Here is a 144,179-nt window from a genome sequence, read left to right on the forward strand (position 1 = left end):
TTATACCTAAGTTCAGAAGAATTTGTTTTATTCTGTTGTTTTAATATCCCAGTGAATCAACTTGTTATCAAATTTAAATATGATAGTATTATCCGAAGTTTTCCACATGGGCTCTTTGATCATTTAATTTCCACGCAAGTTATGATAATTAAAAATTTTGAACTTAAAAATTGGCACTTCAAGATGTGTAAGTTAAACGGAGACAACACGTGCTGCAAGTAAAACGTTTCCCTAAGTGGATAAACGCAAATATTTCAATCACATATTATTAAGACAACAAAATATAATATGAATGAATTCAAATGTAATCATTTAATAGTTATGGCTAGCAAAAAAATAGTAAAAATAACCATTTAACTTATTATTAGTATGTTATTACTAATAACTAATATTTATATATTATACGCGCATTATTAATCAGAAACCGTTCAATTACAGGAAAACGGACTCTAAAAAAACTACGAGAAAACGTTGAAAACCGCTACTGCACATTTCGCCCTAATCCCCTCGACGACGCCTTTTAAACTGTTTCTTGTACATGAGTAAAATTATTATTAATATACTATTTTCGAAACGCGAAAAAATAAAATATTAAATTTCGTTTAAATGCGCTTGTAAGCAATATAATATGGTATTCTTTTCCTCGGACCTCAGTCACAGAGAGCAATACAGAATAATGGCGTACACCTGCAGCGTTAAATTCGTTACGAAAAACAAATAATTTCTGTCCCGAATCGGAACTAATATAAAATGCATACCTACGGACCGCGTCCCCCGGATGTCCATAAATATTTTAAATAATAATATATATGGATGTGTAACGCGCGTGTAAAATAATTGACGTCGAGACAACCCCGGCTAGACTCGCCGTAAAAAACGGAGTGTTGTTACCACGGTATTAGTATTGTATACCTTGGTGGTTATTACCTACTATTTACTACCCAGCTCCAGCAATCATTCTCGAGTTGTAGTTTCCGCGCTCGTTTATACTGTGCACCGTTAGATATTCGGTGTTTAAAATGATATTATTAAAAAAAAAAAGCGTCTCGGCGAGGAATAAGAACTATATACTTTACGAGTGGTAGAAAATTTAAAAAAACGCCGGAAAAGAAAAGAACGACCTTATACACGCGCCACAACATTATATATTATTATCGTTATTAATTGGAACCGGATAGCATGAAAATATTCCGAGAGCAATTTCTCGGATGCCCCCGGAAAGATCAAAGGTGCAGATAATGATATCCCTATACAGTGGGTATAATAATATTATAACTATGTAAGTGCCTTTTTTTAAAAATTTTTTTTTTTCCGAATCAATTAAGAGATCGTAACGCTCCGTTCCACTTTTGTGTGTCCACACATGTATATAATATGGTATGTACTCGGCAAGTATATGTATATATTGTGTGTATATACATATAACTGCTATCGGTCAAAAATCACCTGCTGCTCGCCAGCACGATAATAATATAATATATAAACGCACACGCGGGACACTCGTATAATACGTGCCTACATAGGTACCACGTCATATGTACCGTAGGTACCTGTGTACAGGTATATACAGGTATATAGTTATTGAAACCCATCGAAGTGACTGGTCGTCGAATGTGTCGGACAGACGTCCAGCTGCCGTCTCCGGGGCCGGAGCTTATAGGTGGGTATAATAATAATATCATACATAGGTAGTTCATTATTACACATTTTTTTCGCCCCTTTAACGTTCGTAATAATAATAATAATAATAATAATAATAATAATATACTTATATACGAGGAATATATTTTATATACCTAATATATAATAATATGACGTGTATGCGACCGGCATTAATTTTAACAGATAAGAATCGTATATACGTCCGCGCCAACGTGCAGTGTGATGTGTGTCTATGTAGCGTATTGCGGAAACGTAACGTCCTAATAACTGGTTTATATATTATTATTATTATTATTATTATTACTATATTGTAAGTACATAAGATGTATATATACCGCGTTTATGGCTGACCAGCTGTAGGTCGGACTGGTCAGAACACAAAAACGCTCGAGACGATATTAGGTACGCGATATATATGAAATTGTATATGACCATATTTACTGTATACAGAGTGATTCGGCAAGTATGCTCACCCCCATTGTGCCCTTTAACGATACATTTATTAAAATACTGATTTTTGGAATTTTTAAATTTACTCTAAGACAATTTTTTTTTGAATTCTTGAGGTGTACTGTATTACTTAAGGAGTGCAATGTGGAGATACAAACTTATGTTTTTCAAATGACTAATTGGAAATTCGAATGAGTGCCTGATTCCTTAACTATTAAATTTGTTTGTACAAAGGATAATATAGTTCTTAAAATGGTCTTTCAAAAATACAAAAAGACGTATTATTGGAATGAGTATTTATTAAGCTTTGGGCATTTTTACAAACTATTAATGTTGATATGTTAACTACAAGAATTTTCAAACCACCATAGCCCCCATTTCTCATGAGCCCATTATCATTGACCTTTTATTCTTAGAACATGCAAATAAATGTAAAATAACTCAAAAACTACTCATACGACTCAAGAATTTGAATTTGAATTTTTTTTTCTACTTAAAAATTCCAAAAATCAGATTTGAAATAACTGCATTATTGAAGAAGAAGAAAATCAGGTAAGCTTGCTTGGTGAATCACTGTGTATAATATACCACACATAATATATATCATGATAATAGTTACAGGTACCTATCTAGTTTATGGACGATTTGAAATTATTTTCATAATGAACTAAAGTAACAAATTTTACGACGCGTCAGTTGAAAAACCCATACACTAATAATGTCGTAATGATATTATATAGATGTGTCGTGACTGGGACGTATTTTATTATACTTAAAAAAAATAATAATAGTATAATAAACTTAACAGTTACACTTACCTAAAATGTGCACAATAATTATATTATAAATCGCATTCTAAATAAGTTGATATATCATATATTATAGGTACTAAATTATAATAACATTAGTACTTTTATACTTTCGAACACAAAACACAGCTGATAATTATAATATTATGTTTATTGACGTACCTGTTATGTATTGAAAAATATACAATTGTATAATATTATGCACACTAAAACTTACTTCTGGAAACAAAATAAATGTTTAATAAATAATCTATTAAAGTACTATACATAGTTATATATTTGGCATTGTAAACAATTAAAAATTAAAAGTGTAAGAGTGAACATCGCATTTTGGTTTTCTGAAAATAATGATATTTTTAATTTGGTCTCCGATTATAAACATCACTTTATGTGTGCGCTTTTATAAAAACTATGTTCTCTCAAATTAATCTGTGTAATAAAAGGACTTAACGGACGAGGCTAGGTTTGCATATAACCTGGCTTATGTTAAAACAAACCCATTGGTTTGTCTCAGCTAATCTAACCGGCCAACTCTTAAGCATATAATTATATTATTATTAACACTAGCGTTTTATTTAATAAAAATTTTAATTTATTCCGTGAATGTTTATTTAATAAAAAGCAACAAATATAATGGATTTATATAGGAATATTATGTATAAATATAATAAAAAACGATATAATACACATACATAATATTACCACGTGGTATGATGACCGGCGAGTACAATTATTTGCTCTAACACAAATTAATTTACATAAAAATCTGTCGTATATTGGATAAAGCACTTAGTACCTATCATACATGTGCAGCGGTTCACACTACTCTTCGATATCTCTAAGAAGAAATTTTCACAGAATGGCTCAAGTAGTTTTTGAGTTTATGAGCGACAAACATACATTCAACTCTAGTATTAGTTTTAAAATATAATTTCTTTACTCGAGGCCACAAACTCAGCGATTTGATGCATGCTCTTACTTCATCTGCTCGAGTAATACATGGCAACCGTTTACCGTTTATAAAATCTATTTATACATTTCATAATATTTATATAGATATTATAATAGCTATATCAAATTAACTTCCCTGCAGGAACAAACGCACAGTTTCGCAGAATTTACGAACCCACAATAACATAGGAAATAAAAGTCTGGACCCCCTTGAATGCTATATATGACTATGTAGATATCTTGTTTTCTGCTGCAACTTGATTGGGGTCGCTATCCTCGACATCTATATCAATCTAAAAAAATACAAACAACACGTTTAATTTTCAGTTATAAATCACTCACAAGTGAATTTCCTAAATATACTCAATACTCTCTTCCCTCGATGTATATTATTGTACTTATTGTACTTAATTATATTCACCATCACCATTACAGTGAATGATTTTTCTATTTGTTTGGATTCACCGTAAAAATTGACCACTGAGATGCAGTGATTACCTGGTCTACCTGGATACTGAGGGAAGTTCCGTTGACCTGACCCATTGTTCTGATTGCATTACATTCTTTTTTTGAAATGGTTGGTATTTATTTTTATGATTTTATATAATATCATACATATATTTATAAATTATGTTTTATACTAAAAAAATATACCTATATCAATATAAATTTATAATAATCGTACAAGAGAAATACCCGTGCCGGTTAAACAACCATTATTATTTTTAACTTTGCCACCATCATATGCAATATATTTTCGGAGATTTCAAATCAATGAAATTCTTGTCTCTAAGAAATCTGAATGATGAATGAGAACATCAAAATAACGTCCAGTTATTATTATAATAATATGAATATTCAGTAAATTTATGATTATGTGTTATTGAAGGTTACCATCATAAAATCAGTGAATAAAATATTTAAATATTTTTTAAAATAAAATATATCTGTATATATAAAAAGACTTGTATACTATATAGGTATGCATTCTTTTAATAGCCACGGTGTCCACAGGGAGGAGTATCAATTTGGAATATTGAGGAGTATCAATATTGATATTGGCCAAATAATTGGGAATTCAATTTTTTATCCGAGTACCAACGAAATCAAGCATCTTAAGTACGACATCAAGACGTTTCTTAGGCCATTTTGATGAGAAACTAATAGTAGTGATTAGCTGCACATCTAGAATCTTGACCTCATGTTTTATAGAGGATAATGGATTATGTTTTCTAAGTATATAGTGCAAGTTTTTATATACAGATTATTTATATTAAGCAAATTAAATTATTCAAACATTTTTTGTTGGGTATCTTAAATTTTGATTACGCCAAACAACTCTCACAATAGTATTTTGGTATTTTTGAAGCCGCATAATTAATATAGTACAACAGTCGCATAAAGCAGCAACAATTCGCAGAGTCTGACACGAATGACCAGTTAACGGTATAATCCGTAAATCGTTACAATTACCCCTCTATATCATTAATATTATTCGCGATGAAGCGATTTCGCGAACACGAAGGGCTACAGAATAATTGAAGACAAACAGTGCCAGACGTCTTCTAATACGCGGATAATACAGTAATATATTATCCTAACCATTTTGAACTATTCGTAAACGAACAACTGCCAACGAGTACCTACGTGGCTACGTTGTATACAATTATTATTATACTTAAGTGACGAACATAATGTGTATCATTATTTAATATTAATATTTATTTTCGTAACGCCCCGAAGTCAAAATTATTAAGAGTTGTAAATTACACAATCCATTACATAGCATTTAGCAATAAATAAATAAATAAATAGCTGCCGTACGAGAACACGCTAAACATATACACTCTATAATGACATAATTTGATAGCCATTCTTCACTGAGACGACGTATATAATAACATAGATCTATTAAGTTTAATAAAATGTTATGTTGAAGAAGAAAAAAAGCGATTAGCTCATTAGAGTTCGTTAGCACGCACGGTCGAGGGGTAAATATAATAATAACAATACGAGAAAAATAAAATGGCGGTTGGTCTGTAAAAATCGGTGGATATTATAAGGAATGTGATATTAATCTGCGCAAGGAGTTCCGAACGATCGATAAGATTGTTTACAACAATTATTTTAGCTCAGAATTATTGTGAATTGATGTGTGCTTAAAATTATTTATTCAAATTTAGAGACAAAGTATGTATTAATATTCTCTAATGACGGATAAAAAACAACTATAGATAACTCAATGTTTTATTCTGAGAAAACTGATGTACCTATCCTTGTCGATGCTGCGGCTATCCACAATGTTTATATAAGATAATATAATAAAATATCTAAAAAAAGCTACACTCAAATCAAACTCGAGGATTTCGTATAGTATATACGGATACAACCGACGAGCTTAAAATCGACAATAATATAACTAAAAAAAAATTTAGAAATATATTTTTACATTTTTTAAAACTATGATGATCAGTAGAAATGCTAAGTCCAACTATATATTAATACTACTTGTGTTTTAATTTTACTAATATTTACGACAGTGGTGCGCGATCTGAAGGATAATTTAGCACCAAATGGAAAAGTTTCATATTAAAATATGTACAATATTATTTTGCTCTGTCAATAATCGTTTGAACGAAATACCACACGGTAGTGTCATATCTTAATTTTTGAGATAACAATAATTTATTTAATATATATATCGATATGGATGGATTTTTAATTAAACGACGTAATGATAGTTATTGAAAAAAAAAATTGAATACAATTCTCCCAAAATTAACGATTTTGTTTGTACGAACATAAATATTATACTCGTATAATATGTAATTATGTAATGTTGGTATGGATCCACAGAATAAATAAATTGGGAGATAAATCTAATTGGTAGATCTAAAAACGTTGGGCACCACTAGTTTACAAGTTTGAGAACCTAATCGTATAAAGATAACACGTAAAACGATTCCTTTGGTTATTACTATCATTATTAAATACAAAATTGAAAACAAATTTAAAAATATCACGACGAGTTAGTGGTATCGTTATGTAGAATCATTATATAATATACAGTTTGTAAAATATGAGTACTGCCATACTATATGTATAGACCAGAAACATTGATTCCGAAAAATCTCCGGTAACAAACCCGTATAACCTATAGTAAAAAAAAAACTCGTTAAATTCTCTTTGGTGAATATCGAAATTGGCAGAGGAAAAGCAATATTATGGAAATTAATTATTTATGGAACTGAGAAATTGACGAGGAACATAAATTAATTTTGTTTAGCACTCGTTCCGTGAAAATTATTTGTTTTAAAATGTTTAAATTCCTCTTAATTTCTCAATCGGAATGCAAACTAGGTATAATATCGTATTGGAAGCTTACCAAAATATTTTTACACAAAATACATAAATATTCAAGTATTTCATTTTATGTAGGTGTACTATCATGTCATCGTGGTACAATATTTAGTATTTACCAATAATATATTATGACAAGGTTTTTTTTAAAAAAAATATCGGTATAATATACTGGGTTATTCACCAAGCATGCTCACGCCCATTTTTTCCTTTAATAAAAATATTATTCGAATTCTGAATTTTGGAGTAATTAAATATAAACTGTGTGTACCATTTTTTCAAAATCTTAATTATTTTGTGCTTTATACCATCAAGAAGTGTTCCGTGGACATGTGTCCCAAACAAACTAATAAATGTAACAAATTAATAATTGGATAATGTTTTTGAAAATTGGACTTATCCAATTCAAAATCGAACTAGTAGTTTATCATTTATTAAAATGTTCGTTCTAAGCATAATAAACTAATATACTTGTACCATTTTTACAAATTATAGATATTGATCATAAAACTTGTAAATGAGCATAGTCCCCATGTCTTCCAGGCCCATTACCATCATGGACAGGCCTTTTATTCTTAGAACATACAATTAAATAACTTTAAAAGTACTCATACGTATTTTGATTCTCAAAGGTACGTCATCAAATTATTAGAACAATTGTCTGGAAAATTTACAGTCAAAAAGGGAGGAGGAGGGCTTCTCATTTGATAAACCGAAGTCTGTAGTCCCTCAGGATATTCCTCAAGTAATACGAAAAATTTCAAGAATTTTAAAATATATATATGGTCTTTAAGTATTCAAAAATTTCAAAAATTAGAATTCGAACAATTTCATTACATTAAAGGAAAACATAGGAGTGAATGTGGTTGGTGATTCACCCTATATAAACACCGACCACTATAGATAAGTTTTACATATTTTATTATATTATTATATTTATGTCCGCGCTACATAAGAATACCTACATACAAATTGCTACAGGTACCCATAAAATAATATGCGTGATGAAGGCACTTGAAAAATCGGATTGTGATTTTTCTCACTCGAGTCTCGACAAAAGTATGAAAACGACCTAACAATTTATATCGGTCTTGTGCAGTACACAGAAAGTCTGGAAGCCGAAAGATCAAATCGTTCGTTGTATAGGAATAATATAAGTATGATAATGTATAATATATATTGGACTTTGGCGAAAAAATCAAGTGTAACCGCCACATCTGGTCCCTAGGCTAAATACAGTGAAATTGAACTTGAAGAAGATTTTCAGACACAATATTGGAATACACGATACAATAGTATTATTTCTGCGTGAATAATTTTTCGAACTCACATTATTGTGGTTTTGATGGAAAAAAAATGTGGCAATGAGATATAAATTAAATTCATGCATAGGTATCCAAGTGATTATCTAATGCGGACACTTCTTCAACTATATTATAATGCAAATCAAGACTTGTCCATAACTTACAAACTTAATAATAAGTACCTATACTTAAGTACAGATTGTAAATAAGTTTTTATTTAATAAAAAAAAAACATTTAAGCTAAACTGTCTAAATAACCTAACCTGTTCATTACCTATATAAATGCTAAACCATAAACCTACATATTTATGCAACATATATATATACATAATATATATATACAACTATTAAGTGATGAAAGCAAAACATATTTTTTACGTCAGAACGCATCAATAATATATAAATATTCAAAATCGTTTGACGAGTATTTTTAAAGTCTCGATACGACAAAAATGGCTTAACATAATATAACATAAATATCGTATAAAATTATCCACACTTTACTCACAATACGAAATATACACAAAGTCAATAATATATAACACATTTATGGCTTAAAAATATATACTATGGAGTTATAATAATAATAATAATAATAATATTTTCTCGTCGGGGACAAATGGATCGAACGCGTAACGATCCGCTGGCTGCAGTCTACTATAACAATATAATATAAGTACTCGTTTTACGAACGAGCGCTGAAGGATAAAAAAAAAATTTGAAAAAAAACGAATTAATGAATTCGCACTCGATTTTATTTAAAAAATTGGCCGTTTCCAACGGACCGCGTGATCCGATCGTTTCGGACGGTTAACGCGACTACGACGCGATAATATTACAACACAACGACACGGAGATATAATTCGCGGAGATGTTTCGGGTGCAGTTATTTCGCAATAATATTATAAAATATATTTTATACACGCGTACTTCGATGTAATAATAATAATAACGACGACGACGACGACGATAACGGTATTATTCAGTCTCCGGTTCAATCGGCCGTCGAAAATGTCCTAAAATTTCCGGCACATTTCACGCTCCATAATAGTAATGTTATGATACAGCGTATAATGCACCGCCCAAAGTCTCACCCCGCACGATATCTGACTGACACATCTACAATAATATAAACTATATTTTATGTGTACGACCAGTCCATTTGACGGTACACTCGTCTTTGCGCTCTCGAAATTTGAATAATAATAAATACGATATCGTTTGCGAATCGAACATTATATCATCTTTCATCTAAAGTATTTTTTTTCGAATTAAAATATCATTCCCTACTTGCAGTATACGATTAGGTACTGTATGCACATGGCACACGCATAATATAAATGTACAGGGTGATTCGCCCCGGGCACACTCATTCGTGTTTTTTCTGCAATAAGTAATTCACGGTTATTCAAACTTTGATTTTTCGATTTTTTTTAATATACTCATGGGCCTTATGTTTTCAGACGCTTGAGATTCTTTTTTTACTCCTTAAGGAGTGTCATCAGTTCTTCGGTGGAGATATAAACTTCTATTCTTCAAATAAAAACTCCGGTTTTATACAGTACATTGTTTAATGAATAATTTTTCTGAAAATGTTGGAGTATTAAAATCAAAATTTAAACGAGTAATTTTTTGAGTTGTTTAATTTTGTTTACCTACTAATAGGATGATTATAGATCCATGTTAATTGGGTTTGAAAGGTATGAGGACTATTGTAATTTTAGAATTGAAGTAACTTATATTAATCTATCTGTATAGTATTTATAAAAATATAAAAAATGGTCCGATAAACTATCTACCTCTGATATTAATATATTTTATAGTTTCGTAAGATCATTTGTAAGTAAAATCATTTTAATACCACTGAAATATTTCAGGTTAAAATTATCCATATATAAGTAATTTGCTTTAAAAAGGGCGGGGGAGTTCTTATTTGAAAAACAGAGGTTTGTATCGGCACAAGAATTTGAAAACATGGTCATTAAGTAACCAGTATGTATAATTTAAAAATTCTAAGAGTCAAAATATGAATAAATCCATTATTAAATGGGGAAATAGGGGTGAGCGTGGACGGCGAGACACCTTATCGTATATTAGAATAATATATTGAAAGAAATAAAGACACGATCTGACGTATCATAAACATCACATCCATAATATTATAATAATATATTATACTGCACAAATGCGCATATTGTGTGTTAACCGCGTTATTTTGTCGCTGTCTGTTGGCACTTGAAATACATTTCAACCCCTTCGCCCGTCGCCGAGATTAAAGAAAAAGTATTGCTTTTCCGCTCTAACCACGCCTTTTGTTCTACGCTGCTACCGTCGAGAGTAGTGAGGTACTATTATATATATAATTTAATACAACTTTGTCGGTATATACACTACCATACACTACCTATATAAATGTATATTATCGGCCACACACTTTTATTCCGTTGAATAATTCATCTTGAAAACACACCACCGCAGCAGCAGCAGTAAGGTTTGCTCAGATGCACATCATCTCTCCGAGCACATGTATAATAATAATAATATATATAATATATTTTATAGGTACATGCTACCAGTAAGATATAATAATAATAATAATAATATACTTTTGGTGCTATATATGCTACATAAATATTATAAATATATATATATGAATTTAATTTGTGTATAAATAAATATCCACTTAAATGCAAATACACTAGACTAGCCTTAGTCAACTTTCGCTTATAATATGCCAAATTATTGTAGATGTCAGAGTGGACATTTTACATATATTGTTATATTATAGTTCTACTTACTTTTTATGAAACCACTACGTTTTTGAAAAAAATCTTATTTTTTTAATCCTTTGAGTCACACATTATTTTTTTTTTCACAAAATGAACAGAGAAATTGCATAGTACACATAATTTATTATTTGTTGTCAAATGATAACTAATTGATCTAGGACAGCGGTTCCCAACCCATAGGCCGCGGCCCACTTGTGGCCCTCGAGCAGTCTGGTACTGGACCGTGAACAGTATAAATATATAATATTTAATATTATATATATATTTAAAATAACATTATTACATATTTTTAATATATAGCTAATAATATTTCTGGTTATAATATTTACCAATATTATGTACACTCTGTAGTGTCAAATTAGTTTATAATTAACACTTAATATAAGAATAAACTGACTGTTGAAAGTGATTTAATTCTAAAAACATCCAGTTTTCATCCCGATCTTGATTCTCTCATAAAGAACACTTAATGTCAAAAATCTCATTAAATTGATTAACTTGTGATGAAGTTTAATAAAGTGTTTTTCATGACAGACAATTGATTTTTTAATTATTTTTAGTTCTAACAACTGACGTTTATATATATATATATATATATATGCATTCGTATATGGGTGAACTATTTGTGGGCTTCAAAGATTTTTTTACAAAATCGGTTGTCCCCAAAACTAAAGAGGTTGAGAACCGCTGATCTAGGATATTTTGAAACAATGAAAAAAATGTACCGTCTTGTCAACGTGTTTAGCCTACAATTAAGCCCCTCGAGTGAATCCTTTATTCTTGAAGCTAAAAATTCCGAATATTGACCGAGAAAACCGTGTGTAGTATATGGTACTAATGTGGTGTACAGACTTAGGTATATATATATATTATACATTTTTCACCATGTATATAAACCTACCTACTGCAGTGTTGTTTTAATTATAATAATTACAACCGACAATCGAGTCAGTAGGTCTCAAATTGTATAAATTAATAACATAATATTATGTTACTATATGTGCGGAATAATGGGCTATAGTGAACTTTAGTTCGAATAAAAACATAATTAAAATTATTTTTTTATCAAACATGATTTAATAGGTAGGACGAGTAGGGATATTAATAGGTTATTAAAATAATTGTAATGCATAAATATAATTATCATTATTCTTTATGGCTACGACTTGATTTTTTTTTATTAATTAGCTTTTAGTCACTAAGCATGGCATGGCACGGCAGCTCGACAATTATACAATCACACAATATCATACACTTATACTAGATAGGCTTATGACGAACATAAAAGGAAAATACGATATGCAGAGATATTAGACAGTAAAAAGTATAAAAAAAATGTACGAAAATAATATTAACAACATTCAATTACGAAATCAGGTTTCATTATAAGTCAATTATTTTTTAATGACCATTTCAGATTTAATATTGAGCATAGAAGAGATATTGAGGTGAATGTTTAGAGACTTTAGGTAGCTGAACAGATTTACGCTTAGAATATAATGATGAACAGTCACGCCTACAACTTGGAACGGTGTATCGCAGTTATTTTACCAACTATATTTATAGGTACCGGACACGTTTTCTTTTGAAATTTTTTGTTTTTTCCTTAACTATTAACAATAGTTAGGTATACCTACTGAAAACGATGGTGAAGTCAGAACATAAGTAACTTCTTTTATTATCTTTAGGGTTACTTCAGTTTTCAAGCAAAAACAGTGATTTTTAAAATTAGATGATCCGTGCAGCGGATAAGTCATATAATGTCAACAATCAGTATTGCTTAACTTATTATAGGTGTTGAAAATTATATTAAATAAAAAAAAATGTTTTTTTGTTTCTTTTAAATCGTGATGTTTTAGATTTAAAATTATTGTCAGCGATTATTTTAATATTTTGTGGGTTTTCTATATTTTCCGGGGCTCTGAAAAAAGCACGTTTTCCCCAAAATAGTCTAAAATTTAAATACAATCACATAAAAAATCATGTTCAATAAATGGAAACTTAATTGTTAATTATATTTGTAAATCTATATTATATGTAGGTACAACGATAATTTGATAAATTGTAATGAACATTGGTCGGTAGGTACTAGAATAGTCAATATAACATTATAATATTTATACCACGTCGGCATTTCAAATGAAATGAAATAACATTCCAGTCACATTTGGGTTATTCAAATAAAGTAATTTTAGTATTATTTTAAGTACATACTTTCGCAATATTTTCCGCAAAGAAATCTGGGTTTGTACTTTGTATAGTGGTAGTTTTTTTTTATAGTGACCTATATTTTTAATTTGGTATGCGCTGAAACGGAATATTTTTATTTCGACGTATAAATGATGATGTGAATAAATTAAATTAATCATATTAAATATTTGTAATCATCTTCGAAAGTTTAGACGAGCGGTGTTGGACTGCAGAGACACAGAGTACATAATATACATATAACACTGCAATATTTTGAGGGGTATTTCCCCCCTGCCTTCCCCTTTGACTGTTTTCAGTTAAACGCTTCCTATACTCTCGTCTTCCTGCCGTCCTCGCAGTCGCTATCAGCTGATAATAATTTAATTGATTGATTAATTAATATTATTTTAGGTACCTATACGTACACAATATGCTGCGGTAAGCTATGCAGTCGACCGTCGTCCGTTTGCACAACAATCAAAGATCACACGCCGCAACGGGGCAACGGGGAAAATAACAACTTGTATAATATTTTACAAACTGTTTGTAATAATAACACAATAAGCGTTACAGCCAAGTCGAACGTTATTTTACATCGTATAATTACGAGCAAAGCTCATCGATCGATCGACTGCAGCTTGGCGATCAATCAGCAGCGATAGTCGTACAAGGTGGTCGTAGTCGTAACCGGAAACGTTTTTATTTCGTGCTGCAATCTGTACATAATATACACGCGTAAGTGCCTACCTGTCGGTATAATAAAATAATATTTTATTATTATTTCATAAATCACATCGCAGCGAGTGATAGCCTGCAGTATAATAGTAATCGAATCACCGTCGCCGTCGCCGAGCTGTAAGCGTCGATTCCGTTATTATACAGTCGTATAATAGCTATACCTAGGTAGACCCAGTTGCTGGCCGCACGCGCATAATCGTCCGTAAATACTGTATACCAATACTGACCAGCTAGGTAATAACCGTACACTTACGACCGCAATACTCTAATAATATATAACAATAATAATAATTTAGTGTTGTGATATACGTCGCCATCGTATAGTCCATCGCCCCGTCATGGATAAACGCGATTTGACCGACGACGTGACGAACTCGCCGGACCGCAAACAACCTCTGAAGACGACCGTGAGCATGCCGATCCTCGGGCAGAGGAACAACGACGAAAACCGGCGCGAGAGGCGTCAGCTGATCGGAAAAACGGAAGAGATGTCCTCACTTCCGGACGGCGGAGACGACGACGATCTGCCGAGGCCTGCTCTGACCAAGTCGACGAGTTGCTACTACGTGCAGCAGACGGGCGCACAACCGTCGGCCGACTGCAAACCGCCCCGAGCCGACGACCAATGACGAGACTTTTGACGGCGACCAGTCCACATTATAACACAATACGTATTTAGGTATATATTGTATAACGGTGTAATATTGTAATGTATTGACAACGAGAGAAAATAGTTGTATAATAATATATACTTTTCTGCCCGAAAGCGAGGTTCAACGGATATGTTGTTTTTTATTTCCGGGCTCCAGTTTTCCGACACTATAAATATATCTTACAACCGTCGACGGACGACAATCGTCAGGATGTATACCTATACGTATAATAGTTACTCCGCCAATTTCGAATTCTGCAAGTTCTTCCACGCAAATTATAGTTCGCACACGATTCGCACGAATTTTCACGACCGTTCCCCTTGACATTTGTACGGAATCGGTTTATGCGCGGGAAATTCAACTTTCTATTGGTTGGGTGTCGAGAAAAGCGTGAATTGAATTTTCAGGGCCAACCGACGACGTTAAAACCAGAGCAGCGGTCTCCCAAATCGCGTGCCATTTAATTTACATGGACAAATTGGCTATATTTGAAATAGTGAGAGACGTGCGTACCATCGGGTTTGTGGAGAGTACGTTTTTTATTTTATACAACACGAGTAATACGAGTCCGGCCTATGTAAGTATCATAGACAGTCCATAATAAGTACCGATTGCGCTCTATATTGTTGTAACTATATGGGCGGGGAGGGTGTTTGAGGGCTTAGCCGTAAAATACAATATTTTTTCTCCCAAAAACAACAATTATTGCGTATATATTGCCTATAGTTGTAGCCCATGGTTCGAAATATTATTGTATCTTATTCACGATGTCCTCGCAATATTTCACGTTTAATATAACAATTTTCATCAGTGGTGCAGCTTAGCAGTACGGCTAGGTTATTGACGATGGCACGGAGTGTACCGAAAAGCATAATAAATAATATTTCATGTTTGTGTGATAGAGCAATGACAAGTGAGACGTCCCATTTTACCGGCGCCACCAGCGCGTACGATAACATATTATACGTATACCGATAACATCATTTTGGCAGCTTGCGACGTAGTCAGACTGCCAGAGAATGTACCTTTATATGCTTGTATAACGACTTTGCAAGTATTATGTTATAGTCAAATTTAAATATAATTATAATAACGATTTTAAAAAAATATATATATTTGTTTTTTTTTGCGATTTATCCCATAAAAGGTCGGTATATGCAGTGTGTCGACAAAAACAACATGGTACTCCCTATGACTATCGATTACTTGCATTACTAAAAGGGTCCTATACATATTTTTTATTTTCGGGCATGAGACTAAACTATTGGATCATAAATTCCTATAACTTACGATTGTTCAACTCTTGTAATTTGCTCATGCTTTTTTTGTGTACCCATACCCTGTTTTTGCAGACACACGGTATGGTTTTGTAATTTCCAATATTGTCAACACTACTAGGTAAGTAATTGTGTTGCTATTAAAAAAAACCAAATCGAATCATAAACAAAGTTTTTCTCATTAAATCTTATATTCACCTAAATCAATAGTTCTCAACTGGGTATGACGTTTCGTCCAAGGGTGACATGGGCTATAGGGGTAAAATAAAATACCCACAAGAAAAGGAAAAAAATTAAATAATTATTAATTTTTCGATTAAAATCGTATAGTTGCATCCAACATAATAATTTATAGGTATAATAATAGAAACATAATATTATACTTTATACACCTATTCATTTTTAATTTTTTTTTAGTACGTCAATTACATATGTTTATTGAATGTTGAATTCGAATAAAGTGTATAATTATCTGTTTTTTTATGTTGGTACTGTAATTGTTTTGAATAAAATGAAAATCGCTCGTATTTTCCTTCTAAATTGAACAATTTAAATTATTGTTTAATATATTTATGTTAGGACAATGAAGTGTTGGATACTAGTGGCTAAGGGTGATATGAAACAAAAAAGGCTGAGCACCACTGACTTACATACTATTATTATTATTATAATTATATTCTACCGATGAGCACTTGACATGTGAAATGTAGAATAAAATAAATTAAATTATATATTATAATAGGTGGCAATATAATGTATTAATAATATGATTACCATACACCGATAACGTTTATAATAATGATTATTAATGTTTAGTAGGCACCTATAATATAGGTTACTCCATTATATTATTACTTTCGTTATACTATGACGTGTGTAATGAGTATTTTACAATTATAAGTAGTTATTCCTCTCAATAATGTTGATAAAATTAGAATATTTCTGTTGTAATCATAATATTATATTGGTACACATTGATCCGCGGTTATCGGCGAGTAAGAATCAAATGTTTTTTTTTACCTAGGTACATACATTTAATCAAATCAATAAATTATATAATTAAATCATTATTTGGTTTAGTATTTACAGTGCTATTACATTTAACAATGTTTAATGAAATGTCTTATAAGTTATACGTAATATTATAATGACATGTAAACGCAATAAATGTTTCGGCATCATTATATTATTATAACAGATACCTGTGTATTGGTAATAAATCTTGAATATTAATTGTGTTAATTTTTTTTTAAAGATTTAATGACGGAATCTTTTAATCTATAAAAACTAGGATTCTACATTCCCTCACAAGTTTGGTATGCTAAGGGAGTGGGTGCGTGACATTTTATTGTTTTGCAGTAAATTTCATTCAAGTGTCTTCGCTGAACACTGACAGCATTTATTTAAATTTTCCTAAAATAGCATGCTACTCATTCAGCACTCTTTCCTGGGTACGCCACTGCTCTGTGCAGGTGTAGGTACCTACAATACAGTTGTATTGTGAAGCCCGCGGTATATAAATACAAAATTAAAATAGAATACTCACCTAAATAACATTATACTGCAAAATACCAACTATATCATATACTTTATATTTTAATTTTTTTTTTTTAAACATCACGTTGCAGCGATCAACGTAGAATAAAATGAATTATAGGGCAAGAGGAATGAGGACGTTATGCATTTATTCAAAATGAACCCCTGCATACTTTAAAAGTTTTACGTACTCGATAAGGGATACAAACAAAATATGTTTAATACATTCAAAACATCATATGAATGTATTTTGTCAGCAGATCCAAAATAAAAAAAAATTGTTTATACTTATATTTATTAATATTTGAATGTTCGTTTACAATCCTCCATCTCTCATACATAACTATAACCGCACATAGGTAGATACAGCACACGTGATGTAGTTTTCATTTTCTTCTGGTAAAAGCTCATTAGTGTGTGTGTGCGTCTGTTTTCGCATGGTCTGGTATAAAGGCAATGGAGTATAAAATAATAATATAAGAACATATAGGTTTTGACATCATATAGGTGCAGTTTTACGATATTATATTGAGCCCTACAAAAAATGTTCTCCACTTAAAAACGCAGATTTATTTAAATTTGTATCAATTTACAAGCCGAAAGCTAGCTATTACACCGATGATCAAGCGCACACACAATGCAGTGTAATTTCGTCATTATATTTTTAAGATTTTATTTTATTGAATTGTGTTCCTACGAAGTTAATAGTTAATACATTTTTTTAAATATATTCTGAAATAAGTATATATAGTGTATACAATATAATTATTTTCCTCGCGCGTTTTACTGCAAATTAACACAAATAGCAATGCTGCACAGTATACGTCTATAATACCTAATGCATACTAAGCAATGATGAAAATCGAAGTCTCTTTCGCAGAGATTATTCGTCAAGGCGAAGCGGTTGGTGCGTGCAGGGCAGCAGGTTAGTTGACAAAAAAGTTAAACAATATCATATTATAGGTACGTACGTCAGTCATATAACAATGACGACGATATCATAATAATTTAACATAATAATATGTAACACACATTTTTTATATATATATATATTTTTTTTTATCACAATAGATGCGGAAAAAAATTATATCTTACACGTACCCGCATGTACAATAATAATATAATACTAAACCCACGCGCAGACGATCCGAGGACGTGCGCAGCTCAGACGGACGTACGCGAGACGAGCATCGAACCGGTCGTTTGGAAAGTGAAATACGACCGACTTCGGAGGTTAGGCAGCAGCCAAACATATATACTATATAATAATAATAATAATAATAGTAATAATAATAATAATAATAATAATAATAATAATAATGATAATAATAATACGACATCATGTGCCTATATAATATTATTATTATCATATTATGTACAACTACGAGTGTACGCGCACGTAAGCTGCAGCAGTGAGCACCGTGTACCTACCCATCGCGTCTCTCCCCGGCTCTGCGGCGTGTAGGCAGGTGTAGGTACCTACCCATATAATAATATGAGCTTTTAGTATTCCGTCGTCGTGAGTCCCATTCGGCGGGACCGGTAGTCGCCGGCCGTTTGTGCGTCTGCTGCAGCCTACGTAAACGCGCGTACCAAGTTTATGTACCTACCTACCTACCTATAATAATATAATATTTACGTGACCGCAATGACAGAACCGGATCGGACCGGGCACGTACGCGAGAGCACATAGAAGCGTAGCACCGCGACGTGTATGCAGACACATGGCTAGGTATGGGTATGCGCCATAGTGCGAGTGTGTGTGTGAAGGCAGATAAGTAGCCAAGTATAGGTACCTATACTCACACGAGTCAAGTGTGTGCATGTGTGTGTGTGTGTGTGTGTGTGTGTGTGTGTGTGTGTGTGTGTGTGTGAAGATAGGTAGCCAGATACCTAGCTATATAATAATAATAAGTGATGTACGAGACAAACTCGAATGCCATACGCGTATGCCGTATATATATATATTTATTTTATTATTTGGCGCATATACCACGTCCTATCCGCGGTTATCAGCAGCTGCTATCACGTATACAAGTTTCGTCCTGTTGGACGTCGGCCAACAGGTGAGCATAAATAATATAATAACATTTAAATTGCTATTATAATAATATCGCTGTTGTTATAATATTATAGGTATATACCTTTTATTAGGTATTATATTGCACGAGCGCGCATCATAATAATATAATAATAAATAGTGTTGTTCCCTCCCCTCACCCCATCAACACGTCGCCGAACCATAGATCCTGAACTCGACGTGTCTTCCACACACGAGCCCTCGCCGAATATATTATAATATAATATTATGTTATTATAATAGCGGTGTCAAATATGCGCGCGTCGGGACCAGATATAAGACGATTGAAACCGTTTAACGTAACGATTTTCGTGAAATTTATAGCCACATCCGGTCGAACTATATATGAGTATAATATATAAGTATAAACAATTGTACAATATACGTGCCTCCCACCCCCAATAGGGAAAAGTGCAACAAAATATATCCGAATTTAAATTTATCTCATACCTAAATAATAATGCATGTGACTAGGTGAGTCGACCTGCTATGAGATGTCAAAAATATAATGAGTTAAATGCTTAAATGAGATTATTTATTTCGTTGATTAGAGTACGCAATTAACCTCACAACTTCACAAGGTACATAATACTAATTATATACACTAAGATGCGGACAAATATGAAATAGACCAGAAATATATTATTTAGGCGTATCCGAGAGATTATTAATATACATAAATCTTTGACTTATTTCCCTGTAATATTAAACATATTCAAAAAATTCATCATCAATAAACAACATAATATAGTATTATAGTGTCTACTCTTACCAATGCCTTACGACACTCAAATACACCTCCTGGCAATCACCTTTTTAAAATACCCAACCATATCAACCAAAACAGGAAGTTCCGGGAAGGTAAAATTACTGTTTCCTGATAAGAAGATCCGATCAAGAACAAATCATTAATGATTTGTTGTTACGGTATTACAGTTAAAATAAAATTATTGTATACTAAGCGTAGTTTGCGTATATCTGATTAGCGTGAGCAAACTATAATATGGTAGTAGGATGTGCGGCTGATAAAATGTGCCCCACGAAAATATACACGCCAATTAATAAATGATCATACCTCACATGCCCTAAAAAGTTCAAATATTTATGATAACTATTTGCATATCATCACTGCATCTTGTATTACCTACCTAAATAAAATAATAAGTTTTTGATAACATGTTTATTGAATAATATTTACAATTTTATAATTAAGTGCCGTGAACATAGATCGTACCATTCCTATAGCTGTTAATTTTATTATTTTTTCATTCTGAAAAGTATTATTTTTGGAACTTGGTTCATAAATATTACGCTTCTGTCCCAGACCCGCAGGGTATGCCAGCGCACACTATGGTCTATGAGGCATAAGTACTCTGGGCGCACGCCCATTTAACACGGATACAGGGGCGTCATTTCAATATTTGATAGGGTAGGGCACAATAATGACTGGCCCTATAACTTTAACACTTTTAAGTATATATAAAAAAAGAGCTCGCTTCGCTCGCTACCTAGCCCAATTTTTATTTCAAATATTATTTTTATACTTTATAATTTATAAAACACAAACTGTAGCCGCTTTTATTAACATATTACTTATTAAAACATAAATACCTAATCTTAACTCACATCAACATATTATTATAATCTTCAATGTAGTTTACTCTGAAAACCAAATAATTAATAATATTTGTATAATATTAATGATAGATTCCCAATGAAATATGCATTAAAGTACCAAAACTGTGGCACTGTTTCACTAAGACACTAGAGCCCTGCACGGGCCTAACTTTTGAAGTCCAAGCCCGTCCAAAATACAATTTTACTAATGATACCCGGCCCGGCCCGATTTGTTTCACTTGGATATACAGTCAGGCCTGGCCCGGCCCGATTAATTTCTTTTAAATATACAAGTGAAGGACCAGGCCCAGCACGAACCCGATTTCGGTGACACCAAGCACGGCCCGGCCCGGGCCAACCAGGGGACAAGCCGGGCCAACCAGGCCCATGCAGGGCTCCATAAGACACTAGGTACTTAAAAAATTAATTATTAGTCAAACACAGTACACAGTACACACTAACCTAACCTAACCTAAGTCAAATTAAATTCATAATGAAAAATCCAACAATCGTTAGTCATTAGAAAACCCGGCCCGCTTAGACCACCGTGGGCCACCGGCCCATTTGGCTACTTTAAAATCTAGGGTTGGACAAATGCATACTCTTGCCCTCCCCCCAAATGACGCCCCTGCACGGATACCTATTATATTATAATGGTCATTGTATTATACTACTTCTAATACTTTCGATAATACTATTGTATGTCGATTCGTCAGTGAGCCGTGCAGACGATGCGACTAATCGACATTATAAACAATTATATTATATTGAAGAAGAAATGTGTCGGATAAAATATTTTTATAATATATATAAGCGAAAACCTTGCCGTGGTAATGACAATATGACATATATATGCGTGTATAAAATACGTAATGGGCGGGTGTGGAGTCCGTTGGCGAGCGAAACTTTAAAAAAAAAAAACTTGCCAAAGGAAAAATGAGAGGCGCGTTTGCCCGACAGCGATTTCTCAGTATACTCGCCCCACGCCCACTTCTGCTTCACGCATTTCCAAAGTACTGATAATGCAATCAACGCGGTGCGCACGCACAATGAGCGACTGATTATTATTATATGTATTATAATCATTATTGTAATCATAAAAACTCTCACGGTGCGATGAAAAGTTTAAAAATAAAAAAATAAATGTTTGGAAGTAGCGATAATAGTATGTATGTACATAGTAGTCCCTCCCTCGCACCCCTAGAGCGAACCCGGTCGGGGTTTTCAATAGATCACTGATTTCCACACGGACAGCCCTCAACCGTCGACAGTCATCACGGATTATTTATTGGAGTTTTTCGGGACCGTTCTATATATATATATATATAGGTACCACGTGTCCACAAAAACATGGTACACTCTGTAACTTAGTTACCTACTTATATCATTTAGCCCGGCACTATCATATACCTACATATTTTTGAATTTTGTTTTCAACCACTGTGGACCATAAAATCTCTATAAATATTTTAACTTTTGTAATTTGCGCTAGTGTGACAAGTTAACTTTCTCTGTGTACCCTGTTTTGGTAGATACACGTTATAGTATATGTTTTTTAGTATGATAATAATACGATTAATACGTGTAGAACTGCAGCTCTAATATTAGTTATAGTGGTGGTTATGGTGGTTATGCGATGGCGGATCAAAAACTCGTAAATGGAGGGGCGGGAATTCTTAATATTTATATTATGAAAACTAATATAATATACCTGTAGGTATAATGGCGTTATGGCGACTATTGTAGTATAATATGTTTTGACCATATTTTTTGCATAACCGTAATACATAAACAATAAACATCGTATAGGCCCCCCACCCCAAACCTGTAGGACCTCAATAACTTTTCATTCCCCTCCACCCGCTCTACTGCAAAACTATCTATCTATGTAAGTAAACAATGTACAAGTGCCTTCTATTAATGCATATATCTAAGTGAGTTGCTATATACTTAATAATATTATAAGTGGCAAAACTCGTATATACATTATCATGCTTGTCGGGAGGGGGGAACTTCCAAGGATTCATTGCGCCGATTTGATATTGCAGTTTTAATATGATAAACATACCTCTCTATATATATGCCAATTATCGCGACGATGTTAGGTATATCCAGCACGCCACGTCACGTATACTCATCAACAATAGTAACAGGTATACCTAACTATATATAGGTACCGCGGACAAGTCTTCGTCGTCCGGATGAGGTTTTCGGAGCGCTTGCGCACATTTTCCGACTTTTCCCACCGCCTCCGTCATAGGTATAGTCGCATTATACCCATCTATATACATATACATCCACAGGCGACTTCCATCATATTATTGCCACGGGCAGACGCGATACACTCCTCCGTTGGACCTCATTTTCAGCATGCAAACGATGCACATCGGCCGATCCGTCGTATGTATCATTTCCGCCGCCGCCGCGAAAGTCGCACGCGTGTTGGCTCCCGCGTTCTTCGGCACAGACTGCGGCGGTTATTTACCCGCAACTCGGCTCGCGGCGGAGGTCTACTATATAATATATTTATAAATTTCTTCTTTTTTTTCGGCGTATTATTATTCCGTTTCCTCTCTTTCCCCCGTCCCATCGCCCGTCGTCGCCCGTCCAATATGTATGTATGTATTCAGAAATTATTATTCATCGAGTGGCCGCCGCCGCCCTTCCCCGCCGAGCTAATTACCAAGTTAATATACACGCGCGGTATACACTCGCACAACCCTAGCTGCAAGGAGCCGTTGCGTGAAAGGCGCAAAGCTCATGCAAGTTTCATCGTAAACGGTCCGACCCCCAACCCCCCCGCGTACAAAACGATCTCCTCATAAATTCCTCCCCTCCCGGGCGTTGTGCATTACGCAAGCAGCACATCAAAAATCGCACGGCCGAGGTCGACCTCCCTGCTTATATAATAATAAAATATATTATCCCGTAGAATAAAACATATTAGGTACCTCCTATATATATATCTAGCTATGGCATATGGGGGTGGGTGGAAATACACTCGAACACAGCAGCCACCATATCTTCTAATCCCCATAGTACCAAATTATTGGTACAGAAATATTAATTTGAATTTATATAATAGCCATGATGTTATATAGGTCTGTTAAATGACCTTAGAGGTTTAAGCCACCCCGATGCAGTAGCTGCATAGCGTAGAATCCTGCTAAGCCCGAAAATCAAAAATCTTGAATGACCGCCGTCTAAGTTCTCTCGATGTCCTTCATTACGTGGAACGTATAATATCTGTGTTTCTTTATATATAGGTAAATCGACCTATTAATTAAAAAATTAAAGTCGGTCGTGTAAGATCGTGGAAACTATGGTGGTTGCAACTGCTAACCATATTGGTTTAAAAGTTGAGCTTTTAATTTCTTGGTACACTCGGTTGTAACCTAATTATTACATGCGATACCAAAAGTAACTTCCTATCATAATGCGATTTGATCGACAAGACACACATAACGTAGCTGTGAATTTAGTTAATATTTTTGAACACTTCCTATACAATGCTATATATAGGTAGGTACCTACGTCTTACCATTATAATATTTGTTACCTAGGTATTTCATAAACATATATCATAATTTATAGAAAAACGAACGTTGTCGTCGAGAACAAATATTATATAAATTATTCATCATCCGACATGTCTGAACCCGAACAGCAGCCGTCGACGTCGAAACCGTTCCGCGACGATGACGACGAAGAAGACGACGACGACTCGCTAGAACGGCCCGAGGCGGAACCGTCGAAGGAGGACGAGGACGACGTCGCTGTCGACGGACCCACTCTGCCGGCGGAACTGTTGGCCGAGGCGCAATCCGCCTTCGCCATGTTCAGCGACGGTGGCGGCCGGATGAACGTCAGGCACCTGTACTCGGCGCTGCGGGCGGTCGGTGTAGACGCGACCGACGAGGACGTCATCACCGTGGTGGACGAATACGATCCGACCGGCCGCGGCCACATCACCGGCAACCAGTGGACGGCGAGCGTGGCGCGCCGGTGGGTCGAAGACGGCGCGCGGCGGCGGCGGTTCCGCGCCATGCTGGCAGCAGGCGACCCTACGTCCACCGGCCAGGTGACGGTCGACCATGTGCTCGACGTGCTCAAAAAGTTCGACCCAAAGTTGCTGACGCCCGCGGACGCCGAAGAGATGGTGGCCAGCATGGATTTTGCCGGCTTGGGAATGGTCGACTACGACGAGTTCATGGAAACCATGGTCCGACCGACCCCGCTTGACGTACCAACATATCAGTAGTCGCAGGCTGTCCGCGATTAATTTTGTTATTATTATTACTATAAAGTATAAAATATAAAATTATACTGTACTTACGTGTGCGTTTGTATGACTACCCGCTGATCTAGGTATCTAATAATTATATTGCGTTTCAGTGTACTTGACCACGTGAAACAGATATTGGTATCATTGTCATTCGTCATTAGACATTAAGACCTATAGATATCTAAACTATACGGCGATGGAATATGGTTAATAACTTTAAACGGTAATTGAAATCATACAAATGAGAATTTAAACATACATAATATATTTCAGGAATGAATTGAATAATGTAAAAAAATTGAAAAAAATATTGTAGCTCTAGCTAGGTATGACTGTAGGAGGTCTATCTACCTATACTTAAAAGTATTGAATGTATCATTATTCAATAAGTAAGTACCTACAGCAATTTTATTGAAAAATTAATTATTCATATTTCCTACTATACTAAATAAATAATTGTAAGACTACTTTGAAAGTAAAGTAAAATTGTTAGTAATGTTCAAAATCGATTATATAGGATCTATAAGTATCAAGTAGTTATTATATACACTTGATATCATGAATTATAGTCTATGACTTATAAATATATTATAATAGCTCAGGCTTCAATACTTGATATTTTTGCTGAACGAAATCGATGTTTTAAATTTCAATCATATCAAGTAGGTAATATTTTTATTAATATTATACTTAATTAACTTAAATTATGTTATACATTTTCTTTAACAAAATCATTTTAAACTAAAAGAATACCTAGGTTTTGCTATCATTTCATTAGAGACCTATAGGGCGTGTAACGCACTAACAAGAGTTTTAATTTGCGTCTGCTGGTACATTTTTTTGTCAATAACAAAATAAACGAACAAGATAAAAAGTAAAAAACATTATATTAAGTTAATAAAATTGTAAAACGATGATAACGGTTTTGAAACTCGAGAATATCTTTCCGAGGGCCGCGAATTGCACTGATTATGTAGTTGGTTTTTGTTAAATGATTTGGCATCTCGCAGAAAATTCTGCTAATAACCGGAACCCAAACAGGGTATAATTCAAATCTCAAAATGGTGCAAAATCTTAGTCTATATTAATACGCAACTACACTCAATTATATAGGCAGGTAACTATAGTAACTGCAAGACTGTGTCTCTGTAGTGTTATCAATGCATAACCTGCTGAAAGGGTTGCGACTTTCGGGCCTAAGTATACATAATAATATTGTAATCCGTAGGTAGGTACATCGAGATGTTGCATAATATAGGTATATAAATATAATAATATGACGAGCACACGAGACGGATGAGAGACGGCTATATGCAGGCTGCGGACCGGCGATAAAACCGAGAAAAAAACCCACCCCGTCGGACAAGTCTTTCGGACAAAAGGGTTTCATACCCCCTCCCTCAAAAACGGCATAATATTATACATTGTATGATATGGAACAAGAGACGGACCACGGGTGTCACTGCTGCGGCGTCTACCCGCGGGGCGGTTGACGCGATATAAAAACGTCCGAATTGTACACAATAATAATAATAATAATAATAATATAATACGACGAGGCAGACGAATGTATAAACAAGCGCGGGGCGCGAAGGGGCCGAAGAAGTTTTTCTCGGCGGACGCGTTCGGTGACAACGGTCGGCCGAGTACGAATCGGCGGCCACCGGCTTATGCGTGCACGAATAATACACGTAATGATACGTATTACTACGCCACATAAACTATGATGATGGATGGACGGAGCTGCGACGAAAAAAGGCCGCGGCTGAGGCGTCGTCGGACAAAACGGGTATTATTTCGGATATATATTTTATTCCCCTCTACCCGTTTTTGGTTTTGATTGATTGCCCGGACACGGGGTGCTGGTTGTTCTTCGCGTCCCCTCGACCACCCCGCGACGACGGCACGGCCGAATTCAATATTCCGCTCGCGCCGCGCCCCGAAGCGGTTCACACGACGGTCGACGGGTCGTTAACGGTGGAAAAAAAAATGACGTACAACCTATTATATAATATAGGTCGGTTTTTTTGTACTTTTGTCATTGAATTTTCGCAGGCGATTTGGTCAGATAGGTACGTACCTATAACTCGTATAAGGTATGATGAGTCTTGTCGAAAAACTACGACGCAGCCATAATAACAGGCCACCATAAATATAAAAATTATAACAGCGCCTACGAGATTGTTGTTAAACTACGTTGTTGCCTAAAAAACTAAACTCCTGTGTCCCAAGTTGCGAAGATCGTAGAGCTGATCCATACAAAACAAATAGATAAAGGTATCTTAACCCAAGGTGTTATTAGTCATGTAGTTTAATTTTTTTGAAATCTCATTAATTTTGTTTAGCAATGTTGAACCAATCGTAAAAAAACTTTTTTAAATGCAGAATACATAAACTTAAAAAAAAATATTTTATGAGAATTTTTAAATAGGTACTTATTAAAATATATATATTGATTAAAAAAAGTATTACTTTTTGAATTAATGAGTCCTATACTTCAAAAAAAAAAAATGTTATACTCAAGAAAATCATAAAAAAAAAACCACTTGACTCAGATAAATGATTTCCCAGTTAAGTTTTCTAAAAAGCAGATTCACAAATTGGCTACATTGAAAAAAAATCAGATTTAAAATATTTTATTTTTAGTATTAAAAACTATTATTTTATACGTGTAGAGCACGGATTATTAAATTATATATGACAAATAAACTTAAAAATATTGGTTGAAACAAAAGTTATTTGTGTTTATTAATTTGTGTTTCCCGTTACACCTGTACATAGGTATATTTATTAGTGAATGTTTTCAAAAAGAAGCACTTACCTCTTTTCTGTCAACTATAATATATTGTATTATCGACAATATGTCAATATATAGGTATGGAACATCATTAGACCAAGTGTGTGTGTTTAAACACCGTATTGCATTTACGGTATGATCACTGCAATAGGCAAGTCCGGAATTAGGGAGACACGGTCCCGGGGACTATTTTGCTTTCTACCCAGCTTTTTTTTTTAATTTACACGTTTACCTATGCCCTATAATATATGCCTTTTATGTGTATAAGAAAAACAAAGGTAAACAAACACCACAAGCTTTAAATAAATACATAAACTATTTGAAAACAAGCCATGGAACCTAATATTAAAATTGTAGCTTTTTTATTAATATAATATTAAGTCTCTGCTTGCGATTATTTTCTTTTTTAATTTTACTTAGAAAATAATTAAGTACTGTTTATATTTTATGTCTATGCACGATAAGCCATTTTGGTGACCAAGACTTTACATTGGCAGAATTATTAAAGATGGGAAAGCACTCAGTTCTCAGCAATACCTTCAGGCAGGGAAATTGGTTAAGACTAGAGTAAGTCCTTGGGCCATTTTTTTTTTACCATTTGTAAGGATTTTAGGGGATAGTGTGAGGGGAAAGAAGTTGAATTATTGGAATTTTGTGATTTTGAACACATTATTGAAGTGAGAGTTAGTGACTTTATGAACCTGATTTAATGATGGAATTTAGAGATATTTATCGAAATTATAATTTGTTATGTACCAACCATGCAGACACAAAGTGTAGACAATTTAACTGAAACGTTCTATGATTAGGAATTTTGGATGAACCCCTCCCCCAACTATATTTGAAAAAACAAATTGTCAACAAAAACTAATGAGCTCCTTATGTCATTTAAATTTTGATAGATTCTTTAACTAATTGGGTTTATTAGTGGACTTGAGGCCTCCCCTTGATGTATTCAAGCCGAGCCTCCCTACTAGAGGGTTTAGTCTATCTACAATACTTAAAATATTTATAGATTTATGATACTAAAATAAATATTTTGTCATTTATAATTTATTTATTTATATTTGTATAAAATATACCTATATATATTTGAGGGCTGCTAGGCAGGAAGTTTAAAGTTAAGGCTGCTTAAATTTTGATATTGGGTAAAAATGACATCCTCCTTCTACACACAATTGACCAATGTAAAGATTGATGTCTGGGAGACCCCTAATTTCTTTCTGGCATAGATGAATAAGGTGTTAAACAGACATAACATCATAATATTTATGAACCTCAATTACCACCTATATAAAATCACAAAACTATTATTTTTTTTTTTTTTAATAATAACAGTTCACATCATATAAATTCAATGAAAGTTTATCACACTTTAAAATCATATTAAATTATGGTATTATACCTATAGCATATAATATTATGAAAACATTTTAAGTATAAAAAAATGTTTCAAACAAATAACAACAATTTAGAAATAAAAATAATTCAAAGCATTTATTTTTTAAATAGTCAAGAATTAAATGGTATAATTAAGATCATTAGCAAGTCTGAAGTCAATACTCTAAAAATAAAATTCCTAATTATTTGAACTACAATAAAATGAAATGTACAAGTTATAAAATATATTGAGCTTGAAATATTTGTAAGTTTTAAGTCGTTTCAAGCATAATATTTATCTACTCGGATATACAAAATATGTTGTAATATGAACCGAACGAGTGACATTTGTTCAAAATAACAGATATAAAACTTAGTATAATAGAAGTTTTTATATAAAATATATGCATTTCATAGTTTATACAAGTTATAATAAGTATTTAATAAATAAATAATAACAATTAAGTAATAAGTTTACGTAGAGGAAAAATAAAAAAGGGTCAGTGGAATATAATGTATTTTCTACATATTTGTGGATTAAATATATGTATAACCTACAAAATTATATTATCCATGTATACATATATAAAATAGTTTATACGATTTTTAACGCTTAGAACTAGTTATGCTTATATTTTTAGTTGCATGTTTTATATTGTATAATATAATATGTACTAAATTGTGTTTGGTACTATATAATGTACAAACATTTTGATTGAAATGTAAAATGGACATTTTATATAAAAAATTAAATAATAATTACTTCTTGAAGTAAATTTAAAAGAATTAATTTACATATTATATGACCTACATTGCTTATAAATAAATTCGTACAAATTTTGAATAAAACCTTTGATTAGAAAAAAAAGATGTCAATTAAAATAATAATAAAAAGGAGTATTTGGTTACAGTCACTACCAAAAAAGTATGTATAGACACGGTGGGGTCACTTGCTCGGACAATCCCTCGACAGGCTTGACTTGATATGTAAAACCTCCAGGGTAGTTCTCGAGGTTTAGTTACCCTGAGATCTATCCAAGATAGTTCAACATCATAAAAAATCGATGGATGATTTTTATTTAAATTTTCCAACAAACACAGTGAGCGAATGAAACCACAGAGTCTATATGTGCTATGGTTGGTAGTCGCAATAACCAATATATACCAAAAAGCAATTAAAGCTACCATAGTTCTTCAGTTGATTTAAAAAATGTATCAAGTCTATAATTTTGTTTAATTGTTATTATATTGAATTCGGATAAAATTAATTACACTACATTTAAACGCAAATGTATTTTAAAACTATTAACGCATTGAAGAATTTAAACATTACAATATATACTTTTTGTTTTAAACATAACATTAATGTCTTTCAAATGCTATAATACAATTCTAAATATGTATTAATTAAGATTGAAAATATAATGCCTGCAAATGCATTTTAAATTAATATACATCGGACTAACCATGTCCTTAAAATAATGTCATATATTATATTTATTATTTTTTGAGGGAAAATAAAATATCAGATTGGTACATTACATATCAAAATATATATTGCCTGTTGGAAAAACATTACATAATAAATAACTTCAATTTTTACCTGATAAATTACTCTGATTCGTTATACCTATAACGCATCATCTTCTTCACACAATCTTTGTACGTTTCACGAGGGCCTGGAACAACACCGACAGCCCTAGTACCTAGTCCAGCATTTGCTAGTCTACCTTCAGCTTCTATTATAGTTGTTCGTCCTTGATTACTTTTACCTAATCCCATTCCTTCTTGCCAACCCATTTTCTGTAATAGTTTGTTACCTTTATTGTCTGATCCAATACCCAATTTGGTTGGTTGTTCATAATCTACGGTAGCTTCTTTAGCCTTTATGTACTTGTCTTTTAAGTTGTTTAAAGGTTTATCAGGTTCGTTATATTTCATCCTTCTTTCTTTTGCTCTATCTCTATATTGAATAACTCGTTTTGATTCATCGTCAGGATCCAACCCTCTTTCGTTGTACCAATTTCTAATATTCTGTTTATGTAAGTCGGACATTTGTTGATGTTTTATTAATATTTCTTTGCTACTAAACTGTCTTTTGCACAACAGACAAGCAAGTTTAACCCAATCAGTATGTTGTTCATCTTCATTTCGATTAGCTTCTTCCATAACTTCATCAGTGTAACTATTGTCATCAGATGTGGAAGCAACTGGAAATTGCTGTTTTTTAGGTTCTGCCTTAGTACCCATTACAGAATACCCAATATCTGCTGCAGCTTGAGTTTTTGCAGTTTGTATTGCAACTTGGGCTGCCACTAAATTTTGTTTGGCAGAAATTTTCTTTTGATTTAATGTTTTTGCCCACTTTTCCATATCCTTAGCAATACGTTTTGCTACTTTTACTTTGTCGTCATCTTTTTTATCTTCTACTGGAGCCTCTTCTTTTTTAGGTTCATTATTAATGTTATTTGTATCAGAATTTGAATTTTCATTTGAAGGTGCTGATAAATAGGTCTGTTTTGTAGCATCCCAATAAAGAAAACTATTCGTAAAACTATTAAAATAATACTGCGAGTTTGCATCGTAATAGAGCTTTGTGTGTGGGTCATAATAATAACCAGATCCTTTGTCATATTGATAAGTAGATAAATCAGGTGGAGAGTATGTGGCATCTCCTTTTCCAGATGGAGGTTGACTTAAAGGATCAACTTTATTAGCAATAGGTAATGGAAAAGATGGAACGGCTTGTGATATCACAACTGTACCAACAGGTGCGTAAACAGCTGAAATAGGTTGTACAGACGGCATGGAAGGCATATTAATAGTCTCTCCCTTTTGAATTTTTTCTGTGTAAAAGTTAGTGTAATATTGTACATAAGAAGTTCGTTCAGCAGGAGTTTTTGCATAAATATTTGCACTAAATTCTGCAAGCCTAGGAACATCAGCTATAGTGTAGTTTGGAGTTTCTGGTTTTTGATTGCTCCATTTAGCTGCTTCTACTGCAGCATTACCCATTGATGCAGTAGCTATTGGTCCAACTGGTCCAAGTTTACAATATGACACAAGAACTTCCTTTCCATCAATAAGCAATGGATCTTCCACTATTAATGCGTTATGGAGGTACATAGCATCAACCACATTGTTCATTTCTAAGTAGCAAAGACCTTTAGAGACATTTGTCAATGGATTTCGACCGATTCGAACACTTCGAATAGGCAGTGTTGATAGTGGCTGTATAGCTTTAAGAACATTTTCTTCAGTTGTAAACAATTCTAGTCCTCGAAGTAAAACTGTATGTGTAGGATAAGAACTTACTTCTTTTGTGTGATCAAATATTTCACCCACTTCCCTTGAGGCTCCACATACAAAACAGCTTTCCCTGCGCTTAAAGTTATGAGCATTGCATTTACACCACCAATCAGATAACATTTTTTCAGGGTCAATTGTAGAAATAGTATACTGCATAATTGCTCTGAAGTTATCTCTCAGCATCATTTCGCCCTGTTTACTTTCCATAAGTGTCTCAGCTTCTGCTTTTGTAAAAAATTCCACAAATGCAAACCCGCGAGATGATCCAGTGTCTTTTTTCCTAATCAGACGTATATCAACAGGTGTAAGACCACATTTCAGTATCTCTTTTCTTATATCAATTTCAGATATATGAGGAGCTAAGCCACGAACTATGATAGTTTTATTTGGAATTTGTTTTTTAAATGTGTACCTATCAAAATCTTCTTCACGATAATATTCTTGTGATCCTTCTTGATTTCTTCTTGTATCTACAGTATTATTATAGTGGCGTCGAGTACTAGTAGTAGCTGAGTCTGAATATATGTTTCGAACTCTTGGCCCATCTGAACCTTCAAGACTCCTTGAACGACGTTTTCTACGTTCATCATCACTACTATTATACTGACTTGTTTGTGAGTCACGATCACCCGGAGAATATCTACTCCTTCGTTTTGGAGATCTAGACCGGGATCTAGATCTTGATCTAGATCTAGACCTACTCCTTGACCTTGACCTATGGTGCTTTTTATGTTTGCTATGTCGCCTACTACCATGTCTACTTGAACTCTTATCATGTTTACTTTTTTGGCTATGATCACGACTTCTACCTCTTTCTTTACTTTTTTCAGTTTCCAGAAATGAATCTACAGATTTATACCAATTAGTTTTATTATTTGAAGTATCTACACTTTGTTCATTGTTGATGCTATGATTAGATCCGTTTGAACGAGGAGATGAATCATAAGCTACCAAGTCCATTTCAACACTTCGTCTAGTAGATGAGTTTACCTCATCATTTGAATCATAACCACATGTATCCTTGACCACAAACTCTGCGTCCATCTTTACAATGAAACAAACAAACAGACAATATATATTAGTTTAAGAAACTTATTAACTTTAAATTTGTATTCCTCATACGCCTTGGTCCCTTTTACGACCTTCTTCAGATATGACTTTCTTTTATTATTACTTACCCAAAAGTAATAGAGTTAATTAAATGATGCAAATTAGTTACATACTATTCATTTAAATTAACATTACTTATATGTAAACAAATTATTATTATGTCTATAAAAAAATGAAACTATTTGGATATATAATTCCTTGGCATAGTTTCTCTATTCGGTAACATATTATACATTTGTATTTATAAAAATTACAATTAATATAAGGCATCATAATATATATACATAAATGGATTATTGTTAATTATTAAATAATGATCAACATATAAGACTACAGTTAAATTTAATTTAATTTGGTCCTACCTCAAACAAAAATGAATGTTCTGTGAATGTAGCACAGGCAACGTAGCTTTAACTTATTCTTGACAGTTGTTTGGATTGTTGAATAATCTGTAATACAATTTGTATTGAAATTGAGTGCAATAATTAGAATGATCAATTTATGATCAACAGTGGACACTTCGTCAACAACGATAATCAATCTGTCAGAGGCTCAAGATGAATTTCTGACGCATAGCCGATAACGACTAACATTGTTTAAAATTTGACTAACCTTTGGATATTTATAGTACTAGCCGAGAACTAGTTTGGAACAGTCCTAAACAACCAAAGCGTAATGACTGAACAGGCTGATACACAAATCTGCAATACATTTACAATGACTTATGATATTATATCCAAATATATTTTAAAAATCCATTAATCAAAACAGTTGACTCCAGTGGTGAAACTTATTTAAGAACAAAAATGTGGTTTTTCATGTATTCTTCTAGTTCTTAACATATTTGTGCAAACTAAATTTACTATGCTTTAAAATATTAACCATATAATATTTATATACAAGCTTAGATAGTTACTAGTATGCTATAACTTATTTAATTATTAAGGTATAAAATAAATCTATTCATATTAACTGTTGAGACTTATTATATTTACAGTTTGATACAAAAGAAAAACCCTAGTTATGATATTATACAACCAACTTAAAATTACTATTAATTATATTATAACTAAATAAGCTGAATTACAAAAGTAATTATGAAACAATCCATTTTACATCATTTAGACTTTTCAAATTATCATAACATTCCTAATATTACCTATTAAAAATGTAGGTAACATTACAAAAATGAAACCAATCATTTTTTTAACTTAAAATTTGAAATAATCTGGGTCGACAAAATTTCAAAATTTTTAACTAGCTATTAAATTGTTGAAACTACATTTTTAGCCTTATAACAAAAGCGTTAATGGAAATATTTTAAGACATAAAATAAAAGATGTACATTATTACTAAATATTATACATATATGCAGCAGATATATCAGAAGTTTAGTTGGAATAAGCAATTATCAAAGTAGTTGTGTATTTATAATATGTAAACTAAGTGATCTATTTATCCTAAGACACTCTTTTTCAAAAACTATAAATATTTTTGAAAATATATTTATAATGATTTATTATTAACATTTTTAAAATTTTTAACTTTTTTATTCAAAATTTTGATAAATTAAAATGCTATAAAAAAAATTCTGCTTCATAATATAAAATTAAAAATGTACATTGTCATTCAAAAGAATAAAAGCATTAAAAATATAATTTATTTCCATACATTATGTCTAGTAACAACGTAAAATGATTGTAAAATTAAAAATATGTATAGAAGTTAATTTTCTGAAATAACGTTAAATTGATTACCAACATTCAACTTCAATATAATCAAATCAATCAGTATAATCAATCATGGAACATGTATATTTATAATAAATAATAATGTATACATATTAATATGATAAAAATTGTAGATCAAGTTCTAATTATTATCAACTGTTTTATTTATATAGAAAACATGAAAAACTATTATTGGTTAATAAATTACAGTATATACATCCCTAATGATTTTAATATTTTTATTTGATATTAAAACAAAACTTAAAATATTGTTAGATTTAATCTGGGATTTTATAATACAGTCTAAGACAATATCATTTGACATTTTAAATCGAACAATAAATCTGTTAAAAAACAATGACTAATTTAATTTAAATACATTTTTATAATTCGTTATACTTTAAAAAAAAATAATTGTAAATACAACGAAGGAATCTCTAATTTACTTTTTATATCAACATGATTTTAAAATAAAAAAATATTTGAATACCTGCACAGTGTATTATAGTACCTACCTCATTATAAAACTCAATTGAACGTTTAATCATCAATAAAATATTTGCATATTATACTTTGTAAATGTATGAAGCTAAATTGATGAAATTAAGAAACTATGAAATTGTTTTTAACATCAACTTCAGATGATTTTATCATAACATTATTAATCTCTATCTATCACATACTATGACGTATTAAAGCGAAACTAATATTTTCATTTAATATGGTACAAATGGACACATCTAACCTTCAAATGGTATTCAAATTTATAGGTTATAAGTTATAAGAAATAAATTATTGAAAAAAGGCTATGCACTTTTTCGGTAATTTTGTTTGTTAGGTAATGCTTAATAAATTTGAACAGTTTGCAGTTTGGCTATGAAATGATAAATGCAAAGAATTGTTACCTAAGCCATAATGAGTGTATGGACAATAGATACAACAAAATATGTTATGCTGACAGGCATTAACTTAGGGCAATCTAGTATGTAATAGTAGACTATAGTATATTAAAAACATGATTTTTGTAATATATTAATATAGTATAATTGTAAAATACTACTTAATAAAATTAGATAGGTAATTTAAACCAATTATGAAACATATCATTATTTTATGTACCATTGGTAAGTGGAGTAGACAGTATATAATAGGTAATATATTGTAGGTACCTAGGTTAAGTTTATAATTCAACAAATAGCCAATATGACCATACAATACATCTTTGTCTTAATGAAATGTTTGTTAAACTTAGTATTCATAAAAATTCTGATAAACTGATATCAAAATATAACTTCAACTTAAGTAAAAAATTTAGCTTACCTACTAAACATAAAACATAGAATACAACATTATGCACTTAAAAAGTCAACATAATAAATACCCAACAAAAATGCAATACAACTATAATACATATACAATTATAGAAACAAGTAACATACAAAATATTTTATAACATGATCCACACAATTTAATGATAGTTCATAAAATAGTAAAGTTATAACTTTGATATTCTATATATACCTATAGGCATACTAGGTAATTGTTAACTAATAAAAAAAATCTGTAGAAACCTAATAATTAAAATTGAAATGTGCATACATCCTTTATATTATGTATATCTTATAGTGATGGTGTTCTTCATCTTGTCAAATAATCTGTTAGATATACTTTTTACACTATATTGCAATTAATTTAGATCCTGATACATCTTTGTAAACTAATAAAATTTAATACAATATTTGAGTACTAAGCATCTGAAACCATTTATGTTATTTTTTAAATGACATTGATGGTTTAAGAAACAATAATTTAAGTGTGCAAAGTCTTCTTAATAAGACATTAATTAGAAAATATTGAGTTGGGTTCGGTAGATAAAAGTTCTCAAAATTGGACAATATTAAGATGTTACTCACATATAATAATTAGTGCTGATTGTGTGCCGTATCTCAGATTATATGGTATAGATTGTTTTAATGGTAGAATAAAAATATAACCACATTGCTGAGAAAAAAATATTTTAAATCCCTAGCTATCTATAACACTTCCGAGTTTTTAATAGGCACCATAAATCGGCATTCATATGTACAAATAAACATATTAAAAATAGGTTAATTCTTGTACTTAAGAATTGTATAATATAACAATCAAACATCAATAAAATATGTAGTTGTGTTGGAATCTTCATTGAACACATCAACGATGAAAAATTATTTTTAAACAACAAACAAAATGAATAGTTATTATTGGAATTGTAGTCGACCGCAATAGGCTGTTGTCTACTTACCTATAACCGAGCTTCAGCAAACGATGAAAATACCTTCGTCCGACAAATGACTTATTGAGCAGAACGTTTTTTGGCTGTGTGTCACCGAGAAAATATCACTCCGAACACACAATGTTTCGATGACGTTGACATCTTAATAACGATTAACGAGTACTGCTATGAAACAAAAATTACACGTAACATCGATTTTAATTTTAAATTATTAAAACATTTAAATTTTTGTTCATTGGTGTTATGATTTACGAATATTTACGACCATTGTGGCATTGTCCATTCGTTATCAGCATCTGATAACGCGGGCCCGGGCCGAAGCACGCCGTAAAATTCCAAAGAGAATAAACAGACTGACAACCCGCTCTTTTTTAATCAATACCACAGATACCTGTGTAAGGTACCTTCGACCAAGATAGTATAACATATATTTTCTATATACTCGAAGGTAGGTACAATCAAAGCTGGGCATTAACGAGTTAAAAATTAAAATTAAGTTAAAACGTTAAGTTAATATTAACTAAGTTAAATAACTAGTTACTTTTTTTTGAAACTAAATTTTAACTTAATAAGTTGATTTTTTTTTACAAATTTAACGTGTTAACATCAAGTTAATTATACACAGATTTCTTAAGATTAAGTTATATTTTAAATTTGATACAACCCATTGATTTATAACTTGATACCTTAAAGGAGCACACAACACAAATAAAAAAATTCTTTAAATTTTTTTTAAATGTTAAATTATTGTAGTTATGGTTATATGAAATGATTTTGTGAAGATACAATGTAAAAAAAAATATTACTTTAAGAGATATTAAGAGATATAGAATAACCGCGTGACGTCACTGGGCCGGAGTCATCGAATTGCCTATCTTATACGTGTAAAAATTCCTTGCTTCACACAACGATTTATCAACCTAAACATTTTCTTTTTAAAATTTAATTGACGTATAAATGTGTGGTTTTATATGTTTAAGACGATGCAAGAATCAGAATTTCAATATTTCAATATTTAGTTTTTTAAGTATTAAAAATCTTAAAACAGACATTTTGGTTAAACGGCGGACCCGTTTTTCGAACTCCGCGCACCGCTCGCCATGACATGCGGTTTAACCAAAATGTCTCTTTTAAGATTTTTAATACTTAAAAAACTAAACGTCATATTGAAATTCTGATTCTTGCATCGTCTTAAACATATAAAACCACACATTTAAACGTCAATTAAATTTTAAAAAGAAAATGTTTAGGTTGATAAATCGTTGTGTGAAGCGAGGAACTTTTACACGTAAAAGATAGGCAATTACGATGACTCCGGTCCAGTGACGTCACACGTCTTTTTTCAATTGCTCATAACTTTTTTGAATAATGTGAGTAGAAACGTAAAACCCATACCATTATCCTTAGAATTGAACATTCTTTCAAATAAAAAAAACTTATTTTCAGTGTTGTGTGCTCCTCTAAGAAATATTAGATATAAATATATAATATAAAATAAATGAAAAATGTATAATTAATAAATAATTAATCTAAATTTATATTTATATTTAGTCATATAATCGTATACGGGTCGCGACGTTCGTGTACTTAATTAGTTTTCTTGTAAACCAAGGCATAAATCAACCTAGTGACATTACTGACATTTGAACTCACACGCCACACATCCCGAGAAATACGTTATTACTTATTACCTGAAATTATTAAAATAACTCATGGGGAAAAAATTATTTCTGAAAATCTTTGTTAACGCTCCGATTCAAAATATTGAAGCTAATAGTAGAACTTGTATAATTTGTGTATTTACTATTTATACTATTTTAAATGCCCACCCTAAATCCTCAGTAATTATTGCGAAGTATCCTACATGGTTAGCCACGCATGGGTGCAGAAATCTAAACTTGACACAACTTTCAAATCTGTCATTCATTTTGTAAGTAAGTAAGTAACCTATTTTTCTTACTGATTCGAAAATAATTAAATTTATTATTAAGTTAATTTTAACTTAATTAATTTTTTTTATTAATTTTTTTTTAACTTAACAAAGTTATAAAAAATACTATAGTTAACTTTTAACTTAACTTAATTTTTTCTTATATTAACTTAACGAGTTAAAAAAAATCGTTAACTTGCCCAGCCTTGGATACAATAAACATAAAATATTTGTCGTATGTATCGGGGACTGGATGGCGGCCTTTTAAAACTTTTTTTTGCCAACCAGGAAGACATGTTATGTTCAATAATTATAATTAACCTAATCATCATAATTAAATATTATTATAAACCTGCAGTAATGTAATAACTTATGTGTCATGCATTGCATAACATTATGTTTGTTATAAAATAATAGTACAATATTTCAATCTTTTGACGGCTTTCAAATATTTATATGAATGTGTAAAATATAAGCTGGCCCACGAACTACAAAATATTGGACCACCAATAATAATATTAATAATTAACGGTCCGTTATTGCTTGCCACTGAGACCTCACCGTATAAAATACTATCATTCGGCCATGGGCTGCAGCTGCAGTCGTTAATCAAAAATCCAAAATGTCAATAGGTACTCTTGGTCGAGACTTTCAGACTTCTTTGTATCTCTATAAGATCTTATGCGCGTCTGGTACGTGATATTTTTATAGAAAACGAGTAAACACTTCTGACAATATTAAAAAATTGTATTTTATTATAATAATGTCAGTGTGTCGCTGCAGTGATTTAAAATGCATCATATAGATAATATACCTCACTAAAGTCTATAACGTTAATAAGTCAATACTTTTATGACGTTATATAAGCTCATTTCTAAAATATCGTTAGAATTAATTATTTTGACTAGTTATTTCCATAATAATGAAAAGCCCTGCCATTCACTTTAATAACAAAATCATTATAATTATATTTGATAAGGGATCTGACTAATAAACGCCGAGAGTCGCGCGACCGTGACTTAAGTGTTGACTACTCTGTTGAGTGTTCTGCCCGCGGGTTTATTCGTCGTCGTCTCTATAAATGTGAGCTCGACAGTTGTATAACACAGTTGCAGTCACGTTATCGCTTTACATTTGAGACGCGTTGTGAAAAAATGATGCTCAAAAACAACATGATGATAAATGATAATAATATTTCAATAATTATTATGGCGATGACGATGGGCGGCGGCAGCCGGCGACGACGCTTGTTTTGGCGCGGACCGTTGCCGCGGCGGTTACCTGGTTGTGACCGATCTACTGCCGCCGCGATGCTTTAATGGCTGCGGCCCTGGTAGGCCGACTCGCATTGCGCACAACAGCTGGTATGATCGACGCTGCCGTCGAACGTCACGCCGGGACGACGGACGCCGGCTCATGCGATCCCGATCCGGTGTTTCGCCTAAAGTATTTTATTGTATTTCATTTAGTACATTCCTAGTCGTTTTTGACGACAGTAGTTTTTACTTTATTTATTTATTTTAACGTTTAAATCATAACATATAATAATAATATTTATACAACGTTTATTTATTTAACTATCAATTCATTTTTGTTTAGATGATGGGTAAATCACTAATAGAATAAAAAAAAACAAATAACTTTGTAGGCTTGGAACTAGATTTTAAATTTTCACCCAGAGTATTTTTTTACGGAAGTTGCTTTTATGAAATCAGCTCCAAAGTCATTTAGGCTAGTATTATAAAAATAAGTATATATATGTATAGATAGTCGTGAGTTTTCCAACTTCCGGAATCGTTTGTAGTTTTTCGGAAGTGAGCGTTGTAGTGATGTATAGCCGTATACTAGGACATGTATAATATGATTATAAATAATAAAAATCCATCGTGAGTATATAGATAGTGCCACGGACGAGTTTACAGGCGAACTTAAGGTTTTTCTTCGAAAGTGTTACTCAAAATTTCCTTCTATTTACCTTATTATTTTAAGACTACACTTTAATTAATATGCGATACTATATTATATGAACGTTTAAAGTATTTTTCGGCCAACCACATTGTCGAGTTTGTCCTCCGTCAATCGCTATGTTGATACAACAGGTATATAATATGTAAAATAATATTCCTCTAAATACCTAACACTTATTATAGGTATTATATGTATATTTTTTTTATTAATCTTAATTATGTCGGCTGTTAGGATATTAAGCTAACATTACATTAACAATTTACATAATGTTTACATTTGCATAAGTTTGGCTTGGATAAAGTTATACAATACAACTATACAAGTTGTAGGTACCTTCATACAATTTAGATTTCAGTTTCCAAGTTAATGATATCAATGTTTTATAAGAGGTCGGGTTGAAGTTCTTCTTCTATAGTTGTGGTACCACCACGTACCTATGTGGCATGTGTTTACTGTTTATTTCTTCAGTCTTCGAAATTTTTACTGTCGATTAGAATATGTATGATTGTGTAATCCACACTCGCATGATTCACATATGGAAGAGTCGTTTGCTATGTTTTGTTTACCTTTATTAGTTTATTATTCAATTATTTATTTTATTATAAAGTGGGTAGTGTAAAATGTTTAAATGTAAACTATAATTTTATTATATTATGAATAGTAATATTGTATAAATAGTCTTATGTTTTATATGCAACGTTTTGAATTAAATTTTTTGATGTTTTAAGTACAACGAAAAAGAAAATTAATTTTATCTGCAATACCCAGTGCTGAACGGTGGCGTTTCGCTTTACCACCATATTCTTATATTATTATACCTTGTAGAGCTTCACCAATCCCCCTAAAAACACTATTTGTGCTTATGTCCGGGATACTAAATAATAAATATATCTAGAAACAAATCCATGATATTTTCAAAGGGTAAAATTTAAATATTTTTACCTAGTATAGGTACCCAGGTAAAAAGTAAAGAAAATATAGCACTATTTAGGTCTGCTGCATATATAATATAGTACCTACTACCTATAGGTTTGGACGAAACCGCACGTAATTGAGTAGAACATGTAATAGATGTGTTAAATTTAAATTGAATGATATATTATCATAATGCATACATACAATTTACAAAGAACGAGTTGAGAATGAATTGAAACAATCATATAATATTATTATGTATTTATGTCAGCCAATATTGACTATTTATGTATTATTAGTTATTACTATATTAGTTATAGGTACACGTAGGATGTAGCCACGTAGGTTGAACACATTTTTGACAAAAACATTGCATATTATTATGTTATAATTTTAATATTGTATATATGATCACAATATATTATTAAGACTGTCATTAACTTATACCTAAGTCAGAAATTATGAACCTGGATTGTAGTTAATAATATAGTTATAGGTTCAACTTATAGGTACCTATACGGTTATACGGCTATAAGGCTATACAATGTGTATCAGAAGGTTGACATGACTAATACAATAACTTTTTCATATGCCTAGTCAATATTTTAAAAATTGTTTTTTTTTTAATTATTTTATAAATACTTGATATATATTATATATATAAGTATAGTGTACATATTTTCATTTTTATTTCAATCTAATATTAAAGCTATACAACACTTACGAACGTAGATTCGCTTTACATATTATACGTTTTTTTAAGACGAAGATAAGCGACAACATAATATTTGTCATCGCAGTCTTATACTAATGTATTATAACTTGTGAAATTTCAATGTGTATAATATCAATTTTCATATCATATCGCATTATACACTATATCTGTGGTGAAGATAATTTGCCAAAGGTCAGTCCATACGTCTAAAAATATATATTTTATAGATGAGGAAACGAGGTACATCGTTTATTTTAAATTTAAATTACTTGGTAGAAATGTTTTCTTTTTAGATGACTAAAACTTATGATGGCTTAACAAATAACGTGTTTTCAATATTTAATATTTAAATGTGTGTTTCCAATAGCCTTGGAATGTTATAGACTATAGACGAAACAGTTATACATTTATAAAGTCTCAAGCAGAAATAGACTTATGTATGTCCGTGTGTGTGCGTACGTTTTTACCATTGCAATGTTTGTGGCAGTATCGTCCTTCAAAATACTACGGCAAAAATAATAAATAAAAACTTTGGCCAAAATAATGGGAAGTGTTAAATCCGAAAATTGAGTCTTCAATCATTTTTATTATCGCCCACTCGTGTTCCTCTATAGTTCGTCGATAAGATAGAAAAATATATACGATAAGATACACTCCCTTATTCTTGTTCGCCATTTTTTCCCCTCCTCTTTGTACACTCTCTTCGTCTTTCATTTCCACAACATACACACGGACGGTATAAAATGTCGTTTAATGAACAGAGAAAACCTTCTGACCGAAAGCACCTGTATATATAGTATATACGTGTGTGTGCGCGTGTCTGTGTGGCTGTGTTTACGGTTATTTTTTCTCTCATCCCTGTCTTTGTCGTTCTCTCTCTCTTTCTTTCACTGCCAAAAGTCCATCCATAAAACATTAGTTTCAACGAAAAGGCGCCCGGTGAAGGGAACTGCTAACTTATGGATACTGATGACTTCGCTCAATGAGCTCTACGGACCATATTTCAAAAAAAAAACCTATATACACACACACACATAAACAGAGTGCGGTGAAAGCTTCTACTTCACGTTTCTTTCCGCATGATAAACTGTCTGTATGACAAACACAACCGAACTTTTCCAAGTATCTGGTTGACGTTTTATGGGGTTAAAATAGCAAAAAGGGCGGTAGTTGCAGCCATGATATGTTTGTGTACTCGAAAACAAACGGAATAACTTCTTGGAGTCGCTTGTTGTTTATTTTTTAATTTCGTCCAATGGGTGGTCTGCCTGTTTGTACACGTGTTTTTATCAAAAGTAAAAAGTAATAACAGTATCTATATTGAAACTCGAAAGCATTGAACGATTTCAAATACAAATACCATGATACATTGAAGATATTATAAATATAATGTATAGTTAATTAACTACCAACCTATTACTCTTCAGTTCAATAGAAAATCTCAGAACGTTATCTCTGAAGGTTTTAGAAACTTAGTTTTGTAAACTCATTTTATATTTATTAATTATATGTTTGGGTTAGGTATATAACCTTTGTAAATTAATTTTGAATAACACTTGTATTTAATTATATTTAAAATGTTTAAAAATAAATGTCTATGGTTTCATAATATACTGCAGTCATTTAATAGATATAGTCTTATATAGCTGAATTATATAATAGTTCATCTAAATACTAATCCTTATAATAGATCTCAAATTATTATTTTCATAATAATTCAAATATTGTTCGAAATATACATGGCATGAATTATAGTTTGCTATCTTTGAAAAGTCATAAAATAAGTCCTAAAAATTTGTATTAGGTTCACTTGAATTCAGTTATTGCATAGCCTATGTACAGCATAAGAATTATAAATAATACTTATCTCTGTAGAAGATTTTTATTTTATATTTAATAATATATATATTTACAAATAATATGGTATTATTTGGTAGAGTTGGTACTCAAAAACAAAATCCTAATTAAAATCTAAAAACATGTAGTCTTATAAATTAAGCAATTATATTTTTAACTACCTATGTTAGTTTAACTTACCTACATGTTTTATGTGAGGTAAGTATATACTATCTAGTACCTACATGTCATTACGAGGAAGTCTTTTTATAGAGCCTTTATTTAATATAAAAGTTTTATTTTATGTTATTTGGGATGTATACCTGCGCTTGTAAACGTGTACACAAAGGTATTAAATACATTTATTATTAAATGCACGTGTAAAGCTAACAATGAAATCGTTTTGTTTATTATATACATTTTTCACGGTTTTAGTAACTACATTTTAACTTGATGCATATCCCCCCTCACACCACCCAAAAAATAAAACGGAAAAAATAAACTTTATTTTATGCTTCATGTCAACTGCTCCAACATAACACAATAAAAGTATAAATGTTCACGGTAGTAGTGACTATCCCCAGTAATCCACTATATACATTTTATTATCAGGCCACTTAGGGCAATAATTATACGAATTTCTCCAAAGAGGGTTTGTCGGTGTTTTTTTTTTTTTTAATTAATGCAAATGGATTCACCATATATAATCTATTATATTATTGTTCCACATTTCAGAGGTCAGTGTGTAATGACGGAAATGGAGACCCACGTCACACACCGGGCCGCCCTTGTCATCTTTTAACGGATATAAAAATAATTGTACTCGCAGTGAAGTATAAGTGTATAATAATAACTAATATATTATTATTACATATTTTAATACACGTGCATTTTTTTTAATCCAAAAACCATTCATCCACTGCAGTATCGCCGCTTAAAATTCCCATATTATATAATAATGTAGGTAAAACAATTACATATATAAGTATATAACACATATGTATATAAATATATAAACATATAGTATAATAATATAACTGCAGCTTAATATTCCATGTATATAATATTATAATAGTTGTAATTTATTATTTTAAATAATATTTAACAACAATAAAACGATAACGAATTCTGGGTTTTCAAATCTTCATCCTGGCCCGACGCTTAGCCGGTCCCGATTATACTATTATTATTATAACGCTTTTTTTTTATTGTATTTTATTTAATGCGCTTGTGAGTCCTTCGCTTGAAGTGCATATACTAGTGCGAGTGTCGGTGTGAGCTGCAAATCTGGCATCCGGGGGTGTTATCGAGACTCGTGTGTATGCAAATAGGCCCGCTTACATGAATTATATATATAGAGAAAACAGTGTTAATTTTCCCACGTATCGCCTTCATCCGATTATTAAATAAACACACGTATATATTATATACGTCAACAGAAAAGTGGGAGAGTGTGAGCTCGATTCCAGTTCGTTGGATTTTATGCATAAAATAAAAATAAACCCGGAAATCGAGTAGGTACCTATATTATACAGACTTGTTTTAGAGAACTCTATAGTATATTATAATGCTAAGGCATGAGCTATATTATATGTTAATAATATTAATAATAAAAAATAACCATTTTATAGATTTCAAAACAAAGTTCTCTGTAAAAACAGCTTTTAAATTGTCAATAAAAAAAATTATAAACCCCGCACTTGTGTATATAGGTGTGTTTTATTAAAACAAACATATTGTGACGCACATTACAATGAATAATAAATAATTACATTCGTTTTGATACACGTCGAGAAAAATATTCATTTGTGTTGTCTGCAATGATACGTTAAAAAAATTATATAATTTAAAATGCTTATAATTTATTTTATTATTATTTATTATTTTTGTTAATACATAATTCGCTATACATATAGTTTATAAACTATAAATACATTCAATGAAATAAATAATTATTTATTACCATTAATAATATTTCTATTCAATTTTTCAATTTAACCATTACTAAATTGAAGCCTCACACCACGGTATGGTAAGAATGTAAAAATGAGATATAATTTAGTTATTATTAAACCTTGTATTGGTTTTTTGTGCACATTTTTAATTCCAGATATTAAACTAGGAATAAAATATATTTCCGTTTATTCAACTATATTTACTTTATACCAACGTTAAATCAAATACGTAAAATCTGCAATATAAATGAATAAGTCGATGTTTCTAAAGTGAAATAGAAAATTTCAATTTCAAATAATTGTTTTACCTACATTTAGACTTTGTATACTTATATACTATGTATATTATCAGAATAAAATACACTCGAAAAATCTAGAGGGTATAATATACCTCTATCCATCTACAGTTCACTGCATAGAATAGTTTAGGGTCTTTTTTTATATTTAACGCCTACATTATAAAATTAAAATGCAAAAATATTATAGTATGATACCATATATTTTGTGATTAAGTAAACCAACATAATTTTTTCTGTAAAAGTCTAACGGTAAAATGTTACTTTCTATAAAAAAAATTGCACTTACTATTTACTATTTAGGTACCTACAGTTACAGTAATTGTATAGAAATGAAGTAAAAATTCGAAATTACAACCTTATACCACGAGTTATGAAGTACTTGAGAACTGAAGGTGGAAAAATACCTAACGCATGGGAAATGGTACGCGAATGGCCGGGGCGGGTGTATATACTTGGCACCTAATTAATATATTTTTTGGCCTTTCTTTCGGACCGCGTACTTAACCTAGTATATATAAATACATATATATATATATATATATATATGTAAAGTAGGTACCTAGTATATATATTATGTATAAATTATATTGCAGCCAACCACACGAACTAAATAATTACGTTTTAATCGAACCCTCATGCTGGCAATGTGTATATATATATAATAGAGTGGTGTAGTAATAGTAATTAACACGCGCGTTTTGACAGCCATAATCTGTCTTGGGCTATGGGAACAAAAAATGTGTGTTTGCATTATATTCGAAACTGGAAAAACGAATCGGCCTTGAGTAATTTTTATTCTATTTCAACAGAAACCGTGCGTATATACATTTCTACGCCACAGACGTGGTGTGAGAGTTCTTATGAAGAAAAAAAAAAAATAAAAATAAAAACACGATGATGGTTATCTGGATATAGTGAGCGACCTTTATGTCGTTAATCATTTTCGGACGCCGGTAATTATTGCGGAATTCGCATTGTATGCGTAGTAGAATGACTTGCGATGACGGGGGCAAAAGGAAATGGCCGAGCAGGAAAAGTCTTGTGCTCGTACATAATATAATATACCTATGAGCACCTACCTATGTTACAGTAGTGCTGATTATATAACAATATTCAGGAAATCAAAAATGTTCTTTTGTCGACTGTCGTACGCACAATGCAATTTTGTCCTCATGCATATCTGTCGCAATAATATTGATCGCATGCACGACTTTTAGTCGGATTGAATTTTTCATTATAAACATTGTATATACCTATTCCCTTACATACATTTAAATTATGAGAGCCAATTCGCGAGTAGGTACGGGGTAGTGCCGGTATGGCCGTATCCTACGGTTTTTATTTTATTGCGGTAAGCCTCCACATTTTACTACTCATACATATTATAATTGGTAAAATGTGATTTGTGAACTAAAAGATGGTTATATTTCAATCGCTAATCGTTTGATAGCACATTTTGAATAGATTTTTATTGGAAAACAAATATTAAAGTTGACAATTAACGTGGTGAGACATTATAACACGTATGGTTATACCTACTGTATAAGCGTCACACCTATATAATCAAATAATAACAAATTGTGCGTTGTGTTAAAAATGTACAGTCGTGTATAGTGAGACGAATAGTTTGATGTATAATATGAATAGTATTATAATAGGTATATGCACACACGATGAAATCTCAACGACAAAAGTATTGATGGCATCGACAGCGTTGCAGGTATATGTTATGACTTATGAATAAGAGAATATCACTTGGAAACCACTCTCTGTCGTCCTTTCGAATTTATTTTTCAAAGTAAAATATATAGCTTTACACTATTTCCAACAAGTATATATTAAGTATCAACCTGTTTATAAAAGTTTTCCACGAAATCGGTTTAGACGCGGATACATAGAACTTTTGGAAAGGTACCTGTGTGTGCACCGGGCAGGAGGGTATAGGAAAGGTATATCCACTCGTATTGGATTTACGCGGCAAAAACTGAAAGTATCTAAAGTACTCTCATTTTTGTCACCTATCTTCCCGCCTCAACCCACTATATTGTCATCATTTCCGTGTACCCATACGTATTTCTGTATACCGGACACATGCATAATTTATGTCCTCCGTATCCGGTGTGTGTGTGTGCGTGACTTGTGATGTGTGTCTTTTCATTCTCCCGACCTCGACTATACATGCCTTTGCGTGTTTATCCCAAACTACGTGGGACGTTTTTCCTTTTTCATGCTACATATATTCCTTACACTTTACACAGTGATACCTATATAATCTGAAATTTATCTAATGTACCTGGTATCTACTACTTAGATCATCTGATATAGCCTGCTGCAGTTCATAAATTATATCAAAACGGCATTTTTACGGACGTCGTTTTTGCTTGTGTTTATAAATACAGATTGTAAATTCTCATAAATAAAAAAAAACTTTACTCGCTTTTAATATAATATTATATGTATCACATAATAGGTACCTATATACACATGTTAAATGATTTTAGATTCAGCACCTATGTGAGTAAATCGCATACGCATTTGAAGGGTTGATTCCGATTAAGGTTGTTTGTCGTTTGATGCTGAAACAGTATCTTGCTCAGCTAAATTCTCAAATTATCCATCTATTTTGATTTAGTTGGCTTCAATAGGAGGTTAAAATAACAACAATTACTAGTCATTTCAAATAATATTATATAAGTAATTGGATTTGATTTTATATCCGGTAGTAGTAAAATCTACATCGATAGGTTTATTTTTAAAGGACACAGCTTTTCTGTGCGATCACTATCTTAGGTTCGTCCATATAAGAACTATCCTTGGACGCCGGTTACTCCTACAGCTCCCATAACCTATAACAACTATCAACTTCAAAAATTCACAATATTATACAATGTTGTAGGTATATTATTGGAATATTTTAATCAGATTTCGTGCAGAATATCGCGCATGGAAACGAGCGTTTTTTCCGTTTATTTTTTGCATATACCAATCCACTTTTTTCAGGAAGAGTATACTATAATACATGCTATATACTAACCCATATATTACATCAGACGCGAAGGGAACTCTTTCTCAGATTTCGATAATATTTTACAACATGGGACGGTAAAACAATATAATACGAGTATTATAGTTTAATAATATTGTCGTCTTAGCCTGCCCCCCCCCCTCTGAAGCTTGTCCACAGTCGTTCTGCTGCGGAACCGTTTGAGTTGCCACTGCGGCTGACGCTGCTGCCGGGTGTCGTGTGCGCCATGTGGCCCGGGCGGTGTGTGGGACCTTCACCTGTTTCCTCCGCGCCCGCATGAATATGTATGAAGAAAACGGCAGAATGTATCCGGCGCTGTGTGTTACGGAATAAATTATAAACGGTTCGACTGCTTTTCGACGGTTTTAATTCAATTCCACGGGCCCGTGACAATATTAGTTGTATATTATTTATATATATTTATGTATATATATATATATATACACACGTGTGTATATACACAAGAACATTTCGCAAGCTGTTGCTTCCGAAAGCCACGCAAACCTTCGTAATTAAAAAAAAAAACGTATTGTTTAAAACTTTTGAAAAGTTAAAGCGGATCGTGTACACGGATAGTATTCGTCACTGTGTATACGATAGCGTACCAATGCAGTCGTACTGGTCGGCAGGTTGGGTACAGTCAAACACGATGTGGAATTGAAATTCGCTTGTATATATAGTTTTATATTTTGTAATTTTCAAGTCGGTATACTAAGGTACTATATTATATTAGATGTGGCTCTTAAACAGAGATCGGAATTATAGATTTGTAGGCATATGTACTGTGAAATAGTCTAAATAAAAAGAGGAAAGGGCGAGAGAGGAATTGGCATAATATATAGTCTTAATAAGTTCGGCAAAGTCCATGTGCTTAATTATTATGATCATACACTTCATACTATTTTTTTACGCATCCAAAGTAATATGTAAATCATTTTATGGTGAATATATTATACATCTATTAATATATTATACATCTATTAATATATTATATAAGCATATAAAGTAGGTATAAGAACTACATATATATGTATACTAAGTATTATAAAGCAAAATCATTGATTGCTAACAATTTTTTTTTTATATCACCTCTATAACTTATGCTTATTTTTACTCAGTTAATTTCTATCAAAAAAGTTATATTTGTCTTGATATTATTTTAATTTTAGTCTGTGGATAAAAAAATAAGTCTCGGTGCATAGTCTTATAAACTGCTGTCTGAGCATCAGGTAAGATTGTACATATTTATAGCTAAATTAAGATAGAGACAGTTCAACCAAACAATACCAGAGTATAGTACTACGAATCCGAATGCTTCGAAACTTCGAAATTATTCACTAAATATGATACGCAACATACAAACGACATTGTTATGAAACGAATTTATACGAAAACATTGTTGCGTACACAACATAAATTACCATTAATATTTATTAGTCATTACTCATTAGAATAGGTATGCTTAATTAAAACTACAATGTTACACAGTGAAATGGCTTCGTGGTTATCTTAACTATTTTAATAACCTAACCAAAATACTTTAGAACAATAAAACTGCAGTCAGTCACTGCGAAGGAAATATTTTATATTTTTAGACTTTTATTGATTTTGGAAATATTTTTTTTTCACTTTTCAGTAGTCACGGCATTCTGTTTCCGTGTACAAAAGCAATGTGCACTTTTCAGGTTATTACCTATATAGATGTGTATACGTAGAAAACCCCTATACGAAAACTCGTACAGTTTTTTACACTGACTTAACCATAATTTGGTCGTGGTATATGTAATGATGAATATTACATAATTGTACTAATGCAGTAGGTAATACTATTTTATTGCTTTTATTTTCCTTATGTTTTTTTTCATGTTTCTTTCACTTAACCAATAGTTTTAAACAAGCTGTGCAGACATTAAATTCAACACTCCATAGCACAATACATAATATATAGTTTTATAGGAAAGATACGAATTAGTTCTGATGATTTCATCATAATGATAAAATGCTCAATAATTTTTTTAAACTTAATTTTCTCTTAAATTTATTGTAATCGTATAGAATCTATATCAATTTCCTTCTCATATTACAGAGACTTAGGATTCTAGAATAAGTAATGTTAAAGCTTAAAAGTGTGGCTAGTCAGTTTATAAACAAGCATATAGGCAATAAGCTGTTATATATTTAGCTATATATTTTATACAAATTTGTCAATGCTGTGATAATAATAAAATAGGTATATAATGTATATATATATAGGTATAGTGATATTTTCACCTTCAAGTGTCAAATAAGTCGGTTAATTGAAATAATATGTAATATTTATTTGTAATTTATATTAATCTATCAATATTTTATAATTTGTAAAAATTGTACATATCAGGTATATGTATGTGATATGAGTATATATATAATATGTATAATTTGAAAAACATTATTATTTTCTATAAACGATTGTTTTAATTATATGTGTATGTTTATCGTCACCCTCGCCGTACCCGGCTGCTGTACCCGGCGGCCGTGGTTGCACACATTAGTTAAATATCTTAATGTATGCAGAGATGTGCTCGGAATGATAATCAACAGATTTGGCAATACGGATATCCAGAATACGTGTCAGGAACCGAATGCATGAAATATAATACACTTGCACACACATCACGGTGCGAGTGTGTTGTATACAAGCGAGTTTATATTATATTATGTGTTTTTTTTTTGCTTTTCAATAACCATAAGTACAAACACTCTACATATACTTCACGCCATCGCGACAGTGGGAAAACATTGGTAATCCACGCAGAGGGGGTCATCGTTATAATATATTATGGTGGTGGGGTTTTAGGTTCATGATGTGGCTTTGCAGAGTTTATATACCACCGTCGTATATATATGTTTGAGAGAGTGAGAGTTGGTGTTGCAGAGGGTAGGGTGGTAAGACTTTTGTTGCTCGGGTTTTTTGATAGCTCGTTTAGGGATTGTATTAAAGTTTGTATCGCCGGGTTTGCGTACGCGTCTATAAACGTGCCTATATATATATAGGACTCTATAAATATTATTTAAATTTAGATAGAACCTGCAGCAGGAAAATGATTTTCGAACCTTTCATATATAAAGAACAAAGAGGAAATATTTCTAAGATTTCAGAAAATTTGTAGGTGAAAATATATATAGATCGTATAAGAGTTTGGTGATAGGCAAACAGTTGTGTAAATGAAAAGAAAATATCAGAAACCACGTCATGTTAGATCATCTATGAAATATGAGACCAAAGTCTAAAATGTAATATTATGATGCTATATTACTACGATATATTTTGTTTATTCAAGTTAGTGTACAAAAATTATTAATAAATTAAAGAAAATATGTATGTATATTGATGTTTGTGATTTTTCACTGATCCTGCCAGATTAGTACATAGGTATAATATTACGTTTATCGATAATACAAATAAAAATGTTCGTTTGGGTAGTATAATCGCGCTAGTACAAAAAAGAAAAGGAGGAAACGGTTATTGCCCGAAGGTTCGTTTCCACATGGCAGTGTTATATATTTATATACACACTATATTGTATTGATCGATTGAAGTCATGCCGTTGGTCGTATCCTTTATTTTGCGTAAAACGAATAAGAAAGAGAGCGAGAGAGAGAGAGGGAGAGTTAAAAGATGTGTATTTTCAATTTTGACTTAAATCGCGCGGAACGCGGAAAGTCTGCACCATTAGAAAAGTTTTTTTTTACTATCGCAAAATCATTGGCTTACGTACTACGACAAAAATACATATTATATAGGTTATGCGGCGACAGGTTATTCCTGTGTCATCTTTGTCGTCCACCACAAAATCCATTATACTTTGCGTGCTCTTGTTTAATGATCCGAAAACCGTTTCGTACCCCATTCCGACTGTAATATATATATATATAATGCCACATAATACGCGAGTCGCACGACAAAAGCTGTTAGACTCGCGCCAATACGTTCCGAATATTAATAGGTACGCACGAGCATATAGTTATTGTTTTCCCGGCTATTCTGCCGATAATATTTATAGAGGTACTGAACTACTGAAGTTGTAGTGTTGCAAATGTTTAGTCAAAGTATAAGTAGATAATATAACATTCGTGCCTAGGTGTTGGGTATACCTTGGCTATAAATTATAATATATTAAATATAATAGTGACTCAATGACTCCGTGAAAAGAAGAACTGCGGCACCGTTGCTGTAGTTTTGAATTGTATTTCTCCGCGTGAATTTAAATAATATACAATATCACTTGAGTAACTACGGCCGGAATTCGCTTGCGATTAGAATAAGCTTTGAGAGACCTATAAAATCAGGTCGTTATATCCGGATTATGGACATGTAAATCATTAAATTATTTGTTTGAAACATAATCAGTTAGGTATAGTGCGCTGTTCAAAGGTATAATATTTTGTATGAGAGGGTGGCGTAACTTTGATAAAAATAAATCCGCGTCTAAAAGTAAAAATGGTATTAAAATTTAATAAACAATATTATATACTCTAATCGTCGAAATAAGATAGGTAACCATCTATATAGAGCAGGTACGAATCAACTAGTTATAATTATAATATAATATTTTACTACGTTTATAATATATAATAAAGTTAAGATCGTTGCAGATCCACAGATACTTAATGCATTTTTATTAGTAAATAAAACGACTTAAACTGCCGGAAAGAAAGCGAATACTCATTCGTGGACTTAACACCATTCTAACTTCACCATAATATGATATTTGTCCGTGAAACATAGATAGGCGTGTCTACGGGCAGTGTCTATCACGCACAGGAACTCAGGCACTACCTGGCAAATGTATTCTACCAAATGTAAGTAAAACGTGATATCAACAGTATTGTGGTTTCTTTTAAATATTATAATGATTTATTTCTTGACTTCATACTTATTATTTGTAATTATTTTCACTGTAAGGTAATGATGATACTTTTTCAAAATTTGAGAGGTCATACTCCTAATTTCCTCAGCCTGTTTTTATCCAATTTCACATATGGTCGTGTATAGGTACTGTATAGCTCGCTGTGCATGACCTGCAAACGAGGTCTGAGCAGCGGACATGACGTATATCATAATATAATGCACCGTTCAATGAAATCAAATAACTAAACAAATAATATGCGTATATTAATAGATTATTATTTATTATATAACTATGTTGTATACGTATTTTAAGTCCAGTGATAGTTTTTCCACCATCATTTTTTTACAAATTTATTTACTCTATGTGCATATTTATATGGGTAACAATTTATATTCCACATGTACAATATGAATATTATAATTGAATAATTTGTAATTGCCTATCATTTGTATAACGATTTCTTTGAAACATTTAAATTGGTAGATTCATAATTATCATACTAAAATATTATACGCTATGCAAACGAACATAGATTTTTATTGAGTAGAATTATATGTTAATATTATGAATTATTATTATTGTATAAAAACAAAAAAACGCATATTCGCTTTATAAACCGAAAGCGTGCTTGTAAAAAATGGACCTACGCGTATGTATACCATTGTAAAAATGGACCTGTATAGTTTATTTATATATACATAATACATGACTATAAATACCTTGACTTTCAGACATTACACAATATTTTAACACTAAATTATACCACGGCGTTTTTATGTCTATTGTTCAAACTCAACAGTTTAACCGTTTTTAGTTGCCGACTTTAATTTTGCACATTATTATTTTCGTTATTGTTTCGTGCTCCCTATCGCACGCGTGTATAATATAATACGCGAATGGACCACGTTCAATTAATTATTGTTATTCCCCTTTTGTTGCGGCGATGATGGCGACGACCGAAAACAACGATATAAATATTATACGTTAACATTTATTTTTTTTGTCCCGTTCTGAACCCGTCGAGTACATAATATTACAATAATATAATGTATATATATATATATTTATGTGTGTGTGTAATACACACGCCGTTGTGTGGTTGTGTTGTATATATATACAGAGTAATGGCGTCCTGCTAATTATCTATAGTGGGCAAGGGTAATTAAGGAATCTCGTCACGGAACGGTGCTTCGGTGTCCATGGAAGAAGAAAATAACAATAACACAACAATACTCTCGATTCACCTTGCCGTGACAAGACGTCTGATCCGTGACTGTTTTTGTGGTCGAAAAAAAAGAATAATATACAAAATGGACGTCCTCCAGTGACCTTTTTTTTAAAACTATATTTTCTCTGTTTTCTGGAAGAGAAATATTATTGCTAATTTTTTTCGTCACGATGAGACGTGAGTGTAGTTTGTACACTATTACAATACATACTAAAATATATTATAAACCTAAACAGTACTTCATATAAATACACGTTTTTAAGGTCCCGTTGTTCACGTCGGGCCATAGGTATCTACGCATGTGATGATCGTCGTAGTAATTAAAAAAATATATAAAAAACAGACATTTACTGATATACGTAGGTATACACACGATTTTAATACAATTATTGTTGTAATTGGTGGAGAAAAACTAAATTCCGGTAAAAAATATAGTATAGTTTTTCATGGACGTAGTCACGATATCGTAATATTACATAACATATAGGTATATGTGAGACTTGCACAATTCAACGAGACAAAGAGATCTGCATACGTTGTAGGCGTATAAATGGATTTAATAAACGGTATTAAATATAAATATATAAAAAATCTGCATAAGTACATGGTAGGTATTTACTATTTTTTAAGTTCCGATTTTTAAAAAAATGTTCAAAAAATGTCTTCCATTAACAATAGAGGTAGTGTTTGGAATACATTTGAGCATATATCTAGTTATAAGGGCAAACAAAAAAAATTATTATCTAATTAACATAATATATTATGTGTTCCTACATAACAAAAAAAAAATAAGGCGTTAAGATGCACTAGATATATTATTGAAACAGATAAATCAAACTGTTGTAAATAATGCAGACTTAACTTAGAATAAAATACTTGTATTCTAATGATCTTGAATTATAGGCGCCTACATTATTATTTTAACGATTTAATAGTTCAATAAATTAGTAGTTGCTTAAGACTATCGATATATCGCACATATAGGTGCCAAAAAATTATACAACACAAATTATATAAATTATACATCTCATTTAAACAATCTATAATGTATGTTAATATTATTAACTTAATATCATTCAATTGCAAGTGATGATTTTTATTTGTTTCTCATTATTTTAAATTTGTAAATTAAAATACTACGTTGAAGTAGGTACATAAATATATTATAAAATATCATTGTTTTTTTTCATTTTTAGGAGAAAATAAAAATATAGATAACACCAGATATTGTTGTTAATAAATTATATACCGAGGTATTTAAAGCGCTATTGCTTTTTTGCAATCGAAAATATTTTTAGATTTTGCAGTTTATCTTTATCTTTGAATTAAATTACAAATGGTAATTAGGTATAACATTATTATCTTATATTCTCATTAATGTATACAAGCATGAAATGGCTAAATAATAAATTTCACTTTTTATCTTTCTTGATTACAAACCGAGTTAACACCTTTAGGTCAAGTTTTATTTTACTTACCCATGTCTAAAACTAACACGTCAGTATTAACACAAATAGAATAATGACAATAAACAATACGTATATTTATAAAATTATTATTATTATATATATATTATGTAAATTTAATTTGAATACATATTTTCTTTTTTACTACAAAATTGCTTAAATTTTAGAATAATTTCACTTTCGTTACATTACCTTGACCAAGAAAAAAGTCTGTATTTGCATACCAAACTTCTTAAATAACCATCCTCCGATTGCGAATATACTTTTAAAAAGTGAGAAATGTTAAAAAAAAAATGAGTTAATGAAATGCGAGTTGTAATATGAATCGTGTATTAAAATAATAAACATATATATGCTTTCTCGAATATTGCACAAGACGTTTTTGAATTCTGATATTTCAAGACGAGAGCAAAAAAAAAAAAACTCCTCGATTTTCAGAAGTTTTGTTCGGTATACGGTGGAAGTCCCCGTTACATGCATAAAGTCTAAGTAGACTACGGGCCAGTGGCAACATTGGCTGTGTTGTGTGTGTGTGTGTGTGTGTGTGTGCGCAGTAGGGTAGATTATGCAAATTGATAACAACCGTACAAAACAAAATAACATTAGGGTGTATGGAAAGAAGAGATCTAAAACCTAAATGGAAACAGTCGCTGCGGGGGAGAAAGGGGCGGTGAAACCTTGTTTCTTTCTAAAAGAGTCTGAGAGGAATGAGTAGAGCGCTGCTGCAGAGGGCGCAGAGAGAAGCGAAATAGATTTTTTTCCTTTCGCAAAAGCGCTTCTTCGTATTTTATTTCTTTCTCTTTTTTTTTCCTTTTTTTCATCACGTCGCCTTATATTGTGTGTAATATGAGGCTTTGTTCTTAAATTTAGTGGAATTATACACAAGACTCGTCGTACACTCCTTCAGCAATTTGAATATTACGATGTTTCCATTTCGTGTGTCCGTATATTATATACAATATACATAGCGATGGAGGGGTAGAACACATTTCGTTATGTAAGCATAATGTAATCGTTTTCCTTAATAGTTTTTCATTATTATTATTTTTTTATACTCTATTTTCAAAATAGATCCACTGTAATTGGGTATTTTCAAAACGCAAGAAACTGTAACGGAGTGTAATTACGATTTTCACCACACCGCGGGATTCCAGAAAAAAAAAATAATACCATAATATTAAGAGTTAATTGTTATTACCAGAATTGTTGGCCATTTTATTGTTTTTTCGACTGGAACCTTGTCATTCGCTGTGTTATTTCCCCATCGGGATTATTTTATTATTTTTTTTTTTACCTGATTGCAAGCTTTTGGTGCGGAACTACTGCGACCGGATATCCTGTACACGTGAGGAAAAATATAAAAATAAAAACTGATAAATTGAAATATCAAACATTTACCGACCACTTTTCCGTAAATAAATTCAATGATAATATTTAGCACTCAATAATATTTTGAAACTAATCTATGATATTGCTATAGCCCAAATAGATTATTTTTTGTGTATATTATATTATTATAGAATATTCACACGGTATGCGTGATGACTGATGAATTTGTCCATAAACATTGATTTATGTAACAGTAAAAAAACAATGCTAAGTGCACTATTTGATAGAATAATTCATATGTAAGCATTCGTGTAACTGTGTGGGACAAAATATTCTAAGGTAGAAATAATCTATTTTTATGACAACATAATAATAATTTAGCAATTTTGTCATGTTCTTATAGGTTTAGAAATATACAAGCCTGGGTATAAACGAGTTAAAAAGTCAAAGCTAAGTTAATTTTGACTTTTTAAAATTTAATTTTCGTTAACTTAATTTTTAACTTAACTGATTTTTATTGATATGAACTTAATAAATAACTAGTTACTTTTAACCAAATCCAATTCCGTTAATTTATCAATATTAAAATCATAAAATATATAGTAAAATTACTATCCATGATATGTATTGCATAATCATTTATTTTTTATTATTTTAAACCATATAACTTGCTGCTTATATATTAAAACATAAATAAATAACTTAACTTAACTTCAGTTAAAGTTAGTATAAGTATTTAAATAAATTTTAACTTAAGTGAGTTTAAAAAAAATTATTATAATTATATGAACTTTAAACTTTTTAAAATGTTTTCTATGCACTTAAATCAGTTAAAAATTATCGTTAACTAGCCCAGGCTTGGAATTATAGACAAAACTTTTATAAATACTCATTTTATGTATATTATTTTACAGATTAGGTATTAAACTTTTTCTACGCCTATATCGTAGATATATTATTAGGTCTCTGACTCTTGGTGCTGACCTGCTGTCTGGGTGATCGATACCTATATACTTGTAGCTAGTATCATGTGGCAATGCAGGTATTATAAGCTAATTTTAATATTAATATTTGAATATTTAAATAGCTGTTCATTATTTGAAAAAACCGTTTCAATCTTAAAAATATGTTACACATTATTGTTGAGATTGAATACTATTTTTAACGATCATAATAATTACTATTGAATGAGCATGATACAAAACACGTGCGTCTATGTAGAAAATAGCTTCGCGATAACTTTAGCGGTTTAGCACGTTTATATTATAAGTACCGATTTTCAGGTAAATCTGAGACATCTTATATATGCACGTTGGGGTGCGACTACACGTACCTTTATATACATATTATAAGAACGTGTCGTTCTGTAGGCCACAAGTCTTATATATATATATATATACGTGGTGTCATCGTAGATTGTAGGTACATAATATACATATATATATAGTGGCTATATTATAGTAGTCTATCATTTCTCTGAAAACGGCTGTGAAACGTCTTGAATTCCAAATCACTCGGTCGCGAGTATATAGTCTTCCTGAGGGAAGGTGAAGGAGAAGGAGGGTGAGACGGTTTATAAGACGGTGGTGTGTACGTATATATATATATATATACGTCGTACATATATCAAAATAAACGTTACGATCATGACCGGCATTTTGGACGTGTCCCTACCGCCACCGACCAACCGATCGTGGGTCCCGATAATATGGAAATTTCGTTTCCTTTACGACTTCCGCCAACGTCCGGTCGGCCGAGTCCGCCGGGGGCAATTTTGGGGCCTGCACCGACGACCTACCGACCGACAGTGGCGATGTCCAGGCCGCTATTGCAGCACCGGTTTATATTATTATATATATTATATATGTATATTTATGTGTATGTATATACGTACGTGCGTATATATTATATACCCGAAAAAAAACTCACACACACAACTTAGAGACTTCCTGTGTTTTCCGTGTCCCAAAACAACAACTGTCGTTTTTTTTTTTTAAATGTTATAGCGATCACGCACGGAATATATTAAAATATAGGTACCTTATATATGTATGTAGGTAGATAAAAATTGGTTTGTTCCCGCTGTCGTCGCCTTGAGTCGACCTCTTCTATAATCTCGCATGTGATATTAAAGGCATTTCGATATATTATTTGAACACGTTCATTGTTTTTCCTGTAAACACAGAATATTATATCACCATTCAAAAGCTATACGATTTAATATATGCGATGTTCAGAAGTATTACAGACATGTTGCGAGGAAATAATTAAGATTTTAAACTGTAGGTATTGTCATCAATTAAAAATATATAACTCTATCATTACTATATGTTATTCGTCGTGAGCAAAAAAATTATACATAGGTACATCTTATATTATACATAATGTTAAAAAAATCTCTAAACAAAAATACACAGTCCAATAGTTGAGTAAATTAAATTTGTAAAAATTTTTTTTATCTTTCAGTAATAAATGATTATATAACATGTGTGTTAATATATTATTATATACTATATAGGTATAGACTATATAGCTCTGTAGTCAATTGAGTTTCACGGTACTGTTTATTTGATCACAATTGTTATTACTAATTAATAATTATGATCGGTCGTGAACAATAGCTGGTAGGTATATACTATTCAAGATGAGATTTCTGTCGGCCTATCTTGAATCTTGGTGAATGGCTATTCGTGACAATACACTTCAATAACTTCCAATCAAAACACAAGGGCGCCTATGCTGGTATTCGTTTGAAGTGTTTGTCAAACGTGTAAATCGGTTAAATGATTATTTTTGGGTCAACAGCGTTGTTTATATTATGTATTTAACTGGACCACAATCGTGTTTTTTATTTTGAGTGCGTATACATTTGTATGGTTTAAGGACGTACTACATATACTGAATTGGATGAAGAAAACTGTGATATATTTTGTTTTACATTTGGTTTATTTGTTTAATTGCTTTGATAACATTTTCGTCTATATTACTATATCTGCAATAGCTATAATATGTCTAATAGTCAAAAAAATTGTTTATTGCTCCCTTAGTCTTTTTTATGAAATTAAACTGATACTTATACTACTAAAACGTCATTGTGTCATATACCTACCTATTTGAATAATACATTGTTAGGTATTTAAGTGAATATGTAGGTGTAAAATACTATTAATAATGTATTAATGTACATAAATAATTATATAATAATATGATAAAACGATTCTTTTTTGTTTTACCTATAAAATAAATATTGTTTGGAAATAATTTAAATTTATCAATAAATTAATTTACATTTTACAATCATTATTATACAACTATAGAGAAAGAATATTCGTGAACTTATTGAATTTTAAATGATATCATTACTGTTATCACTATTATACCTGTACAACAAATAATAGGTATATAATTTAGTAATCTAAAAAGCTTCTTCTTAATTTCATTATAAAAAAACTGGTAATAACTTAAGTTTATACAAATAAGTTTTAAAAGTATAATTATTCACATTAGTCGAGTATAATATATTATTACCTACCTATAAGAATTGTAATTTTACACATAATACTTGTAAAAATATACTTATATTTACCTGGCTACCTAACCACTATAAATTCGTAATTGATTATTAACGAAATTATTTATGCAATACATAATACGCGTAAAGTTGTTACGTCAATACAGATAGTTTGCAAACATTATGGACATAAGTACATAACTGCATTAGAGCATTAGACATATTATGTATGTATGTATGAGAACATTACCTATAGGTATTTAATGTACAAATTATGTAAATAATATGATGGTAACTATAAAATTTAATTACAAATATTATAATAGGCCAATATATATAAGAAAAGATGGGAATAAACCAGTTAAAAAGTTAAAGCTATAATAGTTTAAAAGATATATTTTTTGATTTATCTAATTAGTTATAATTTTCTAATTGACTTAATGACTTAGTTATAGTAAAAATATATAATCCTTCGTAACTTAGGTTTTTCAGTTAATTCGAAAAATACACGTTCAAATTGATTAAAACAACATCACTTAAAATAATGACAAACATAATATATTTAACTAATAACAATAGTTCAAACAATTAAACAAAATATTTTTACAAGCAAATAAATATTCCTTGGTTTAATAATATAGTTAACATAACAATCACTGTTTTATCTAAATGTTTACTTATTATTTAAAAAAAAAATGAAAGCTTAAAATAACTTTCTCGTATGTTAGACCCAAGTGGTAATTAAAAAATGAATTTACTTCTATTCTTAACTCAGCATTAATAGGTAGATAATATTTTTATCTGTATTAAACTTTTAGAGTTATTGTCTAGAACATACTACATTGTTTTTTTTCATTCGGTATTGTGTACTGAGGGGGAACTGCATTAGCATTACTTCCCCCATTTAGCATTACTTCCCCCGTTATTATTATACCATTATCCCTAGGGATGTAAACCCGTAAAAGAGTACCTCCAATGACAATAATTTGTTAGTAATTACCTAATATAGTGTTGTTTTTTTTTTTATTGTTTGTTATAGATCGATATGTTAATTTTCATAAAATGTCTCCAATTATTTTAAATCTTATAAAAATAAATATGATTTTTTTATAATATAATATTTAATCTTGATATCAATTGTTTTTTTAAACACGTACATCTATAAATATTTGTCTTCACTCGTAAGTCTCTCCATTTACGACAAATATTTTAACTTATAAAGTTTTTGTCGTAACACGACTGTCGTCCAGTTGCGTCAATATTAGTATGCAATAAAATACAGTTTAATGTAATTTTAAAAAAAAGTTTCGAGGTATTGTTGCATATCGTAATATTAGTACACAATTATTGCAATCGAAGATTAAATTAGCCTGCAGTTACCTGATTCATGAATAATTCTATTATTTTAATAATATAATATATTTTTAAAGAGCAAAATTAATATTTAAAAAAAAAACACAAAATACAACAACATACGGTGGTTCTGGCCAGTGTCGTGTACCCGTGTGTATATAATATGTGTGTATGCGTGTGTGGGCGGCGCGCGTTATTGGGGCCACTTCCTACGGCGGCCTACGGTACAAAATGGACGGTACGCAGTGCGTCCACTTGGTCAGTCCTGTCGACCGTGTTATGCTATGTATATTGTACTTGTATGCATAGTATACGATTATAAACACGATTTAATTATGATAAATTGTGTCCAATATCCATACGTAGGCTATTGCAGATTAAAAAAGTCGTAAACTTTTAATTTGTTTGACGATGATCCAAAGTAGCCGAGAATGTGCATGTAAACCGCATACAACACACTATTGCCATCGCAGTTATATTTTGCAGTATAGAACAATGCTTGTATATTGTACTAATGATGAACGCTGTTATAATGGTGGACAATTTTCACTTTATTGGTATTTATGCTAATTCCATAGTCATAGGTATGTTTTCATTATAATAACGCTTTGACAGAAATTACGTATTATACGCATAGAAATATATTGTAAGGAGATAAATAGTAGATTTGCACTTCCGCCGTGATCTAAATTAAATAGCTTAAAAATATAAGGGTATAACTATACATTTTTTCTATTTCTTAATTTTTTTTCTAATTGATCGAATTAATCGATTATTTACATTTTTTGCCTAACCAATCAAATCTTTATTTGTTTATAAATTAGTATATATAGTCACACTTTGTAGTGTAGTTATACATATTGTATGTTTATTACAAACTGCAGGTGGAATTCTGTTTAATTAAATCTTGAATAGGGTATAAAAACTATCAACAACTTTTGTTATACTAAATAACGTTTTATGAACGATGAATTTCTCACCTAATTTAAAAGTTTGCTAAAATTGTTCAATTAAATTATGCAACTTTGTATATACAACGGTGGCTAAATAAATATAATATATAATTCGCTCAAAAAATGCAGTAAAAAAATGAATTGTTTAGTGAAATATATACTTACGAAACAATTATAAGAATGAATAAAAAGCGTCTTGATTCAAATATTCAATGCATAATGCTTGCTAGTATATTTTAATCATAAATTATTTTAAAATGTTAGTTATACTTATAAATTTCAAATTAAATTGGTATAGTTATTAATCACAGATCCCATGCATGTTCTTAAATATAATATTTATGTATTTTTTATAATGATCTATACAATATTAAGTTCGCATTTTCTTTTTCGATGGTTTATTGATGTAGTATTTATAGCAGGTAAAGCCGTAAAGAAACTAAAGATTAATAAATAATCAACATTCAATCAATAACATAAAAGGCGACTAACATTTAGCTGCATATATAATATTAAAATATAATTTTTTTAAATATAAAAAATATAATATTTTACGCATATATAATAGCTTTATTTTGACATGCTGTTTCTGTTTTCATCATAAATGCATACATGTGAAATATATGGGAAACTGTTTTTCCTTGTTTTCCTTTTAAATAAAACACAACAAAATTAAATAGATTTAAGAATTTTTCGTCACAAAGTTCATGTAATATTACCAAACTTAATAGTTTTGTACAGCTACATAGGTATAATGTGTGCATGGTAGTTAAAAGAAAAACAATTTTGCAGATTATAATTCCTTGTTTGAAATAAATGTAGGTACATATATCTTGTATATCTTATATATATATACATTTAGTTTATTTTAATTTACCTAACTGTTCACTGTTGTAGTCTTGTAGTATATGATAAAATATTGTATACTTTATAGAAATTATGAATTCGCGGCTGTATAAATAAGGTTATAAGTTACTACTTATTTTTATTTATTTTACTTATATGGGACTAATGAGTAGGCATACTTCACAAATTATTTAGGAGCTCATCATTTTCCACCTAACTACTCGTGATGTTTTTATTTCATTCCCAAAAATGCAGTATTTATTACATTAATATAAATAAAAAAATCGTGTATTTTAATTTTTAGTCGGACAGATTCATTTTTGTCAGTTGCTAAAAAGTTGTATTATGAAATTATTTATTATAATACACACTTTTACTATTAGCTTGACGACATTAGACTTCCAAAAGACTATTTATTTTTTATTCTATATATTTAATGAATAATTGTTAAAATATGTTAGTCTATACCTACGTCTACATCACAAGACGTATACTATTTTATATTTCACTGAGAATAAAAATATAAATACATTGTTCCAATAATTAATATAATAGTATACGATTTAGCCATACTTAGCGAATTCGCAGTTAATAATTTCAAAGTCAACGACTATGGATATTATCCAGTTTGTCGGTGTATACGGCGTTTGTAAATTTATGCAAAATAATAATATGGACTACTTAACGCGACCACTCTTAATTGCTCCCGACCATCGACGGTCCGAGCCAGGTGTAATTTACGATTATTATTATTTTACATATTATAATATACAATGTGCACGCGATGTTCGATATAATCGAAAAACGCTGATTCTACTTTTCTTTATCAGACCCAGGAATCGATCGGTTCGGACAATAGTAATGATAATAAAAAATAAATAATAATAATAACAATAATGCATAATAAAATAATAGAAACGTAGGCATACGTAGTGTGCGTGACGACACGCGGAAATGAAAATTATAATTCACCACGGTAGAAATAATTTATGTATAAGTGCGTTTGTGTGTGTTTACGTTTGATTCGCAGTTTGTTTTGTTTGATCACATACCTGTAGTCGTGACTATCGTGAGTGAAGAAAGTAAATCGAAATATACAACCTATACCTACCTATGTATATTATTATTTAACATAGACATAGGTAGTTCCGATTATTGAGAAACAAATGTTAATATTACGACTCAATTAGCTTATGATTTTTTTCAGAGATTTTTGTGGTGCACTGTCCATCCTTCAAAAAATATTTTATGAACTAATTTGAATTTGTGTTGATTCGTTTTGGATCTTTTTTTGTAAACCAACAATTTATACATGCGGCTATATAACATATATTAACATTATTAACATTTTATCTTCATGTTTACCTCCAACCATTAAGTTGTTAATGACACGTTTATTTATAAATGTTAATTACTTAATCAACATCAGCCAACAGGTAAATAATGTTAAAATGTGCATGGTTTTTTTTCTATAATTATTGAGTTGGTATAATAAATTCAATAATATATATTATGTAACTTAAAAACCAAATTGGTGAATAGTTTAATATTGAGCATTTCATCTATATCGAATTTTGCTGTTCATCGCTAATCCCAGGTTGGTAATATCTGTCAATTAATAATTTATAAACAAATAGGTTGCAATGCACATCTAAAGTTTAGATGACTAAGTAAGGAAAACATAGTAGACATTGAGGGGGGGTAAGTATTTAGTATACGTAGAATAATTAATAACAACGTAAAAAAGTTCTCAAATTTCATACCGTACTATAAATAGTATAAATACTATATTAAATAATATTCTTCATTGTACATAATAATTATGTATTTATTCACATTCGATTTTTACAAACAAAATTAAATATAAGTATGTACTTATCTATTGTACCTATTATTACAGCAATACTGTTTACAATTTATGTCTTATACTATATTATATTTTATTCTATTGGCTACGTACCAACTAGTTTACTCTATTTTTGATATTGAACATTTCAACATATGTGGCCATAATCTGAAATCTAATAATATGGTATACAATATGCAGGACCTTATTGTAATAAATTAGATAATTCTGTGAAAGTTAGTTTATTTATCTTTAAATTCAATTATACGGTCCAATATATTTTATGGAAATTTAATTACATTAGGTCTATTGGATTTGGTGCTAGTGTTTACTTTCCGGAGTTTGGATAATTTTGTTGGTTGACCTTTCGATGGTTTATGATTCGTTTATTTGAGTATTGGAGTGCCGAGTGGCGGAAGAAGGTCTTTTTTAGGAGTAGGGTATAATAAGTAGGTATACCTAGGTGTTATACTGTTATGTCATATATGCATATACTTGAAATCATGTGAGAATTTTCTTTTAAGAATTTATAATATTGTATTAGCACATCGTCGTCTATACTGTCTGAATTTTTTCCAGAAATGAATATTTAGCATCACTGGCCGCTCCACTAAAAACTTAACGTCATGCTTTAAAAAAATTGAAATCTTTAACTTAATGTAATGATCAACTGATGTAAACACAAAGTAAATATATGCTGAGCTATAAAAATCCACGAAGTTGACTCTTTGAACAATATAAAAATAAAATAAAAACATTTTATTAGCGGTTTTTAATGCGTAGGTAATATTCGTGATTCGTTTTAATTAGTTATTATTAGGTAGATTAGAAAAATTTATTTTTTCCAATGCAAGAAAACATAATAATAAATTATCGTGTTGTTCTATAATACGTGTTATGTGCCTAATTCGTTCAGACTACTTTTGTTTCGAAAATTTAAGCTTAAACATTTGGGTGCCATAATATAGTGTATATTGTTTCAAAGAATAACTCGTCTCAGATTTGGGCGGTTGGTCGTCAGATAGCGCTTCATGTACCAGTCACGGATGCTGTGCGTGGATCGCGTGAACCACGTGATGGTCGAATCGCGTCATCGCGATGCATTTGAATGGCTTAAATCTTAAGATAAATTATTGTTATTACTATACTATTTATACTCTTATAAATATACGAGCTATATATTATTCAATAATAAAAACTATTTAAAATAGGTAATAATAATATAATATTATACCTAATAGGTAGGTATAATGGGTAGGTACTTACACACAAATGTGTTTTCCACATTCCAAAGCGTTTCCGAATCGTAGTCCTGTCGTAGTCATAGGTACCTATAATACATAAAATATAATACGAGTATTATTATATAGTTTGACGTAGGCGACCACCGTACGACAACGACGATAACTCGCTGACGACGGCTATACGGCTCATTAGTATTCCCCGTGCGTCCAATGGCCAACACACACATATATAAATACCATAGTTCCCTGCAGTGTTCAGGCATCGACCCTTCGGATTACAATAACCGTCGCGATCGTATAATGTTCGTATATTTATATATGTACGTGCACGCGTGTATATAGACACCCGGTACGTATTATATACGTGTGTATATATATAATATAATATTATGTGCTACCGCGCACTTGTACCGGAAAACAATATTTTATAATAAGTACGAAAGAAATTGAAAGAAAATTGTTCTTAAAGGTATGTCATATAATATGTTCGAGCGTTGTACATCGAGACGACGACGACGACGACGACGATATGTATAATTATTATCGTTCAAGGTTTTCATTATTTAATAATAAATAATATTTATTAAGCAGTATTGAAATTTACAGGAATGAGTTGGCATTGTACATTAATATCGCACTGCATCATCTATCAATGTATATTATTATAAATATAGGTAAACCTAATATTTTTGTACAATATGTTATCATATATTATGTACGTATTTAGACGTAGGTTCATCATAATTATTATTACCTATCGTGTTTCATACATATCAGCTCGTATTTGGAAATGTTTATTTTTCCTATTTACTGTAACTATACAAGGTAGGCCTCACAACAAACGCTCATAACAATTATACCATGTTGGATATCATTATAATATATTATTATCTAAGAACTTATTATTGATTGTCACATTTCACCAATAAATATAATAAATAAATATTATGAATTATTGTAATATAAACTCGCTTTCGAATATCGACTACTTATATTATTTACTATTTTGATGATTTAAAACATCTGGGCCAACTTTAAAGTAATTTTTATTGTCGTATTGTTTTCTACAGTTCCATTATATACAACGCATATTCGTGTATACACTCAGAATAGTCATGTTTGGTATTTTCAAGCGCACACCGCACATTACTAATGCGAAAATAATTCCAAAAATATAGTGTTCTTTTATTAATGTATTTATATTATAGTTTATTCTTTTTTGCACTGCACGAAAAACATGAAGTGTGGGGCGGCAGAATATCGATAAAAATCTCGAGATCTGAAATGTACAAAAAAATTATAGTGTAAACGACGTACGGGTTATTATGTAATAACTATTATTGCTAGTAAATAAATGGAAAACATTTATTTAAAATTTATCACGGTTTGTGTACAGATTTAAATGTAAAATACATTGTTGTTGGTATTTAGACACATTCACACACACACACACACACACACACACACACACACACGCAGAGATATATATTTATATTATATATTATATAAAGGTATATACGGAAAAGACTAGCGTATAGTTTAGCCAGTTTAGGTCTTAAATTGGCGTACTTGTGCTCGCGTACAAGTGGATATTATAAAAACGTTGGTCGTACAAAAACTACTTGATTATGTAAAAATATGCAAAAAAAAAAATGATAATAATAATAAATAAAAATGCCGGATTCGAGTTATTTAGGTGCCACAACCGCGAGTTATCTATAATAGACGAGTTTAATATAATATACGGCGGTCCGATCGAACATCGAAAAACGTCAATTGAAATTCTTGCGGTTTAATGTGACTGCCGCGTTGTCACCGTCAGTATAATATGGCGAATTTATATAATGTATTATAATACGTTACAGCTAGTAAAATAATAAAATCACTAGCGTGTGTCTCACGCGGAAATCTTCTCGTTTTACCATATAATATATACATATTATATATATATATAATATATTTATCGATAAAACCACCGTAAGCATCCGACTTTTGTCAGGCGCTTACATATACATATACATATATTATATATAATATGCATATATACCTATATACCTACTAAAATAAAATGTCGGAAAATCGTGATTACCTATATATACCTAACGATCGTATTTTATAGAATTTAGTCGAACGAAGGTTAGGTATATACTAAATATATATGCACGGTACTGAAACGTTTTGCATTTCCGGTCCCATAGTACACGCGGATATTTACGTACGTGTATCCGGTAAGAATATAAGCGACGCGTATTGTATGTGTATATACTACCTATATATGTTATTTTATATATATAAGGGAAATGTTATCACGCGCGTTGGGATTTCACGACGGTGGTGCGATATGTATATATATATATAAACATACACACGTCGCCGTAAGTTCTTCTTTTTATTTTCGATCCCTCCGCACCTATCCCTTGACGATAGCGTACTTAGGGGTTGTCTTGTCACGAATCAGACGCGGGAGGGGTGGATTTTGTACTAGAAAACCCCGCGACCGACATTGGTGCCAAAAACTCTCGACCTGCTGCTACAGACGCAGCGCGGCTAAATCACATCGCCGGAATATAATAATACGGATTTTCGTTTCGATTTTAATATTATTGCTCAGATTATTATGCGCGAATAAATATTACATAATAATTTTTTGTATACGTATATGACTGCCATTTTTATTATAGGTTTTGTATAACCAGTTGTGCAACTCTATTGTAAAAACCATATATATATATTATATACGTTAAGTTGCAATGATATTTGTTTATATAAATTAAAAGTTTCCAAAGTGAATAAACTTTTATATTATATTATTAATTATGTATTATTAGACTTGAACACTGTGTACGACGTACGTAATTTAAATGAAATAGCAATGCAAAATCGTATACAGCGTAAAAAAAACAGTGAGGAGTTCAATCTATCAATTCACACGTCTTGGTCCTGGTTATACCATGGTATAGACTATAGGCATAGTATTAATATTATACATGTACATGGTTACCACCCCACCTACCTTACCAACAACTAACAAAATATATTATCTAGGTATATTAATATTTTTCAAAATTTGTTATTATAACAATGACAATTATATAAACCTAATATAATGTATTTTATTAAAAGACATTATTACAATAAATATAAACTTTATTCGAGTGCAGTGTATGTGTGGATAGTAAAGAGTTTGTTTGCAGGAAGATGTACTTACAATATGAAAAAATTAAAATCTAAGAAAGAAAATTACAATGTATTATTAAATTTACATAACATTAGCTTAATGCGGATCAACTTATTAATTAAGTGATGCAACTTACCAGATTTGCTTATTTATTTTTATTTTCTGACATTATTTAAGATTTACAGTCATAGAGGACTCTACGTTTTTCTATAGTATACATAATAAACATACAGGCATATTTGTAATTGATTCAGTTATACGGGATCCAGAAATTGGACCACGAATTTTCGACCAAAAGTTTATACAGTTATAACACCTAAAGGTACACACCACCACGATAAATAAATATCGTCTGTACGCGAACGCGATTATATTGGACGGGCCAGTAAATATAACACGAGTTTACGAACCACTAGCTGTATACAACACGGGCCAAAGCTCCTCCGCCCGGCCTTAGTCGGTGGCGGCGGCGGCGGCGGCGGCGACGACGACGACGGCGAATACTACAACGACGACGACGACGATGACGCCGGGAGGAGTGGCCTCATGAATATGCATACATCTCGGCCGATGATCAAAATCCCGGTCGGCACGTACCCCGTTCACCCATTGGTCTAGCGGCCGGGTAACGCACGCATGGCAAGGGGGGGGGGTGAAGGGGAACGGATGATGGTATAAACACAAAGGGACGCGCGCGGGATGTCGGCGTGTGCGGATGAGGAGGAGAACGAGGAGGGGAAGGTGGCGGCGGTGGCGGCGGCGGCGGCGGCGGCGGCGTGTGTGTGTGTGCGTGGGTGGGTACGAAAGCGCTTGCGCGTGCAGGGGCCCCGCGTTGGCTTCCTTGTTTACACTGGCGGCGGCGACGGGAGACAGGGATCGCGGTGCGGCTCCGGTGTCGGGGTGCGGCGGGCGGCGGTTGAGCGCGCGATAATTTGCTTAAATTAATTACCCCTCGCCCGGCGGTGGCGCCGCCAACCCCGTCTGCACCGCCGCACCCGACGCATCACCGCGCCGCCTCGTCTGTATACATCATATGCAGCCGCAATACTATATATAATGTGTATACATAATATAACGGTGGATTTATATATACTATCGCAAATTTTCGTATGCATAGGTTCGTGGATATAACAGTAATGTATAAAAGGTAATACTTAACCTATACGTCGAAAATTATTATAGTGAAATAAATAGTATACAGGCAGACAGGCAGTAAATTCTGTATCCATTTGTTTGATCGGACCTATAATATCTATGACATATAGGTATTATTATATTAAACGGAAAAAAAGATTGTTTGCGTGTAGTAGAGAATACCTATATAAATACCTTATAATAATGATTAATGACATTAATATGTAAAATTAATTTTTTTGTTACAGCATTTATTTTAATATGTACCAATGGTATAATTTTGTCGATTTCAGGAGTGTCAGCTGTTCGCATGTCCATAAACATATTTGTCGGTGTGGGATATCATTATTTTTGTATGAGTCTTTGATATGTATCATATTATATGGTGATGGTATTGGATTGGTGTCTTAAAATGCCAATAATACGTACAATTATACTCACTTATTTTACTTAAACTTTGTACTATATATACCTAGTATGTAAAGTATGTTATAATTGTTCTGTATAAATTAAACTATTATAGTATAAATATACTTATAAACTATGTTAATATTTTTGCATGAGGTTGTTGTATTACCTATATAGTTAATGATAACCATTATGAGGATACGTGTACCTATTTATGAATAATATAATATGCAATAGTTTATTTTAATATTATATTATTTTGTTTGTTTACAATATTTGTTTTGTACCAATAGGTTAGGTTTTTAATTATTAATTATTAATTGGAAAATTCGTAGGTAATGTAAGATTTTTAAGTGGATAAATGGATAAAATAATACTCTGAGATTTAGTTGTATAACATTTAATTTGTGCAATAATCGAAAGGTTACCGCAAAAAATTGTTTCAAAAAGTAATATCATCACACGATTAATCAAATCAAAAATATATGATTATTTACTTTTTCAATTTATGAAAATTAAGTACTGCGAGGTTAGGTTAGGTAAAATATGTTTTTTTTTTACTCCTCTGGTGTAGGTATTCTATAGTTCTCAGACAACAACAATTGTAATAGTAATCTGTTTAATTAGTACCTAAGTAAAAAGCACTGTAAACGCATATTGAATATAATTACGTTCAAAAATGAATATTTATGACGACCAATGTAGAGCGGAGCAATGAAGTTCAGGATCCCAATACTTGGTTGATAGTTCAAGGTTTTCTGTATAGAATAAATATTTGTTCGTTTCAATTAAAAAGCAAACAAGTTATTCATTTTTAAATGTTTAATAACTCCCAATTTATTTTTAATATCAATGATATACAAACAAAATACAATAAAATAATTTATAAATTATAACAGTTGTATATAGTACAGTTTCGGTAGTAAAATAATAAACGTTTATGCAAATTACTTTACTAATTTTAAATATTACGATTCTGATACAAATTTGCGTCGGTTAACTAAATAATTTAATTTAACTGCAGTTCACTATAATGATCACTTATTTGGATTACAAAAAACTGTTACAGTGTTACCCCTAGCTATATTATATAGAATTATACTAAAAAAAAAAAAAGGTATTATGTGGAATATTTTATATTATATATAGTTATAAAACAATAGCTAGTATAAATCGACAATAGAAAATAATATGCAGGAGACAAAGAGGAATAACTAAATACGAATTATATATTTTATGAATACGATATTTTTACTCGGTCAATTTTTAATGTAGGTATTTCGATGATACAATTTTTTAAATCTTGTACCTATGGTAAATTTACTATGGGAGAGAGTCATGCAAAATCTTAAGCACGCTTTTTCATTGTTACAAGAAAGTAGAACGTATTTAAAATTCGATCATGCACTTGCAAATGAACATTTAAAATATATTATATTATAGATGTGTACACAACACAAAACAACACAATAGTACCGTGTACACTTCTGTGTGTGTAATGTGTGTGATGCAATAATAAAAAACCGTATAACTCAATAAAGTATTTATATATTTTTAAACCTTGAAAGATTTTCTAAAATACATATTGTATTTATTTATTTTTACTTTTAAAATGTTAACGCGCGTCTTTAGAATTATTTAGTACACATACATTTTACACATTATGTATAAATTATTATTATTTTACTGCATCATAAAAAATTCAAAGATAAAACGTCAATGATAAAAAAAATATACACAGTGTATATAAACCGACGCAGAAGAAGGTGTTATTATTATTTTTTTTTTTTTCAGGAACTCGATCAATATTCACCAACAATAGCTATGGGTATTATTTTCTTATGTGGGACACCACAACGCTTCCTCAATTATGCTCGAGGAGAAAAAAAAAGTTGCCGGAACAATTTTTTATGTCATTTTTATTATTATTCATTTTCGTCTATCTTCTCCGCCATTTATGCGCGTAACTTTTCCCCTTCGTTAAAATAAATAAAAAAATGAAAAAAAAACCCGGGAGCAACAAAGTTTCATCGCGCCGTTTGAATATTGTTTTTCAACATTTTTCATTTGTACGAATTGAAATAAAAAACCGTAAGAAAAAATACACGAGTTTTTATTTGTGATGTCTCTTAACTACAGCGTTGATGACGGGAACGTTTTTGTGGCGTTATCAGCTCTCTCCTAATATATATTTACTCGACTCTATATTATATAGAGCGCAGTGCCGTCGTCGGCATGTCTCGGAGACCCAGCTCTATAATACCTGTACATATGGAGTGTACAAACTATCTGCTCAATATGTTGAGATCGATAACATATTTTTTACTCAAACGCGGTCTCGTATTATATTTCTATAATATAATAATAATTATTAAATAATATTGTATGATCCACAAAATTCGGACGTATATCTGACGTGTGTATTATAACAGTGTCACTGCAGAACACGATGATGGACGACTTAAATTCGATAGTTCAGTTTTTATAAAATCAATACCTAATGTGCATTAAATTATTAATATGCATCGTAAAACCAAATAAATCGATTTCATAATATTATTATCAATTTTTTTGGCAAGCACTGCTGCACTTGTTTTAGATCATAATTTTCTACACAGGTACCTAACCTAGGGGCTAGGTTAGCTATCAGCTACCATTGAAACATTTGATTTATATTTTAAACTGCAGTCTACGAGCTGCAAATATTAAATGACCATGTAATATAGCGTAATACGCATACAATTATCCGTGTTATTATTAACGAGAGCATAAACAGTTTCAGAAATGCGAATTATCGGACGAAAATTCATGATTGAAATAAGACGTTTCTAATGAAGCTCGCCCAGCTGCAGGTATACTAGAAATCGCCAGAGGTGCAATAAGCCATTGTGGGTATTTCAACCCGAAATTAATTACCTCCGGTTGGTTTATTAATATCTACGTGTAATTACTGTCATTACACCGGTTCGGCTAGAGAGGTGGAACCCAATCTCGTCTTATAAGACGCCCGGCGCTTTTTAAGTCATTAATAAAAATGAAAAATTATGAAAATAGACTGTTGGATGCTTCTGTGCGCTATATCACAAAACAACAATAATGAGGACGACGACGACGAAAAAATAATATATAGAAGTGAAAAATGGTCCATTACAAAAAGTCTCATCGAGTAGAGGCGGTTACGCATATAAATCACGTTGATGAATGATAATTCCAGTAGTTGTTTGAATTTATCAATGTACATAATATTATAATATATATCATATTCATTTTAGACGTTGCATACGTCCAAAATAATTAGCTACAATATAACCGATGATATAACATCAATATAACGCGTTGCTTAAATATTATTAAAACCAATGTAAACCTACGAGAAACATTAAATCCTGAGTGGTTAATTGGAAGGTACTCGCACATACATAACACTGTTTATAATATATGCCTTTAACCTATATCATATAAATATTATACATATGTTTTATTAAGCTGCTAACAAAGAAAAACAAAGAAAATACAAAATATACTTTGTTATGTATGGTTAAATTTCAAATTTTAAAATGTAAGGAGATGGCAGAAATACAGAACATAGATTTACCAAGTTGATTAACCTACCTACTACTTGCTAGACACTTTTAAAATGTTTGCAGTACCTACCTCTTCTTATTTATTTGGGAAATACATCTTGAACATTTAATTATTAACAGAAGCAGGCAGTGTATAAATCTATAATTGGGCATTTGTACATCTTTGTAGCAACTATAACAATATTATAATAATGCCTGATCACACATATTATTATGAAGCAGGTATCTCTTTTGCATTTTTTTTTTTTACAAAATATATTTTTGTCTTTTAAAAGAAACAAAGCATTTTTTATGGAATATTTACGTGTTTATAGTGTACATATTATAGCTGTAGCATTATCTACGATATGTATAATGCGATTATACGTGCGGTATATATAAAAAAAGTTTGAGCTACGCGTGTTCTCGTAAAATTTAATAACGTCAAATAATTCTTGCTTATCTTTGTGACCTTGTATTGGAGAATGGTAAACGATAACAATTTACAAAGTATCATATTTGTTCCCATATATATATATATATATATATATGTAATACGTATACTATATTTTATAATCTGTACCGGCATAAATATCACTTGAGTCATAATTTAAAAAACAAAAAGGCACCCTCAGCGTGCAGAAATGAGTTAAAAATACGTTTTTTTAATTGTTGAATACTTACATTTTTATAATATAAATATTATATACTCGAACATTTGCAGAAAATTATATTCTGAGTATTATACACTAGAACTTACATTTGTAGGATATTATAATATACGATATAATATGCCTAATGGCTATGTAACATAATTGTTGTACGCAAACGAACTTCAGACATAATTACGACGTCTCATATCGATACTCGACGATAGTAATCTATCGAATACATGTCAAGCACCTACCTATATAACATAGTGTATACTTGCAATCAAGATTATAAGTTTTCCATCTCTATCGTCACCCGAAGCGCTGCTGCCGCCACCGTGTGTAGGTGTCGCTTCATATACGTCGGTGTCGGCGATCAAACTCAAAGATGCAAATGTCACAACAAGTACATATTATAATATACATATATGTATATATATATATAATGTACTCATATACATATTATATAGTCATATATAATATATCTATGTATAATATATACACACTAAATAATATATATATACACTCACTAGTAGCCGAAGAGAGACCTACCACGACGCCGTATATCACGCGTCATGAAGAAGGGGAGGGGGCGGTCGGCGTGCGTGCGTTGCTAATCGATTTCAAGTACCTCCTCCGCCTCTATTCGGAAAGCTTTTTACGCGCGTTAAGAACGAAAATACAGTTACATTTCAACAACGACGACAGGCTAGGATTAAACCGAATCTTTGGTTAGAGCTCAAATATCATAGTATACTAATATACTCGATAAGTATGTAATATAATATTATTGTTATACGTATTATATAATATTATTAATATTATTTTTATCATATGTATTTTTCAGCTTTGTTCAAGGAGCTCGTTTTGGTTTACGTGCAAAGGCTGAGGAATTTATGAACTTATAATACATAATATTTTTTATTATTAAAAAGTGTTTATTAAGTGTGGCTATTAATACCACGATGAACCAGCTTTAGCAATTAGTGTTTTAAATCTCTGACTGAACGTTATAGCCGCGGAAATCAGGAAAACGTTTTTTTTATTTAGTGCAGGGGGGTCGTAAACTGCGAGAAGACATTAGAAGGTCGTCGTCTATATATAAACAGAATGTATACCTATGCGTTTATATTATAATAATGTTGTGGTTTATTTTGTATATAGGTGTTAGTTCGGGTGTAGGGTGTATGTGGGTACCGCATGCAGCAGCCGTATTATAGATCCGTCGATACGATGACGACGTGTTGTCTGTCGATAGTTTTTTTATTTCGATATATTACATGCAAAGTATTTAAGTATATATACATATTATATATATATATAAAAGAAAAGTACCGCCACTTGCGGCTGTTTAGTCGTAGCGGCGGCGGCGGTCCTCTCACTCGGAAGCGGTTGTTTTGCATAATTCATGAATTTTTCATAAGGTTCGTGCACCACCCGCCGGGCAACTGTATACACACGCGCATGTATACATACACACATGTACACATTCGTACGCACACATATACCTATATATTATGTACAATATGTATTATGATATGTATATATATATATATATGGTGTGTGGTGTATCCCTGACCGTGGCCGCAAGTTAGCGCCGCCGATTTACGCTCGCACGTTGTATATTATAATAATAATAATATATGTACCTTATTACACACACATACTGCACATGCTGACATGCAGACGTATGCAACACACACGCGTTGTTTTACGCATGCATATTATTTCCGGCCGTTTTGGCGGGAACAACGATCTGGTGCAGTTAACCGCTAGCGAGTGCACCGTCATAAAGTGTCTGACGACTGCTGCACATACCTACACATAGGCGTGAGACATAATATACCCAATTAATTATTTCATACATTTTAACCGAACTTTGAGTGTACATACTATATATATGCACCTAGGTTTTGCAGTGGGTGTTTTGAGTGTAAAGCACCCCTTCGTTTAAACACCACGCTTAAAATAATCCTAGTTACGCACCTGTAGGATGGGCTGTGTAGGTGCAAGCGTCGATCGCGTAAAGCATCGTTCGTAATCAAATCGTACGTATGCGTCTTCTACAACGTCCTAGGTACTATACGAGTAGAATATAAATACGATATATTTTTATTATAATATAATGTGTTATTGGTCATTCGATTAAAATTAATTTTAAAAAATTTGAACGCCCCTCTCACCATTCCCTCTTCTTCTACTGCCGCAAATTATAACATAGTTTCGTGCGGTTCGCCTGTTCATAATTATTTTCGCGTGTGTACGCACGATGAACGCTTTTATTGCGCAGACCGTACAAAAAGATTACAATATTATTATAGGTATGCGATAAAAAAAAACTTACTTTATATTTCCGAAATCGTCTGAAAATCGTTCGGGCGATTGAGGATCGGGTTAGGTACCTACCTGGCTGTATAATATAATAGATCCGCACACGCTACAAATTATAATAAATACCGGCGTGACTATAAATATGATAATGTACGCCGTATATGCGATACTTTATATAGCTGTTTTTTTTTCAACGGAAATCGTGATAAATAAATCTCCGCGAAGCTTTTCGCCCACTACATTTTTATATTTTATATTATAATATTATATTATAGTGGCATAGTGCGCAGTACCTACCCATATATACCTTTATAATCTTCGTGTGTTGCAATCTCGTCCGCTGGTCGTATTGTCGTCGATCAGTCGCGGGTGCGGCCCCGTATAATATAATATACAGATACAATTAAAACAAATCTCCCCTTCGCCGCCTCCGCATCTCCGCCAAACGGGGCACACCTATCGTTTTGCACACCGCACTATACAGGGTGCAGTGTAACATAACGTGATATCAAGCGTGTGTTTATATGGTCGGAATTTTGAAATCAGAAATACCTGGGAACTTGTATCCATACCTATGGGAAATCTAACTTTGCGCACTCGTACTAAATTTGTTGAATACAATATTGTGTGTATTATTATTATCAGGTATTCGTATTTCGTACAACAGAATATTGTGTCTATTGGACTGTTAGCCTCAGATTAAGACTATAATACGTTCATACGCGTTTACCTACAGCCGCGCACATATAGCTGCTTTCTCGCTGGAAAAAAAATGTGTGAACTTTTTATTTAATAAATATTTTACCTAATTAACTAAATGACAATATTATTTTATACAAACATTAACTATTAATAGATGTTTCGTAGAACTATAACATTAAACCTTTATTGAGCACACACTCGGAGGTATTTTTATTTCGCCCCTCCCCTAAAATTCTATCTAAAGGCGGCCATGACCGTGCATATAGGTCTGTACAAAAACGAAAAAGAGCGATACAATGGCACATACAGGGTGTACGTAACATAAACGGTAGGTTTCAAGTGTTTCGACTGTAAAACGTTATGTTTATACAGGTACCATATTATAATAATATTATTATGCTTTGGCGTCGGGCTGCAGCTAAGCTCGTGCTTCCATCTGCCGGCAGACACGCAATGCGCCGCCGCCGCCACCGTGCGCGTATATTGATTACGTCACGATTCGCGATGGCGGCGGCGTCCCCGGGGCGGCTCTTTCGTGATAATAATATCAAAACCCCCACCACGCCACGCACACCTCTCACCGGGCAGCCCTCCCCTAAAGGCATTATTGTCGTCATCATTACGGCGGCGGCGACGAGCGAAATTATTACTATTATTCAACGAGAAAAATCGGAAAAAAAAAATAACCATCGCTCGTCGTCATCGTCGTCGTCGTCGTCGTCGTCGCCGTCGTCGTAGTAGTAGTCATTGTTCGCATTCGGTTTTTTCTCTCTCTCTCTCCTTCTCTCTCCTATCTCACTCTGTCTCTCTGTCTCTCTCTTTCCGGAGCATAAAAAAAGCATTAACGCTATTTTTGTGTGCACGCATATAATATCTAATAGCCACCACAGGTATATTACCTATATATATATATATATATATATAATGTGCGTACCAGCTATGTAGCGTATTATATAGAAGGCCGCAGGTATGTACACTCGCGCACGCGTGTTTCGAACGTAATATATGTAATATGTATACACGTCGTCGTCGTCGTCGTATATAATAATAATATGAGTTCTGCGTTACGATTTAATACACGACGCCGTTTACACGTGCCCACCTGGCGCCATAAATATATCTCGTATACATATATAACGCATTCATACCTAATGGTGTTGCAGTGCTCGCCGCCGGAGCTTTCTCGTCCGTTCACGTCCGCCGTTGTATAGTAGGTACCTACGGAGTTGATGCGAGCGGCGGCGCTGCGGCGTGGCGGAGTGGTCGCACGAACGATTGCGTGTCGAATCGATAATGTCCAGAGATGTGTTTTTGTCGCGTACTTGCCCATACCTACCTGTATGTGTATGTACGTATGCGATATCGCAGTCTATACATATTATTATTATTATTATTATTATTGTCATATGCGCAATACGTACGTACAGCCGCGGGTATATCGTAGCATATATATCATACGTATATAGTCATTGTCTATCGAACACGACGTCGACGCTGCCTGTCCGAAGACGATGGTCATGACGATCGTAATACGCGCGATGCTCTCGTCGACCGGCGGTCATCGGTTATTAAAACCCAAAACGCGACCGCGGTTTATTATTTTTTGTAGAGAGTTAACCTAGCCTATGTGCTTAGATATACTGCAACGCTGACGAGGAGTTTCTAAAAGTATTTATTACAATAATACACCATGTTGAAATCGATAAATATTATTTTTATTTCTACACTATGTGATATCATTCGTAGTCTATACATATTATTATTATTATTATGTGCGCAATACGTCTACAGGTGTATTGTCGTATATATCATACCTATATAGTCATCGTCTAATGAATAGTGCACGGTAACTACGCCTTCGCGGCCTGTCCGAAGACGATAGTCATGACGACTATAATACGTCGCGTGGCGGTCATCGGTTATTAAAACCCAACACGCGACCGCGGTTTATTGTATTCGGTATATCGAGAGTCAACTTATAACCGCCACCGCTATAGCACTACCGAGTTTCTAAAACTATTATTTATAATAATATATGTCGAAATCGTTAATCGATTAATATATATTTTTTTTATTTCTGCTCGATTTTACTACTTTTTACACCAAAACTCACCCCCCACATATATTGTATAGTCGCACGCACAGTCAAAACATTTTAATATATAATATTATATACTACTATAATACTATACACCGTTTTTCGCTTCACGTGTACCTAAACACATAGCTATAGTGCACGACCGCGTGCTTATTTATTATTTTTTTACGGCACCGGCATACCTACATTGATTTTTCAGTGAAAATAAAAGGAAAAAACCAACAAAAAACTAGAACACACGAATAATATCCGTATGGCACGAATTCTTCAAAACCGAATTTCTCAATTTTGCTTTTTTTATAAGTATATGCTGTAAACACCCTGTATAGTTTTTGTTTAAATGTAGTTGTAGGTATTTATATAGGTACTCGTATGTGCTAATACACTGCAAATTCAATACAGCCAGGGCGCAGGTGATTAAAAAATATGAGTGAAAAGATTATCATGATCCTTGTCTGCACGAGTGTTGAAAAATGAAAATAATTATCTATGTACGGCAAAAATGAAATATATATATTGGTGTTATGTTCACTAAGTATAATAAATTTAAAATCCAAACAGTTTTAACATATTTTGCACAGGTATATTATACTATAATATTATATTACGTATAGGTATACAAGATACCTACCAAGTCATGTAAATAAAATTCATATAAATACCTATCTTTTAATTTTTTTATGGTGGCGCTACACTGAGTGTAAGTATGTCTGGCTGCAAACTCCTGCGCTGTACTTATACATGTTTATAAATTGATTAAGACGATGTTAACTATATTTGGCCGATATTGTAGAAACTGTACTGAAATTATTGTACAATTATTGTTTAAATTTATCATACTCTACAAGTGGTTTTTGCGCTTAGGTATACTGCCTAACGAGTGTCTACAATATTACGGACAAAAAAACTTATCTGCAAGTATGTAAATTAAATTAAATTTGCATCAAAATATAATAATAATAATAACTTGGAACAAAAATTAATTTTAACATTATTATTTAAACATTTTTGCAGATTTAATCTTAATCTTAGCTTTCATGATATCTACATCTTGTATAATCCACTCTATAACTAATATTTTTGCATGCAGGTGGGTATAATATGAATTTACCTATATTATATTACGCTAGACATGTTATGTTGTAAAGTTAAATTGGTATGGTAGGTAGGTGATATTTTCTTAATATTATTCTCTATATTTAGTTTATTGAAGACGAAAATTTAACTTTATGTAAGTTCCCATAAGTTTTGTGTTTGTTGAATTAATGGTTTACATGAGTTGTCTAATGGTGTTATAGAAATATCTTTTGTTCGTGATGGATGAGAAAAAGTTATTTTTGATATTTGTCTGAAATATTTTATGAATTTTGTTGTTCAATTTACACTACTATATTATGGAGGTTAAATTCCATTAAAAATGTAAAAAACCATCGCTATAGTTCGTATCCAATTATGTTTTTTTGTACATTTTGGATGGAGAAATAATTGATATTTATTCGTATAAATGTATAATGTCATAGGTATTTAAATCTATTACACATGCATTTATCCTTTTATACGTTATTGTTTAAAAAGCTACACACATATTATCATACTTATTAGTTACCTATTACTAATAAATAGGGCAAAGGACTTGTAGCATTTGCATCATTTTTTTGCACGATCACAAAAATAGCAATTGAAGAAACAAATACGTTTCATTCTGAAACAAATCTAGTTTTTAAATTTTATTTTGCATATAAAATATAAATGCATATTGCTATTTTCAATGACTTATCATTTTATCAATATTTTTACCATCGACGTTTTTATTTAATTTAAATATTTAATATTATATAACCAAAATAATGTTGAAGGAATTTAAAATAATTTAAAATTTTGATCATATTAATTATTAATATGGTTGTTGACTGTTCCCACAAGCATGTTTTTTCCAGAGACACGTCTCCGGAATTGTCGATTAGATGTATTTTCCGGTTATTAATTTTATTTATGCACAGATATTGTTCACTGCATAAGATATTATCAGTACAGGTCACGGGGACGTCGGTCGCAGGCATTGATTCAAATAAAATATATTCATTCAAATAATCTTATTTTTGAATGCAATTTAATATGCATGATCATTTTAAAATGCATAATTTGAATGCATATTTTGTAAATTTAAGTGCATATTGGGTGATTTTTTAGAGCTACAAGTCTTCTGCCCTACTTATAAATTATAATATAATATCATATATATCATATAATATGTGTATTATATTATACTCGGCATTCATGCAGCAGTTTCAGTATATTATAAGGTCAAAGGCGTTGATTCAAAGATGCAAATAACTATGAGCAGTTCGTCGTCGTCCGAACACCGCCACCCTCTCGAAGAAGAAAACCGTATTTAGGGGTCGTCAAAATATGACCCTCAAGGTGCAGGAGGGAAATACGACAAAAAAGCTACCCCCCTTCTCCTCCGACGAGCTGACTTGGACTGCTGAATATGCATGAGCGTCTCCCCATGTATACTATCCTGCACCGCCAAACGCACACCCGCCGATGACATCACCGCATCTTTTTCCCTAACATTTTGCTTATATATATCCTATATGGTGGTTTATATCCTCGTTCGTTCATATACATATACAATATACATATATATATATATATATATATTTGTGTGTGTATGTGCATAGTATATATATATATGTGTGTAAAGCTATTTCAAAGCATAAAAAACCGCTGTCATGGCAAATCCGAAAGCATAAAAAAAACTACGTGGCAAAAACCTATCGTTTTTGGTATGTGTGCGTTACGTCGTGCCTATATATAATATAATATGTGCGCCGAACGACATTTCTCCAGTGATTATTCTTCTGTGATAAAAAAAAAATAAAAAAAAATGTTACTCCTCGACGTTTACATCTAATTCTCCGTTAAGCTGCTAAACGGATTTTAATCAAAACGAAAAATATAATACCAAAACGTAACTATTTTAATATAATATAATATAAGAAACCGGAACGGCTGGTTTAAAAATATTATATTTATCGGGTAGAAAAAACTCGTACCGTTATTATTATGATTTACTACGACTCACTATAGGTACCTATAAACATATCATACCTACATTTACCTACTAAATTTTTTTACCCAAAAAATAAGAAAAATCTAAATATTTTAAACGACCTTGTAGAGTTTTGGAATGTTAAAGTATATTAATATTATATTGACATTTGACATGTATAAGACTCCATTCGCGTACACAACTGGAGTGTAACATCATATTTTTTCTATAACTATATTTCTATAATCTATATTGATATCTTAATTATAATAATATTGTGTTCGACAAAACCAAACCTATACAATATAGGAATAAAAATAAAAATATGTAAACATAACATTTTAGTATATACCTATCATTATGATTTACGAGGATTTGTCGGTATATTCTATGTGTTCGCAGAGAGGATTGATGTGTATATTATAATACATTCTATTTACTAAGAGCTAATAGTTCCTCTACTTTTTTTTTTTTGTAATTTGCATAATATTGAACATAAATATTTATCGAACATTTGTATTTCGAAATTCAGCAATGGATCGAATTTGAGGATCTAAATCCATTGCTATTATTATATGTATATAGGTAATAATAATAATAAAAATAAATCATAATTCGTCCTATATTTAATAATATAGGTAAGAAGTTTACACTCGTATAACCGAATCACCATAAACGTCGTTGCATTATAAATGCGTATGTACATACTTTATGACTTCGTATAAATACTGCTGAAGCAATGATATTTATACGATTTATTTGTTTGTATACGAACATCTACCGTATACGATACAAATTTTACTGTAATGAATCCTTGGACATTCTCCGCCAGCTTCTCAACAAATAAACCTTCGTCTGCCACCGACTCACGGATAAGACATATAAAGGTACACTTATAATAAAAACAATTATACTCACCAACCTACATTATATTTTAACGAAGAGAGAAGACTCCCTGAATTTGCTCATGCGTTGTGTCACTCTCCCGCGCAGTCAAACACATATCAATCGAATAATAATGAACGCAAGAAGTAGAGGATCCAGATCTAGATCCTCTCCAAATCAGAATCTTATTACACCCACCGGTGCCGAACAATATCTCCTAACTGGCACAGTTTCGAAACACTCTTATCAACCGATTGTAACGCAAACAGCCCTTAAATCAAATGTATAGTACAAAAACTCTATAGTATTATGAGTACGTTCTAACTGATTTACGTTCTCATTTACTCATTTTCAACTCTTAAATCTTAAATCCCTTTAAATGTAAATGAAGATTTTTAACATATTATTATATAGTTATAATTGGGGCATATTGGACAAACTTGTATTCACTGTTGATAAATATTTTATTTTATTTTACCTAATGACAACTTTATACAAACAATAAAACAATACATTCGTTTTTCTCGAGTAACCCAACGAATCTCAGTATGAGCCTCAAAATTAAAAAAATTGACTTCGAGGTGCAAACCTTTCATACAATCAAGTAAAATATTATTATGTACTTTAGTGTACACTGCCTTATATACAACATTTATTTATCCAACGGGCTTTTGCGGCAGTGGCGACAAAAGTTTTACAACTCACACCCGTTACCGCCACCGCCGCCGCAGCCACGGCCGCTAAACGTATGTGCAGTGTGTGTGTGATCAATGATGCGTGTCTAAACGGTACACGCTGCGGTGCTAAATAACTCTTTTCTACACCCCCAAAAACACACACGTTTGACCGAGCTGTTTGGCACTACCCTATATTATATTATATATATATATATATATATATACCCTGGGCGCAGTATGATTTTATTTTTTGACGCTTTGCACAATGGCTCCTGTTTACACACACACACACACACACACACAAACGCTCGCACGTGCACAGTCGTTATATTATTATTATATAGTCGTGTAGGCCGTTATTATTATTCTATTATTATTATTATTATTATTATTATTATTTTTATCCGTAGAAGAACTTTGACTGTGGTAGCGGCGGCGGAGGCTGTCATTTACGCGGTGATTAATGGGCGCGGGTCGGTCGGCCGAACAACGCGCGTTGACCCGATGGGGCATCGATAATGATCAATGATCGCTCATACATGTGCGTTGTCGACTCGCCGCCGGGAGCGCGGAACCGTGAAATTCCTCATATGCCGGCACCTGAACTCCGTGTCGCGGGCCACGCAGAAAATCGAGTGCCCTACCAATCCACATATAATAATATCATATTAAGTAATAATAATAATAATAATAATATAATACGATTATATTGTAACGTTGCTGCAGGTATCTCCACAAGACCGGACACACACACGCACACACGAACAAAATAATATGTTAAGATATTACCTGCCTATAATAGTTCATGTGTGTAGAAGATCCGGACGAGTTTTTTTGAATTTTTCCGTGAGTAATAATGTAGCCTAAGCACACACGATGGTCGATAACGGCGAGATCCGAAACCGCTATATAGCGATTCAATTTGCTGGTATATTACGAGAGTGAGCATAGTGCACTGCGTCTGCATGTGATGCATATGTCCTATGATGTGCGTGCATCTGCAGCGAAGGTATATTTATCAAAATATTATTATTATCAAATGTGTATGTGCTTAAATGTCGTTCGAATGCAGCTGTAGGATACCATGGACATTGTATTATATTCGTCGCGAATATATAACCAGTAGAACAGTGACGTGAAGTGAGTCTTTGGGTCAGGGGGAGACGTTGAAAGAGATAAATGAATCGGGAATAACGGCAGTACCTATTATTGATTCTCATATTTAGACTATACCGATACACCTGCAGAAATAAACAAACCTTAGATGAATAACTCACAACTACGATAACGATGAATCTGCGGTGGTGGATTGGAATATTGGACGATATCATGGCATATAATGGTCAAACTACAATCTAGACATTTCTGAAATCGAACTTTTCTTTCAAATGGTTTTTGAGTTTGTAAGCCTCAAACACACAGACATTGGCATTTGAATAACGAACCATACAATTATCTGATTTATTAACAAAATTATTAGTATTATTCTTATTTATTAAAAAAATCGATAGCAATGAATGATGGGTGTGCCACAGTTATAGTGTAGAGATACCAATCTCTAATAAATTGTATTTCTGTAACTGATGGTGCCTTAAATATATTATGAATTTAACAAAAAACCATTCGATTTTCGTGTGCCGAAATTATATCCACAAGTGAGCAATCTCATAGCAACTTATATAGGGGTTGGAAAACGAAGCAAAGAACGTTCTCTGAGTCTCGCTGAATATATCTGTTGCAAAATTCCGTGCCAATTAGTTCGGTCTAGTTCATTCTATACAAGTCTAGAAGTACTGCGTTCGACCCTGCTATATACGTACAAACGTACACATTTATTTTTTATACATATATAATCTATGGATGGATTATTTTTTATTATTTTTGAAATCGTTCAAAAAGTATTTAGTATTTAAGTATTGTTAGACAACCAAATAATTCGTCCTCATTCTAGACGGGTAGACCGCGGCGTCTCATTGTCTCCTATACGTCGTTTTGCCTCTGCAGCTGTAGAATAACGCGACCGCGGTTCCAACGTAGGTATATACTGCACCAGTATGTTCCCTGCGAGTGCCCGCGGCTCTTATATTAGGCATACCCAGCTCATATAGCCCGCGGGAAATTGACAAAAATTGCACAATTAGCGAGGGTGTCTTTAATGCGCGCGGCCGATCGACGGCGGGTGGCCCGGGTGGTTTTTTATTATTATTATTTTTTTTTTTTCATTTCATTTCATTCGATTTCGTCGCCGTGTCCCGCCGCCGCCGCAGGGGTGGTGTGTTTAACCCGAGGCCATCATCCCTCGACCGGAATCGTTACAAAGAGCTGGCCCCGACAACTATTATATATAATACGCTCGTGTCTGTGTGTGGGGAGTGAAAAAAAAATGAATAAATTACACCGTATATATATTATATATAGAATGTACACTGCGCGATGACGTCGACGACGACATAGACGACGGTGACGACGACGTTGGTCAATCACCTAAAGCAATTATCATTAATTTGCCATTTTCTCTGTGTGTTATATAGTGTTGTTCAGCCGCACCCCGAGCCCGGTTGCCGTCACCCTAGGCCATCGATCCCCCGGCCATAATAATATTATACTCTGCAGGCGACGACGATATACACTATATATACGTATAATATGATATATTGTACACAAAATGCGATTAATCGACGCCCGTAACTCTGCTGCAGTAACCCCGCGCGATAATCATTGTAGCGCTTTGACTTTTTCACCCCCTCCGCAGCATTGGCACACCTGCGCACGAGCAACAAACGGTTTAAGTTTGTACACGTCGCAACTGCTGATGAGTTTGAGACATTTTGCATTGGGCGAGTTATAAAATATGACCATTATATTACAGTCTGTGTCTAATAGTACGACAAAAATAAAAAACAATTGTAACTGTATCCAGTACTCACATTAATTTTGGAACTCAAAGTCCAATAGTCAAAGGACTTCATATTTATTACTTACGTATAATATTAATTTAGTTAACCTTAATAATTTCAATAATTTTACCAAAAACTAATTTTTTCCTGTATTTAAATTTTAAATTGTTATCATTTTGTTTAATTCGATTTTTCAAATATTCTAATGAACAATAATCTTTCATTCATAACATGCACACCAATAATATCAACTCTGCTCATCCGACCCAAACATAATATGTTTATTGGATTAGCTTGCAACTTGTTAATTTTATTCTTTTCTACACCTCGTACTTAGTTGTTGAAAAAATCGTATTATATTATTATAATCCTATGAAACTCAAAATACGTACAACATAATATCCTACGCATGTCGTTTGAAAATGATATTCTATTTTAATACCTATATATGAACTTTTATTGTTAAATACAAATTATTTTTGGATCTGAAAAACAAATCCATAATTCGTCTTTTGTATTTGCAAAAGCGTTTTAGGTACACATACCTATTCGGCCATGCAAATTAATTGAACTTCTCCCCGCCGCCGCCTGATGCGTATTCGGCTGTTTCGCGGAAACTTGATAACCTAAAAAAGTATAGGTACAAAGGAAAATTATAATAATAATACTACGGTGTCGGTGTTTTGGTGTATTATATGTTCGAATACGTCTGTATATAGCTCTTAACCCCGTCCATGCATTGATGTTCTATTGGCCCTTGGGGCCTGTAGTTTAATTTAGTATGACTTAAAGCCGTAGTAGGATATACGAGCCGGGGAAAGCACTTTGAAAGTTTAACGCTTATAAAAATCCACATAACTTTAACACCCATTTCCCCATATTCGGAGTGAATATATTTTCTGGGAATTGCACACATAAACATAGGAAAAAACTTGTTAAGCCCATTTTTCAAGTTTTATTAAAGGTGTGTTTTGCTGCATTGATGTATAATAAAACCTTTATTTCTTTACAAGTTTACCGCGTATAGCCGGTACTTTTACGTATACATATACATACATATTGCATACAGGTACATACATTTATGTATACACATTGTTTATAACTTGGTTGCAGTATACATTTTTATGTACATTGTAATTTAATATTATCTTCACTTTCATACGTGCGATTTGTTGAAAAAAACAGCCTTGGATCACGGCGATTAGCTTTTCATATTTTTTTTCGAGTGAAATACATATCGAATCCATAATAGTATATTTATTAGACGTAGAACAGACATCAAATAATACATTAAATTTGGATTTAAGTGTTAAACTCGTATATGAGGGATTAAGCCTATCCAGTACAAATTGATTAGCATATTTTTTTAATTGTTCGTTAATTATTATAATCGTTTGAAGTCATTTAATTTGTATAGCTACGAGTATAATAATATATATACGATTAAGTACAATGTGATATGTATAACACGTGTGTTGGACAGTTAGGTCTTTAAGGCCGAACACCACTGCAGAGGAGAAGAATGAGATGTGTTAATATGTACTATATTATTTAAAAAGGCAGAAATACTTTTATTTTATAGAATAAATATAATGAAAATTATAGTCATCGAGTCTTGACCTGGTCCAGGATATTTTTCTTTTAGACAATTTAAATAATATTTAATCGAATGTAATACTTTTTATGTCTCTTAGACACTCGTCACGTCTATATATTTATCGGAGACTTTGACGTCAAAAGGAATTCACTTATATGCTTAAATCAGATGTCGAGGATAAACGAGCTGCTGCTACAGATAGAAACAAAATGTTCGTGTAATATAATAATAATATGCACATATTACCTATATATATCGTCCATTATATTATTATGGGTATACAACGCGTCTGCAGGTACAATTGCATAATGATATCGCATGTATTGTATCATGCACATTATAGTGCGTTCGGTAAATAATTGCACTCTCCTTCTTTCTTTATTATCCTGGCGCGAGATGCATAATCCGATTGTGTTGACGGACCGACGCGTCTGTCGTGGGTCGCGCGACGAGTTCATTGGAAAACCACATCGAATCGGTGTCATTTTTTGTCGCGTTTCCCTCCCTCCGATTCGCATCCGTTTCTCTCACTCTCACTCTCTCGATTTATTCCGTTTGTTATTTCGTGGACTCTTCCACGCATATATACCAGCAGCGACCGCCCCCCCCCACCCTATATATATATATATATATATTATATCCTGCAGGCCCGCCGCCGTATATAGTCCACATAATCCTTACAGTGTGGCAGGGCACTTTTTCCGTCTCTCTCCCGGAACGCTAACTCACTCGCTCGTTCACTCTAAATCCATTTCCGTATTATCTCATTTGAATACCACTGTCCCCTCACGCGTGCGCACACACTCACACACACAAACACACACACACATATTTATATATACACATATCGATCGAAAGAGGGACGACTTTAATTCACTCTGTCACCCCTGCGCGAGGCAATCCCGTCGCTGTCGTCGTCGTCGTCGTCGTCGGTTCGGTTTTTTTTCATTTTTTTTTTATTCCTCGTTTGGTTTTCCTGAACAATATATATATATACATACATCGAGAGTGTGTGTGTATTATACTCGCCAAAGTCACGGCCCAGTCGGGTGGTGCGTGTGTACGTGTTTTTATTATACCAATAAAGCTCGTCACGGAAGGGTTTAGAGGGTCCACCGCCACCTCTTCGTCGTCCACCCCGATGCTGGGGAACAATGGTATCGAAAGGAAAATTAATTTCTCTTTAAGCCCGCATATATGAAACGGCGGCGGCGTAATGAGAGAGGGTCGCGCAACCGATAAAGTCATGCGTGGCGTGTGTGCGTGCCAGTGTGCAAACAATGCCCAAACGGTTTGGTGCCTATAAAAGGGTTTATCGCTCGCTGTCGTCGGGCATAATCGGAATTTATAAATGTACTCTGCTGCTGCTGCTACTGCTGCTGCTGTCGCTGCACCTCCGATACCGTCACCACTGGAAACCGAGGCCACTGTCACCACTATATATACATATATATATGGGTGTATATGTATATCTGCCACGAGGCCACTGCCGCCACTGTCTCACATATATACTCCGAGGCCACTGCAGCAGTGGCAGTCACGTACATAGCGCGTATAGTGCGAGCGTACAAATTTTTGCGTTCCTTAAAAATATTACCGGCTATGAATTATGACATAGTGATTTTCTCGATGTACTTGCCTCTCTACAGATGCCTAGGAGCATTACGATAAGAAAAAAAAAATTAATTAAAAAATTCGCGAAGCGCTTCCGCGTTACACGCTCGTGTAAATATTATTTTTTTTTTTTCTATACGTTCATCGGTCGAACCCATATCATAATTAATGTTTAAAAACACTGCTGCTGCTGATGCTGTGGTATTAATATAGGGTATTACGTTGTGTATGAATATTCACAAATGACTTCAACGATTAGAGTCGATTTATATATATATAATATATATAGGTATTAGGTTTTAAGTGTATATAGTTGCAATAACTGTTAACGAACGCGTCTATAATTTTAAACAAATTCGATCTTTACGCTTTTCATTACGTAGATTGATTTTTAAGAAATGTTTCGGGTAACGCAATTATAATTTACAACTATTAATATAATATACATATATTATGTCTCATGACCGAAAAGAAGACGAACTGGGTGAATATATTATTATAATATATATACATTTCATAAATCGTATATTATGCTAATTATTGTTGTTTTTTGCGCGTTCATTCACAAGAAATATAAACGTTGTGCATAATATTATATACAACTCAATACATAAACAATATGTATATACATATATAATATATGATAACAGCTTTATAATAATATGTACACTCGAAAATACTATATAGATACCTACTCTGATTGATTGAATACGTTTTAACCGTGCGCCAGTGCGTATAATAATCATCGTGCGCCGTGTAATAATAATAGAAATATGAATCTCGCATAATATAATATGTTATGTAGGTATATTATTACTATGATATTGTGATTTGGAATATTATTCGTTTTGCAAAAATAAAATATAATTAAAAAGCTTTTGAAGAACCGTATAATAAATAACGATTTTCATTTTTATTTTGTTAGATAATTATTTATCTGCACCATCATAATATTATTATGTATATATTAAGTATAGGTATACCGCCGGTATTTTTGTGCAAACGAACTAATTATTTTCGGAAATTATCAAAACCCATTATTTTTCGTCTGCTTTATTTATAATAATATTATTTTATTAAACACGCCCTATGTAAGCATTTAAATTGTAAATTACCATGTAATTTGACTGTGTAGTATATTATACGGTATTTAAACGTTAATAATACCACAGCGTTATATAAAGTGTACTATAATATTATATAGGTTAGGACACCTGTATTTAATATCGCGTTACGGAATTACAAAAGATACAAGTACCTATAGTAATAAAATACAACCATAACACGACATACCTACCACAAATATCGTGTGATCATTAATAATTTCACGGTATAATGTGTATGTGTATTGTTGTACCCGGGTAACCGTCATCATGCTCCTACACACATTTATTGTCAATAAATTGACGACGTCATTATTAATAAAAAAAAAGTCCCAGTTGACGTTGTGAAGTATTAATCATCGGGCAAGACGTTTCAATTACCTATACTTACGCAGTAATTTGTTTTTCTCTCTCCATACACAACAGCATATATCGTACAATATACATATTATTATTATTTTATTTACCGAGTACTGAGTACCTACCTATTTAATTTTCAATTCACCGACACGGTATATATAAAATCGAATCTTAATTGAATGAATGACATCTGACTTCACATTATTGTGTACATATTATAGTATGACGCTCCTTTTTTTCTTTCTATAATTTGTATATAACAACTGGAGTAGGTACCTATACAAGTTGAATATCTGTGAGCGTTCTCAAAACAAAACCAAAACGAATATAATAATATATTGTCAATATTATATAACTATGGGTACAGCGGTGTTGCTTGAGGTGTGCTATGTAAATTAAAAACATATTCAGATATAATATTATTGAGAATTATTATTAATAATTATTAATTTATTATATCTTGATCCTATACTGTTGAGAACATAATATCAAACGCACATATAAATAGGCGTTTGAATTATAACTGTCATACCGTTGTTGATAAAAAAAAAGCCTGGGTTGAAAATGACCTACTAAAAAGTTCGACTACTTACTATATCATCAAAATATTATGTATTGTTATCAATCGTATTTATAACTTTTATGGATGTTACTGACTTACTGTGTCCATGGCACTCCATGCAAGTATATATTATATAATTAAACCAACTGACTAACCCGGCTTCGCCCGTGAGCAGTTTTTTTTGGATTGGATATGATTTAATCAGTCAGTCAGGACAAGTTCTTTTTTAATATATATTATGTATTATGTATATCATTGTTACAAACCAGAGGTGGCTCTAGCCTCTAGAGACTGGTTGGGGAGGACTCATTTATAATTGTCAGAAAACTTTCTATATTATAAAACGTTTTTTTTTTTAATTTTGTATTTACAATATACATTTTTTAGATATGGGCTTGCCCCCCCCCTTCCATCCCTCTTGAAGCCACCCCTGTGTTAAACACTACCGTCGTGTTGTACAATTCTGTATCGTCGTATAATACACGATAATAAATAGTATAATTTAACGTGCTGCCGATTATCCTCGTATGCGGCTAAAGATCGACCGCGATTTGAATCGAAAACCTTTGTAGTTTGTGGCACGACTTTAAGCTCATCAATACCACGAATCAAAATATACTGGATACCCAACGATACACGATAAGGAGTTCCTAAACTGACTTACCAAAAGTGTAAAGGTATACAAGCTCTCCAAGGGAATTAAATGTAACTACATATACCACTAGATTGACTATTCAAAAATAAATATAAGATAAAAATATAATTTAATGATTCTTTTAAGCATTCAAACATTAACTAAATTAGTGGTATTTACAGATTTGGAGTTAAATTATTTTATAAAAGTTACCACTAATGTGGTAACAAGCCCTAGGTCTAGTATGCAACAGCTGTTCTGGCAAATCCGTTTGGGTCCAAGAAAAATAGGTGATACCGCAATATACCTACGCGTACTATTTATAGGTATACTACCTGCGTACGAGTATAACGTGCGAGTGTGTATGAACAAACCGTCCAAAATGCTGGTGAGTACAATAATTTCCGACAAAACGCGTTATCATTAGCAACGGCGGGGCGGCGGGTTTTTTCGGTGGCATTTAAATAAATACGCCCCATGTAATAATATATATACCCGCGACGACAAAAAGAAAACCCTTTTTTTCCTTTTCTGGTTAGTTGTCTCCGTCGCACAAAAGGAGTGGTGCGCGCATATATATTATATACACGCGCGAGTATATATATATGTATATATAAGGATTATTCCGCTATATTTGCTAACGAGGGCAATGTCAAACGGCATTGTCTGGGACCCGCACACAAATGTATATAATATCGACATATATATATATGCACCCGTTCGCGATACAGCCAAATTGTCTCTAGTCATTGTTGTGGATGCGTGGGAGGGTCGGGCCATGTATATACCTATATAAGTGTGTAATATATATATATATTATATTATATGCGTATATACTACGACGACACAGTAATACACACACGCGGGGCCGACACGGTGAGACTATACGGCGGCGGTTGTTCGGCAAACAATATTGTGGTAATAATACCACGCCGCCGCCGCTCTGCCACCGGATTTCTGCAGTGACTAGGCGACATTTTATTATTTCGAATTTATATTTTATTCGTTGTCATGTATATAATATTATATATATTCGTACATACACACACACACACATATATATACATATATACATAATGTGACATCCGTTGACAATAAGCCCCCGGTACTGCGGATGATACGATAGATGATGACAGAGTAAAAATTGATCCAGCTGGTAAAAAAAAAAAAAGATTATTACTGCGTGTGACGCTATTATATTATATATTATATTATACTCGCGTTTGTCGTGCAGGGTTGTACGCCGACGAATGATGACGATTTCATCCCCCCGCACCACGTGATAGCAATATTATTGATATATTATTATTATTAAACCTTTTGCTTCTGTTGTATACTGAACATTTGAAATACAATATTATATTGGTTTTAAATTGTATTACAATAAAGCGTACTATAAAACCAGCTCGTATGGTCAGTAACGATAAAAAGTTCATCGTAGATTTTTAAACAGTCCTAGTATATTATGTAATATTATACGCCACAAATCATAAATAAATTTATAAATAATTAGTATTTATAGTAAACAAAATGCAAATATTTAAATATCCTCACGTATCATTATTCATTTCTGCGCCATATATGGCGTGATACATAGATGTATACGAGATGCCAAGTATTTGTTTTGTGATAAGCTCTGCAATGATATAATCTACAATCATATTGATATAATATCTACCTATAAAATATGGTATAGACGTGTAACAATTACATATTGTGTAATTTACTAAAAAAGTAAGAAAATATCATCATTGCTTGATATTTTTTTTTAACAGTGGTTAAACCAACCAGTGTATGCTATACTAACTGACAACTGTGATACGGTTCTATGAACATTTTTTGATTCGATTTTCATAAAATATTAGCGAGTTGAATCGTTTAAAAAAAAATGTATTTACGGGTAGTGGTTATTATATAGTATTAAAAAAACAATAATTAAATTTAAAAAGACAATAGGTATATCGTATACTCGTAGTCTGCAGTAGGTAGTGTATACATGCTTAGAGTATTTGCAGTAATAGTTTTAAATATTTTAATTCCTAATACAAGTCGATGGGTATAACATTCGTCAGCCTAAATGTATATACTATTTAGATCAATCTACTACAAACAAAACTATTTATTTTTAATTACTATTAATGTACCTTCTTTATCACGACAGAAGGTATAGTATATAATAGCAGACCACAGTATAACACAATAATATTGTTTGATGATGTCTCCTGGTGTGGCTTGGTGTTTGGCCTCAGTTACAAACGTGATCTGAGGTCAAGCATCAATCGGTGTTTCTAGTTCCTGGATGGGTGACCACCGCTGCGTCTTAGTGACAAATCCACATATACTACCATACTACCATACTATATATATCTAACCTACCGTACCCTTCCCCTCAGATAAAAAACTTATTAATTAACCTTCAGGCTAATGACCATGGATGTTGAAGCCCTAACTCCATAAAAAAAGAATGATTTAAATAACTTTTGATGTACTTTGTCATAGTATAGAACAATATATAATAGTATAACATGATAATAATATACAGAAACGGCAATAACCTTTGAAGTTGAGGTGTGTGTATACCTAAATAAAAAAAAATATTAATAAAATGTACATTGCTACTATACTATGTTTAGATAAGCTAATTTTTATTTTAAACATATCATTTTACAGCCTGTTATAAATTACGCTTGGGATAGTAATCAACATGAAAATATCTTAAAACAATAAAGTGGACCTAATCAAATGATTTAGTGTAAACAATTTCAACTACACTGATTTGTGTTACCTATATAAGACTATATATAATAACGTGAATATCTTATGCCAGAAACCTTTTATACATTTAATAAGAATCATGCTGTAGTGCAGGTATTTATATTACCACGTAGCTAATACCAACATTTACGATAAACGTCGAGTATAACACTATATTTCACATTCTTTAACGGGTCGTGTTGTTAACTGTAGTAGTATTTGGACTGACGTATATATAGTCGGTCAACTATTTATAATAATAATGGCACCACCCGATTTATCGCGCATAGCTGATATAATAATATGTGTTACAATATTATGGTGTATACCATACTTTCCATTATAATACACTACCTATATGCTATATATATAAATATATATTATAAATAATATACATATATCTATTTGAAAACGATTTCTTGGGTCGTCGGCGTTGACCTGTCAGTGTCCCGTCTGTTTAATGGATATCTGGATAACAGCAGCAGCAGCAGAAGGACCAACAGCGTACACGGCCGAGAGGCATATAGATAAATAATAACGCGATCCGACGAAAATCAGAATCCCGCACTGCCCCATTAATTACAGACGGGTAAACGATGGATAATACGACGGACAGGTTTGGTTAATGATTTTTCTCGCGAGTGCGTACCATCTGTATAATATATATATATATACACACACAATATACCTATATATGTCTTGCACCTCCCACTATATATATATACGCCTGTACACTGTATATGTAATATACTTTAATACATATTATATTACCTATATATTATTCAGAGTGCGGTCAACCGATCGAAATATTGGTAGGCTGTCTCGCTCGGCCTAGTGTATAATATTATAGTAATTATACTGCTGCAGAGGGACTGACTATATATTGTTGCAGTGAGCGTCCAAAGTGGAAATCTGCGGTGCAGCTGAGGAGTGTGGTTAGCTACGTTTTAAACGGTATGTACATAATATTGTGCGTAGTACATTGTATATAATAATAATAACAATAATATATACAGTAGTAACACCTAGTGTAATTGGACGCAGATATCTACTGTCTTATATAATAATATACTTCTGCAGTAGGATTATATTATGCGGCGGTGTGTCTGTAATAATAATAATAATATGGTATTTACTATTTGATTATAATTCGAACGGACATCTATATTATTATCAATTAGTAAATATTTCATCATGAAGTTTCAAAAGTAAAAATTCTAAAACTACACCGTGATATACTGAAATTATATTTCTCGAATACATTACTTCTCAAGAGTTTCAATCTACGGCGTATACTATAAAGTATTGTGACTTAATATTGGAAAATCCACAAATATTCGAGTTTATAATAATATTATGATATTACATAATTATATCATGCACAGTGCCTATACGCCCAAAGTGTGAATCTCTGGTTTTTGGGAGTTTTTTTTCTCTCTTGAGATTTTAGCAAAAATGTATTGTACCTATAAGTGGTTGGTTTTATACATGTAACAATATATTGGGCATAGTACATTGATAGATATGAGAAGAGCAATAATGTATGCAGTATAGTAAATTCTATACTTACACCCCTTGTAATCGGACTAAGTAGGTGCATTGAGGAAATGGGGGGCTTGGGGAGGTCTTACACCTCTCCCAAAAATCTCTCTAACTGAAACTGACAGAATTTTAGTTGTGTAGGATCGAATTTCCCCTCTCTTCGCCTACGTCGATCTTAAAAAAGATAACCACCCCTCTGAAATGTTAACGAGTATCCTCCTATGTGTAGGTACCTACTTATAAAATAATATATGCTTCTAAGTTCTAGAGCCAGATTATAGTTTATACCTTATACTATGATACAGGCGTCTATAATTATGCCCTTGATTATAACTCAAACGGACATCTATATTATCAATTTGTAATATCATTCAACTGAAAAGTTACCTTCATAAAAATACTAAAACTACAACGCATAATTTATTTTCAGATCACATAACATCCTCGAGTTTCAATCTACATTATTTGTGTCTTAATTAGAAAATCCAACAATATTCGAGTTTCAAATCAATATAATATTAATCGATAAAATATATAATTGTTTTACATATCGTTAATGTTATAATAGCATCGTCTCGTATTGTAATAACAAATGAGCCTATTATATAAATTATTGAAGTATTGCAAGACTAGTTCGAACTAGCTCTGTAATAATCAGACTAGTGATTGCATTATGAAATTATTATTTGACCAACGCTACAGATATTTTTCACCCATGTGTATGGTAATATTTTTATAATTAATGATGACGAGCGTCTTTAATAATATTCAGCGATTGTTGTCTAAATACTTGAGAATAATTAGAATTTAGGAAGGTACATACTAATATTATAAAGCGTACAACAGATATTTGAACGATATTTCTGTTCACACAAATACACAATGACAATATAACAACGTGGTGCTGCTCATTGATTAGTATTGACTATCTGCATTGTATAAGTTATAATGCGTAATAGACTTTATAGTAACAAACTGTTATTAATGTGGATCTGAACGAGAAATTAATTGCTTTAGAGTTTTTTTTTGCGACAAATTAGTACAATACGCTCGTTCAAGAAATATATAATTTGGCCAATAAAAACACACAAGGGACGTATTAAGCCTTTACAAATTGATTCTCTGCTTCTCTCTCTCTCTCTCCATATATATATATATATATACTTATAAATACGATTGGGTGTATAATTTTTGAACGCATGCTGTTTGATTGGTTCGGAGCCTTCGGGGCACACTTAATCGACCCGAAAGGAGAGGGATGGTCCAGCCGCGGCAGGAGAAGGATAAATATAATGCGCAAAGGGTGTTGAATGGAGTAGTGTTCCTGAGGCTATTCCGCAAAGCCTGCGACAGGAATATACTCGTCGTGCGCACACAAGAGAGAGGAGGGTCAAAACCCGTGGGTGGTTATAGCGGGCAGGGCCTTTTGGCGCAGACTTTTTCATAGTCGTGCTGTGAGTGTCGCAGAGAAATATTGAATACCTTGATCTATATATATATATATATATGTGTGTGTGTATGTGTGTATGTGTGTGTGCGTGTGTGCATGTACATTTTATGTCCTCTATACAACAAAAAACTCTAAAGGGAACATTCAGCAGTTTTTTGTTCGGAGCAGGTACCTCTGGGCACTTTAAAGCTGTTTTTACGTATATATATATTATATAGAGGTGTATAGTATTATTATACGATTCAAGGCTTATATACGCAGTTGGACGTCTCCTAAGCTTTAGGAAAAAAAAATGTTTGAGATGTGGACTTGACGTGTTTTACTTTTAACATTTGATGTATTTCAGGGGTACATTGTTTTTATGCTCAGAGAAAAAAATATTTTATTATTTCAAACTTAAAAATATACGATATACATACTAAAATGTATCACTGCAGTCCGTGAATAATAACTGATGAAATAATAAGACTTAAGACGTAAGACATTAATGATAAATTATTATTTTGACATTATATTGTGTAAAATACTTTAATATAATAAATAATATGTATTATATTACAACGGAATTGTTTATAATAATAATAATAATTTAGTTTATATAAAATCGCATATATATCGGTTTATTTGATTAAATTAAATTATATATTTCCAGATAAAAATTGACCCAAATCAATCATTCCTTCCAAGCGCATGCAGAGATTCTATAGATTTATGGTCAGTATTTTTATATAGGTTTATACATATGGTACAGTTTCTTAAATATATACATATATATATTTTTTTATCTTGTTCCGATATAATTTATAATTGGCATAAATTCGTTTACAACGTTTTTTGTGTGCATAAGAAAGATCGAACCATTAAAGGTCTGCAGATCAGTGCAGTGTATAATATAGGGAGGGCAGAACGATTAATGTTTCATGCTGAAGTCGAAAATCCTTATTAGCTTTTTATATGGGTACCTGAAGACGTATATTGGTAGGTATATACGAATTCCTTACATTGTAAAAAAAATAAAAATAAAAAAAAATACCTACCTATTGGTTATTATAAGAGGAGAAAAAAAGTGGTCATTGTGTGTCCCCCTCCCCTGCCCTCCCATTCGGTAAAAAATTGCCAAGTGGTTGCGCGTACACAGTAGGAGAATAAAGAGGTCGTCGGGCCACGGCGGGGGTGGGAGGGGGGGGGGTCCATTAATAAACCAGGACCAGTCTCGTTCGTCCGTCCACGTCGATCGTCCGTCGATCGTTTGATTTACGATCTTTTGTAATCGACATTTTTATCCTTGGAGAGTGAATGAGAACGAGCGAGAGCGTACGCGAGAGAGACGAAGTGAGAACCAGGCGACCAGGCGAATGTCTGCGCGTGCAGGAATTTTTTGCTGTACACATACGCATGTGATTTATAAACATTTTTTTTTTTGTTTATTTATTTAATACACACACATATATATATATATATATACATACCCGTGTTTAATTCCTAAAGGGCCTCGTTATTATAAACCTAAATTATAGTGGACAAGTTTCTATTGTAGTAGTAGATAGTATAATAAAAAACGATTTGACTATAAATATTTTCAATTGAATTAAAAAATGGTATCTAAAATAATATAATAATAATAAATTCTGAACGAGAAAACAAGACGCAAAAATAATGATTGTTTTATTATTCGTTGGTATTAAGAACTAATCTAGGTATGTCTCACATAATTTAATACGTTTTTATACCACAACATATTAATGTGTATTAAACTATAATATATAGAACGTGGCAAACAGGTGTATTTGGTTTTTATCATTTTATCACAATTTTATAGTTTATCTACCTTTTGTTAAGGTTTTTGATAATTTAAATCTCTCTGCGTTTTGATCACATTTTTTTTGGGGGTAATCAACTAACATAATAGATACATTTATATGCAATATAAAAAATATAATATTGCACAAACTAAATAATTACAATTAAAAATAATTTAATGTCAGGTCCGTAAAGTACATAATATAATACAGTCGTTCAAATGACAGCCACCAGATTAATGGTAGTCGTCGTATTTTTGTAAAAAAAGTCACATTTTACAGGAAACCAGAAAAGCTAATTTCAGAATCTTGTTCCGAGAGGTACCTATATAAATCCCGACCAAATGTGTGTGCTGGTTTCACGCGGCTCTTTTATGTCAGTCTTTCGCTTCAATTTGACACGGAAGCGTGATCGAAATCCCATATTATCGTTTCCTCGTCAAGCAGTTCGGTTACCACGGTAATAATGATACCATCCGTTGTCTTGAAACGGTAATGTAATATTATTATTTACAACCGTCGCACTCGCATCATAATATAATAATAATAATAACAACAAAATATAATTACGCTGACAAGCGGTATAGCAGGTAGTAAACCAATACCTACGTTAGAGTGACGATTGCCAGCTTTATAGTACTTACAATATAATATATTTTGTAGTTATTTATTAAATCATGTTTATTACACGTAATTATATGCTTTTATCTCTGTTACACAAGTTCAGAGTTACAAGTCAGCTCTAAAAACGTTAGGTGAATTTAGTAATAATATATATTGCACACTGATGTTGGCAGTAGAGTTTTTATGTATAATTTTTAAGTGATATTGACGACGCCTTTAAAAATACACATGATACCCATGAAGTGAGTCATATTTATAAAATATAATAAAATGATTTTTGATTGATTTATGGTACATCTAAAACTATTAACACTTCTTCAACAAATCGTCATATTATGTAATGGTCGTTTAGAATCGTCTTTGAAATGAATTGCGAAATAATTCAATGGAAATTCAAATTATCAAGAATCAACAGTATGTGTAACTATAATTATTAATTACTTGTAAAGTTGTAAATAAACATTTTGAAAAAACTCATTTCGATTTTGATCAATGTTAATCGTATGCTAGTGTAATTGGTGTTACATTTGGTATTGCGCATACGCGTGCTGAAAGTGAAGAAAACTTAAAAATTTCAATTTTAGTGTACCTTCTAAGTTCCCCCCAAAAGTCATTTAATATCAACACAAGGTCATCAGGCCAAAATCGTGATCACACTGTGTATTATACAGATTATTATTATTTATATACAGTCATAATCCGAATAATAAGATCATATATTAAACTAATTCGTTCTTGAAGTCAATCAACGTCGTCCCAGTATCGCGTGGCAGCGGGATTAATTTTACAGGAATTTATTTTCTGATACAATTTCAATTTGAACACGTTTTTGCTTAATCCGAAATTATTGAACATATAGGTACATGCGCTGTTCGACTTCAATAGTTGTAGTCGCATGTTAAGTGTTACTATTATTATTTGTATTATTATACGTATACATATTTATCATATATACACTCGGGATTTAAATCGGAATGGAATATAATATCGTACACACACACACACGCGCACCACATGTTACAATTTGTTCTCAGTGTATATGGTCGATCTTCCGCTTTGCCGCATATACGTCGCGTGGTTGTGCTAGCGTATACATAATATATTATATACATATACATAGAACAATGTGACCGGATCGTTATCCCCTCGTAAATCAAACACTGTATTAAAGAGTTGACGTCGTACACGGTTTATAAAACGTTGATTGCGGCGGCGGCGGCGGCAGAGGCAGAGGAGACGGTCGCCAGCTCCTTTAAGGGGACGATTTCGAGCACGATAGTACAATAATAATAATAATAATAATAATAATAATACATTATATTATATAATATAATATCGCGTATCATATTATACGCATGTATTATAATATTATCTATGTGACTATATTGTATACTATGTTCGATTATATACATTTGTGAAATATATAATGCATTTATACATATTAGGTATATGCATGCTCGTGGCACATTGTTCTGTATTACACAGATCGCGTATTACTGCAGCAACAAAGGCGGCGACAATAATAATATAATACCAGTAGGCACGCCGCCGTGAGATTAAAATTAATAATATTAAACACTTTTCTAGGCACATCTATTTAATAATATTACGTATGCGTAATGCGTATTGTATCGCAGTGGCGTGTAGAACGTTTTTTTTTTTTGGGCGAGGCGATATTTTTCTATATACCTACGCACCTCCACCACCTCATGATGATAGGTATAGGTACGACTTATATAATATTTTTTTTTTTGTTTCACTTATTCCAACCAAAATTTAAATATTTAATTTTATTATATACAAGTAACAACATGTTTTAGGATAATTTGAATTATTTAAGTCCACTTCATATTCCACCTAGTATTATAGAGAGTAATAGTACGATTATTAATTTCGTTAAAGACTCCAAATACTCTATACTATTTTGGTCATCAATGTTTTGCATATTTGATATTATTATACTAATATAATATATAATATCCATTACGAAATAGAACCTTATGTCCATATGACAACATAATTTTTAGAAATCTGGAGCATATAAATATATATATATAATACACATATATAGACATATAGTTCAAGTATCTACCAAGGTTTTTTTTTTGCACAAATTCGATCGTGGTTGGATGGGGGTGTAACACCCCTATGACTGCACTATTGCTATAACCTACACAATAAATAGATTTAAACAGCCAAAAAAAGTGAGTACCTTTGCAATGTAACGCGTTTTAATAATCTATTAGGTGCAGCCTAGTCCTCAAAAACTCATCGATCTACAATTTTAAGGCGCACACGCCATGACCTACCCACTGATTTGGCACAGGTCTCGAAAAACAAGCTTCTCCTCATGGTCGTATCGGGCAACCGTAAAAACGAACTGAACTTGAGGTGCTGTATAAATAATAAATATTACCTATCTATTTGTGGTATCGACGCAGGGCAGAATGAAATAATCAGACTGTCGACGCTGTGGTCGATCGGGGACTGCGATGCTGCAGTACCAGAACTATACTATAAACTAGAGGCGGAAAAAAGGATTACGTATTACATAATATTATAATCGCGGGTCCTCGAAGAAAAACTCCGTCACCGCGTGACAATAATATTATCGTTTCGATTTTCGGTTCGGCGGCGTTATAATTCGCTTTGATAACAATCGTCGTCGTCGGCGACACAAAACGAGAGACCGACTGCACGCGTCGTCGACCGGGCGTGGGTGTTGTTTTTTCGGTTTAGCTGCACCGCAGTCTTAGCGATTCGCCGATTTATATTATTATATTTTATATGCATCTACATAATATTATTTAATCCGATTTACGATTTATTATTATCATTTCGTCCTGACCCGCGTATACAACGCGCCCGCAGAGTCGTCGATGGTGGGACCCGGCCGAGTGGTGGCGGTGAAGACGGTGGGGGGTGGTTGGTCTTGCGCGCCGAAAGGGGACGTTATAAAAATATCAGATAAACACATCAAACGTCGCCGCGCTGTCCATTTAGTCAAAACACGATCGAGCGAAAGCGCCTCGCCGGGGCTTTCCCCTCCCCCCTACCCCGTGTGCTTTCTACCGTGACGTAACGAATTCCATTTTACACAGTTACACCTCTTTTATGACAACGACGACGACGACGACGACGACGAGTGTGACGCACAAAGGCGGCACACGCCCTTTGCGCCCGTCTATTAGGGTCGACGGCTAAAATATTAAACGCTTTACTCTCTTTATGTGTAATAAATATATATATATATATATATATTATACATGTACATCCATTATATTATATGTATAATATGTACATCCCTTAACGGTTGCGCTTTTTACATATACGATGCCATCTCCCTCCCCCCACCCACCCATCGTGCAGCTTTGTGCCGATTATGTAGTAATCGTGTTTTCACGTGTTTGAAAATGCCCGAAATCGGCACTTAAATATATCGACACGTGGCTAATATCGTATGTACGTAAATATACTGGCGAGCCCCACGCAAAGCGACTAATTAAAATTATTGCGCCATCATAATTATTATGCAATGCGATGTGCACACTAACAAAGTGCTGTCCCAAGTGGGGACTTGGCTACCATAAAAAAATTGGTAAATGATTTGTTTGTTTAATTTTTTGTTTTTAATTCTTAATATTCTGATGTTTGCTTACTTTTTTTAGTTTTCATATTATATATTATAATAAATCTATTTACTACATTGCGGGCTAGATCAGGTTAAGGGGTTAACAGGTTATTCATCAGATAAAATATATAATATATATACCTATTCAATTGTGTAATCGTATATACTGTATAAGAATATCAACGGCAATTGACTATATATACAATTTGTTTACCTGAAGGCATTTTTGTATTAACTACAGTTGTATTATGTTAGTTATATTATGTATTGCCGTAACCAATATTCAGACAATAATATAATCTGAATGTCATTCAAATTTCGGAGTGTAGGAATTTGGATTTGTTTATTTAATTATCGGGAATTTTAATGATTTCGTGTATATTTAGTTATTTTGTGCGTTTGTAATTAGTAAATATTTACGAGGGCCACTTTGATATTCAAGATTGGTGGAAATCTTAAAGAAAATTTAAAACTAGAGACTGCAATAAGACTATAGATTCCAAAATGAGTTGGTATTGGATATCTGGGTTCCTTTTTTGATATCACGCCTGCATAATGGTTGCGTGTAAGAAATTCTGCTTCTTTGAATATTATTGTCCGTGCAAAATTTAAAAGTGACTAATGCGATCAAACGATTGATGTATATTAATCGCATTAGGTACATATAATGTGATACTATGGTGTATTAATATTTGATTACACCAATCGAGCCAGCAAATAGAGCTACAGAGCTATAAAGACTAAGAGCTCGTTTCATAAAAATGTATTTCGGCATTTCGCTGACGCGAAAGTTGATAATTATACAGGTAGGTGAAAATGTAGGCGATATTGTTGTCGAATTAATTTTAGAGGATGATTAAATTAGAATAATGAATGGGTATATAACGTTTTTAATTCGACTTGTATACGCTCACACATACAGACATTGTACACACTTGTCGTCGTGATACCTATGCAATGTGTTTTTATTTTTTTTAAATTTAATATTCTGAGATTATGTTCCATCCGCGTGGTCCATGTCACACATTTACTACAATCACGGTGCTGCATAGAGGCGTAGACCTACGTAGTCAATGGTCAGTGTGGTGGCGTAGATAGCTGGTAGGTAAATGTTCACTAAACACTTACATTGTTTGAGTGGTTGAGGGGGGATGGAGCATATGCATACATTATGACGTCTATTTTTAAATTAAACACGAAATTGCACTATATAGGCCAATAGTCATGGCCCAGGCGATCCACCCACACGCTACACACGTCACTGTAGCTTTATAGCCATTATAGGTATACAACAGCATTTCCACCACATCACCGACACGCATCGTTATGCTCCTGCGCCGAAATGTTTATTTCTTATACGGTTATGATTTAAATTTAAACTCCAAGATGTACTAGTTGTATATGATTGTTGATACGATTAATAATCGCTTATCAATTCATCTTACTATTTTCTATTTGAACAGAATGGCGTAAGTCGCAAGCGAGTGAACATTGGGTAAAAAAAAAAACTAAATGAAAAAAACAATGGCACTTTACTCTAAGAGGAAAATCTATGAATCATAAATATGTTTATGTTAATAAGTAACCACAACAACGAAAACCTTACTAAAATCGGTCAAAAAAAAAAACTTGTATCCATCTGGAAAACATATTTATGTTAAAATGTAAGCGTATAAGTCTTTGCGGCATAACCTACGTTCGACGGGCCAACGAGTCGGCGTGTTCAGTGCACAATACTGCACAGGTGAAAATGCTTTGAAAAGTCTTCGAGAATATAATACGAAATGTTCAACCATTACGCTCATGTTATAATAATAATAATAATGATATAGTATTATACGTATATATGTATAATATAATACAAGATATAATGCCTCCGTATTACCTCTACATTATGCATCGTATTATAGGTATGCCTCACGCGTGATAAACCTACCAACACCGTCATAGTTGTCATCGCGTCTTCGTATTATTATTATTATTATTATTACTATTATTATTATACTCATATAATATAATGTCCGCACACGGGCCACCGCTTGGGCTGTGTGTAAGTCTGATTTGCGGTCTCGTCCAAAGTACCTACCCGCGTACTGTACGTATGTATATCCCCGAGTTTATTCAAGGATATAATATATTACCAACGACTGGCAATTTGACTCGAGCAACGGTAGCGGTATGCTTACACACACACACACACACACACACACACACACACACACACACACACATTTATACCTATATAATAATAATATATATATGTACACGTGTATACCGCGGTATACCCCCTGCTCACCTCCACGCCGGGGGTGGCGCCGCGTAGTGGTATTCCCATCTTACGAATATTCGTCCCGCGATATTGTGTTGGGGTCGCGAAAATGGGCGTTCAAAAGTTTCAAACTGCAATCTGCGGCATTGTCGAAATGCGCTTGTATTATATTAAAAGCCCTCCGAGCGTCATATACGTACGTAGGAGACCGCGACACGTGTGTGTGAGTGTGTGTGCGTGTGTCTGTGTGTGGGTGTGTAGAGGTAAAGTTTCCTCGCCGCGCATTACTTTCGACTGTTTTCACGCGCCAAATACGCGCACCACCGAGACATGCATTAAATTTATTTCTCACTCTAGCTCCATCTCCAGTGAACTCGGAACATTTTTTACTCGGGTTTCGGAATTTCGTTCGATATGTTTCATATATAAGTGTTATATCCCCGCAAAACATCTCAATATACTCATATTAGAATATATTTAACGTACTTTATCGTTAAGCACCTGACAGATAATAGTCATATATATTTTATATATTATACTGCAGTAGATACATGGAATTATCACCATACGTTGAGAACACGCGTTTAATCCAAACATCGCACAGTACTATACTATAATAGACTATATTTAGTGCGGTAATAAAATTTAACTTAATTTTAAACAAAAATCAGTTTCCTTCTTTCCAGATAAATTTTTGGCCACGATCTGGTGAAATCCGTTATCTTCAGTGCTTTAAAGTTGCCTTAAAACCACAATATCACATTTTTCCGCATCCATTCCGAAATCTTTGAAGAATTAACGCAATCCTATGGAAAACGATTTGGAATGGTTCGATGATTTGCGATTGGAACCTCTACCTCCTTTCCACCGTCATCGGTATCGCAGTCATGCTGAATAGTCACAGATACGACACGATTTGTAGGATCTCCCGCTCAGAAAAATACCAGCAGATACCGCAAAATTGAAGTGAACAAATTACAGGTACTATAAACACATCGTATATAGGTATACTTTGGTACATATCTGTATCCCAGAGGTACAGAACACCATGTCTATTTTCGGAGAAATTTAGTTAGCTTTATGTCCTTGCTGTACCTACATTTATCGCTCTACATAAAGGTATAAGGCACTATGTCCAGTTATCAAAAGTGACAGAAATGAGAAGATATGGAAAATAATACCATGTCGATTTTCTTTAGCAGTAAAGATAGTCGAAAACTTGACTTCCTGTCAAATTACTATTTCGAGACAGTGTCCTCTATCTCCGGGGTACTGATATTATATGCAGAAGCGGCAGTTGAGTTGCATTTTTAAATGAATTTTTTTGAGCTACTACTTATGTACAAGTTCGAGTTGTACATACTACATGGGATCAACGCAAAAAAAAAAATTCTATTTATGAAGTGGACCGAAATGTATATTAATTTTATTCGCAGGTGTCAGAGGTTCTTGTCGTGGGACTAAATAAAGTATTTATCGAGTTTTTCTAATTATATACCGAGGTTCGAATTAGTGAGGAAACCTACACGTACGTACTGTAAGTCTATAACCGCAGGTTTACCATTCCTGGTCGTATAGGTTCTACATACACCCCGGCTACTACGTAAATCGATATACGACATATTATATAAATCAGTCGTCGTTACTCGTTTCGGTTGTTTCGGGTCAAAAACCACAACTGCTATTGGCAACAGTTGTAGCACACCACAGTGGACGGGCCGTCCTGTGATCTATGTAAAGCGCACCTCACGATATAATATATTATAACAGTAATAATATTATTCAATTTATCGCCGGCGAACGTTCGTATTCCGTTTGAACGTGCTCGCATATATTACAACGCGATATTTTTGTTTTAATGTATCATATCGCATGATATCATATATAGGTAGGCAGGTAGTATATTATCGTAATGTGTGACCGACTGAATTATAAATTCCGACGACCAGCCGACTGTCCGCTGTGTGCGGGTCCAGGTTATACCTATATACACCGAGGCCGCTTTTGGCCGCTGCCGCGCGTCTGCATTATTGATACGATCTCCACGATATACGTCATAATAATATATATAATTTCCAACCGAATGCCGATATAAATGTGTCGAAATAAATCGCGAGCCCGTTCCAAAATTCCACCGCGGCCCGCAGCGGCACCGTATCACGCCCGTGTGAATAATGGTATTCCCCGTTCGTTTTCCATAAATCCCCGAGCCTTTTGGGAACGATATTTTTCGAAGTGAATTGTACTGCTTGTGATGCCAAAAACGCGTGTATACGTTTGGATACGGAATCGGGGGACATATTGCTGTAGATACCTACACTCAGATATAACTAATATAAAAAAAAACGAAAAATGACGAATTAAACCGTTTGTGTGGTGGGCGAGGGGGGGGGTGAGTTGGGTGGTCCTCGTAACGCTGCTCAAATACAATCTGTATTATAGATAGTGTTATGCTGTTTATGATAAAGTAAAGTAAAACAAAGTGTTATTATTCTTTTGTTACCGCGATGTTATTCACTTGTTCCTTTGAAAATGATGATATATAATATATATAGTTAAAAAGTCTCATAAATTTATCAACTGATTTGTGTGTCGATGTTCCTCGTAAAAAATATAAGCAAAAGGGTTTGTTTTTGAAGGGCGAAACACTCAGTGTATATATAATGTTCTTCATTTTGGCCGTGATTAAAATGCCGCAATTCTTAAAAAATACACCCTTCTTATTAAAGCGCATTAATTAACACTGAGAGATTTGTTTTTGCCCTGTCTACATTGTTATTACTATAAACAGTATTGTAGTATAAACATACTGTTTCATTTATTTCATTATTTGATTACCCGACGTTTGTTTTTACTGGGAGAATCAATATGGTAGGTGTTTATTTATCAAACGTTATGTATATTGCGTATGGCCAAAGGATATACATAATACCTAGGTTTTAGGTGTATACATAAATATATATATATATAAACATAATTTATTAATGTGAATTGATTTTGTCATCTATTTAAATTTTTTCATACTGATATCATACAATAATACAATCTAACTTTATATATTATATTATAGTCGAACGCGTGTCCTGACTGACTGAACGATGAAGGTATAGCCCAAAATATCATAGCTATGGGGACTTGAATTTGGTGTAAAGGTGTCTAAGGAAGGATTTCCCAAAATTCGCAAAAACGTTTAAACAGTCACTCACACATTCAAGGATTTTTGACATTCACTCTTAAAATTGTATGTTCTGATTATAAATGGTTGTCTGCACTGGTTACAGATTATAATAGTTATAGTACAAATTAGTAAGTACCTATAGTATTTCTCATATAAATATTGAATGGTTTCCACTGGTTTTATAAACTAAGATTGTTGCTACATAATATAGGATATAATTTTAAGCTGTATTTGATATTGGTCTTTATATTTGTTAAGCTCCGTTCACACGATCAAATATTTGACAAATTATTTGATCGTGTGAACGGGGCTTTACTCACACGGATTAAAACCATAATCCCGTATAATATTATTTGTTTTGATCTGTTAACGACATAGGTCGGCCGTATGAAAAATAATTTTCTTATTACTATCCGCAGACTTAAAATGAAATATTTTCTATTTGTTTTTTTAATTTTTGAACACCTTTAGACGAATATTAAATAACAAATTAAACAAAATTTTAATAATGCGCAAGAGTTTGAATTTTTTACGGGGAAAGAAATGCAAGTTATCAGCTGTCATAAAATATACCTAGCACACTTATTTATATATTTATTATTAGGTAATATTTATAATACTAGCCACTAGGTAATATTCTTCTCGAACAGAGTTGAATATTATTGTGAATTATACTCTGTTTTCCAGCTGAACGACGATGGTGTTCAAATTGTATTTTGAGAGTTTTAACGAAAGGCGCCGGACGCATTCCGCGACATTATTATATTAATATCGAATATTCAAGGTCGACGCACTATTAATTTTTATAATATAATCACGATTAAGAAAATATGTTTTCTAGGGCAAATTGATATTAAATCAGCTTGAGAGCCCGAGAAAAGTCGAAAAAACGATTGCACGCGTGAGACGTTATAAATAATAAAAACATGACAGGATAAACTGGGATTAATTTTTTTCCTCCAGAAACCACTCGCTCCGTCCGTTTTTCCGACGGGTCGCGCAAATCGGACCGAATTAATAAGACCTCACCCGCTGCAGAAATTTGTTGCCGTCCGCAGTATAATATAATATATATAACACACGAGCGGTTAATCATTCTGCGGGCCAAACAACAACAATAATAATAATAAAAAAGACACACGACGACAGAAGTCTGAATGGTTTTTTTTTTTATTTCTGTTCGGCGAAAGAAGAAATAATATATAATAATATGTATTATAAATTATCCGGTCTGCCCACGAATCGGGATTATTTTATACGGATTTTTTTTATATAATATAATATATATATATATTACTTTTTTTTTCTTCTTCAGGCCGTTATTTATGATATAATACACACGCACGTGTATGAGCAGTGTGCTCGGCCATAGCTATATATAACGGTTGTCGCAGTTCGTTCATAATCGTTAGTGGTTATACACGGCGAAGGTATGCCCAAACGCAGTCACTTATAGATATATGCGGTATATGGTTAATGGTTATAATAATAATATGTCTTCGACTCTAAAGTCGAGCGCGTAAGTCCATTTTTTATCCTTCCCCTCCACTCCCCGTACACCACTTCCACGATTTCACGGTTTATGTGTATAAATTAATATACCAGCCAAACGTTCTGCTAGTAATTATTATTTATTTTTAAATTTTTTTTTTCCCGACCAAAAACTATCATGTTACAAAAACAAAGTCAACAATCTAGCAACACGTCGGATTAAATATAATGTACTATTATCGTCGTAGATGTGGCTTGGAATGCAATTCAATTTGTCGAAATATTTTAATGGTGGAGCAACATGGTATACATTATTATATATTCGCTGCGATACATGATATAAATACGATATATTATTATGGCTTATAACAAACAATTAGTGAAGCGTAATTTTTGGTCGGAATTTTTCCTGGTCCAACACTGCCATGTGCAACGTTATTTATCAACTCAAAATACTGCAGTTTTAATCGACAAGTAATTCTCATTGCTAATAAAAAAAGTCTCTTTAAAAAAAATAACAGTTTACTTTGAGTCCCCTAGGTTCTCCTCCCTTCCCGAATCTATCGTTAGGTAAGTTACTGTGCACAATTCAAGCGAATACGTAATCTATATAAGATATGCTGCCGAATTGTGCATGAACAATCTCTAAACATTTAATGAATCGGTAGCAAGCTAATGGTTCTTCAATCACGATTTAGTGGCCTGTGATTAGTCCATTAAATTAATCAATTTTCCATGTGACCCAGGCATTAAAGCACATTGCATTATCTACACAACATTTACACATATAAACATTATAAACATTATTTACTTGTTATTTCTGCAATATCGATAAATAGTCACTATATAGTATATTAGTATGTGCAGGTACAAAATATCATCATATACAATAATCATGTAATGATATAACATAATATAGGTACTTTAAATATTTTCAAAATAAAATGATGGTATCATATTATTGTGTCTATGATTCGTTCGTATATTGTATCTTCATATCGTATTTTATGTATAGTAAATAAGTATAATAACTCATCGAAAAACTTACATTGCACATCATTATTTGCAGTATAATATGTACCTATATGCAGATTGTACACGGTGTTAAATTTCGTTTGACTATACTTTGAAATGTCACTAACCCTGAAGTAAGATACAAATAGATTATATTAGTATTATATTGTTACATCATTGCAAAAACCGTTGTTTAATCGAAAATAGTGAGTGTTTTGTCCATAACAATGAGGCGGTTTGATCACAAAGTTTCACACCTGCAGTAAGTACAGTCCCCGATTTACCATTTATGCATATACGCACGAGCACGAAGATCCCAAATTTTTAGGGTCCATTTATAAATGGTTGGTAAGAAAAAAAGATACAAATTATTACTATAGTCTTATGTCAATACGACAATACTATGCACAAATTGTAGTAGATGAAAGTTAATTTTCTACACTTTTACATAAAGAAAACCGCATGCGTTCTTCATGTTTGTAATAAATTAATAAATTAATTATCACAAAAAAACTGGGTGCTGTCTATACTAGTATAATGGTCATAAATTCATAATGTTACAAAACAATTAAAGTTCGAAAAGACTCCAAATTTGTAAAAAAAAAAGTATAAAATAAATGCGAATTAGCATGTTATTGTAAATTGTAATCAATTGAAAACGTTGTTGTAATTTACAAGCTATAACTTTCATTTGGTAGTCAGTTAAAACTTTAAATGCATCCGTTTTTATTTTATTATTAATTGTTACCATTTTATTGGTAATAAATAGATTTCCAAAGTGAATAGTGCACAAGCTCTCCTTTTTTTATAATTCATCCCCCGATTAAGCAGTGTACCTTCTATAAACCAAGCCTATATATATAAATACTATGTGATTTAACACGATATGATTTTGGTTTTCACTTATACATCACTCATTCACGGTAAAACGGTCACATAAAAGTTGTTTAGAAACCACTGAGTTATACACTTGTGAAATATTTAAGGGTTGACAATTATTTTACATATATTTTATACGCGACACTTGAAACACTTAAAAAATGCACACGGTTATTCGTTAAATATGCACGAGGCACGACTGCTGCAGTGTATTATGTAGGGTGCAAGGTGAGGGCCCCTTTTACACTTGTATGTGGCGATCAATTGAATTAACATATTGTTTACAAAGTAATCTTTAGAGTGTAAAGGTTTTCAGGACAAACAATTAAAGTAGGAAAGATGGAAATCTAATCTATGAGATAATTGCTGTAGTCATACACATCTAAAATTCAAACATATGGTTTACATGTCTACAATTTACTATATCTACCGATCGTTATGGTTTTCTACGAAACTATAACATAATATACTTTTGCAACAGTCCAGTGGTGGCGGGATATAATACTATTTGAAGCAATTGTTTCATAGCTTCAACATAGTAAATTATCATTTTGATGTAATAAAGGGGATGGTTAGTGGTAAAAATATTAAAAATGTACAATTTGCTTCAAAGACTCAAAAAGTTCGCGCCGCCACTGTGAAACACCATTTTATTTTTTAATCAGTTGACATTCACGAGCGGTTCATTTACTTTTTAAATAGTTCAATCCATATGCCATATCATCATTATGATAGGTGTGCGATTAAACTTTATTACGTTTTTAGTTTTTCAATAATATTTTTTATTTATCTTTTAGTTGGGTTTTTGACTAAAAAAGTAATTTTAGCTTATATACTAAGTTAGGCATGTCACCTTTTCCATTTACACATATTTTTATCCAAACAGGTTGTTAATTTTAAATAAAGCGCCAGTGCGGGCCACCCTTCGCGTTTATATTATACAATATATTACGACTATATACATCTACACACCACACGATGAAGGAATATAACATCTGGACGAATTTCATTTCAAAATGTCACATTGATTTCTATTTTTTTGTGCACACGGCGTTCTTAACGATTTAATTTCCAAAGGGAAACGTAAAAAAAGAGTCTGTCGTGACCAATGGCAATGGTATGTGCGGTGCATGCAATACACATGGGAGGTCCACGGGCGTTTTTTGACAGGCGTCAAAACGAATACGGTTTTTCTGTACGGAAATCAACCGGATTGACACGACCGGTGCGCAGCGAACGGGACAAGAAATAAACATGTTAACGAAGCGAATTTTTTTTTTACGAAAGGGTCATGGTCCCAAGGGAAGGACCGACTAGCACGCGGACCCGGTGACAAGTCAAACCCTATTAAAGGGTCGCTTATTCGGAAACTCTTTTGGGGAAGAAGTGTATATATATATATATATATGTACATACACTCGCATATACGCGTAAAAAAGTTTTTCTAAAAAAAGTAACGTTGACGAGTTGCGGAAATAAAATAAAACGTACGCACACGTCGTAATATGCGTATGTTTATGTGTAGGTAGGTTAGCACACCACATATAATACTTACCCCTTCACAGTCCACTCTACACCAGTGCCATCTGGCGGTGCGATCGTCCCCGTCGACCTGCGGCTTTCGATCTGCATCCACTTACAGCTGCTGCACCACGTGACTCCCCCGCGGGTCGGACGCCGAATGGGAAAAAATGTCGATCGAAATTCGACCCTTTTACCGGCGGCGAACCGGTTCGTCGTCACTCAGGGTCGTGGCCGAGAAGGAGCCGGACGCGGCCGTGGCGCCGTCGCACCGCCGGACGACTACCACGCGAGACCGGCGCGACAACCCCTCTGGCTCGCGCGCGAGCAGGTTCAGTCGTCCCATAAAAGTTGTGCCGACGACGACGACGACGACGACGACGACGGCGGCGGTGACGGCGACGGCGACGATGACGACGGCGGCTACACGGTTTGCATGTTAAAAAGGGACTATTATAATACACCTATATAATATAGTGTGCACATATATATATTTACGCGCATTTGTTGTGCCGTCAGCGATGCACTACGCGCGTTTATGTATATATTATGTGTGTCTGTGTATATATAATATGCGAAAGTATGAATGGGCCGCCCGTAACTGTGCCACGGGGGACCTCGTGCTAGAGTGGCGACGGTAGGGTTGACGGCGGGAGCGGCGCGGGGGTGGCGATGGCGATGCACCCGCCGCCGCCGCCACCGCCGCATTAGCAATTGTAATAAGGCCGGGCGTGCGCAAGCGGAGATCGATAGAATAATAAGCGTCAAAGTCTCGTATACGCTAGTGTTATGATATTGTAATCGTATACCAAGGTATGTGATGGGTTCGAAACGACCAGATTGTCGGGTCCCGTATACGACCATATGATAAATTTATTTTTTATCTCATTCCAATTATTTGCCTGTCTATAAAATGAAATTAATATTGTAAGCGAATTTGATAGTTCATAATGGTTAGTGACAGGAGATTATAATATTTTACGGTGCCACCCGATCTGTTTATAACAATGCATAAATTCAAATTTTAAATGTAGTTTTACTTTACCGGCGACCAAACGCATCGAGAACACTCTTCTATCAACACGACATCGGGTAGTTCGTCAAAGTCACTGTCGAAATATAGTAATACGTTGGCATAATGACGTGATGATGATTCAAGCTTTAGCTATATGTTTTACAAATGTTTATTCAGAAAACGTTATTTTTTGTATTGAAGAGAACTTAGGATCACGGAGCTTTTTTGTCACAATATCAAAAGAGTCAAAAGAAATGAAATAGGTAGTTTCAGGATTATTTTTTGAAAGACTGACAGAATACGGAGAACAATATATAACGGATGGTTAAAATACAATAACAGACAGCTCGATAGCAGGTTTTGTCTTAAGCTTAACTATTAATTCAGCAGGAATAAAAACGTAGATTTATATCAATTTGTACAAGTTTAATTATAGGTGAATTTCAGAGAGCATCTTAATAAACAAATATTGAAGTATAAGTATTATTTTCAGAGCTATAGTCATCTATTTTTTATCAACGACTTTGAAACATATTCGGTCTATACAATACGAGAGTTACTTTACATAATAATTAACATAATATTCATAGATTATTAATGTATAATATATTAAAACTATAGTTTTAAGTTAATGTTCGATCAGCCTAGAGTATGGTTAATTCGACAATATTATACCGTGGGATTATATAGCATCTGTATGGACTGTGGATACGCCAACCCATGAATAGAAGTGAACACGATGCATATATACTGCAGATCGAGCTGAACGTATTTATTATTTATGTATCGCATTTTCACGAGCTCTCACTATATGTGTAGGCACGAGCTTTTAGCTAATTTGTGTTTTGCATAGCGAATTTAATTTTAATTAACAACAATACAAACTACACTATATGGTATATAGTCCGGTGGTGAAGCCGTGAACCATTTGGGGGTAGGAGGACATATTAAATACCTTATTGCAAAGTAGTTATTGACAACGTCCTAATGACGTCAATAAGTTGGTAAATCGATAAATTATATCTTAAATCAAATAGTGGCAAATACTTCAGTTGCCCTCCCTCCATAAATACGCCACGTTTATACACATATTAAAAGTATTATGGGTCACCCTGTGTCGTCACAGGGGGATGGTTATTGTATAGATGATCTATAAATAATTTTTAAAAGCTACATGAATAATAACCACCTGAGCGCATCTCATCACGCTTAACATGATTTATTTTATATTTATAACAGAATATAATAATAATATGTCAAACCTAATATGCTTCAAATTTCTATTATGTTTTCTAAACCGCATTTTAATTCAAAATAAAAAAAATGTGTTTATCGGATGAAAACGGTGTTAGATTAAATTCAATAATCTGTCAAATAGAAAATACCTTATTTTGGAGGGAAAAAACCATTTACTAGCTTTGCGCTGTATATAAATATAATTGAAAAATGTGTCAGGAATAATAATATTATAGTATGTAATATGGAAATCCGTACTGAACACTATACACACATCAAATATTCGCGTATTTGCGTGGTAATGCCAAAATCATAATATTATGTAATAATCGTATGCTAAAATATAGCCAACGGTTTGACATAATCTATTACTTGGTCAAATTTATTTTCTTCTTTTTTTTTTTGTCACCATTTTCCTGAGAAAATTAAAATACCGACAGAAATCCGTCCACGCCCCCCGAGTTATGTCGTCGGGTGTGTGTGGAAAAAAACCACCACACACACACACACACACACACACACACACACACACACACACACACACTCGCGTATATAAATATATATATATGTGAATGAAAAAACCCTCAAGTCGATTTGACGTTTCCGGACTCAGACATGTGTGAAATCAACACGTCACCGGCAGCGACTTGGCGCGTATATATTCGTGACACCGCTGACGATGACAAGTCTGCCCGGAATTATTGGAACGGACAAGAGGCTGCAGCGTGTGTCGCGGGGTATTAGAGAAAAAATCAGTGCTCATACGTGTCACCCCCGTGGGTATCCGTGGCTAATCGAAATAAATGATGTTTTGTTATGTTATATATATTATACATAAATATCATATATATATATAAACACGCGCATGCGTGTAGTGTATTTGCATCGCCAACGTCAAATTTAGGCGATTCGTACAATATAATATATACATATATTATTACTCGATAGTCGTGAAAATCAAATTTCATAGCGCGTTATTGTCAAAAGGGATGAAAAAATTCACTCAACCACATGTGGTGGTCGACCACATCTGTTCAATAACAGCCAGAGCAGTATAGTTGCGGTGTAGTCCGTCGATATAACGTTTTCCATTTTATGTTATTATTATTTCGAGAAAAACGCCCTCGCGGTGAGATTGCACAAGAAAATGGGAGGACTATTATGAAGAACGCGGGCAAATCAAAATTGCATTAAAAAATAAAAAAATAAGTTTTTTTTTAATTTAAAAATCTTACATTGAACAAAAAAAATTCAAAAGTATGATAAAAATACACAAGACCAAAATCAAATGAAAGTGTCATCACTGGATGGCTCATTCATTCCTCAAATTATATGACTCGTGTTCTATTGTGTTTCAGATCCACATATACTTATTATTATGCCGACAATGTAGATTGTAGATTTTCTCCTAAAAAGTAAAAAAAAAATTATTTTTAAAATGAACAACTGACGCACCTACGGTCTACTTACATAATATTATATACCAGCTATACATAACTACCTACAAGAATTATGTTTGTATTTTAGTATTTTATCTCTGTAGGCTGTATATAATCTCGTAATATAACAAATCATAGCCGGCCAAATATTATTTGTTTGACTTTCTGTAAGACTGAACGCAATATAATAAAATTATAATTTAATGTAGTATTAACCAGCAGCATCTCATTTACACAGTTGTCGTTTAATTTGATTTTAACGGTTTGTTTGTATGGTGTAGGTTAAAAGTATAGGTACTTAAGTCTAAAAATGAAAAGGCTTAGCCCCGCAGGGAAGTGTGAATAAAATAATGCATAATATTTTAAACGTATTTATGTATCACTTGTGAAAACACTGAATGTTCATCTGTCAAACTCAAATGTCCATGGACAATTATTTATTGTAAACAAAAATAAAAATAATTGTCGTCAACCAGTATTGATTCTTATTTTAACATATAATAACTAAACAACTTTTGTCAGAGATGGATTGAATATATTATATTATGCATACCGTATAATGTATATATGATACTTTTGATTCAATAAAACGCAATAGAAATTATAAAAACAAAAACATGATAATTTGATAATTACAATATTCACAAACTCAAAGTATGTACCGACGATTTTTAAGACGATATTTTCTATTTTCTATTCTTGTTTAGATAAGTGTTTTGTTTTTTTTTTACTGTTGTACTGCTGTTACAAGATATTATTATAATAATTTTATATAGTAACGTTATTTGTTTACCAAGTGTATTTCAATTTTTAATAGACGAAAGTGCTGTTTTATTTTATTATTATTCAAACTGCGTCGAGAGCATGTTTTATTTTACAAACGAACGGCGGGTGTGTGTGTGTGTGTGTGTGTGTGTGCTAGCGACAAATATAGGTAAAATGGGTAAAACAACAGTAGGTTGTTGTATGTACATATACATAGAAGTTCGAATATATTATTAAAATAAAAATGTTCATTTTTTCTTCCACTGTCGAGTGTGTGTGAGCATTTATTAAAGAGTGTACGCCGTACTACAGCAGACGACAAAAGAAGAAAAACTACCCCGTTTTTCGGCTTCCCCTAGCGCATTCGTACCTAACCTATCTCGTGTCTTATCTGATGAACCCCTGCTTGTATATATATACGCTCGAGCGTCTATATAACCCTGGGAATAATGACGAGTTTGTCGAATCCACGTAGCGCGCGTATATATACACAACAACTGGCAGTGGGACCCGCGCCCGTCCGATAACCATCGCAGTTCGTGACTGTTGACTTCAGAGCTCAAAATCGGTTTTCTACGTGCCCGAGACCCCGAAAACGACGAAAAAAAACATTACAAAAACCCTTTCTAGTTTTTTCTGTTGTGATCGGCTGGCTACAGATAGTAGGTATACTTCTTATAATAATATAATAAATAAAAAGACGGTTCCGTGTAAAACAATGTTATTATTATCATTATATTATCATTATTATTATTATTTTTATTATTATGTACGTAGGTAGGTATACACCGACGGCCGCCGCTTATACGTGTCGGGTAGATACGTCACGAATAGGAAACGCAATTAGACGTGACATCCGGCCGGTCGGATTGGCCACAAATCATGGTCGGCGGCGGCGGCGGCGGTCGCCATCAACCTGTGTGCGCTCCACTGATAAGATCCGTTCCGGGACAACAATGGATAATGGCCACGGTAGCCGAGTTGGTCGGTTTTTTATTGCTATTATATATATGTTTATATATATATATATATATATATATATATATATATTATGCTTATTTTTTATTTTTTTAATGGTTTGGCAGGAAATAAATGCAATAACAGCGTCTGCAACAATGTTTTCCAATAATAATAATAATAATAATAATAATAATGCACATTACACACGCGCATGCAACTGATAAAAGATTGAATAACTTGTATACTGGGTATTATTATCGTTATGGGAGTTGCGGACATCCGAGCACATTAAAAAAATAAAATACACACACGCACACACAACGCAATTCATACATATATAGCCGTATTATGGGTCACACGAGTGAGCTTGCCGTACACTGTACAAATTTTATTAGAGGTAAAGTCAGTCATTTTGCATTCAAATTTAACATGATTCAATGCCTCGTGGTCTACAATTGTCAATGAAAATATATCGGTACACATACTAGCAACAACTAAAAAAATATATCTATTGGCTATTATTGTATATTATGATTTTACAAGTTTTCCGAAAATGTTCAATATGGGTACTTCGCTACTATACAGTTACTCTATACGACACTACTTTCGATGATTGTAGTGTTATGTGTAGGTCAGAGACTTAACAAATCGTAGATTATCTAGGGAGAACCGTGATGGGGCCCTGCAGTGGATGTAATTACAGTAACTGGGGGTAAATAGATAAAGGGAACTAAAATATATATTTGAATGACAAGGACTCAATTTCAGTTATTATACGATTTTATAGCCTATACTAAAATATATAGTGGTATTTACAAACAATAATGCACTTCACAAAAAAGGCGAATCAAGTCTTAGCAATAGTAGGTGGTCCAAGAAGCAATATATAGGCCCTGATCCAGATAACATACAATTTGTCTTTACATTTCTAAAATTATCAAAATTGTACCTACAGTCAAATTTAATACTTAAATGTAATGTTATGGATTTGATTTATAAGATTCTACAGTCATCCTTCCCCACTACTTTTATGATATAAAATTTAATATCATAATTTTCTTTTTATAAATACAATTTTAAATTTCAAAAGGTAACTATAAAAAACTAACAGGCGCGACAGCGTGTATAGTAAACTTGCGGAGTTTGCAGTAATGCGGAAGGTGTTGATGTCTTTATTATAATAATGTCTACAGTGAACTACTGTTCGTACATGGTGTGTATTGGCAATAGGCCGCTTATACAGTTAATTATCGTCTGTGAATATATTATATTATTGTATCTGTCAGCAGGTATTCGAATCGTGTCTGCACAATAGTGTACATACAGTTTATAACGTATAATATATACATAGTAGGTACATACAGATGGTGTCATGTGCCATATATTATAATTGTTACATTATAATAAATTAATAAATTATATGATAAAACCAATGACTTTTTTTTAGATCATGGCGTTATTATATACGTTTTACCTTGTATACGGCTAAACAATGGCAATGGCACGGAACTATATTAACTCACTGATATAGTAAAAATTCGATTCGTAAGGGTGGCAGATCGAATGAACGACTTCAAACGCACACGAATCGCTGTGTTATCCTGCAAAATATATTTTTTTCATAAGATTTTGCATTGGCCGAAGAGTATTGCCGACAAGTGGTTATTAACAGTGATTTGGGCTAGAAAAAAAAATTTCATTTAAGCCTCTTGAATTGTTAAGGATAAATCTTATCACTAGTCGAATGTGATTATGTAGCCCATAAATACACCATTATCATATACGTATGGGTATGAATATTATATAATGTCGAGCGTTGAAACTTTCTCGGGTAACAGAAGAAAATTATTATTGTAGAGAAATTCTTGCAGTAGTATTAGCTAAATTTGGTTCTAATTCTCGAAAATATAACATAAATTAATTATTATTAAGTATTTAAATAGAAGTTTGTTGAATGGAAGTTTCATTATATTAATTTGTATACAATACAGTATTATAGACAAGAGCTTATTTTGAGAATTGTTTAGGTAAGTACTAATTTTAAGATTTGATATACTCAGTGACCTCTTTTTTCCACATAACACGATATGACTCAAATATTATTTTAATTATTGCAATTATTGCATTATACCATGGTTTATAAATAATGGTTGAATCGAAGTTAGTTTTTACAAAAAATATATTAGTGATAGAAGACACAAATACAGATGCTACGTAATTTCTAAATAAATTATTAATGATTTACAAAACAGTTGTGTTTATTTATCTGCAACGGTGCAATTTAAAATCTTGAAATGTTTCCATCGAAAATCCATGTTTTCACAAAAGCCATTTTTGTAAACAAGTCGATGTGAGTTTATATATAAAATACTACTGTTGATCTACAACATTGTTACTTGTTAGTTTGTATTAGGGGAGATCATTCGTTAGTTGTACGATCGACGGGTCCAGGGGGTTGGCCGCTTCCCCGAGATCATTAAATTACGTGTCTGTCGTATTTTATGGGCAACCAGGGTCATCGGTTTCGGTAACCGCGCCCTTAATTGGTCACCGGCACCCGGGTTAAGGTTAACGACACGCCATTTCGGACACGAGGTGTATGTTTGTGTGTATGTTTTCTGTTAAAAGTCATCCCCTTTTACGCTGAGGCTTAGGGTTGCTTAGTCCACCTACACTACCGCCGTCACCCTCTCGTAGGTGTAATGATGTCCAATAACAATTTAGGGGAAAAACGGACGTTTTTATTTTGACATTATTATACCCCTAAATGTATGTGTTGTGTCGGAATCTCATCGTAACTGATTCATCAATGAGTGGACAATAAAAGTATAGGAATTACGATGTAATAATAACATGGTCACTTCGCAATATTGTATTACTTAGCAAAATGAAAAATTGATTATTGTTGTAATATTATGTTTTCATTGTTCACTTATTGTATTACAACTATAATAATGAAAAACTATCATTATACTATACAGAAGAGGGTTCAATATTAATAACTGTATTGTTTTAGTAACATTGAATGAAAAAATTTATTTTTCATAACAAAATATTTTGATTCTAAAAAACTTCGATTTAGAGAAAAATTAATAATAAAATAATATAAAATGTAGATAACAATATTCGATCACTGATTTAATTGATTATATTCAAATTAATTTTTTTCTAGTTTTACAAGAATTTACTTGTGTGGGTGCACAATAACTTATCCTAGTCGTGGTTTTTGTTTGATTTGCATTCCGAAAATTCAAAATGCTGACAATCGAGGGGTCTTTATAGTATATGACGTCACACGGTATTTTAGATTTACTTCCATAAAAATATATGCTGCACAGTGAGGGTATAACCATAAATCAAATGGTACCGTAAACCGGGATATTACGGGTTATGATTGTTTTGTTGGGACAAAAAAACTCGAGGGGCTAGCTTTTGTGTGACTGACCAGGCAAGGACCGTGGGTAAAGATAACATGTTCTTAAATGGAAAAGGAAATGCCTTAAGCTCCTAAAATACCCAAATCGTCTTGGATTCATGTGCCGAGAATGGCTTTTGTTGTTTCAAAAATCTCGGGGAATTTGAATTTAGGACCTTTTTTTCTGCGGATTAGATAAACAAGTTACGTTTTCAAAAGATATGATTTTATTAAATAAAAATATCTAGTTTTTCAGTTGATGTCCAAACAATAACAAATGTGATGTTATTTTCATTTTTTTGCTAAAATTTCTCTGCAAGTCCATATAATAAGTCATACGAGTAAAACTACCAGAAAAACATTGAACTGTGCGTTATCATTATTAACGTCTCTAGTTGATTAGTATATTTCAATCGTATAATCTAATGACAAATATATTTTACTGGATATTATTACATTTTAAGATTGAATGTGACAGAAACTCGCTGCATATTGTGTAATGCAATAGTGTACAGTTAATTGCCTACACTTGACGCCTCCTATCTTAGATAGATAAATTTACTCTCCAGTATTTGCTAGGTAATAATGTCCTTGATGCTTTAATAAAATAAATGAAGAAAATATTAAATTATTTTAATAAAAATACAATAAGCATAATTGTGTACGTATATGCTTGTATGGAGTATAGGTTTATACACAGTTTCGTCCAACATCGAATAATATTTAGCAGTAAATAAAGAGACTACTTGGTAGAAACATATCAAGTATATTACAATATTATAATTAGTATGTATAGGATATTTACTAAAATATAAGAAATTATTATTTACAATTTTTTTTTGACTTGGATAAATAATTGTTTTCATTGAAAAATTAAGAAATTCAAAAAAAAATAACGATAAAAACCATAACAGAAAATAAAATTCTTCGAGAAAAATTCTTTTCGTTTTTACCGCTAGGGAGTTGAAATTATGAAAAAAAATTTCAAAATGTTTAATAGTTTTGGAAACAATGGGTGCCTCACTTGTTTTATAGATCACTCGGTACGAATATAATATATATATTGTACTTGAGTATAATGCTACACACTTGGATACAGGTGCTAAAACTGCAACAATGCGATGATAAAAATGACGTTTGCCGCGTTAATCTAGTGATTCAAACTCTAATTCAAACTCCGAGACGTTTGCTTTTGCCGAGGGGAAGCACCTATACTGCAGTGCCGGGATCTCAGAGCAGCCGAGCAGTGGAGGGGGAGGAGAAAAAAAAACGGGTGATCATGTAGTCGTGTAGCCGGTAGTCGGTTTGCCGCTCGGTGGAGAAGCTCGCACGATCTTGCCAATAATATAATAATATTATGACGACAACGACGACAACAATAAAAGCATAAATAACGCACGCGTGTGCGCTACTAGGTATTATTATAATGCTACATAATATACTTGCACACACACACACACACACACACACACACACACACACACACACACACACACACACACGCGAGTATTGCAACATCAGGACTCGCGGCGGCCACTATTGTGCCGGTGCATTGTTTTCTGGCCTATACGCAAATAATAATAATAATGAAAAATAAAAAAAAAAATGAGAAAAATAAAAAATAATGTAAATATATTATTATATCGTCGACGACGACGAATTTTTTCTGTATACATTTGTATCTCCGTCGCCGCTTTGCCGGTTTCGCCTTACCGGGACATCAAACGATATAATATATAATATATTATTATATTATATCGGTTTCTGCTGCTGCACAGTTGGTCGGTTTTTTCTTCTTTCTTTATGTGTCGACGTCGAAAAATCGTCGTCGTCGTCGTATTTTATTCTATTACGCTCGCGTCGTCCACGTCGTCGTCGTACATGTGCCCCGATCGATTGCAAATAATAATATATACCACACACACACACACACACACACACACACACACACACACACACACACACACACACACACACACACACACACACACACACACACACATATAAAGAAGCGTATCATATATTATATAGTATAATGACTGGTTTTTCTGTCCGTCACATATTGTCGTTGTACAATATAATATACGTGACCGTACCGGCCCCGGTGGTGCTCGCTAGTATTATACGTCAACCCAAAAACGGCCGTTTCCGTTTATACGTATAGACGGCTGCTATAGGTACCTACAACACCCGTCTTGGCCGTGTAGGTCCGAATGGGGTGGAGGTGGCGGTGGTGGCCTCCATGACACGACTACGTAATGAGAGAGCGGACCGACGACGACGACGACGACGACTAGACGGCGGATATAGCTCTGTTGGTATTCGGACGTATCTGGCAGTCGCTATTGTCGCCGGTCAGCCAGACCCTCAAATAATATAGCCAGACCCGCGGCGTTTGGGTAACTCGGATTTTTTTTCTTTTTATATATCTATCTATTTATCATGTGTATACGGTATATTATAATATGATGTGCACATTGTTTCTCGACTGCGAGGGTTCTCGGAGTTCTCTTCGGTTTTTTGAATTTTTATTTCTAGACGATTGAGATTTCACTGCTGCCGATGATGCCCCCACCCCTGCATCATAACAGCCGCCGTATATAGTTAGGTTAGCAACGGCCCTCGTCCGAACCTCCTCCTCTTCCCGGGGTGCAGATTACAGTAATAATTATACTGTCCCATAGTATAGGTATGGGTGCTTAAAAAATGAAACGTATTGATAATATTCCTACGTATATGTTTACAGTGAAACCTCCAGGATGACTAAAATCGATCGGGCTATCGAAAATTCGAGTTTTAAGAAAAAATGTTACCTGCTTAGTGCTTATACATATTATTGAAATGCGGGGGCCAACACAGAGTTATCGAGTTGCCACTGCATATATTATTATTCTGTCTTGATCGTCGTCGTATGGGTGCGGATTGGGTGTAGATGGAAGTGGTGGGCTCCATATATGATACGACTACGTAATGAAAGCTCGGGCCGAAGACGACGAGATATATAGGTGGCATCGTACATTAGGGGATGCAAGGGGGTGCATTAATTGTCCTAGAAAATGTGAAATGATAGTAATTTTTTTAATTGTGAATATAAAACTATTTTACTGATGATATTAATTTACAGCATGAGGTACATCGTTAATCTATGTTGTAAATCAATTTTTGTTATATTTAATAAAAGCAAATTTATTGGTTCTTAGTTTTTTAAATTTATATTGTCACCCCCTAGATTCTGATTGATGGGTGAAATTGGATATAATTAGAGTTTGACCGATAATAATTCTGACGAATCTTGCAGTCGATATTTTTTCAGCCAGACCCTCTGAGTTTGGGGCATAACTCGGTTATGTTTTTCTATTAAGTATGAAATTATGATAAGTATATATAATGTTACTCCGGAGCAGGGGTTCTCAAAGTTCGACTACCAGAGTGCTGCAGTCCGTGCTCTGGAGATTTTTCAAATTCGTATTTCTAAACGATTAAGCTTTCAGTGCTGTGGAAAATTTCCCCACTCCCGCGTTATTGTATACCAGCCATAAATTGTTATCGCGTTATTCGGCACAGAAACGATATCATAATTTTTGTCACGTGTCTTTTCATCCAAACCCTCTTCTTCGCGGAGCAGATTACAGTAATATTATTATATTGTAGCGTAGTACATAAAAAAATAAAGGCATAATGACGTGCATATATATTCTGTGTTTACTATTTGAACGATTAAACACCGTGTACGGCCAAATGTTCGGTAAAGAATGACTAATGAAATCACTAAAATTAACAGTCCATCAATAGGATAACGGCGGTATATATATATATATATTACATTTATAATATTAAGGATCGTTGACTTTGTACAATGAATATCATTGTTGTTGTATAAAACGAGTGGGGTGATATACTTCATAGAGCACCCCTCTGCCGCAGTGGGTTAGTGTCGTAAATAAGTAATTCCGTTTAAGTACGTATGACAATGTTATTATATTCAATGACATTTTTCGGATGAAACAATTATTATTATGAATTATAATATGTTTTATGATATTTATGAATGTATATGCTCGTGTATTAACGTCCAACAACTATTACGTATACGTATAGTGTCATGTAGTTAGTCATATTTTATAACAGTACTTACATCAACATAATACATATTTATTACGAGTTTTATATCATTAACAAGTCATCCGTGTTAAAATTAGCATAATAATTATATTGTCATGGTTTTTTCACGGGGATTTTAGAACTTTAAAAAAGACGGATGACGAGAATCCAATAACTTTTTTGAGACATAGAAGGTATACCTATAAAATAATAATAATAATAATAATAATAATAAATTCAACAGAATGAAAATGGGCCGAAGCCCAATAGTACAGATAGTTTATAAACTAGAAAAATATTACAGCAAAAATACAACATTAATACAATATAAGTATGTCTTAAATATAATAGTACAATATTATTGTTAGGCATACTCACTGTTCCATGTATACGTTGTACATGTGAGCATTTAGTATCTTCCTTGAAAGAAGAGAAGGAAAATCAACTTCGTCGGGTGTTTATTGCACAGAGCCTAGGGAGTGGGGAGTTGTTTTAATAGTTTTTGATGTGTACAACTGGTATAAGAGACATGGATGTACAGAACGGTTGTCGTAGGCGGGAATATTAAAAGGAACACAACTTTTCTAGATGTCTTAATATCACTGAGATTTAAAAATTCATCATTACATCTACCATATTGTTTGTAAAAAAACTACGACCTAGGTGTATTGATACAGTTGGCCAATATATTATTATATTATATACTCACCATGATGTGATATATTGTTCGAAAAGGATACAATTTTGAACTATTATTATAATATTATGAAGGGAATATATACATTATATTTGAGGAAAATGGATAAGTGTTTTGCAGGTATAATTAAATATTAAACCGTGATATCAATGGGTGGGTGCGTGCGACTCGCAGCGAATCACAAATCAATAATAATATATTGTCTTTGGACGTACTTGCTAAACACGCATGCACAACTTATGTATTGTTTTTTTTTTTTTTAAGTGAATGGCTCGCACGTGGCGGCGGCGGTGGTTACCGTATATACCGTGTGCATATTATATTAAGGTTCGACGACCTAGTACAGTTTTTATTTTAGACCCGAACCGCAGCGGTGCGGAGTGAGCGGACGAAAGAATTTCCGGTTTTGTTTTTTTTCATTCCCAACGCCGTCGTCGTCGTGTCTTATATAATTTTATTATTATTATTATTATTATTGTCCGATGTGTACAATGTCCGTGTGTGCGGACAAGGCGGTGCAAAATAAAAAAGCGAATTTTTCGGTGGCCCACGCGCCCGGAAGAAGGCGTGCGGTTGCGTGGGACACCGCCGCCGCCGTCGACGAAGGTTCGCGTCACGACCCACCGCGAACACGATTTTGTCATTAGCCGTCATCCCGAATGTTTGTGTACTCGTCTACGGGTGTGTGTGTGTGTGTGTGTGTGTGTGTGTGTGTGCGTGTACAGAGTATTCCAGCCGAGTACAATGCGAAAACTCTTGAAAAACTATTATTATTATTATTATATGTTAAACGTTATTAGTGTGCGGCGGCTCTCTCATCATGTGTAGGCATGTGTGTGTGTTGATGTGTGTAAATGTTTTGACCGCGTCTTACGTGTTTGCGGTCGAACGACGCGGGTTAGGACGGGACACGGAAAAAGGGGAAAAAGATAGCACGTGAAAATTGATAAAAAATAAAAAGGCCGCAGGCGATTTTGGGGGAAATATGCAAATGGCGCGGGTCGGTCGTCATGGCTACCGTGGTATGTGAGGGAGCGTCTGTGTGCGTATACATAGTGTATTTAGGCGTGTGTGTGCGTGTGTGTGTGTGTGCGTGTGTGTGTGTGTGTGTGTGTAAGTAATAAGCGGGGCACGCCGTGTGATTGTGCTGCTCGGTTTTATGGGACACCCCCTCACCGTATACTTGTATACACACACACACACGCATGCATACAAACACTTCCCCTCTTCAAAATCGTGTCCCGTCTCCTCTCGCCCCTAATAACGGTCGCGGGACCGAGCTCACCGCTACCGCGGTAGCGACGGTGGTGGTGGTTGCGGTGCTGGAGGTGGTGGTCGATAGGTTTCGTCGCGGTGGTCAGGCCGTACTCGGGGCTTGTTCGTGCCCCTGTATGTTATAACATATATATATATATATATGTACCTGCTGCCCCGAGTCCTCGTTCTTGTGTGTCGTGTACATCATATATAAGGGTCCTTGCAAAACCCTTCGACGAAACGATGTAAACGAATATTATGATAAATAATACTATCTTTGTATAGTGTTATATAATATTTACCGCTCGTCCTTAAAATACTCGTCGTACGGCGTGTGTACATTTGAATATTATTATTATGCGATGTAGTAATCGATTTTGTGTCCTGGTATTGATGTACATAAAACTACGGCTGAACGCAGTGCATAATGTAATATAATATGGCATCATAAAATGTCCGTGTGTCAGTGTAGTTGAATATCTGCTACAGCAGAGTCATTTCCGTAAAAAACTGTTTGAGCACCCAAAATAGTTTAATATTATATTATATAATATGAAGTATTACATAAGTAGGTACCCACCACAATATTATTATGATTAAATACAGGCACTTAAATAACCCTTTGCATTTTTAATTTGTTTGTTTTAGTTTGAATAACTTAATCCGACGACCAACATTATATTCTATAAACAAAAAAAATATCACGAGTTTTGATTATATTATTACTTATTAGGTAATATTATAACATAAACATTTACGATTTATACCATGCACCTAGGTAGCAGGTACTTAACTACTTAGTTAATGACTTCATAACAATTTTTAATTTACCTTAATTCATTAACCACTTTTGATTATTTTTTAAAACTTTTTACTCGAAAATAACATTTTATTTTTATAAATATACGATACTGCTGCAGTATAATAGGTATAATATATGGTAATAATTGCATTGTTTTATGCGAGTAACGTAGGCTGTACATTTTAGGATATACCCAAATATATATGTAAAATATGTAAAATGTCATTTTTTAATGACTAACAATTTGAACATAATTAATCATATTTTTTATCAGGTAGTTTGCTTAAACAATTAGTTTAAATTGCTAAGAAGAGAATAGAGAATGACTACAGGTTTTCGACTTTTTTTTTCTTTATACCTGTTGTGTTTATTCTATAGTGCCTATGTATAAGCACTGCTGTAACTCAAATAATAGGTATATCAGTTACCAGTTTATCACGTAAGCAATAAACTGGCTCATTAAAACAAATTCAAATGACAATACTAATATACCCACCTACTATTATAATATTAATATAATGTTTAAACATTTTTAATAATCACATAGTTTTGTACAATAAAACGAACGATTATTGCTCCATACAACGTGTTTAATTACGCCATAACTAATAGGTAATAATTGTATACGATGGTTATTACTTATTTATACAATTAACATTTTTTATTATTATTATTATCGTTGTACTCTAAAAGTATTTGTGACGTGTGCCTCGCGTTCATCTCCAGCAGTGCAATAAAATATTATGCCTTTACATCATGACGGTTTTCGAATAACATGAAAACAACCGAGTTTTACAACATTGCAGTTCGGTTCGTTTATCTCAACACTATTATGATATCGTTTGTAACGACGGGGCCAATAAAATGTTTACAAAATATGAAATAAATAATATTTACGAAATATTTCATAATATGTATGTATATATATTTCAGCCACAGCCGCGCCGCCGCCGCCGCCGCCGCCGCCGCCGTCAGCTGTAGTCGTTTCCACGTCGTCGAAATTTTTTACCGTAAAAAATCACTGCGCTCTCATTGAAAATTAATGTAAAACACAATCATTCTGTGCGTGCGTGTGGTATGTATGTATGTGTACGTATATATATATATTATATATACACATTATACACGTTTAAAAACTTTGTGTAATGTTCAAAAGTTTTTCATCTCCCCGATAGATGACTCCGTGCCCGCGGTGTGTCGGGGAGAGTTTTGTCATCATTATTTTGCCCTCGAACTCGCGTATCTTTCATCGCGCAACTCACGCGATCTGCGCAAAAGATCCATATACGTATACAGCAGAAGTTCAACGTTTCGCCATGTGCCCGTGTGTGCACGTGTATTATAATACTGCATATACTCGCTGCAGTGTTGTTGTACTGCCCTTATCCCCCATTTATCTCGAGTCGGTTTCCCACCGTTTCCGCTGCCTTTTAATTTACTTTATTTTTCCGAAGTACCGATGTGATATTATGCACACCTATTGTACACGAATGCAATACGTATTACACCTGATTCACCTATAATATTGTATACCTGTGACGACGTCTTGAGGACGATTTTATCTGACGACATCCATTTATTTTATTATACTTATTTACTATATTTTCTGTTTTCCGCAGCTCTCAGCCCGTTCATCATCTCGAGCATATTATGTCCAACTACCTATTTCCGTTGGATTTTGATTTAATTTACTCTTCCGAGATACCTAAGTACGTATAATAATTAATAATTATAACACAAAACGTATTGCATATTAATATGATGTATTGTTGATGAGTGTAGTATAATGGCGATGATATTATTTTATAATTTGTATTTTCCTTTAACGTTTCCCCGCAGCAGTGGTTGCGCTGATACAATGTAATACAATAATAGTATTTTATGTCAGTAGTCATTATTTAATTTTTAAAACATATTGAGAAACGTGTGTAAATAATATAATATCAATAAAATAACATAGTATCCTAACGTAACGTGGTATCTGCATAGGTATATAAACGTTGCAAGATTAAGTAATAAAAAGTACCTACATTATAATATATGGCATATATTTTCCCCGGTCTAGCTGTAATAGGATCTTGTTATTTTTAATATATTCGAAGGTACAAAAATTGAGTTTTTTATTACACTAACTTATGATTCCCAAATTACACAATAAATTGTACATTATATGGGTACCTGCTACTACTTCGTTTATTACTATTATACATTTTTCACGACGACGAGAATCGTGTGATTAATTTATGTGTAGACTGTGGATAGTCAATACTAATATACTAATGTATCTGAACTTGGCCCCCTTTTTCGCTTAAAAATCGAATGTTAAATCTTATTTTGCAAATCTGTTTTTGGGTGTCATAAAATATTTTTTTTTTTTAAATGAAACAAACATTTAATATTATCTTTTACTATACATCCTTACAAAGATTTCAAACAATCGAAATTTATAGGCTTGATTGTAATAATTAAACTTGATACAAATATTTATTAAAAGTTCTAAGGATTTTGTGACTACATAGTTAGTTGATTCCATATTATCTAAAAAAAATATTTATAGTATTATTGAACACGGTCATTAAATATTAAACATGACGTTTTATTTAACAGAACACTCAAAACTTATTATTTATACAAAAAAAAAATAAATTAAAAATAGGTATAATATATTATGATATACATTGAGTATATATTATCATAAGGATGAACATTTCAAGAAATATATAATTTTTAAATGTATACATTCACCTATGTAGGTTATTAATATTTTTATTTTAATGAAATATAGGTATAATGTAGAAATTGATAAATTACAAGTCATGTTTTTTTTAACACATAATATTATGATTTACGACTTTCGTCGACTAAGAAATTAAAATATCTAAATAATATAAAAAATGTGCATAGATAGGAAAACTACTAAATGAAAAACATTAATATATAATATATATATATATTATACCAATGTGTAAATTACAATTAACACGATAAATATTTAGACAACTTATTGACGAAATCAACAAAGAAACATTTTGCGAATACGAGTATGATATTAACTTGTATAACTTTTATAACGTTAACTTAAAATTCTCCAGTCAATGCAATTGATTCGGAACCACATTCGTCATTTTTATAAGTAATATCACCGGACATCGATAAATAATGCATAAGTGTGTAAGGTAGTTAAATTGAGTTGAATGAATAATGAAAATGGCAACGTATGTATGAAATTAACTATTAAGTATGTACAATAGAAACATACAAATACTGTTAAATGTATCAATTACTTATCAAATATAATAATATAATACGTAGATACTTATACAACACGTAGGTACTTAAATTGTGATTGAAATTATTGTCCGTATAATTGAATTCATAAATAGATAAATATATCTTTACTTTTGCCCTACACTTAAATCTGTAAATTTTCTAACAACAACTACACAATTTAAAATATTAGAAGGTAATATGACATATTTTAATCATCAAAAAATATTATAGGTAAGTACTAGCGATTTACCTTTTAATATTAATTTGTCACATCGATATATTTGAATTATTGTCTTATGATTTATAAAAAAACTTAATACCTATAATAGTGGGTATTAAAAATTGTAAAATATTATAGAATAACAAACCAATAGTTACAACTATAACATTATAAGCATTTAGGTACTATCTTACTAATTGTTAATAAAATCTCAATAAATGTATTTTCTCATAATATTTGTTTTGTGGTTAAATAGATAAATAAACTAAAAATGTATAAACAATTGAGTATTAGAGAAGACACGAGATGTACGCAGGGAAGTGGTTGGCTCTTTATCAGTGTCGATGAAAGCGAAACCAATAATTCACAATTTCACTTATGGTGAAGTGTTCCAAACTTTAAACGCAAGTCCATGATACAAAAACAAAAAAACGAAATACAATTTAAAAAACTAAATCCAAACACTTAGATATATGTTGATATCAAGTTGTTGTGAACAGTGTATGACACTCAAATCTTTGAACTTACCTATTTACTATTGCAATATTGTAATAACTAATATGAGTCTATATTGTCCATGTTCTATTATAAGGTTTGATCAAACTAAATTATTATAAACATCTTGTGTATCATGAATGAAAAAAGTCTTCGCTTGAACCAAATAATATTATGTTGAACATTATAATATATTGTATGCAATAAACGCGTGTTACTTGTTATGCATGCATATATTTATGAATATGCACGTGCTTATGTATATAATGTGCGCTCTCGTGTGTGTGTGTGTGTGTGATGGCACATAATATATGGTTTATTATTGTGACCATATACCGTTATTTCTAGACATATATAAATCGAAACTATGAAACTATACGATTTTGGTGAAAACTAAAATAATATGATCATAATAGTACAATACATTAAAATGTTTCATTGTATTTTATTATTTATTGTACATGCCTATTATTATATTGTCGTGGCGGGAGTGCGGGACGCCGCCATTACCTATTATATAATAGTATTCAGGCACTTATACCTACGTATATATTTTTTTCTAGTTGTAATTAAATAGGAAAAAAAAATACAAAAAACGGGAAAATGTGAGCACGTGCTTGACGGTTTCCGAAATAAAGACCGAAAGAATGAAAACAAAAAATACAAACGACCGAGCGCGCTTGTTAAGCTCGGTATTGACCTCGGTGCGTCGCTTATACACTATGGTGGTAATGGTATAATAATAATAGTCAGTAATTTCCTACCATTATATTATTATTATTACAATATATTATATATTGTATTATTACAATATGTATATTGTATATAATAGTACTCATATATACATATATATATACGTATACGTATTACACCATGCATATACGCAACTAAATATTATATATTATATAATATCACATAATATCGTTATAACAATAATTATTACCGACTCGCTCTCCCATGTAGACGATTCGTCGTCGTCCTCTCCGTCGTTGTGTATTATAGTTGTCGAGTCGTCGTCGTCCATCGACTCCGCTCTGCTTCGGAGGGCGTAGTCGAAACGAAATAAATAAAAACCAGCGTGTACACCTATACCCGTGTATTAACGTTCTACGCGCCTTGTAATATATACGAAATGTAATTCCAGAAGCCGCTTTTTTTTTTCCATTACGAGTACTCCTCTATATTTATATTATAATATATTATTATTATAAGGTTTTTTTTTCCCATTTTAATTACTAAATGCCGGCGCTCGGTGTGCCCTAACCTACCTATCTCTGCTGCACAAGTACGTGCATAATATCGTATATTATTATTATTACTATCGTTATTATTATATAATATATTATTATTGTACGTGCGCGCATACAATATAATAAATGACGTTATATATTATTATTATTATTATTATGACGAGTATTTATATATACATACATATAGGTATACGCATACATACACGGTGCGGTAGGCGTTTGTGTTGTTGTTATTGGATTTTCTCGGCTACCGGATTGGGCGGCGAAAACGATTCCGAACGTAAAAATTACTAGACTCGTCCATACAATATAATAATATATAATATTATATGTATACACACATATATATATATATATAGCTGTGACCGCGGTATATAGTCGTGGTAAATGCGTTTAGTGTTTGATGTGTGTGTGTGTGTGTGTGTGTGTGTGTGTGTGTGTGTGTGTGTGTGTGTGTGTGTGTGTGTGTGTGTGTGTACCGTGTGTGTGCGTTAGTAGTCGCGCTGTGTACGAGATGAAAATATTAAATACGTTTGGCGGCGGCGGTGGCGGCGGTGTGTGTATTCGATTTGCATAAACGACCGGCAATTGTCGGGGTCCAAGATTAATTCCGGTGGCAGTTGTCCGCTCGATAAATTACAACCGACCGGGGCAAAAGTGGTTTTTTAGGTATTCCGTACACAACAAATGGTTCACATGCGTAGGAACGACGACGATTATTCGCCTTATTATTATTTACCTTATTTACTTTAGTTTTTTTCTTTTTTTTTTTCACTTCCAATCTTCTTCCTTTCTCATGAATATGCAACGGCAACCGCGATAATACGTTTTTTTCCATTCAAACAATGTAGACATACACACACACACACACACACACACACACACACACACACACTCACACTCACACACACGCGCGCACTGAACTAAACTTGAACGCTCGTGCTCGCCTATAATAATGCATATATTATTTTCTATATAGGTATAATTGAGTACGGGTAGTAACAATAATAATGTGTAGGTAATATTATAACTTTATCACGTACCTAAGCTCTACTTTCGTGTGATGTGATGTCACTGGAAATATTTCATCAATTTCTACCTCCGTTTCGAGTTACTTGTACATTATTATGTGGATAGTATAGATTATAATGACAGCGAAACACGATCACAAAACTATCCACAATAATCCACAACAAATTTCGCATGATTTTGATACAACTTATAATACTAAATTATAATTGTACATAATATTATGCAATATATGTGTGGTCTCTGCAGCGCAGACATCCTATTCGATAACGTCAAACTGAATAATAACAGTGTGTCACTTATCCGACCGGGTATAACTATGTTGTATATTATATTAATTAATAATATTTCAATAATTTACCGCTGAATCGACTTTCGATATAATTATAAGTACCTACCTATATTATGTTCTCCTCAAGTTATCGACTGTAAATTATTATAGATACCCACCTGCCGTACGGAGTAGCTTGTAAATAATTTCAATTCCAACACTTTAGACAATTATTAGCAACAATAACTTTCCATCGCTTACCATTGTATAGGTAATAAAATCGTAAACCATGAGCGTATTAGCAATATTTATTATTTACTCCGACTTTTCTTTCTTCAAAATTATTCGAATTTTACAATACGCTTGTGACACACTGTATAAATAGATAATAAACATTATACTATTATCATCTCATTTGTATAAAATATGTATAAAGTTAATGATTCTTGTCGGTGAAAAAACTTTATACATATTATATTGAATCGGTTTGTCTTCGTGGATTTATTGTTCCGATATTTTTGTATGAAAAAAATAAATGTTTTAGTTTCAACGAGTCGGGAATGTGTTTTGTTTTAATTTTACTGTTAATTAAACTTCTCACGTTCGTCACTTAACATTCGTCTCCACATACCTATACGATTGGAAAGCTATACATACCGCAGCAATATAATAGCTGGTATAGGTATAGCAAAAACGTTTGGTATGCGATTATTGATAAAAGTAAAGTCCTTATGACCGACACTATATAATATTATTATGACTAAATAATACGACCAAACGTAAATAATCATAATTAAAAAAATATGCTTATACGATAGTAGAGCGTTAAATTATCATTTTTATGCTCGAATGATGGATACAGAAACTGCAGCAGGCGGCAGTACACACTACATTATTATTATTATAAGTGCATTAAAAAAAAAGTAGATTTAAGTAGGTTTATCAAAGAGGTATATAATTTCGGATGCACTGGTGTGGAAATAATTTGTTGCGTCGCGATAGTATCAGTTGTCTCCCACGGTAAAATTTGTCATAATTTAAAATACCTATTAGTGCGTCACGGTATTTTTTGAATAAAAAAAAGAAAGAGTCAAAAACGTCTAGCGATTTCATTAATTAATCGACCGAACTTTATAAGACTGCTTAAAAAAATAATGACGACTATTTCGAAATAAACATATCCATACCTTTATACAGCTATATCTAAATACCTACCTACGGCTGTACCAAAATAAAGTTTTTATAATTAGGTAGGTTCCTACCTATTATCTCGTATAAACACATAATAATTGGAATTATTATTGTTTTTTATTCAAGACGATCTGCTCAACGATCTTGTTGTATGTATATAATGTCTAAGTAGTATATAAATTATGTCGTTTATGTGGTTACCGTGTTACAAGCCTGTCTTAACCAAAACATTCAACTCTTCCGTTGGCTGTAGTTTCCGTGAACGTTTTTTTTTAATCTCTTCTCGGTTCGGTCCTATACAACTATAATTGCAGCCTTCAGCCGGTATCTTAGACACAGATTTATCTCCATCATAATTAGTTATTTATCGCACGGCCTGTACAGGTCTTTGGGTCTCACCATACCATGCGTTTTGGCAGGTCCGGTTAAACCAGACGCGTTTGACTGGATCATTCGTAAATGTTAATTTTTAAGAAGACCCACACCCACATAATATGTCGTCATCGTCTTACAAACGTACAGCATGGAAAACTTAGGTTCAGCAGCCTAAATTTCGTGCGATAATCCTTAATAGTAGAGAAAATTGATCTATCATCAAACTCAAAGTTAAGAATACATAATCATTCGTAGTGTTAGCACGAAAGTTTTTTTCATGATGTTTTAATATTATATTCTTACCTTTAAGTTGTTATTTAAGATTACCACAAAAACCTTGGACATGCTGCAGAACACAAAATTGGTATAATATTATGTCTTACGTTTATCAACGACCGAGACAACACTGTAGGTACAACACACTCGGATTTTGCTCTACACTGGTAGTGAACATTATTAGCATGTCCACAGTGCATTTAGAACTTTCCATATGTTTATTATATATTATTATAAATGTATGTGTACTCGCACGGACTGGGATCAATAGGCCTATATAGCTGTGCAATTGAAGGAGGAAACTTCCGATGACCGCGGTTAGTCTCAAAAGTTATCGGGCCACATACTATAGCGATGCGGTGACGTATGTTCAATTACAAAAAATTTACATATCAAGTAAGTGTTGCCGCTTTCCCGCGACAGCAGTGCGTCTGGCGCAGCGGTGGCGACCGCGCTCGGGAAAATCGGCAGTCAGCTGATACAGTTCCATATACTTTTATATATTATGTGTATATGACGATTTGCGGGCGACATACGAACTATATATATATATAAATACTTATACGCGCACACACGCACATACATAGTTTGCATATATGCGCGTACCGCTAAGTCTACATGTACCCACACGGGAATACAAGCGGTGGTTTCTAACGAGCGCTATTGTAAATACGTTGTAGCGAATATAATATATATATATATATAAGCCAAGAAAAAGATAAAACAAAAACTAACATCTGCCGGTTTCGCATTGTTTCTGCCGCCGCCGCCACGGTTGGTATTTTTCTATCGCGCTCGGTCGCTTATATTTACTATTTTTCACTCGTGTAGATAATATGCACCTAGGTATATACCTATAAAACATCTATGTATATGTATATTAAATACGTGTTATATACACA

General features: G+C 32.7%; 3 protein-coding genes and 2 long non-coding RNA genes across 8 annotated transcripts; 3 read left to right on the plus strand and 2 right to left on the minus strand.

Annotated features, from left to right (window-relative positions):
• Positions 1-13,968: 13,968 nt before the first annotated feature.
• On the plus strand, positions 13,969-15,054 carry LOC111026427. Of its 3 annotated transcripts, none has more exons than XM_022304536.1 (2): positions 13,969-14,487; positions 14,578-15,054. In XM_022304536.1, exon 2 carries the CDS (start codon positions 14,592-14,594, stop codon positions 14,880-14,882), a length of 291 nt encoding a protein of 96 aa, XP_022160228.1. In that variant the 5' UTR covers positions 13,969-14,487; positions 14,578-14,591; the 3' UTR covers positions 14,883-15,054. The 3 variants fall into 3 exon arrangements, with proteins under 3 accessions (XP_022160228.1, XP_022160221.1, XP_022160213.1); XM_022304529.1 differs by having other exon boundaries at positions 13,972-14,487; positions 14,550-15,053; XM_022304521.1 differs by having other exon boundaries at positions 13,972-14,250; positions 14,316-15,053.
• A 10,011-nt stretch (positions 15,055-25,065) lies between these two features.
• Positions 25,066-25,677, plus strand: LOC111026355 (troponin C-like). The gene has a single exon (XM_022304413.1). The coding sequence runs from the start codon at positions 25,066-25,068 to the stop codon at positions 25,675-25,677; it is 612 nt and encodes a 203-aa protein (XP_022160105.1).
• Positions 25,678-31,369: 5,692 nt separating this feature from the next.
• On the minus strand, positions 31,370-38,589 carry LOC111026366 (RNA-binding protein 5). The gene is made up of 4 exons (XM_022304437.1): positions 38,312-38,589; positions 34,910-34,998; positions 34,660-34,746; positions 31,370-34,231 (listed from the first exon to the last, which is right to left on the minus strand). Exon 4 carries the CDS (start codon positions 34,229-34,231, stop codon positions 31,490-31,492), a length of 2,742 nt encoding a protein of 913 aa, XP_022160129.1. The 5' UTR covers positions 34,660-34,746; positions 34,910-34,998; positions 38,312-38,589; the 3' UTR covers positions 31,370-31,489.
• An 8,997-nt stretch (positions 38,590-47,586) lies between these two features.
• LOC111026490 lies at positions 47,587-76,417 on the plus strand. Of its 2 annotated transcripts, none has more exons than XR_002603705.1 (3): positions 47,587-47,693; positions 74,219-74,400; positions 76,128-76,417. It is a non-coding gene; the product is annotated as an uncharacterized LOC111026490 (long non-coding RNA). The 2 variants fall into 2 exon arrangements; XR_002603706.1 differs by having other exon boundaries at positions 47,611-47,698.
• Positions 61,783-119,508, minus strand: LOC111026483. The gene is made up of 3 exons (XR_002603704.1): positions 119,248-119,508; positions 69,636-69,700; positions 61,783-62,033 (listed from the first exon to the last, which is right to left on the minus strand). It is a non-coding gene; the product is annotated as an uncharacterized LOC111026483 (long non-coding RNA).
• Positions 119,509-144,179: the final 24,671 nt, after the last annotated feature.

This window comes from Myzus persicae, unplaced genomic scaffold (genome assembly GCF_001856785.1).
Source record: "Myzus persicae strain clone G006 unplaced genomic scaffold, MPER_G0061.0, whole genome shotgun sequence".
Lineage (NCBI taxonomy): Eukaryota > Metazoa > Arthropoda > Insecta > Hemiptera > Aphididae > Myzus > Myzus persicae.

Bases quoted from the DNA above. Each gene is read 5' to 3' on its own strand.
- LOC111026427 (XM_022304536.1), top strand. From the start codon at position 14,592: ATGGATAAACGCGATTTGACCGACGACGTGACGAACTCGCCGGACCGC.
- LOC111026355 (XM_022304413.1), top strand. From the start codon at position 25,066: ATGTCTGAACCCGAACAGCAGCCGTCGACGTCGAAACCGTTCCGCGAC.
- LOC111026366 (XM_022304437.1), bottom strand. From the start codon at position 34,231: ATGGACGCAGAGTTTGTGGTCAAGGATACATGTGGTTATGATTCAAAT.